General features: G+C 39.0%; 4 protein-coding genes and 1 non-coding gene across 5 annotated transcripts; all 5 read right to left on the bottom strand.

Annotated features, from left to right (window-relative positions):
• Positions 1 to 983: 983 nt before the first annotated feature.
• Positions 984 to 5,948, bottom strand: LOC134652765 (smoothelin-like protein 1). The gene is made up of 4 exons (XM_063507927.1): positions 5,866 to 5,948; positions 5,028 to 5,166; positions 2,764 to 2,915; positions 984 to 1,107 (listed from the first exon to the last, which is right to left on the bottom strand). The coding sequence occupies exons 1-4, from the start codon at positions 5,946 to 5,948 to the stop codon at positions 984 to 986; spliced, it is 498 nt and encodes a 165-aa protein (XP_063363997.1).
• Positions 5,884 to 36,357, bottom strand: LOC134652766 (uncharacterized). The gene is made up of 6 exons (XM_063507928.1): positions 36,352 to 36,357; positions 16,979 to 17,071; positions 10,313 to 10,388; positions 7,171 to 9,926; positions 6,287 to 6,379; positions 5,884 to 5,959 (listed from the first exon to the last, which is right to left on the bottom strand). Exons 1-5 carry the CDS (start codon positions 36,355 to 36,357, stop codon positions 6,365 to 6,367), a joined length of 2,946 nt encoding a protein of 981 aa, XP_063363998.1. The 3' UTR covers positions 5,884 to 5,959; positions 6,287 to 6,364.
• Positions 36,358 to 39,881: 3,524 nt separating this feature from the next.
• On the bottom strand, positions 39,882 to 95,660 carry LOC134652768 (mucin-3A-like). Its single transcript, XM_063507929.1, has 11 exons — positions 95,498 to 95,660; positions 60,292 to 60,346; positions 58,722 to 58,836; positions 55,662 to 55,784; positions 48,100 to 55,010; positions 46,848 to 48,012; positions 43,154 to 43,371; positions 42,594 to 42,864; positions 41,593 to 41,697; positions 40,779 to 41,018; positions 39,882 to 40,031 (listed from the first exon to the last, which is right to left on the bottom strand). Exons 2-11 carry the CDS (start codon positions 60,343 to 60,345, stop codon positions 39,883 to 39,885), a joined length of 9,351 nt encoding a protein of 3,116 aa, XP_063363999.1. The 5' UTR covers position 60,346; positions 95,498 to 95,660; the 3' UTR covers position 39,882.
• Positions 43,493 to 43,565, bottom strand: Trnat-agu (transfer RNA threonine (anticodon AGU)). The gene has a single exon. It is a non-coding gene; the product is annotated as a tRNA-Thr (tRNA).
• A 20,333-nt stretch (positions 95,661 to 115,993) lies between the features above and the next one.
• On the bottom strand, positions 115,994 to 117,668 carry LOC134653136 (uncharacterized). Its single transcript, XM_063508443.1, has 2 exons — positions 117,309 to 117,668; positions 115,994 to 116,946 (listed from the first exon to the last, which is right to left on the bottom strand). The coding sequence occupies exons 1-2, from the start codon at positions 117,640 to 117,642 to the stop codon at positions 116,021 to 116,023; spliced, it is 1,260 nt and encodes a 419-aa protein (XP_063364513.1). The 5' UTR covers positions 117,643 to 117,668; the 3' UTR covers positions 115,994 to 116,020.
• Between the last annotated feature and the right edge of the window lie 11,465 nt (positions 117,669 to 129,133).

Consider the following 129,133-nt stretch of genomic DNA (forward strand, 5'->3'; position numbering starts at 1 on the left):
GCATGTATAACAACAGAATAAAAAATAATACAACCAATTTTATTAATAATATTTTATTTCATATCAATATTAAATTAACTTATAAATTATTATAATATAATATGATCAATTTGATAAAATCAATAGGCGATTATTTAAGCCGCAGTTATTAATAAGTCAAGTTGAAATGATAATTAATGAATACAAGTAGTAAGTTAATGGATTGACGTTGAAATGAACGCCTGAGGGTCGCGAGGATACTACTTCCTTATGTAGATAAATAAGTCAAAGCGATCCTTGCAATCAGGGGTCCAATCGCAAAGGTGAAAATCAAATGTATAAAAATCTACGGACTAACCTACGAAGTCGGTACTCATACCATCAGTTAGTCAAGCTTACGAGCTAATATAAAAAATCACATACATCTTGAGATTACAATAAATAGGACTGTCGAGACGGCGCTGGATATACAACGAGCTGGGCGGACTTCATAAACATTTGACAAACATTAACACAAACAAACAATTCGATAACAACATACGCTCTTTGGACTCTAAATATACACTTGGATTATACAAAAAAATATATACTTTTGTGACTTTAGCGTTCGACTACTTAAATGTAACACTCACGCTATATTTTTGGCCACAGATGTCGCTTTTATCGATGGTATTCGCATCACTATTCCTATATTTCTTCACTTATAGATATAGGTATTCGGGAATTTAAATTTGCGAAGATGTATTTATCTTGGGCGTGTACTATCGACACACACACACCTATTTGCGTAAATACTTACTCAAGCGAAGGAATATTACAGTTATTTTTCTGTTATTAAACCACAGACAATTGAATCAGTAGACGTGCCAAGAATTATATCCATTCTGTAATCCTCGAAACGTTACTCGCACGACTATCACTCCAATTATCAGCGATCCTGCGAATTTAGACTCTATTTCCATCTACGTAAGTGTGGCCAAAAACACAGCGTGCGTGTGCGGCGGTCAGCGCTCATCCTTGAAGCGGCGGTGGATGGCCTGCACGTACGTGAAGACGCACTTCCAGTCCGGCTTGCGCATGGCGACCATGTCGTCCACGTCCAGCAGCGGGTAGATGCCCGCCTTCTCACTGGAAACAGAAATAATAACTGTTATTTATATGTCTTTATTCTCGTGTCATGTCTAATGTCTAGTTTCCCTCTGGGCTGGGGCGTCAAATGGCAGTCTCTTTCGTAATAACTTGTAACTACCTACGCAATTTTTTTGGATTAGTTTCCAAGCGGACCCCAGACTGCTATGAGCCGTGGCAAAAAGCCGGAACAACACCAGGAAGATAAAGATGATGTCTAAATTAAGCCTAAAAGCCTTGAAAGCTTTTTAGTGCTCATAATCTAAATGCAAGGGAAATTACTGGTCTTTGAAGATGCATGGTAGGTACTTAGGGCACATTTACTAAGTGTAGATAATATAAATTGAGGCAGGAAAATTCCAATGAAGGCAGAGCTAAAGCTCTACTCGTATTTGTGTTACAATTAATCACAATTTAACATATTACAATTACACATTCAAGACCAATGCTGTGAATCCCAGATATTAATAACGAACACGCGATGTTAATGTAAATATGAACTTTACTGCAAACTGGCCGTCCCGGGTTCGTCAGGTCGTAAAGTTCAAATCAATTTCAAAATTGATATTTACAAGTTATAAATGATACGCTTGCGGTCGAAAATAGAAATTTACGACGCGGATGCGCTGCGTATGAGTGGGCGGACACGCGCGGTGACTAAACCTAAGACCACACGAGTTTGTAAAGCAATTTCTATATACAAGTACACGTTTCAATTGGTCTTCAGTGTAGAACGTAGTTGAGTGTAGTAGTTGGCGGTGACATCAAGCCCTGAAAATACTGCGCGTTTGCTGATGTGATGCCTGGTCACGGCTGACGATTGACGGACTGTCAGTGAGTCATCGGTCAGTACCGTATTGCGAAGATTGGCTCTGGGTATTGCGTGGTTTACGACTACATATTTTGCACAATACGGTCTTGCAGATTGAACGAAAGGAAAGACGGTGGTGAAGATCAGTTAAACGCGTTTGCATTTGGTTTTGAAAGCCTTGGCACCTGTCGCATGAGTTACATATGCGCCAGACATATGTGTTACATACTGGTTACATATGATCTGCGATTAGCGTGGCATAATTGTCAGATGTCGTACATCAAGAATACGATTTAGCGATACTTCGGCACTTTGAAGCAGAGTACGAAGTTGTGACGAAGTTTCATCAGTATAGATATAGATCGGACGCGTTCGCAATGAAGTGGTGCCTTATCGGTGATGTGTTCCTCACGTGAGGGGATACTCATACTTTATTGATAATTGTAAATTACAGGTCAGACTACTTACATGACTACCCGAGTAACAATTTGTGGTTCTATAGTAGTCGATAGAACGTGTCTCAAATAACACCTATTGGTCCTATAGAAGACCTAAGAAGATTGTATAAAGCCGAAATGGCGCATCTTATGTGCTATTCAGTGACATAGTAGATAGATAAGCTACTTACTCGGAGACTTTGAAGACGAGCGTGAAGTTGTGGCGAAGTTTCATCAGTATAGATCGGACGGGTTCGGAATGAAGTGGTGCCTTATAGGAGATGTGTTCCTCGCGGCAGACCTGCGCGTCACTACACTGCGCGTGCTACATAGCGCGACTTCAAGTATGGACTCGCGCGCGAGAACGCAACTCATGCTAGACCGCCAGGGGATAAATAAGCTACTTACTCGGCGACTTTGAAGGCGAGCGTGAAGTTGTGGCGCCGCTTCTCGGGCGTGAGCTTGGAGTAGTCGAACGCGTCGGGGAGGAAGTGGTGAACGAGCGCGCAGAACGCCAGCCCGTCCGACCAGCTCGTCGAGAAGTTCTCCAGCTTCACATTCTGCGCAAAACACGGGTTTATTCCCATCTGTAACCGCCACACGTAAACGCTGCCCTACGTGAGGCGGGACAGATGGGATGATTCATATGATTGCACCCATTCTCATGTGTCCCCGGCGGGGACAAATGGAAATATACCACAACGTGGCGATTGTAGCCTTTTCAACCGAATGGTTGTTTATACATTATTTTTGAGGCATGGAATGTTTATATTTTCTGTCGATTTATAACATGTTTAACGCTATATGGGGCTGTTGGGTAAGAGATCTTCTTTTAGTAATAAAATAATGTTGAATTGATCAGTAACTATTGGCGGATGTTCTAAATCACACTAATATATGGTATAGATAAACGGCTGCTTATGTGAAAAAAAATCTGTAGTCTCGAGATTACTAATTTCGGTCTTATTTTATACCATAGGTATTGCAGACGTCTTCAAAGACCTAACAAAACTGAAAATATATACATAGGTACCTACATAACAGGGAATATTGACATTGATAGAAACCTATTTCAAAACAGAACACAAAACACCATGCACTGTTTACACAGCAACAGTAGGTACTTACGCTACTTACACTCTTTTAGGGCTCATGCTTTTTACTCGATGATATTTAAAGTAATCTATCACACGGACAACTCACTATTTCACCCTAACGTCGATTCTAATTTAACATTTTGTTATGGGTTTAAACTGGTTTTGATACAACCTTGATGGTCGTCTTGGTGATTGGCGCGCATTGCATGCACGGCTTTGCGGGAACGATCTTCAGGGTCGTATCAAATCAAGATCAAAGCTACAAGTTGATAAATCTGAATCGGGCATTCAGTCATGTTACAGTCGATATGTAACAGTAAAAATTAATGATACGATTGATACACAACGAAAGATTTATTAAAAAATATTTCCACACTCATTTATCAGTCGCAGGCTGTTAATATCATCTGATTAGAGAAACAAATTAGGTATTTGAGAAACGTAACTCTTTATAAAAAAATATCGGTCACATGAATATTTTAATTGGTGCTTGTTTGTTACTAGGTTAAAACTCTCAGAAGTAGTAAGTCCCTACGGATGAATGTAGAATATACTTATATATAATTAAGTAATAAATACCGTGATACATGGATACAATAAAAAATATACTAGTATAAAGCGACGGAAAGCTTGTCTTTAGGGTTGCCAATTGCCTATTTCATCGAAAAAATAAACACCAAAAATGTATGCGCTGCATCATTCGGCCTACCTCAAATCCAACCATCGGTGGACCTTATTTCTTTGTAATATATGCTTATTTCGACAACTGGCAACCCCAAGTGTGAGTGCGTGCTGTGACGTGAGTTATCGCGTGCGCGGGACATGCTCTAACTACCGGCGACTCCTGACCCCCCACTCCCCACTCGTCGGATATGCAGCCGACTACACATGGTATGTGAATTGCATTGGTGCAACGTCGCAAAACTCTACAGAATTATATTACATATTGACAAGCTGTTGTTGTTTTGAATGGTACGTTATAAACAGACGTAGCGTCTTGTTCGTAATGCCAGGAGCCAGGACAAATATTTGAACGTACGGAATGAACTCCAAATTATGTAAATTTGGTCAATATATTAACCACTTATTTAAAAATAATTATTTTTTAGCTTTGCCTTGAGCTCTTACTGAATTTATATTTTGCCTTAGTGATTGTGCTCGTGATTTATATTGGAGAAATTATGAATGAATTCATTAATAAAGTCGCCATGCACTTTTACGGCTGATGTGACCTACCGATGCCTAATACGTTTAAAAAAGGATTTATTGATGTGTCGATTAACTATGTTTAAAAACTAAAAGCCATAGGACAGTACCTACTAATAATTTCTAAGTGCGAGTACCTACTGCAAGTGAAACCAATTGTGTTCTTCTACGAGTGTTTGTGATAAATTGTGTACTAAAGTGTTCTAAATTTAAGGTGAAATGCTTATCTAATACCTATCTATTTTGATTATATTTAAGTGTTTACGTTACAGCTATATACATTCGCATGTGTAAAAGTGGGGTGTGCGGGGGGTCCTCCTACACAACCAGAGCGCGTATAATCCCCAGTTGGCAGGAACCGGCGTGTACCTCGTAGTCCCGTGTCTTGTCACGACACCACTGCAGCAACCGTTCTTTAATAGTGACAGCGCTGGCTTGCAGCGCGGGGTCGGTGAACTTGAAGAAGGGCTGCGACGGAGAGCCCGGGCTCTGCGGTGACTTGGGCGAGCTACAACGGACGCAACGTTAGTCTGGAGCCCTCTGGTGACGTTATTTACACGACGCGTGTACGTTAGGATGGACTAACTAATGGTTTAGTTTAGTACAGTTGATATGCGTATGATTGTCTCGATTATAGTGCGGTGAAAACAAGATAAACATGTTGCTTTCTGTCTCTGCTTTCTGTTTGGTGAAATTATAACCTATAAAATTATTATTTTTGAGGTTATAATTTAGTTAGACATGCTATGGAAAGAAACTAATGCTTTACTTTGTCTAAATCACCGAATATACTAGACTATTATACGTCGTCTGAGCAGACAAAGGCTGAATATAATTTAAGTGATTGAAACCTTTGTTTACTTATGTTATTTTGTCAACTGTACAAGTGTTAAACAATCCGTGTGTACTCAGCCTTAGCGAGTGATTATAAATATAAATATTATAATGAAGCTACTATAACGCGTTATAAATGCATATCATTAATTCAATATTTACGTGTACCTATTCCTTATCCGTATCCACAGATATGGTTGCTAAAAAATAAATAAAATATAATTTTATTAAGCCTAACTACTATAAATAATACATGAAATATATTTTAATATCTACTTTAAGATCAAGTGTTTTAGGCGCCTATTGCGATAGTTGGGGCCAATTGCGAAGGGATTTCTAACGTGTGTGGGTTCAGAGTGGGGTTGATGCTTACTTGGGACTGGTGGTAGAGTTCTGCTTCTCAAGCTGTCGGAACTTGGCGAACGGCGACACGGGCTTGGGAGCCGGCCGCGTCATGCTCTCGATCACTGGAACACCAGAACGGACTAATATTGACGTTTATTTTATTTATGTTTATTATCATGCAGCACACCAAGCAGCGCAGCAAGTGCAAAACGCCAGGTTGGGATGTGAGTGACGACTTATTATTCGTGTATAACCGCTGCCACCGACAGTCGAAATCAACCAAGAAGAAATCATGAAAGTTGTTGCTGCGATTGCTTATAATTCGTTTGTAAATGGTTGTCTTTTAACCAGCGTACTAGTCTGTTGAAAATGTATGTATTAAGTTAGCAGGATCGCCACGTGACGTGTCAGCACACACACTATCTACAGTACAAAAGTATGTTACAGACCTTTAGAAGTTGTAGTGGTGGTGCTACTGCTAACGGTTTTCTCTGAGGAGTCCCTCCGCACGCTCGATATCTCAGTCGTTACTTCCTCTTCCTCTGCAAACGGAAAACAAGATCAGAGTCAAGTCAACCGATATCTCGGCTAAATCTAAGGGCATCTCCAACACAATAACAGCCAAAACAATACGATACTTAAGCTATTAGTCAAATTAAAACGGTTATTGGAAACGGTGAAATGGCATCGATCGACATGTTACGGATTTTGCGAGTATGTATATGTACATCGACGGTCACGGTGCGGGGGCATGCGGGGAGCGACACAAGCGACAGGCAGCCCACACACACACGACTCACGCGCGTCTCGCTTCTCCCGCCTAGTCTAGTGGAATGTGTGGCTACGCCAGCGCCGACACCAGGTCTTCGAACGCGTCGTCGGCGTTGCTCTCATCCAGGAACTGCAGCTCCGTCACGCTGGGCATGGTGCGGCTCCGGCCCAGCCCGTAGCCCTGGCTCTGCCGCACGCGGACCTTCGCGCGCGCGCCCACGGCCGTCGAGCTCGCTTGCCCGGAGAAGTACGCCTCCACCGTTCGCTTCTTGTCGGGCAGGGCGTCGGGCTGGATGCCGCCTTCGAACATCTTGGGCACGGCGAGCAGGTGCATGGATTTAGCACGCGCGACTACGCGACGTGGTGATGCGGGGCTGCGGCGTTCGGTGATGTGCTGCCACGAGCCCGAGCGACAGAGTTGGCTGAGGCCCGGACTCGAGTCGCGGCTCGCGGCGGACTCGCTCGAGAACTCGCGCGGGCTCGGGGTGAGGGGCGACTTGATGACGGGCGGGCGGGGCGAGGGGGCGAGCGAGGACTGGGGCTGTACAGGGGCCGGCCGTACCTGCGCGCGGCTGTCCCGCCGCGGCTGGCGCGGGATCTTGTCGAGGGAGTTCTTGAGGCTGTCGGCGGCGCTGGCGTGCGGCGCGTGCCCGCGCGGGTCGTGGCGGGTGCGCGCGCCGGCGGTCACGGTGGCGGTCTGCCCGACCGGGCCGCGCATCACGCGAGTCACTACGCTGCTGTGCTCTGTGGTTTCTTCGTCGAGCCCGTGCCCGTTTGTGTAAGCAACGTCGCCGTTGTGGGTGCCGTTCTGCTGGCTGTGTGTGTATGGACTTCTCGGTTTCTGTGCGTAGGAGCTATGCCGGGGCGCAGCGGGCGCGGGAGCGGGCTCATGGGCCTCGTTTAGCACGACATCGGGCAAGTAGTCTACTTTATGTGCCCGGGCCTTTTCTATATCCGGCGTCTGCTGGAGCGGCACGAACGTTGAAACTACATTAGCGGGCGTGAAGTCGGTCACGGTATATGGAGGCGGTTGTACCTGGGTTTGTGATTGCGGCTTGTAGTGCCCATTGCTCATCGATTCCCTAAGCTTCTTCTCGCGGATCTGTTTCTCGTAAAACTCTATCTGCAATTTTTGAGCGTCCACCTTAGGCACATAGTTGTCCTCGTACGGGCGGTTGTCGAGGCGATGGACGAGACCCGGAGCGGCCAGGTCGTTCTGGCTCGGGATAGCTTTGACCGGGTAGTTTTGTGTGGGCGGGGGCGCGTAAGTCGGCGGTGTGGGCGGGTTAAAGGCGTAGGGCCTATCTCTTTGAGGGGACATTTGAATCGCGCGAGGAGAGGGGTTTTCAAATTTATTGGCAGCGAGGCTGAGCACTCTGCGCGGTTTGTTCTCGACTGCCTGGACCCAGGGCGCGGTGGGTGCGGGCGGGCTCGGCGCCTGCTTGGGTCTGTAGGGTGTAGTGTCGCTTGTAGGAGACAGGACTGGTGGCTGGTTGGCCGACGGTGGAACCCATACAAGGGCCGGTGCCGACACCGGAGATGTGATCTTTTTAGGAGGTTTGAACGCGGACATTGGGGCGTGCGAGAACTGATTGACGGGGATCGGTTTGGCGACGAATGGTTTGGCGATAGGTTTCGTTGGGGATTGGGGTATGGGTGGGTGATGCACAGGCTTAGGCGGCGGGGTTTGGTGATGCGGGGGAGGAGGGTGGTGGTGTTGGTGCGGTGGTAGGGGTTGGTAATTTACAGGTGGGACGTGGTGGTTTGTGGGTGGAGTCTGGTGGTGCAGGGGCGGGGCGTAGTGAGACTGTTTCGGTGGTGCCTGCGGGAGAGGCGGATATGAATGTGGGACTTGCGGGGATATATCCCTACGTTCAGCCGCCCAGGGTACACGGGGTCTATCCGAGTTAAAGTCACCTAACACCTTCCTAGGTCTGACTTGAGGGGATGGAGCCTCTTCCGTCGTCTGCCAGAAACGCTTGGCAGAGGACGAGCTGGAGGACCTGCTGCGGTCCTCACGATTCTCGAAGGTGTTTTTAATGTTACCGAACCTATTGCTCCAATTTACATGCCCATTTTCATTTCCTTCGTTCTTTTTCATGAAAGCTAAGAATTTCCTGTCATTATCTGTTTGTGGGCTGAACTCGGGCACGACTGGGCCGCGTCGTGGCGCGTCTTCATCCGTGTCGCTATCGAGCCGATATCCACCGAGTGGTTTACCGATGTCTATGGTATTGGCACGCTTCATACGCAGCTTCTTATTGCCGCTGAACCTGTTCAGAGGTTTAGAAAAGTCTTCAGCGGGCGGCGGTGCTGCAAAGTTGTACGTTGGAGGAAGAGGTTTATAGAGAGGAGCACGGTATGCTCGTTCTTCCGGCTGAGGACGCGTCTGCATGGTTGGTGCGGTTATTGGTTGCGGTTGCCTTTTCGGAACACGGCGGATGGGCGGCGGTGCTTCTCGTTCTATCTGGGCGTTGAACTTATTGGCTATTCTAGCTATACCGCTCTTAGTGTTGGACAGAGGTCGCGGCTGAGGAGGAGCGGCGACAGGAGCAGGCGCGGGTGCGGGCGCTGGCGCCTGGACTGGTTTCGGCTTGTCAGCGATAGAGTGACGGTGGAATTCCGGTTTACGTGGACCAGAACTTCGGCGTTCAACTACCTGTTCTTCGTGACTAACGGGTCCAGACGCGCGGCGTTCGACTACCTGCGCGTCGCGACTGACGGGTGCGGACTCGTAGCTGACCGAGTGCGCGATAGGCGCTCGCTTCTGCTGCGCCGGCACCGCTTCATGGAAACTCACTTCTTCATCGACGCTCTGTCGCCGCTCGGGAGTCGAGGTATCCACGCTAGGCACGGAGGCCGTCGACGCGGTGCTGGAAGGCAAAGCAGAGGTGGTCGGTTCGGGCGCGAGTGCCAGCTGATCTCTATCTACCATTCGGCGCGCTTCTTCGAGTTCCTCGTGGGTAACGCCGACGGTGTGTCTGGCGGCGCGTGATCGGCGTCGATGGCGTTTTTTGCAGCCATCGAGGCGGTCAGCGGCGTCGAGGGCTTCTTCTAGACGTTCAGTGAGGTTGAGGAGTGCGCGTGCTTGCGGGTGCGCCGCGGGCGGGGCTAGGGCTGCCCGCAGGCGGCCCAGGGAGCGGCGCACGTCGGCGACGACGTCAGCGCTGGCCGCGCCGAGCCCGGCGAGCAGGCGCTCACCGCCGCCGCCGAGGAGGCCCTGTAGCAACGGGAGTAGAAGAGACTCACCGCGCGCTTCGGAGTCCGTAGGCGCTTCGCCGGCCGCCGCCAGCGCTTCCGTCACGGCGGTCGCGCATGCTACAATGTAATGGAAATATAAATAGAATAATGCATTTTTGTGTCTGTACGGTAGCAGAACTGACCGAGCATTCTCTCGGAATGTTAGCCATCCTGAGTTCTGGGTTCTAAAGTATTTTGAGGACATCGTATTGACACGGCCTGTTGTACTAGTATTTCTGTGTTTCGATTACTGACTGATGGTGTTGTGTAAATAACATTTCTTTATAAGGGTAAATGTAATTTAGGCCTCATTGTAATGAAATAGGATAAAATATGGAGCCGTGAGTCTCCAAACGTGTGTAGTCTAAAGAAATTTCCAAATCAAAACATTTTCTTGATAAAATTGAAATCAAAACTCTCTTACACAAAAACAAGCAGTAAAGTGTTAGAATGGGAGAGCTCACCTTCCTGCTCGGCCATGAGTGTGCGTATGCGCGCGCGCAGGCGTCGCCGCTGCTCGTAGTCGGTGCACTCTTCCAACTGCAACATTGTATTTTTTTACATTATTATCTATTATTTTGTAAAGCAATAAATAAATAAAAATAAACAAAAAATAAAAATAAAAAAGCCTTTTATTTCTTGCATATTACAATGTCAAACATAAAAAATCTGTAAAGCAATATCAGACAGTTATTTACGTGAATGTCTGCTTATTCTATGTCGTAAACTGACGGACAAACAACACAATAAATCATAATTCAAATAGGTATTTATTTGCTTCGCGTTCAGGGGTACGTTTCCATTTAGAGCGTATTACTTAATACGCTGCCTCGGTCATTTCAATACAAGGTCAGTAGTAAATACTTAAAATAATATTTATTATATAACAACATTCAATACCAACATAATAGTTATAAGAACATAAAATAAGTATGTACCTGGTATATATGAACGTAACGAAGGACCAATAAATGAAATTAATTGTGTCCACAGAATATAAAGTAGGTACAATACGGCGGCAGTCAGTCATTTTTAATATTATATATCTAAGTCTCTAACAACAGTACACCAATGGTGGTTATATCTTTGCAATAATTATCACAGGACGACAAACGGTCACGAGACTTCACTCACTCAATCACTTCACTTATTCGACTCACTCACTCATTCGGGTCACTTATTTGAATAATATCTACATTTCGTTTGGTGCGTGCTCTCGTGAACTTCACCGTATCAACAATTATCAAGTTCACAGACGCATCGGGAACGGGCGTGCCGGAAATGCCCTCCATCGAATAATGGTGTTTCCAAGCTACTCCATATACTTATCAGTAGTTCACACTGTGAACTTTATGGCTACGAGATAAGGTCTAAACCCAGTACCTTCCTTGACACACAGTTAAGTGACCAGTGGCGTACCATAAAACAGGATTGAACTTTTAATGTAAGTATCTTTGGTTAGGTATGACTATTATTTAAATGATGCAGTTTTTAGGCAAGATGTAGAAATAACTCGGATTTTACACAAAATAACATTAAGTAGTTGACCGAAGCGTTGGCGGAGATCTCCCTTTCAGCTTGGGCAAAAACGCTTTCATATGTCCGGTAAATTCAATCCCATCAAAAACATTACATGTAAAAAGGTGCAAGTCTCGCAGCGCTTCTACTACAAGAAAGTTTTGAGATGTAATGTGAAACCAAGTCGGTTATTTTAATCAGTGCCAGGGGTGTTAAAACCGTATCAATAAGATATCTTTAATTTGCAATACGTATAATGACTTGGCCATCGCACGGCTGCATAATGACAAAAGGATCATCGTCACCTATTAAAAATAATTCTAATTGAACATAACGCTAGCGCTAATTGCAGTTTGAGCAATACACATATTTACGAGTACGGTACGAGTAAAGCATTATGTGCGATTGCCAAGTCATTATATGTATTACAAATTAAAGATATCTTATTGATACGGTTTTAACACCCCCTGGCACTGATTAAAATAACCGACTTGGTTTCACATTACATCTCAAAACTTTTTTCTAGTAGAAGCGTTGCGAGACTTGCACCTTTTTACATGTAATGTTTTTGATGGGATCTCAACTCTTTTTGTAGGCAGTCCTTCTTTTCGGGTACTCATACTATGTATACACATATCATAACTAAACATATCTTCATTCATACTCACATCGTACATCGTAGTGTACCTTTACTTTACCTGCTATTTGTAGGAACTGCAACAGTAACTTTGTAATATCATATATTTATATGGGATTACAAACTTACTTATGCAGTTCTTAGATCTTTAAAACGTGACTGATATTGCAATATTTTTAGGTTTTCCCTTTATGTGGCCATTAAACCCTAACTCTGTACCAAATTTCAGCTCTCTGAGTTTATGGGAAGTACTAGTTCCATTCTGATGATCATGAGTGAGTGAGTGAGTGTCATAAATGCGAAACTTTGCTTTCGCTTAACTTCGGAACCAAATGACCTACAGACTTGAAATTTTGGATTTTAAGTATGTGATTATAGCTTACTGGATGACAAAAATTTCTGCGTTCTGGTCTTATCCAGAGGTCCTCAAATAGAGGCCTGAAAATGCGGCGAAATGGTTCCAGTAAAGGATGGTACGGCAGTGTTTGCTTCGCGCTCGACTTGGCGGGGGCACTGCCGTGCCCCCAGATGTTCGACGTGTTGCCTCTCTGTCGCACTTGTAAATTGGTACGTACATAAGTGTGACAGGGAGGAAACACGTCGAACGTGGTTCGCGGTAGATCCTCAGATCGCAATTCTCAACCGTTTTTCGTGAAATTTTGCGAGCAGATTCAATGATTAAATCGTTTCTTTTGTGGTTTTTGGAATTTTTTCAAAACGGCAGAGCCATGGCGGTTCGTGAGGTATACATCTCACAGAGCCACTAGTTGTATATAGTATTAGTTAAGTCAAAAGTGATGAATTCTAATTTCGGTCAGTTAACCGTGTCGCTGTACTAGGCTGGTATTTACGTTGTGCCTGTAAAAATAGAGCCGACGACGGAAGCCGAAACAATACAGCAACAGTTTGCAGGGCGCGCCAAATATAACGAAAGGTGTGAAAATGCGGGGCTTACAGGTAGTTAATGTAGTTAGGTACTTATGTTTAAATGATTAGGTATTACCTACGTTACGCGATTACGCGTTTGGCAACAGATAAGTAGGATAGAGACTGAATTCATTGAGTTTTCACAAAATCACTATTTGTCAAAGAAACTGCAGTAATTTGCATAATGTTTTTATTTTGTAAATTTTGAATAGGTAATAAGAACGGCAAGTGTAGGAACCTCGATCGATAATGCTGCATTGGTTAACTATACTCATGGAATTTAGAGGAACGCAAAAAAACCGGCCAAGTGCGAGTTGGACTCGCGTTCCAAGGGTTCCGTACATTAAGTCCGACTCACGCTTGACTGCACATTTCTAATAGGTTTTCCTGTCTATTTTGTATATTTTTTCAAGATTTTAGACCCAGTAGTTTCGGAGATAAGGGAGGGGGAATGGTCATTTTTTGCCTATTTACTTGAATGACTGCTAAACTATTAATTCTAATATTATAAAAAATATATATTTGAGATGGATCCTTACAATGAGCTCTTTCATTTGATATGTAACACGATTACACGATATAGTTTGAAAAACTTTAGTTTTTAATTTTCTCATTTACCCCCCAAAAATGGCCTCCATATTTAAAATTCATTTATTTACGTTACACGTCCATCACACACTTACATATGTGTGCCAAATTTCAACTTAAGTAATTGGTCCAGTAGTTTCGGAGAATATTTTTAAGACACACGGCTGACAGACAGACGGACGGACAGACAGACGCACGAGTGATCCTATTAGGGTTCCGTTTTTTTCCTTTTGAGATAGATACGGAACCTAAAAAAGGTTTAGTTACTGGATTACAGCACCTAAAGTAATTTCAAAATTAGTAATTAAACTTTTTTTGCACTAATTATGCACCAAACTTGTAGGTATGGAAAGTTGGTACGTACTTATTGGTACGTACGTTTGTTGGTATATGTGGGTAGGCTTGCGTACATAAGTGTTTCAAGTGTGCCCACCGGCTAAGGTTTCTCACCTGCATAGAAAGCTAAATAAGCTTACACGAGGACTTTCATGAGTCATGAGTGAAACGCTCACACGTAGCGGGATAGAGCGTAGTGTTCCCACGGCGGCACAACTGGCACAAGACTCGAGCGAGCGCGGTAGCGATATAATATACATGCGGTGTAAGCCATGAGTGGTTGCGGGACACGTATATTTGTAATATACGATACGTGTTCTGGCCGATTATGGTATAGCGAGTGTGTTCCACTTTCAGTCCACGTTATATGGTGGAGTGGTGCTGCTCAACTCCTTGGGAACCCGGAGGACGTTCATGGGAACAATGCAGCGGGATGGACGCCCGACGCATTGTTCCCACGGCGGCACGGTGCGGCACGGCACGGAGTACGGTGGTTGTGTACTAAACATACACACACTCCACTTACAGCAAAAGAAGTGACGCTCTCACAAATATGGGAGTTCTTGCCTTATGAAGTTATGACGGTCTTCTAAGCAATTATTTTTTATGCTAGTCTTCACTTCACCACATTGATCTTAGGTATTTACGTAGCAGTATCGCGGTAGTTCGTCGCTTGTACCGCGGCACTTTCCAGCCGGTGCAATTTGTCGCGTCTGAGACTTGTTCTATGGAATAAATAAGCTGAGCTGACTAGCCACTACGCTTTATTCATTATTGGAAGCTTATTCCTTTCAGTATTACTTATCAATAACATATTTTGGTACTACAAATAAATTTATCTATTTCGATCTACCTACGATTTTGATAACTATATAAATACTACTAATATTAAGAATAAAGTTTTAGATGGTTGGTCCTCCTTCAGGTGACAGTCCATTTCCAACGACAGCTGCACTACTGTTCATTTTACTATGGAAATTGACAGTAACACCGACTCGTTCAGTACCAGTAGTGCAGCTGCGGTCAGAAATGGAATGTTACCCTTAAAGAAAAAACGAATTTCGATGAAGTTTGACATACAGAAACCTAATGTGTGGTGTAATGGGGGTTGCAATTTAGTACCAAGCATAGTTTGATGACTTATATGAGGAATGCGAGCAGAGCGAGACTTAAAATTTAAATGTGATCTCACTTGATCTGGTGGCAAAAAAATAGGTGCAGTCCACCTGCATTAAGCTAGCGACCGCGATGTTTCGGTCCGCCGCTTCGGCTGATTGTCCACAGGACTAGGGTTGTCACTTATAATATTGCCTAGGTATTATATACTTATGAAGGCCTAGGTATTATTTTGTGCCACACTGCTGACAATCAGATTTAGCTGACAGTCACTTTATATATACGCGTAAATAACGAAATAGGATAATAGCAGCTTGGGGGCAAGCTGTCTAGCGTATGAAAGGAGACCTGTGTGATCAGTGAGAAACTGAAGACGAGGCAAAAATATTAAAAACAGCAACAAAACAATACAAAAATTAAAAATATAACAAGACAATTTGATACAAAAACCAAAAAGAAACTTTGAAAGGTACGCACATGAGGCAGCCGGGATGAAACCAGGAATTTGCTAAAATGTGCCGACCCTGACGGTAACGGCTAGTTCGCGCTGCCAGCTGCGCGCGCATCGAAAGCGAAAGCTAGTTAAGCACGCGCTGCAGTGGCTTTCTTCACGGCTCGCTAATTCCCCATTATCTTATAGCCGGAAGCATAGCATCATTGAAACACGAGATGATAAAAGCTAAGATCTAAATTTCCTCACAGCTTTAGATTATTCTCCATGGCCACTAAGCGTACCTGCATTGTTCAGGCGTTGCGGGATACCACAAGGTGATATTCTAGGGCCACAGTGGATTAATATACATATAAGAATCGGGCAAGGACCGACGACCTAAACCAAAATTAGGAACACAGTAAACTCTTCAGAACGGCCGTCCGCTCAATATTTGTTAGGGTTATTTGGGCCTGTCCTAATCGAAGGGACATAGTGGACGTATATATAGTACTTATAGTTTAATATGACTAGATTTCTATCCATTAATGTCCCCATGAGCTGCTAAAGAGGTCTTGATATTTCAATATTCAAAAATAAAATATGCCACAACTTAAATTGGAAGGAATGGATGGAATTAAATGGAAGAGATAAAGAAATTCTATATTAAACTACGCTACGGTGACTGCTTACCATCAGGCGGCCCGTATGCTTGTTTGCCACCGATGTGGTATAAAAAATAAAATTCCCAGAAAATGTTTCAGAATTTGGACTATATATGTATTTGGCAAACGTACAATTTATTTCATTCAGAAAGACACGTTAGCCGTTTGGTTTCCAACTGAAAATTATTGGGTATTCCAGTCCAACACTTCCTCATTTTATTTGAGAAAAATCTCTTAAAAATAGAATTCTTGGAAGAGAAAACCGTCGACATCCAATATCTGAAATTTCATGTAGGTGCGTATTAATAGTTACAAAAGCTTTATAATGATAATGTTGTTGTCATCTCTAAGAGACGGAGAAACTTTATGTCTGTTTATTATATGTTAGACTTCTACGACTTTTAAACGATTACGGCAGTTAATGATACATTAAGATTCCCAGGAACACAAAAGGCAAGCAAGTGGAGATGCATGCTTACGATTCTGAACCGGGGGATTCATGGAAGACATCAACTTCCTCTGAATTGGGTCAGTTTTAAGACATGAATATTAAGAAGGCCACCTCAGGTAAACTCCATCAAGCGGTGAGGACTACAGAAGAACAAGACGGATGGAGACAAATCACAGGAACTGCAAAACCAAGTGGATAGATTTTTGCCAATAAGGGACCGGCAAAAAAGAAAGAAAGAGACGAGGCGGACACAAGCTGATTAAGGCATCTCATGGCATGATCACGATCCTCAACCTTGTGTTTGAGCAGCGACCAGAGATAGATAAGGGGCCCGTTTCTCAAAAGCTTGTATCTTGTAATACAAGCGGATGTCACTTTCTGCCAGCTTCTGTTAGAAAGGGACTTCCACCTGTATTACAAGTTACAAGCTTTTGATAAACATGGCACAGGTCTTTTACATACATATTTCTTGAGCACCCGCTCGTCCCAGCAGCGGTCGGGATCGAAGTCCTGTGCTCGCTGGCTGACTACGCTCGTTCGGACCGTCTCTTGCACCTGCCAGACAAAATAAACACATTATTAATATTTCGAAAGTGTACGGTAAACAGTCTAGGCAGACGAGAGGTGAGAGTGAAACCTCTAAACGAAACTAAATACCTGATTTAAATTTATACGATGTTTACACAAAATGATTGACTTCAACGAGATATCGTCGTGTTAATTTGTTTTAGTTACCTAAATACAAAATACAAATATAAATGCATTTATTTCATTACTTTTTACATCAGTTCTTAGCCTACAGTAGTTACCTAATTATAATATGAAACTAGTGCAACATTTAAAACCAACACTAAAACCAATCATATTCTACATCGTAACAAACTTAACAAACAACAACAAACTTTAAAGCGAAAAAAGATTTTCTAGCTAGTGTCTACTAAAATCAAGGTTGCCAAATCACATTAATAAGTCTTGAACTGTAATTTCCGTTGTGTTTTTAAAACAAAAATACTGTGTCGCGTAAGTTACATAATATAAAACCAGACACATCTTTTGCAGTTTATAGCTCTCAACAAACCTAATAAACTAGGTAGCTATTATTAATGTAAGGTCACTATGGTTTCTTTCTAAGATGTTATCATTTCGTAGTATTTCTCGTAGTACGGGAAGACCTTGTTCTGAGACTTCTGAGGCCGCTTTCGTCTATTTTCATAGCCCACTGAATCATTGGTGGGTGTTCGTAATTTATAATATTTTCATAATGGAGTGTTTATAGCCGATGTGAGCTTTTTCAGTTTCAATGCGATGCTGAAACAGAACGGCGTTGCGTTGTGCAAGCTAATGTATAATCATTATTTTATGAGTTATAACCTACACCTCTATATACATATATCTATAAACAATAATTGATTTTATGAATTTACAATTATGAGATTTGGACTAAGCTAATTAAACCTTAATGACGTTTCCTTACTTTGTTTTATTCAAGTCGGTGCAAAGTGCAGACGGACTCCGAGTAATAATTTTAAATTAGGCAGTACCGTCAAAATCTAGCTTCGACTATCAAATTTCAAATCAAACCCTATTAACCTCAAATAAACAAATATTTTATTTTAGTATTCCGATCTCTTGTCTTCCCGTCAATTGACACGCTAAATATATTAGGTAGGTATACAGGTTGGAACATTTCTATACTTCGTTTTTTTTAGCATTAGAAATTGGGTAAACAATCTTGATGTGTCTTTTAATTGAAAAACACATTTTAAAAATAAGTTACGGTAAATAAGTAACAATTATGACTCTAATACGATCTTTTATAGTCTTCTGCTTTCATAAGTAATAGTTATTGATTTTTAAAAAGTGTTTTTCAATTAAAAGACATGTCAAAATCGCTCACCTTCTTTCAAGTTCTTTCTAACGCTAAAAAAAATGAACTATAGAGACTGAGCTAAAAGGATAGTTTTATCTAAGTGATCTACAATCGAGTTATTATAATCGTTGAGCGATTAAAAAGTAAAACAAAATTATTAACATTAAAAACACAAATAGCCCTTACATTCTATAAGTATAACATTATAAAGTGATTTGTAATTGTGTTATTTGTAATTGTTTGTTTGTACCTGATTGTTATTCGTAATAGTTATATGTACCTGCTTGGTATATGTTAATGTTAAGTTTCATGGCGCATTGGATCTGTCTGTAAGGTCATGTAAACATATTTCAAATAAAATAAAAATAAAATATTTTTATATTAGTGACAACCCTACAAAGTTAGTTACATTTTAAATTGACACATATACTTATGTCATGACATTCAACTACTTGCTAGGATTTAAATATACCGATTTTTACACTAATGTTTAACAAACTGTATCTCAAAAACGGTTAGTAATATTATGGTGATAATAAGCGAAAAATAAAGTACGTAGCCTAAACAATTCCCCGTTCGTTGGGTAAAAGTCCTTCGTTCTGTTCCACCCGATATATTATGATTTCCTAACCACTCAACCGCGTGCTACATACTCAGATGACAGTGGAGGTAATATTGATACTATCATCAATTCAAATATATCATCTGCCCAAATGTCTCGGGTTGGTGTTTGAACTATAGTAATTTAGAAGTCAAGTATACAAATATGTAGGTAAATAGACAATATTGAGGGCACATAGGTCAGATTGTTCATTGTCGGGCATAATTATTATGGTACAAGTACTTATAAAGTCCCCTATAATTTTCGCTTGTAGATTGAAAATAAATTGCTCTATATTTAGGCGGAAGTACGATTAAAATGAAAATAAATTAGACGAAATGATCATGGAGATAATGTACGTAGGTAATTGTATCCAAAAATATAGCCCTAGCCAAGGTCATATTTATAAAATAGTAGACGGTTATACACGCGTCTCTGGCGGAAAACAATTTGCAAATGTTGTAGATATCGCAACTTTTATATTCGACATTAATTCCCTTGAAAAGGTAATAATGAACTAGAAAAGTAAAGCTCTACTATTTCATTAAATATGTAAACGCTTTCAAACTAATACTTATTTATTCGTCGGTTAAAGAAACACATACATTACATACCTGCAGATGGCTGTGTAATGTATACTTAGTAGGTACCGGAAGTGCGCTTACGCTTGTCACTGTGACGCGGCATATTCCACGAAGACACAAATAGCCATTACATTCTATAAGTATAACATTATTTATAAATAAACCTAAGGGGGTCTTAATTGCGTAGGTAAACATAAATTTACCTCCGATGGTTCAAACTCGATACTACGCTCATATTTAGTAAGTAAGGTGCACTCAAGCACTTTATACCTACTTTAGCAACACTTACGCTACTGCAACGATTACCAAGGCACCTTGCTGTTGCTACAGTAAAAAGTGATTCTAGTTTAGTAGATATTTGCCATTTCCCAAAATAACCTATACCCCGCTTTCGAACTTAGACTTTATACATATATAAAGCAGTAGCGCAGCCTAATATATTAGGTACACTACACATCCATGACTTCAAGAATACTCAACGCTCATAATCCAATTTACAGTTCCGTGCGAGTCTATCTTTTGGCAAAGCTGTTGAAGTGTCGACACATAAACAAATGCTGTCTATTTTCGCAAGAATTTGTGAAGTGTCAGCGCAGAAAGTAGAAAAAATGCTCAATACTGATGATCGTTTGTTTACTAACTGCATTAACAGTGTAAATATAGGGAGCTAATATTAACACACATACTTCACACATATGTTTGAGATTAAATAAATTAAGATACCTACCTATAATGTATGCTTCCGCAAACTATTCATGTTAGTTACTTAGTGAGGCTGGTAATATCATTACGAGAAGATTCTATAATTTAATCCTACCATGTTTAGCAAAGTATCGTTATTTTTAAAGTTGTACCCACAGATACATATTTCATACAATGTTTCATTTAACTATGAAAATTTAGTTAAATGAAACATTGTATTAAATCGTATCGGTAGGTAAAACTTAGAAATAACGATACTTTACTAAACTTGGTAGTAAGTAGAATTTTATTCCTAATATTTTATGGGATTGTTTTAATTACTACTTAGTAACTTTTTTGTTTTACGGTTACAGGGAAATATTTAGTCAATCGAAACGTATTTTTTTTCAAACAAACATGGACACGAAATTTACCCATTGTTAACATTTTTACTCAATAATTTATACCACAATTACCGTAACTCACACCATCTGTATAATTTAATACACAGTTTGTATTCGTTAAACGCCAAGCAATGACTCAGTCAGTTCACATTGCATAACACACCCACAGAAAATACGACTTCAGCATGCTACACAGCCCGCCTTATGTTTCTGTATCGTGTTTATGTCGTGACAGCCAGCCTATTATGGATAGCTTTATCCATCTTTATCCACGTGATAAAATAACTGTCACTGTTTAACACCGTGGGAAAGAAAGTGACGGACACCATTTTATCACGCTGTCACGTAGACAAGAACGACCATCATATCCGTACAGGTGACATATGTATCGCTTGTCGTTTACTGACAAGGTGATTAGGTTGTGAGTCAAAGTTGTTGACGTTGTCGTTTTGGGGTCCGATTTAAACTGCTGATTAAAATGATGGGATTGTAACGAATACGGTTCACGGAATTATTTTGCACTTCTTAAGGACTGCACAATGAACACGCTACAATTTTATTTAGCCATGGTTACCTTTATTCCAATTTTATTTCAAATTTTGTATTTTTATTCAAAAATTTCTTTTGTCCGAATGTGTTTGTTTCAAAATCCTCCGAATTTTCAGAGGGGTCAGATTTAGATATATCCGAACCTACAAGTTAGTGACTTCTTTTGATGCTATTTGCGAAGGATGAAAAAAAAAATGCTTTTGTGAAACGAAACATATTTTGGTAAGTATCTCAATAGATTATATATATATATAGTACATTATAAAATCACAAAAAAAAATTCTATCATTAATTATGAATGTTTGATATGAGGCGAAAACACAAAATAAATTTTCAAATACATATTTTTTAACCGCCTTCAAAAAAAAAGGAGGTTCTCAGTTTGACCCGTATGTATGTATGTATGTATATTTGTTCGCGATTATCTCGCGTTTGGCTGAACCGATTTTGATGCGGTTTTCAGAAAAGTGTTTCTTACATTCTGGAGAAGGTTTTAGTATACATAGATCTGAGCTGATGCTGAACCCTGGCTGTACCTAGTGGAACTCAGGTTTGGTGCAACATAGGCTCACGCTGTTTTGGTCATCCGACACGCCTTGATAAGCACTTGGGAGAGCAGTACCCAAGATAGGGCTGATGCTGAACCCTGGATGTACCTAGTGGAACTCGGGATGTACCTAGTGGAACTCAGGTTTGGTGCAACATAGGCCCACGCTGTTTTGGTCATCCGTCTCATCTTGATGAGCACTTGGGAGAGCAGTATCCAAGATAGAGCTGATGCTGAACCCTGGCTGTACCTAGTGGAACTCAGGTTTGGTGCAACATAGGCCAACGCTATTTTGGCTATCCGTCACATCTTGATGAGCACTTGGGAGAGCAGTACCCAAGATAGAGCTGATGCACCAAACCACCCTGGCTGGCAGGGTTCACCCTGGCTGTACCTAGTGGAACTCAAGTTTGGTGCAACATAGGCCCACGCTATTTTGGTCATCCGTCACATCTTGATGAGCACTTGGGAGAGCAGTATCCAAGATAGAGCTGATGCTGAACCCTGGCTGTACCTAGTGGAACTCAGGTTTGGTGCAACATAGGCCAACGCTATTTTGGCTATCCGTCACATCTTGATGAGCACTTGGGAGAGCAGTACCCAAGATAGAGCTGATGCACCAAACCACCCTGGCTGGCAGGGTTCACCCTGGCTGTACCTAGTGGAACTCAAGTTTGGTGCAACATAGGCCCACGCTATTTTGGTCATCCGTCACATCTTGATGAGCACTTGGGAGAGCAGTACCCAAGATAGAACTGATGCACCAAACCACCCTGGCTGGCAGGGTTCACCCTGGCTGTACCTAGTGGAACTCAAGTTTGGTGCAACATAGGCCCACGCTATTTTGGTCATCCGTCACATCTTGATGAGCACTTGGGAGAGCAGTACCCAAGATAGAACTGATGCTGAACCCTGGCTGTACTTAGTGGAACTCAGGTTTGGTGCAACATAGGCCAACGCTATTTTGGCCATCCGTCACATCTTGATGAGCACTTGGGAGAGCAGTACCCAAGATAGAGCTGATGCTGAACCCTTGCTGTACCTAGTGGAACTCAGGTTTGGTGCAACATAGGCCCACGCTATTTTGGTAATCTGTCACATCTTGATGAGCATTTGGGAGAGCAGTACCCAAGATAGAGCTGATGCTAAACCCTTGCTGTACCTAGTGGAACTTAGGTTTGGTGCAACATAGGCACACTTTGTTTTGGTTAACCGACTTGTCGTCGTTTGCCTATGTTGCAGAGGTCCACTAGGTGGGTCGATGAACTTTTTTCTAACTGCCTTTAAAAAAAGGACGTTCTCAGTTTGACCCGTATGTATTGTACGTATGTATGTGTGTATGTTTGTTCGTGATTATCTCGCGTTTGGCTGAACCGATTTTGATGCGGTTTTCAGAAAAGTGTTTGTTACATTCTGGAGAAGGTTTTAGTGTACAGTACATGGATGGTTTGAAAAACCAATTGGACCCGGTAGGTGGCCATGCTATCGGTATTCGGTATACCTACCAACAAATTTATGTTGCTAAAACCGATTTAGATAAAATAGTGGGAGTGGGAGTCGGACTCGGACTGGGACTGGGACTGGGAATGGGAGTGGGAGTGGGAGCAATATACATACAAATCGTTTAGCACCAAAACGTCATATTATGTTGTGTCGCGATTATCATCGAGTTAGGCCATCACCAACATTAGTAGACTAAATAGAGAGCCTAACAAACTAGTATTTTAGCCCAAAACCTAAAATAAATGAAGTACCTACCTATCACTAAAAAGTAAAAAATAAAATAAAATAAATAAAAAATAATTAAAAAATTAAAAATAAACAAAAATAAAACCAAAATAAAATAACTTAATATAATATCTTTTTTAAAAAAAGGGAACCGCCTTCAAAAAACCAACCCACTGAAAAGTACAAAATAATTTTTAAATATATGGCACCCCTTTACGTGTCCAGTCCCTATCCCACGGCGTAAAGCAAATTTTTGCCAAAAAGTAATTAATACCTAATAATAAGAAAATTAATAATCACCCGGGTAATTACTTAGTTTTTGAAGGCGGTGCCAAACCAACAAAAACAGTCTTTACTACCAATCAGAAAAACAATACGAGTACGTAGTACTTAACCTACAAGAACTAAATTAATGAGTAAACTAAGTATGTATTATAATGCAAGTAAGTGCAGCGTTCTTCGTTGTATAAAATATCGGTTCACAAAAATTTTGGTTTGGTACCGACTTCAAAAACTAAGTAATTACCCGGGTGATTATTAATTTTCTTATTATTAGGTATTAATTACTTTTTGGCAAAAATTTGCTTTACGCCGTGGGATAGGGACTGGACACGTAAAGGGGTGCCATATATTTAAAAATTATTTTGTACTTTTCAGTGGGTTGGTTTTTTGAAGGCGGTTCCCTTTTTTTAAAAAAGATATTATATTAAGTTATTTTATTTTGGTTTTATTTTTGTTTATTTTTAATTTTTTAATTATTTTTTATTTTTATATTAGATTATTTTCTCCTAACTTAAAGAAATATAAACGTACGTATTCTCTGAAATATGAGACAGAAAAATTTACCCAGGCAGTTCCGTTGCCCCATTTTGTTACAATATTGTCGTAATTTTACGTTGAACTAGCATCCCAGGAGACGCCATGTCAGTATGTCAATGTTCTCCAGTCTTCCGGCCGCTATAATTAGTGCTGCAGAAGATCAGTGGGCCAGATGCTTGGCAGGCCAGCCGCCACGGAAATAACGCGCCGAACGTGCCATTCAATGTTTGTTAGGTTAAATAGTATTTAAATGCAGTTACAGCTCTGATATATCACTAGAGCATTCCACTAGTGTTGCACGCGAAACCTACTTTGTTGACAATAATTGGTTAGACGCTAAAGTCCGTCAACCAAATCTTGTCAGTAGTAAAAGGCGGCAAATTTGAAAAATCGCGGGTTAGCAACACTGTGTTCAAATAATTCCAAAACGCCTGTCATCTGTGTTTTATCTGTGGAATGTGGACCGTGAATGACAGCCGTCACCTTATTTGTTTTCATTTGGTTTTCATTCTGAATCGTTTCTGTTTCAAGAGATATTTCTGCTGTCACCATTAAATACCAATACATTAAATAAGAATAAGCAAAGCTAAGGGGCCTACAATGTACAATCATGCTCGTTGATGGTAAACATTACTAAAAATTGAGGTTATGACAAGTATTGGAAGGACTCTTTCGAACTTTTAAGATTATGTTCAGTTTTTTTGTTTTAGGGTTAAAAGGCATAAATAAAATTAAAACGTATGCCTAAATCTATCCAACAAGACCATAAATTGTGTCCTGGAAACCGTCCATAGGCCCACATGTCTAATATTTTCAGCAATCAGTTGTGACTATTTACAAAGGTAAACCTTTTAAACAGTATTAAGAGCCTTGATTATATCGCCGTTCTTTCGCAATATCTACCTAATCCATACATGTTTGTTGCAGGATTAAATCTTGCCCAATATAAGGCGTTCGTAGTAGGTAGTATCTTTTCAGACAAAACTTACCTATGGCGGTTTATGTACGTGTACAACGCAACCAAGTCGAAAAGTGACCCTTATCTTATTTACCTTTAAATTAAATAAACACCCAAATATCAGTTGTTTTATTTTTAATATGTATATTGTACAATATATACCAATCAAAAAAATTACACAGGTATGTCATATTCATCCAGAACAGTACACTAATTTACATTAACAAGTGGCATATTATATTGTAAATAACAAATATATGCACTATCTAATTATCTGCATTTTGATATGATTTTATTTTAGTAAACTTAGAAGACATAGATAGGGAACAAAGAGAATATAAGCACTACGATAGAGAGTTGTTTTTGATATCTTCAAATTTGTTCATCATTTTGATTAACATTGTTTTAACATCGCTTTTAAATTGTCCGTCCATGTTTCAATTTTTTTCAATAAACCGCGAGTGACAATTTGAATTGTCGTACGCAGGGCGCGCTCAGCGGAAAAAAAAACTGTTGGTTCGATGTACATTGCTGCTTTTCTTAGCGCAATACTGCTCTTTGAGTGTTGCCCTACTTTAGTTTGCTTTACATTGCTACTGACAAGATTTGGTTGACGGACTATATATTATATCTTTTATACCAAGTTATAAGAATTTCGTCAGATAAAAGAAGAAAGAGTCCATAATTGGTGGAATTCTCTTTCTCCAAAAAACCTGCCTCCATCCATGTAATTTATTTTGACTAAAAGTTCTTTATTTTGACTAATTAAAGTTAGTTACAGCTAGCTCTTGAGCCTATGATTGTCTTGAGGAAACGATAAACGTAAAAGTCACGTTATAAATGCTAAATTTAATTAAATCACACGTTAAATAACTAATATAATGTGCACGTTAAGTTAATTTATCAGTGAAATCGTCAAACTACAACTTAGAAAATATTGTCTTCGATTACCTTACCGCGATATAGTTACTCATGAAATAAAACTATTGAAAATACATCCCTAATATGTTTCCAGTTTTTTACGTTTCTTATAAACGCGATATAATCCTCGTGTCACGCGCAGATAAATAATAATCTAAGCGACAATGAATCGCGAAAACGTCTGAATTAACATCACGTTCATTAATCGTGAGATTCAAATGAATTCGATTTAAAAGAGATCAATACAAAGTACACAGATTTCTCAATTTATTGATATTTAATCGCAAAACGTTTTTATATACAATCACTTTATTTTTATATCTGATCAATGGAAGCTATTTAATCACTGATCGCTTTGATATAAGAAAACGAGAAAGTCCAGTCGGTTAACGGCTTAATTTGTGTCAAAGATAAATCTGACACGACAAGCTATTATAATCTATATTCCTGATGAATTAACATTTTAATAGTAGTTTATGCAACAGTGATATAATAAGGGTTCTTAAAATTCAAGGGTCGAAGTTACAAAACGAGACGTAGTCGAGTTTTGTAAAAAAAGACCCGAGAATTTTAAGAACCAATTATGAGCTGTTGCATACATTACTTTTTCTATGACAGCTGCAGCAAAAAAAAAAAAAAGAAAAAAAAAAAGAAAAAAAAGTTATTATTAAAAAAAAGAGATTATTAAAAAAAAAGAGTTATTATTAAAAAAAAAGAGTTATTATTAAAAAAATAGAGTTATTATTTAAAAAAAATTGAGTTATTATTTAAAAAAAAAAGAGTTATTATTGTAAATGAAAACATACCTCTTTCAATCAAGATGATCGGAACTTGTATCTTTAAAAAAAATAAAGCAGTTGTATTATACTCATAAGATGACTGCTAGCAGTCATCTTATGAGCCTATAGACAAAGCATTCAAATGACATTGCTTTAGATATCACTGTCAGTCATTTAATTGACACATTTAAGTGCTGGAGTAGAAAAAGATTATTTTAACATTTTCAAACATGAATGTTAGTAGTAAACTGTGGTTCATCCGGACGGTTTAATAATAGTATATGCGGAAATTTGCGGATTGTCTCTGTGTTCAAACAGAGATCGTGACAAAGACACGAAGAATGCAAAGGAATAATCTGGTTCGAATATATGTTGTGGATTCCATTTCAATTTATTTTAATCACGTAACATACGAACTTACAGATATGTATGTCAGAGTGGTATGGACATACAATAACATGGAAAACTGTTCTACATTAAACACAATTGGAACCTGTACGATACCATAAAGCGTGCTCTAAACATGTTTAATGTTTTCAATTAAGTTATTTAAAAAAGAAGATGATCAATTTGTATAATTTTTATCAAAAAATAACATAAAATAACTACCTACTATGAAAATCTCACTAAGCGAATTGAAAAGGAGCTGGCTCCTTTTATTGAAATCGATTACAAATAGACCGTTATATCCTAATCTATTTTCTGTCGGACGGAGTAATTGTCCTAACAAATATAAATAAAAAAATATGTATAGCTGGTCAAGCAAATCTTGTCAGTAAAAAAAGGCGCGCAATTCAAACTTTCTATGAGACGATATCCATTCGCGCCTACATTTTTCAAATTTGCCGCCTTTTTCTACTGACAAGATCTGCTTGACCAAGTATAAGTACTTCATCGCCTATATGTAGCATATGTAACTAACTTGCTACTATAATTATTCCACTATCCGCAAAATCAACAAGCTACTTAACATTTCTTATGAAACCGGACTTTTTAATTGCGCACAAAGCGGTCCAATCGGATGCAGCATCTCACCGGAACGGTAGCGCAGGCGCATGTCCGCACGCGCATGCGATACCTATTATCACCTCCTACATTATAATTCTCAATTCGTTTTTTGTAATCTATGGAAGACGCGGAGGCCTATTCTGTTTTAATAATCTGATAAGATTTTGATCTTAATTTTATACGACCTTGAGTCGTGTCCTCGTGTCATCAGGCCATGCGCACCAATAAGTGCGAGCGAGATGTCTAAGGGTCTCTCCACATCTATCGACGCAGAATGGGCAATAACCGATAGAAAAAAGCTTTGTCTATGCAGCTCGGAGCGAGCCGATCCGAGCCGACATAATAAGACGACTCCTTATTGATTATCGTTAGCACCAATCAGCCTTAACGGCTCACACTGACTGGTGCAGCAGGGTACATTGATTTACGGTCGTATCAAAACCATGTCAAATTGTTAAAACAATCAGCCTTTCGATCAGTTATTTTGCGTGATCTATGCAAGACACGTTTCAATGAATAATATACCTTATTTTCATTATAATTAAGTCTGTTATAATTCTGTAGGAGGTGGCGCGTGGCGACACTGATTCGGGCAGTTGGTTCTACGGTTGCTCTAATTTCGTGACAAATCGTGTTAGAACGGACGAATTAACTCATTAGAGTAGACAAATGTAGGGAAACACGCTCTATTAAAATCCTATGCAATGATTTTGTCATGTTTTATGCCGCGTTGTTTGCCAAAAACCGGCCAAGTGCGAGTCGGACTCGCGCACAGAGGGTTCCGCACCATCAACAAAAAACAAGAAAAAAAAATGGTCACCCATCCAAGTACTGACCCCGCCCGACGTTGCTTAACTTCGGTCAAAAATCACGTTTGTTGTATGGGAGCCCCACTTAAATCTTTATTTTATTCTGTTTTTAGTAGGTATTTGTTGTTATAGCGGCAACAGAAATACATCATCTGTCAAAATTTCAACTGTCTATAGCTATCACGGTTCGTGAGATATAGCCTGGTGACTGACGGACGGACGGACGGACGGACGGACGGACGGACGGACGGACGGACGGACGGACGGACGGACGGACAGCGGAGTCTTAGTAATAGGGTCCCGTTTTTACCCTTTGGGTACGGAACCCTAAAAAGCCAACAGGGATATGTCATATGGTTGTATTTGCCTTTTATGATAGTCCCCATCCGTCAGTTTCTCGAAGAAATGTTCATGGAGCCACCTCTACTCCGCCAGCGTTTGCAATTAAAGAGATTTAAAATGGGCACAGAGATAAACGAAGATATTATCATGAAGTAACCCATTTTCATTACTCTTGAGTTTATAATCGGTAAAGTTATTATTTTAATTGTAATATTTAATATTACCGGCTCCCTGAAATAAGAAAGTTGCATAAAGCGCTCTCCTTTTAAGGCTCGTAGAAAGACGGGTAGCGGCGCATGACTTTCTATCGCACTGCAGAAATAAACAGTAATTCGTGTAATTTATATGTAATTGGCCAATTTGGCTTCCGACTCATTTAATTAACAGATTGAGAACAATCTTGAAAAGTCACGGTTGTATGTTAATTGATAACCGGCACTGTATGACTCGTTGCTGTTTTATAAGAGTCATTGAATTTAATTCCTAAGCGGCGGGATTAAAATTCACACAAGATCTGTCTTGATGGGGACTCTCAGAATAGGGCGAGTTGTATCAACACACACAATTGGAAACTGTATTGATTTACTCCATTACTCTTATGGTTTTAGCATATTATTTTAGAGAGTTTTCACGTCCAAGCTAACGACGACAGACGCGAAATAAATAAATGAAAGATTATGAAATTACGCCTACTCCTCTAAATGCTCTACTCATATTAAATCAAAGTCCATTCGTAAAGTTTTCCCTGGTTTATCTCTAGGTCAACTTTATCCTAAGTTGGTCCAAAATAATTATCTGTTTTGTTAATAGTACACTTACCTATTATACGGATCTTAATTACCCACTATTCAAACGCGTATTCATGACAGAGAAATCCAACAATCACGATGACATGACAACTGTCAGCGTTTCTACTGCATGTGGTCAGCTTTCGCGTGTGATCGACGGATGCGCGTGCGTCGTACGGTGTGCGCACGAGACGCTATAATGAGCTTATGGATTTCTCCCCATAGATAGCTTACAAATTGTTAGATGCTTGTCACAGAAAATTTATTCTAAGAAACTTATTCTAAGGTATGTATGTTGAGAATGCAAAACTCGTTGTTTTCTTATCAATTTATCATGTCTTCAGATAAAATCATCTATGACTCTATGAGTGTCAGATTATTTCTAATAACGGTGATAAAAAGCTGATAGTTGATATTTAAGTTCTTGAAATCCAACCAAATTTGCATACTGTCAATAGATGCCACGCTTTCAAACACGGTGTGTTCAGATTCTGTGGTGGTTAGGTTTTCTTCATTACCTATTCATACATGCATTTAAGGAAATGTTGTATTATGAATGACAAAAAACCTGTGGCACTAGATTGCGAGCAAATCCATTTAATCTTAAAGACACGCTGCACAGATCAATAAATCCACTCAATACCACTCAAGTGTCTCCTGAAAACTCCGAGTTCCAAGGATTCAGTTTACTAATTAGCTCAATTGCTTCAGTATTTCGCAGAAACGGACAAAAAGCGCTTTGTCCGACAAGGCCGAGCTCCCTTTCGGGGAACTTGCCAACTGCCATATAAGTGCAGACAAGGAGGAAGGTCGTTCCTCCTGATAGATGCGCAGGTTGGCGGCGCGCCAGCGCTGGATGCCCGAACAAAGCTTCACAAGATCATGCTGGTTATGTGACGTTGGAGTGTGTTTACAAACAGGTTTCAAGTCTACTTCTTTGTTGTACTGCACAATTGCACATCATGTATTTACATAGTTTCGGAGATGAACTAAGAAGAAAAAACTAATTACTATTAGGTTTCAAATAAAAAAATGCTAAAATCCTGGCTCTTTAATGAAATTTTATAGTAAGATAATTTGTTTGGGTGCTGGCGCTGTCAAAGTGACGTATTTTTCTTCCAGTACTAGTTCGTAATCCCATATCTTTTTATTTAGCCTGTTAGTATTTTTTCCCATATCTATCTTCTGAATATACTCGGAGAAATCATGATTACATATTCGCTTGTTTCTACAAATAGTGTCTAATTTGCCAGCGCTAGAGTTGGCAGTGGCAGCAGGAAGCGTACGCGCAGCTTTAATTGTGTCTTGACACTTCACACATCGTTGTTTGTAAATACATACCAAATACAAGACACGGAAGAGTTCTAATTCAAAAGATTTTGTTGAGAAATTAAGTTTATAACTTTGGTGAATGTTGGATTGGTGCCAAATGGATGCTGTGTGTTTAAAACAGGAGTTTAACAGAAGATACTTGTATTAAAAGGGTATCTGGCGGAGAACTACAGTTAAAGTACCTACTGATTATCGAGCCAAATATATCATCACAGAGCTCACTATTGTAAACATGCCCTAGATACATAGGTTCAATGATATTTAGTAAATGGTCGGTTTCGGAAGACGTATTTCCCTGATTGTAGTAACCTAAACAGCTGGACTGAAGAAGTCTATCGGTATTTCCTTGAGGGACTACCGATAGAGTGTTTAGATTTTTATGGTTAAAAAATGAGATGGAATTAAGAGAGTCAGCTTTTTAGCACGATTATGATATTCGCATGAGGATACACTTGTTGCACTATCAGTCCATTACCTCGGATGCACTTGTATCGATCGCGATCGATCGACCTGACCTACTTGCGCGCGCGCGGTAAAATTAGCGCGGGCGTTCACTCCGCTCGGGTTTCTGCGTGACCTAATACGATCTATAGATCCATCGATCCATGGCAGCGCGCCGGTTTCACTATCGACGGCCGTTAATCCGATGACATCATTGTGTCACTATAGGATCTATATCGTTATCAAAAGACTACTTTTTAAATTGTCATAAAACAGTTCCGTCATCCAACATCAAACAGCTTAAAGGATAAAGGATGATTCACGTTAGACCGGGCCGTGTCCGGGCCGGAGCTTCCGGAGCTTCGTTTTCTATGGAAAGCATCACGTGATCACCTGTCATCTGTTATAGAAAAGTAACGCCGGAAACTCCGGCCCGAACACCGCCCGGTCTAACGTGAGTCATCCTTGACTCACGCTAGACCGGGCCGGTCCCGTGCCAAAGCGTCCCTTACGTCATTTTCTATGACGGCTGATTGGTGATCACGATTTCCATAGAAAACGAAGCGCCGGAAGCTCCGGTCCGGGCCCGGCCCGGTCTGGCGTGAGTCATCCTTAAACCGTTAAAAGGTTTTGAATGTAATGAATGTAAGGTACCATTTCTATATCGTGTCTTGCTTGCTGACTAAATTGATTAGAAAGCTAGTTAGGTAGTAAACGTAATAAAACTGTGTAGATGTCATTGCAGTCTGTGCTCTGGTGGCCACTAGAAATGCGGCTGCAATTAAATTAGAAATAAGAGGAGAAATGTCTGTACAAGTATAATGAAAACTCGTAATCTTTAAAATAAAATTGTCGTGTTATTAGTGTAAGCAGGGCATGAAATATATTTGGTAAGAGCGTAGTCGAAATAAGCTGTGGGGGTATAGCCAAGATGACAACCGTACATCGACAAACGTCAAACAAAAATGTATCGCGATGATAGATGCTATGAAAATTCACGTGACGTGACTATACCGTGAGCCGGTGTAGCTTTATTTGACGTTCATAAGCGCATTGTAATATGCCTACTTGAATAATAAACTATCTTTATCTTTATCAGGAAGTTGCGGGCTGACACTAGTGCATTTATAATTACACAACAATTTCGAGGTTACAGATTTACATAAAACGATGAGACACAAGTCATTTTAATTCCGAAATGCAAGTTCTTTGAACTCGAGTACGCAGTAGTTTCGTACATTTGGCTCACTATTTTTGCACATCTGTTGTGACAGTAGTTGTTCGCTCAACTCTTGAATAAATACTCGAGATGAAACAGATGGATCGTATCAATGACCCGCGGACATTTGTGGGAAATTTCCTTTGATATTCTTTTACAGCGAACATGTGCGTAGAGTGTGTTTTGAGGAAGTAAAAAGGCACGAGAAATTTTACTCTTACTTACAATGTGAATTGTAATTGTTAGCTTAGTACTATTACAATATGTATATACTGTATCTAAATAGTCGCGTTATATCAGTTATATGTACCTATATGTAGATATTGACAAACAATGCATATCCTAAACCATCGAAAGTAGAGCTTACAAATTCAAATTTAGAAGAATTTAGGTCGCTCGAATATTCTTCAAATATTGTTGAAATAAATATTGTATTGCAGCTTCACTACGGAAGTCATTATTTACGAGTAGTTCTTGGCGGTTGAATTTCAATATTTTTTTGACAGGGGTCAACAAAGGGTTGAAAGTATTCAACGACATCTACATAAATTAAGTCGCGTGCCTCCGCACTAATGTTGTAATACAGTCAAACCTGGATAAGGTAGAACTGGATAAACGAGAAACCTCTATTAGCGAGAGATATTATAAGGTCCCGTCATTTTTTCCCTAGATTACCTCTATTAGCGAGAGGTACAAACCTCTTTAAGAGAGAGTCGTTTGTCCCGTTCGAACCTCTATATCAGAGAGTGTCTCTCCCTTGGCCTCTATAAGGGAGAATCCTGAGAGTAATTATTATCAGTTATTTTTGATACTTTCTCATTTTCGTGGAACTAATGCGCACGTGGTGCATCTGACCATTTTTTTATTGTTTATAAAAAAGGTTTGTCTCTTAGGTCATTGTTTTTGATCCTTTTGAGAAAAACAAGTGCGGGTCGTGAACCGATATTTTCAATCAAATTTGCTCAGTGCCTACGTATTGATTGTGTAGAATGGTTGAAAACAATCTAGGAATGTCTAAATGAAAAATAAGTGTTAACGATAAAAATGGCAATCTCTTTCGAGAACGGGAGATCACGAAAAAAAGGTTCACAGTAAATTTGGCTATTGCTAAAATTATCGAATAAGTAATTTTAGTAATAGAACATATCACTGAGACTCTCTGATTCCTTACCTCTAAGAGTGAGAAACTCGGATTAGAGAAAAACCTCTATGAGCGAGAAAAATATAGGTAGCGTAAACGTAAAATGTACTTAAGTAATTTTATTTCAATTTTAAACCTTCATTTACTTTTTTGCCTCTTACTCTTTGAGTTTTTTGCATAGCGTTATGAGCTAATGATATTATAATTGACTCGAAATCCAGACAGTACGAATTATCATCATAATTTGAATTATGCTTGCGTGAGCGGTAGAAGTGTATCTAATAAGTTTATTGTTTGTTTTGCTCAGTAAGTAAGTACGTTAGTATCTTCTGCCCGTGACTTCGTCTTGCATTAAAATGCTTTTTTTCCATTAAATCTTTATTCTAATTATGTCGTACCTCGGGACCTAAACTATATACATATCTCCATACATAATTTCATGTAGGTAAATCATCAAGTACAGCGGTTTACGCGTGCGTAAACGTAACAGACAGAAATACACTACCGACACAGAATAAGTATTATGCTACCAAAATGTAGGTACAATTGCATTTATAATATTACTTAGTATGAATACTGGAAATATCTTTTGGGTTTCTCAAATACGCATTAAGTAATTTCTTAACCAAACTATAACAGGTGTTCCGGTTAATATAGCTAACTACCGTAAAAGCTTACAAGATTCAATTAAAAGATAACTAAGTAGTTTTTCGTAACGGTATCGGTTCAGTTTTGAAAGACAATTAGTTGTTGAATGTTATTGAATTTATGGATTAATTTCACTTCAGACTTGAATTACGATTTCGATTAAAGTCGACCGTTGTTGTATGTCTACTGTCAAATTGGATTTATGGAAAGTTTATTTAGATGCGTTGGTGATTTTTAGGGTTCCGTACCAAAAGGGTAAAAACGGGACCCTATTACTAAGACTCCGCTGTCCGTCCGTCCGTCCGTCCATCCGTCCGTCTGTCACCAGGCTGTATCTCACGAACCGTGATAGCTAGACAGTTGAAATTTTCACAGATGATGTATTTCTGTTGCCGCTATAACAACAAATACTAAAAACAGAATAAAATAAAGATTTAAGTGGGGCTCCCATACAACAAACGTGATTTTTGACCGAAGTTAAGCAACGTCGGGCGGGGTCAGTACTTGGATGGGTGACCGTTTTTTTGCCTTTTTTTTTTGCTTGTTTTGCTCTATGTTTTGTTGATGGTGCGGAACCCTCCGTGCGCGAGTCCGACTCGCACTTGGCCGGTTTTATTATATATGTAGGTACCTAATACCTACCTTCAAAATTATTCTTATTATATTTCTGTATAATGTAAGTTTGTTTATTTTCTGTGCGTATTACGGTAATTAGGCATATGCAAAAGTTTTGCTGAGTTGTTATAGATTGTTAAGTGCGTTAAGTCAGTTTGTTATAAAGTACCAAAATATTACAGAAGGTAATATAGATGTTTATGTGCAATATTATTTTGTGAAAAGCAGTGATTATAGTGGCACTTATTAATTATCTACAAGAGCATAAGAGAATGTATGTTATGCGAAGCTCGCGGTCCACAAAAACTAGAAATATAATATTTTTCAGTTATTTTCAGTGAGTGGTGTCGCAAGCGGCCTCGCTCGAGACGCGATGGCCGAATGTCAGCGGTGTAGGTCGCGAACTATTTGATATTTGAACATTTGAAACTTCATAATTTATTTCTTGTAATCGTAAGTATTCAAGGTGAACCTACGTTATTATTAATTGCAGGTAGATCTCAAACAATATTTTAAATTGAAGTTAGCTGAATATTTAACTTAGTTCCACCTCTACGATTCATCATAAAGACAAGCCTTAATGCTCGTCTTATCCTTAAAGCCAAGATAAGGTGCAGCTACATATTCAGATCCAGAGGCTGTATAATTGTAAGTCATCAATTTATAGTTAAAATATCTGGGTGACCGAGCTTCGCTCGGAAAACATATAAAAACTCGAAAATGCGCGTTTTCCCAGAGATAAGACCTAGCTAGATCGATTTTTCGCCCCCAAAACCCCCGTATAGCAAATTTCATCAAAATCGTTAGAGCCGTTTTCGAGATCCCCGAAATATATATATATATATATAAATAAATAAATAAACAAGAATTGCTCGTTTAAAGGTATTAGATTAACGAGTGGATTGGTTGGAGCCCATTACTTGTCACCGTCAATTTTATATGTAGTTTATTATTTATCTTAGACAAACACATGTTACAAATTATGATACAGAGTTAGAGAGTTACTCAAAAAAAAAAGTGACTATAAAACATCAGGTTTTCATAAACATACCTTCATGTTTTGATACTAAAACCGCAGACATATAAAACAAATATGTAAAGTATTAGGTATTTAACACAATGCAAAATATTAATTTTATACCTAAATATTCATCAGTATTACTAGAATATTATAAAAATAAAATTTACGAAAATTTACCAAATTTAAAATTAAAAAGTAATAATATTTACAATAATTCGAGAAGGATCAAAAAATAGATCTTCAAAAAAAGTCAAAAGGAACTTACGCAAAAGCTTCAGCCGAAAGCGCAATCCGGAAGTAACACCAAAGCCTATACCTTAAGCCTAGCCTTCTAGGATACGGTACACTACTACTACAAAAATACCATATAGAATGGATTTATTGTTTGAACATAACGGTTGGCGCGCGTTCGGCGCGGGAGTGCGGCGCGGACTGCGCTCCGACCGCCTCTGACGTCACAGCGCCCAATATAGCACCTCCACCATCCAAGCGATCTTCACTTGTCTCCCTAACTCTCTCCCTGTTTATAAGGTCCTTTTTTCTGTGGGCTTTACTAGGTAGATAGGTCGTTCTTGGTGGGTTGGTGGTGAAATGTGGAGCCGATGTTATTTTCGCCGGCGATTTTCGTCGCTTTTCCGCGCGGGCAAGCGTGCCTTAAAACGGCAATACGGGTGGCGCGGGCGCCGATGTGTATTCGCTTTGGGTTTGTTTTGGGCTTTATTAGCTTTTTAGCGATGATGGCGCGGTTTTTATCGAGTTATGCTAATTATTAGGTAAATAATAAGCGGCGGAGCTTTATAGAAAGCTTCTATTAACTTATTAGTATTCAATTTTGAACTTTAAAATATTTTGCGATGATTTAGGCAATTCTAAAACCTAACCTGTTCTAATGTTCGCCGTTATTTTCATGGTTTTGTTATCTTGTATGTCTAGTGTATATCATATCTTGTATATGTTCAAGTTAAATTATACTTTTAATATAGTATACTCTCCAAAACCTCAAATTAAATTCACATGCTTAGTTTCGGGGACTTGAAATAACACCCTATTCGTATTCCAGTAAGTATATCCGCTAAGAAAATAGCACACTAGGAAGAACCTAGCTAGGTCCCCTTTCATTAAATGCACCCTCGCCTCGCTAATGAAGCTACAGTGAAGTAATAAATCACCGCGCAAATAAAACAAAGAGCATGACGCGCCATCTATTTACTCTAGAAATAAACTCCCGCGCTATCCTTAGCAGATAGCGCCGTGCGTATCGTCCACACACACTCTTAAGAGGGGGCGTAAAGCTTTGGCTTAAAGGAAACAATAAGATATGGCACGCGAAACTTGCGACGGAAGATACTTATGGGCGTAAGCAGGTAGGAGCAGGGAGAGTTGCGAATTACCTTTTCGCATGTGTATTGTACAACGTTTTACAGTACATATGGCCCTTTAAATTTTCGACATACACACGTATAGTGCTAGTTACCGCAGTAGGGCGGTAAATTAGCACCATATGTACCTACTGTAAATGAAATGTAGACATGTTTACGTGTTATTTTGTCTATTCAGCCTACTTTAACCTTTTTAGGTTTTGATTGGAGTTTGCCTTTTCAAATATGGTCTAGTTTTCGGGTGATTTTTTCAAGGCTTTTGCTCTTGATTAAAACTTCTATAAATTCAATACAAAAAGTACAATTTTGCGTTATCCCCTCTCTTAAGAGTGTGCATATTAGTGTTATCGTCGACGTTGTTAACTAACGATTTTAACCTTATTGCCAAGGCATAAGGACCACCGATCGCTGCGTATGAATATTTTTATAGCGTTCTAATCTCAGATGCAAAACCAGGATAGGAATTAAGTGTTCAAACGAATAAATGAACATTTCATGGTGTAGTCTGGGTTAGTAATATTGCTTTTTTTACCGAAGATAATGCATTGCTGTTCGGAATACAAAATAAATAAAATGAATCGATGATAGAACTGTATAATAGAAAAAAAATATTATGAGATGTCAAAAAATACCTCTGTTGCAGGGCTATAACCGCGAAAATCGAAGTTCGCAAATTGCGGGCATTTTTCTCAGTCACTCTAATTACGCCTTCATTGGAGTAAAAGAGAAAGATCCCCGCAATTTGCGAAAAAGGGTTTTCGCGGTAGCCCCTCAGGTTCAATAAGAAAAAAAAAACCGGCCAAGTGCGAGTCGGACTCGCGCACGGAGGGTTCCGCACCATCAACAAAAAATAGAGCAACACAAGCAAAAAACCGTCACCCATCCAAGTACTGACCCCGCCCGACGTTGCTTAACTTCGGTCAAAAATCACGTTTGTTGTATGGGAGCCCCACTTAAATCTTTATTTTATTCTGTTTTTAGTATTTGTTGTTATAGCGGCAACAGAAATACAATACATCATCTATCACGGTTCGTGAGATACAGCCTGGTGACAGACGGACGGACGGACGGACGGACGGACTGACAGCGGAGTCTTTGTAATAGGGTCCCGTTTTTACCCTTTGGGTACGGAACCCTAAAAATATGTTAAAAGCGGAAAAAAACAGACAAAAGATACAAATAAAATGAAACTGTATAGCGTAGGTATCTAACTGTCCAATTTGTTTTTTCAACGGAAAATATACTCGTTTCTGGGATTATACGGACAACGACTTGGCAAGTTAGTCACACCTCTGTAATTTATTTTCCATTCAGATGTTCCAAGCTTTTCCGTGGAGCCAATAATTACGATCGGTGTGTACGCTGCCATCTGTTGGCATTTTCCTACAATAGAATAGATTGAGTGATGTAAAAAGATCCGACGGATGTCGATTTCGTCGGGTGACAATTAAAAGTCACTAACTAACACCATTGAAATTATTGGACAATAAACCGTGTTACAAGTGTAATAAAGTTCATTTTGTTACTTTAATTTATTGATAGTACTTAGTGACTTTTGCTTGTCACCCGACGATTTGTAAATTCACTGTAGGTACGGTGATGGGTGCTGCGTACCCAATCCATATTAGAAACCCACTGTAAAGGTAAGTCCATGGTGGGTATGGCATGGCATGGTTAGCCTTAAAACAAAAAAAAAAGTTTTTGTACTGCCATAAAATACATTCGCCTTAGGACAGCTTCTAGTGCGTGTAGGTATAAGTAGTTTATTAGGTACATAGTTAGACTAGGTAATTGTTAATGATAACACCTTGATGTCCTTGATGCACTATTCACGGCTACTTACGCAGCGGCTAATTTCAGAATAGAATAGCATATAATCATAGAATAAAATGTATTCAGGACGCTTATACAACAAAATTTCACAAAAATATGCCACAAAAACGATTTAAAACGTCACTGAAACGGTTTCTCTGAGCTTGGCATCAAGGTCACCTTATGAATACCTTGACGTTGGTCTTCCCTTGAAACCCTTTCAAAAAACGCAACCAAACTAAACCTATAAGAGGTAGTCTGTGCGGAAAGAGAAGAGTCGTGGAATGTATTGGGCCCCATACATTTCACGACTCTTATCTTTCCGCCCAGACTTTGAAATAGTTTTAGGGTATCTGCCACTTAGTTATAACTATCCTACCTTTGTGTGCTGAGGTCGCTGCTGATGCTGTGCGTCTGCCACGTAGTTCTTCATCCCGGCCATGAGCACGGTGGCTCCCAGGAACTTGTTCAGCAGCGCGCGTGCTTCCGTGTCCTCGCTCGTGTCGCCTTGCTCGATCACTGGGAGAAACATATCGGTCAATATGCAAACTCGGGTTCGCAATCTTACCGTGTCATAATACAGATATAATGCATAATTTTTTTCCGTCGGATTTTCTCGGAAACGTTCGTTCTCATGCTACTGCAGTCAACCTCAGTACTTTTTTTATCGAGGCTGACTGAAATAGCAAGTCACGTTCGTACGTTTCCGTGAAAATACGATGGAAAATAATTATGCACTGTAGTTCAGATGTAATCTTGTACCTAAAAGTTGAAGTTGTTCGGATTATTGAAGCCGATCCTGGGGATACAACTCACCACTCTAAAGATTCCCAAAAGTTGAAACGAGACAAAAAGGTGTTATTTATAAATAAAATCAACTTTTTACAGTGCATTTTCGACCAATGATCGCTCTGATTTCGGACATTGGCAAATCGCCATTAGGGAAGAGCTTTTAAAACCCAAGTCGTTATTTATCTTAATATAAGGTAATAAAAACAAATAAACTGATATTCCAGAAAGCATTGCTATAAAAAAGGTATCCTTGTACATATAAAGGTACATACGTACATACCTATCGGTCAACATTGTCGGTCGTCGATAAGGTTGATTTCAAATTGAAGACATATGGAAATAGCGCCTTATTGACAACCGACAATAAGTACTCTTTTATAATATTTAAAACTTTCGCGTTTTGCATACATATTAACTCCGGCCCTACCCTTACCCTTGGGTCAGTACCCTTTTGGTTGATTTTATACAACTCACCAATGTCAGCATTCTTCATCCTAGTCAAAATATCCTGTACTCCGGTGACCTTCGTCGTGCTGTCGAGGAAGGAGCGTTCCTGCGTCTTTCCCCCCACTCTCGTGGTTGTGGTGGTGGTGGTGCGGCCGCCGTGGCGCTCGGTGGTGGTGGTGGTGCGGCCACCGCTGCGGTCGGTGGTGGTGGTGACGATGGCGTCTTCGACGGACCCGAGGCTGTGCTCACTGTCCGTGCGCGCTAGACCTGGGGCCAATTTTTTTATGAAACGTCTACACATGTACAAGTTGTGAAAAGTTTCAAAACAATCTCAGATATCTTGGAAACAATCTCAGATATATCAGGACAATTTCTTAGGGAATTAAGGAAACTTTCATTATGGAAACGGAAAATTTGGATCCCCATAAAAATATAAGAATTTCCCGAAATGTTTCAGTGAGAAATTACGCAATTATTGGAAACTTTTCGACGTCACATATTCTCCTATCTTCTGGTTCGGCCAAGCTTCGATGACTCACTAGAATATGGTAAAATAAATCGACTAAACAGAAAGTCAGAAGTTAATATTTCCTTGGACTGTATTTATTTTTCATTTGAAATTTTTTTTTATAATAAACTAACCGGCGATTGACTCTAGTCACACCTTAAAGGAAAGTGAAGACAGAGCCTAAGATGGAGCTCACCGGTTCAGTAATACCCTCTTCACTTTTGATTTAAAGAAACAGAGGTCATATTTCTCAGGGAATACAGATAGCGGGAGCGTATTTTTTACGAAGTTAATAAAGTATACTGCAAAGATGTGCCTAAACTTAAAACCCACCAGCGTGTTGTGATGAGTCGCTGGAGACGCTGTCGCGCAGGCCCGCGCTGCGCAGGATCAGGCCGGCCTTCGGATACACGCTCCGCTCGCTCTTCGGTGTATCAGCTGATAAATAAAACAAACAAAAAAAAGTTTTCTTTATTTCTGTTTTTAAGTAGTCAAAACTCACTTTATATAGATTTTAAATCGAAATAAATGTTATATATACCTACTTAAAGAAAAAGTGAACAAGCCCTCGGTGGCAGAGCGTCAGAGGACCTACCGCGATCACCCGAAGTTCGCAAATTGGGTTTATGCGGGCATTTTTCTCTTTTACTCCCATTAAGGCGTAATTAGAGTGACAGAGAAAGATGCCCGAAATTTGCGAACTTCAGTGTTCGCGGTAGACCCTCCGGTGTCAATTGTCAAAGTTAGTGGAATAGAAGCCGCAAAAAGTTACTACATTGCAGTCGAGTTAGAATAATAGCGAGCTTACAATAGAGTCAAATGGTTTGTGAATAGATTGGTTAAAGACAGAAAGTTGATTACGAAACCAATAATTTGCGGTTAGCACGCGATATACTTACGTTTGGTTTTGGCAAGTTCCGTATACGGTCAATTTCTTAAATATGTAGGTATACAATTTTGGTTTTTATTACAACTGAATAAGGTGCGAAAGTGTTAATATATCTTTGACATCGATTGTACTCTGCATGATCGGTCACTGACACGACATTTTTTTCCTAACAAGCATAACTCATAATGCGTAGAATTTCTACTTCGTTATGGTATTATTCAACGTTATAAGTACGTATAGTTTTTTTATAACCGACAATATTCTGCTTGGCAGATAAATTATTAAATGTTATCTAAGTATAAAACACGTGTGTACAGTAATAAGCTTCTGTTCTTACAAAACTTCTGTTCGCGTTGTGTACAGTACCTCTCCCGCTTAGCTGCTTCTGCTGCTGGCTGAACTTAAGTGTGTAATTATGAATAAAACAATAGAAGCCGTAACTTACATGCACTCTTAATGTACTTCTCCGTGAGCGATTTCACGGAGCTCTGCCGGACGGTCTTCCTATCCTCTCTCCTTTCTTTCTTGTCCACCCTCTCAACCTTCTCACTCTTATCCACGATTCGCCGCTGGCTGCCGGTCTTCTCCATCCTGCCAATCTTATGTTTCTGGTCGTTTCTGACCGCGGTGACGTCACTGATACTGACGCCTCCCAATGTGTCTGACTCGCGTCGGTCGCTGTGCGTAAACTGTTCCAAGGTCGCTCGCTCTTCTTTCTGTAAAAAGAAACGAATACTCGTAAAGCCTATTTTTTTATTCGGTAGACTAAAATGACATTTCATAGTATGAAATGACACATGATGTTCATGTCAAGTCTATTTTTTTATTCGGTAGACTAAAATGACATTTCATAGTATGAAATGACACATGATGTTCATACTATGAAATGTCATTTTAGTCTACCGAATAAAAAAATAGACTTTAGTTATGCATATCGTCAGGTGACACGCAAAACTCACGAATTAATACTAAAAAATATTTAAACAAAAATCAACCTTCACTCACCGTATGTGCCTCGCTATAGCTCGATCCAGTGTCGCCTCCGAACCTCTTCGTGGTAGTAATGGCCGCCAAGCCGTGCAGCCTTGAAGGCGGCTCGCCCTGAGCCCTCAGAAGCGACTCTAGTGCCGCCGGGTCTGATGCGTACGCCGTCACGCTGACTTCGCCCTCCGGTGCGCCGCCGTTGCGTGAGTGGAACTCTTGGCGGACCACCGTGCCTTTTACTGCGAAGTAATGACAACATTAAATAAATAAAATAAATAATAACATTAGGGTAGCTTGAGTTGCACGCATTAAGTATATAGGTATCAAACTTCGAAATAAATTAAAAGTGGAAAAATTCACTGTCTTGGGTGGGACTTGAACCCACGACCACTGGATCACTAGTACAGTGCTCTTCCATCTGAGCTACCAAGACCGTACCCAATTCAGTGAATATTTCCACCATACATGAGCCCTAGGGAGGCTCATAGCGACATCTACCGTAAGAGTACTACATTTCTTAAACGGCTACTAGAGTTCCAAATCATATTGGAAATTCACCAGTAATGATGCGCTATATAGTATAGTAGTAGGTTTTTTTTATATAGGTATCCTTAAAGAAAAGATATGTATATTTTAGTGCCTTTTAAAATGAATTTGCTATTTCACCAAGGCTCAATTTATTGATTGACGAGTGTTGTTTGGACAACCGGTCACTACTGTTTCAATATAAATATTCGAAGAAGCAATTATGTCGTGTAGATCTTATCATAGATAAAGTTTTCGAAGGAGCAGTGTGCGTCATAGACAGGTAATGCCCCTTTCACAATTATAGCAACGGGATTTAGTGCACAGATATTTTATAATTTAGGTAGGTATAGGTAATTCCCCATTCTATCACTGATTGTCATAAATTGTCGCCGTTATATTTTGGAACGAAGCAATTTAATTCGTTATCTATAATGCGGACTTTTAAGAATTTAATTAAGTATATGGGTACCATGACAAATATGATCTAGGGTTCTTTAAATAAAAGCAAGACTACATAAATGGGTAGGCTTGTCTTATAATGGAACCGGCCAGTTCCTTCATCTGTCGTTATTTTCCAGTGAAACTGGAAACAATTTTGGTCAGTTTGTAATAAAATAAACAACAAGTGAGTAAAAATGAATTAGTATGGAAATAGACGATTTTATAGACATATAAAGGTTTAAAATTATCACCAAAGTGAGTGAAGGAAAGAAAACAAAAACTTCATATAAATTTATTTACCTACCGTTCAAATCGAAACTATTAATTCACGGTAAAACGGGACAACATGGCACAAGACTCGTTACCACGCACAACAATAAATAATACACAGGCCAACAGTGAAAGACACAACTGTAGCACGACCGCAGAATAACTAAACAGTAGCCACAGCACAACGACAATGATACCACGTTCACACACCAAGTAAAACGGAATGGCCGGCGCTAAGGTCTGAAACATTGCAACAGTTGCAAGAGAAAGTGGAGTTTCAGAACGCGAGAAAAACTACGGCTTGCAACGAATGCTGTAATCTTTTGTGATAGAGGCTTACTTTTGAAACGTGCCGGTGAATAAGATGTTGAGACGTGACGGTTGATGGTTATTTTGATTGCTTAGCGAGTTGACCGGCTTGGTGAACCAGCAAAATATAAGATCGCTATACGATAAGATTATGTATTAGTAGTAGTACCTATGGCGTTACTCATAAACGGCTGCTAATTAACTTAATCAGTTGATGATCGTCGTTTATCCCTATCTTTCGTTATGCCATAGAGAGGGACGATCATCAGCTGATTAACTTAGCAGACGTTTATGAATAACGCCGGTAGTGTTTACATCGACAATAAATATATTTTCGGAGAAATCTCACACAAGTTTTTGGAGTCCTCATGTTTTGTAGAGCATTTTAGTGATTTATTTTAAACTTTTAGGAATCTAAATTGTTCTGTAGAAACTAAATACCTTATTTTCTACAGAATATACGAGTGAGACGTGTTAGTCCCCTCTGTCTTATGGCCTAGGATATGATCGTGGAGATGTAGGTAGTTCGAATCCGTTAATCCTTTTGAAACCTCGAAAAAGGACACTCGATTCAAGACACTGAACTTCACGCGTTAACAGCCTAATTTAATATCTAGAGTATCGTAAAACTAAATTGAGTTCCTTTTTCTACAGTAGAATGATACTTAAAACTCAAGCCTTTAGAGTCTGTGCGGAAAAAAAGAGTCGTGAAATGTATGGGATCCAATACATTCTACGACTCTTCTCTTTCCGCACAGACTCTATCAGTTCTTGTAGGTCCTAGAGCTCATGTTACGGTGGTTAGTTTTAAAAATCTGAATTGTATATGCTGGTGCAACGACAATATAACCCAGCTGAATAAATATATGCGTAGTGAGTGATCGTGAATCAAGCGAACAGTTATTAAGGTTACTAACAGCCACTCACTTTGATCATTGGAAGACCTTAAGACATTGTAATAAGGTTCAGAAGTTAACAGTGTCGACGATGGAATTGTCACCGATCTGAGTAATGAGGTTACGCATGTTCATTATTGACATGTGTGACCGCTAATTATTCGTAATCGTTTTTTTTGGTTCCGTACCTCAAAAGGAAAAAACGGAACCCTTATAGGATCACTCGTGCGTCTGTCTGTCTGTCCGTCCGTCTGTCACAGCCTATTTTCTCCGAAACTACTGGACCAATTAAGTTGAAATTTGGTACACATGTGTAAGTTTGTGACCCAAAGACGGACATGTAACGTAAACAAATGAATTTTGAACATGGAGGTCACTTTTGGGGGGTAAATGAGAAAATTAAAAATAAAGTTTTTCAAAAAACTATAGACGTGTTACATATCAAATGAAAGAGCTTACCTATTGTGAGAATCTCAAATTTTATTTTTATAATTTAAGGATAAGCAATTATTTAGAAGTAATTCAAGAATATAGGAAAAAAAATACCATTCCCCCCCTCCCTTTATCTCCGAAACTACTGGGTGTAAAATTTTGAAAAAAAAAAACACAAAATAGTTCTTTACCTATAGATGACAGGAAAACCTATTAGAAATGTGCAGTCAAGCGTGAGTCGGACTTAATGTACGGAACCCTTAGAACGCGAGTCCGACTCGCACTTTTTTCTCTCGGCGGTTTTTTCTTGGTGCAAATTTTGTTTTTAAAAATAAAATGAATGCTATTTATTTATTTAAATTTTATTGCACGATAAAAATTGTACAAATGGCGGACTTAATGCCTTAAGGCATTCTCTACCAGTCAACCAATGGGTCAAACAGAAAACTTATACTAGCTATTAGGGTTAGGTGGTCGGATCTTATCGAATTTAGGGAAGGTTCTCAGAATGAGAAGATTATTTCATATTATTATGCTATTGCTATTGTTAACAAAAGGGAGCGGTTGGTATTACTCGTGTTATAAAGTAAAGGTTGTTACTTATATTAAAAACGCTTTGCTTTAAAAAAATATATTTTCGAAAAGAACATTGTACTGTCACATTTTTAGAATAAAAAAAATGTTTTCGGTCATTGCGATGACAAAGAAATAATGATTGAATTGAAGTATTTATCTATCTTTATGTATTGAGTACATTTTAATAATTTAATCAATATCCCCAGATTGCCAAACCTATGTAATAAGTTCAATGGAAATCAAAAGCACCATATAATGCTTACCTTGATAATTTGAGGCGCCATTTCTCAGCGCCTTGATGCCGAAGAGCGGTCGTCCGTCGGCGTCGAGCGGCCCCGGCCCGTAGCTCGACGTGATCACGTCTAGCGGCTTGGCGATGGCCTTGGACGGGCTCGGCGCGCGTCGAACCGCACCACTCTCTATCTTCTTGCTGCTGAACGTCCTCATCTCTGACGTAGTCTTTTTTAAATTACGATTCGTCACCCAAGACGGTTTCTCTTCTTGCTTTGGTTTCCTGTCCACCTCAATCGTTGTCTTGATAATAGTTTCCTTTTTGGTTGTCTCTCTTGGAATCTTCCATTCGGGACTCGGCGATCGCTGATGCATTCTTTCGACAGGGCTTGGAGATTTCCGCTTAGGTGATGGCGACCTTTTACCGTTCAAGTGCATTTCAATGGTGTCGTTAGACGTTTTACGCTCGTACGATTTTGTAGTAACTTTGCTTTCGTATTTCTGAGATTGCGATAGGTTTTTTTGGTTTTCTTGTTCGACGGTTCTTTTGTTGCTCACCTCTGAGAACTTTAGCTTGTCATTCTCATTGAGACCAACCTTTTTCATGTAAGCCGAAGCGTATTCATTGAAGCGGTTAGGCTTCGGTTTGGGAGAAGCCGTCTTGCTCGGCGATAGAGGTCGCATTTTTTTATCTGGACTACGCTGGCGGACTGGGCTCCTGGTTTTCACTGGAGTGGATTTAAGAGCTGGCTTCTCAGGGCTGTGTCGCCTCGGGTGTGTATCCTGTAGAACCTTAGTAGGTTCCTTGGCATGTCCGTTCAAAATTGGCTTCGTATGTTCCTTGGAATGATTGCGATCGGGAGATACGGTTTTCTGTGTCGCCGTTTTAATGTGACGTTCTGGGGAGACTGTCTTGACTGGTGTTGACTTGGGTTTCCGCTCAGGAGATCTCACTCTTTGCAACTCTGGAGTTTTGTTCCTCAAGTGGTGTTCAGGCGAAGCTGGTCTCACACGCTGTTCTGGAGATTTGGGCTTGGTCTGCCTTTCAGGGGATCTGTTCTTCGGAGTACTCACAAACGTATGCTTCGTAGTTTTAGTAAACGTGTTAGTATCCGTTACGTGCTCAGTCCTCTTCTTAGCGACTCTCATCTGAGCTCTGATACGTCGCCTCTGCTCGTAACCCACGACCTTTTCCAACTGAAAGGGATAAAGTTAGTGTAAGATTAGGCTGGCAACGAATATACAGATAAAAATGAGAATCATGCATATGGCGTGCTTACTGACCATTTGTTCCAACAGGTCGAGGTCGAAGACGTCCTCGATGCAGGGCTGGTGGTGGTCGAGGCTGGACCGGCGCCGCTCGCTGCTGACGGTGCTGCGCTCGATGCTGGTGCGCCGCAGCTCCACGCCGAACTTGCCGCTTCCACGGCGGCTGCTCACTTCCACTTCCTCTACTTTGGTCTCATCTCGGATTTGACTTGTCATGGTAGGCCTCTGGTAACCAGGAACTTTCTCTTGCGGCTTTTCCATTTCCGGTTGAGGAGGTTTTGGAGACTCGGGTCTTTGTGATGTCGGATGCCTGGAAATAACCGTCCTTGTAGTAGTGGCAGTTTCGATTGTTTGTCGCATTGGTGACTTGGTGCGAGCGACTTGCGGTGAATGGGGGGCAAGACGAGCTGGGCTGTCTCTCGGCTTGTCATCGCGAATATGACCAGGGCGTTGCGGTCGAGTCAATAAACCGCTTGAAGGACGATCCGTCGTATCCGTCTCAGTAGGAGCGTCAGGAACATCGTTTACGTCTGTTGGGAAACCGTCATCAAGAGATGGATGAAGAACTATGGTCGAATCAGTTTTTGGCGATTTTTTAATGACACCAATATCTGTTAGCTTTGCTGTCTTTGTAGTCTTGGTATCAACAGTATCCTTGGTTTTCTGAGTTGTCGCAATATTTTCAAATAGTGCTTTAGCCTTCTTCACAGCCTCGCTACTGCGTAGAGTTGTTATTTTTACTGCAGGTATTCTTTCAACCGGTTTGACGTTAGGACTGGCATAGTCCTTAGTTTTGGCGTGGGATGAAGTAGTTTCCTTTGAGAATGATCCCTGCCTTTGATCTCGGGAATGTAAACTTTTCTCTGTTGAATCTTGTTTTGTGACAGTTTTAGTGTCTTTTATGTCCGCCTCTTCATCTACACTTTCAACAATTTTCCTCATAACTTCTTCGTGTTGCTCTTTAATCTTCCTTTCTTTGTCTTCGGTGCTATGTGACTCATTCAAAAATTGTTCAGCTGTTTTAACGAACTTATTGACCTTGTCAGATACGCTCAGTAAACAGTCGTCACTCTTCAAAGATTCATCAACATTTTTAAGATCAGGGCGCTCAATTTTTTGACCTGGTTTTGTTTTTGGTGATTTTACATTTTCAGCAGTCTCTACAAAGAGATGAGCTTTATCATTGACACTCAATTTTGTGTAATCATCTTGATAAACAGTGTTTACATCATATTCATCGGTGACACGGCGCGCTGGACTCTTGTCTCTCGTATCCCTTGGGCCTTTGGCAAATTTATTTACTTTTTCTGAAACCGATAGCAAGCACTCGTCAGATTTCAAGTTTTCTTCGACAAAATCAGAGTGAACTCGCTTTTCTGTATCTTTAAAGTGTTTTGCTGCTTCCTTAGGCATGGTAACAGTATCCATTTTATTTGTAAATTTAGAAACTTTATCAGTAACACTCAAAAGGCAATCGTCGGCTTCGACTATGTCATCTTGGGTTCTCTTCACGAACAGTTCCTCATCTTCGGATATTTCAATAATATCATCAACAAGCGACTCTGTTTCGTGAATAGTGTGATGAGTTCTGCGACGGAATTCATCGTCTGGTTCACTAACTTCATCAGGAAGTCTGGGTGTCTGGACATCATCCATAAAACTAACTGGGGTCGGACAGATGCGATCAGGAGAATTCTCTCGTGATGACTTGGCTTGCTCGACATCGATGAGCACGTCATCGTCATCTGTTGCCATGTTTAACGCCGTTGCTGACTTGGGCTTCGGAGCAAGCTTCATTTGGGGTTCTTTGATTGTAGACTTTTGTGTCTTTGTCGTAACAGTCTGTCTAGTTGTCTTGGTTGACATATCACTTACTTGTATCTCAGGTTTGGATTTCATTCTCTGAGGAGATGGCTTTTTCGCTTTGATAGATATATCACTGGCAGTTCGTGTAACTTTAGCATCCGTTTTCTTAGGACTGACGTTTTCCTTGTTAATGTCGTTTTTGTGAGCCGGAGTTCTCTTAGTATCCGGTTCAGGTACTCTTGTAGGCGACGGAATTATCCGATGAATTTTAGTTGGAGATGTTTTACCAGTGTTAGTCTGTTTTGTAACCCCACTCTTCTTTAATTCGGATGAAAATACTGACTCAGTTTTTATGTTGATTGCCGTAGGCGTTGGTTTCCTAGTTAACTGAGCAGGCGCGGCCTTTCCTCCTTTAGGAACTTGAGGTGATTGAGGGCGCTCAACAGAACTTATGGGTTTTCTCGGAGACGTACTTCTAGCCTTAAGCGGCGTTTCTGGACTCTTCTCTGCTTTTGGAGTTGTCGGTGCTGACGATGGTTTCTTGGTAGGAGACACATTTCGTGACGGAGGTTTTCCGGTTTCCTTTGGTCCCTTTGGTGATTGTTCTTTAGTTTTCTCTTTAATTTCAATTTCAGTTTTTTTCTGCGTTACTTTGTCTTTTATAACGTTTTGCTGTTTTGTCGTCTTTACTTCTTCGATTACTGAATTACATGTTTCCAGATTTTCAGTAGTTATATCAAGATCGTGTAGGCTGGATGTAGTTTTGCCTGGACTCTTTTCTCGACTTGGCGATCGCGAGTTACGTTCCGGAGACAGTTTTCTGAGAGACTTTTGCACTCTGTCTAAAACTTCTTGCTCTCTCTCAGATGTAATGAAATCAATGTTGGTTTCAGTCGTAGAAGTTACTTTTTTGACTGGCGAAGTAGTTCGAGACTTAAATTGTTGAGGTATTTTAGACGGAGAATCAAGCCTGTTTGGCGAATCGGAAGGTCGCTCTGGAGTTTTACGTACAGGGGAAAGTGAAGACCTTGCAGATTGGAATTTGTTTTCAACCATTTCTGAATCGACTCGTTCCACGGTCTTCTTCATATTTGTAGCAGTTGATTTATCATCAGCGGTGCTAACAGAAATGATATCTTGCAGTTTAGTTGGGGAACTTTCCCTCGATGGCGTTTTTGACTTTCTATCACTTACAGGAGTCTTCTCACGACGTACCTGAGTAGTTTTGATTAGGTCGTCCTTTTCTTGGGAAATGAAGTCAGTCACTTTTTTCTTAGTATCCGTTACTTCCTGTCTGTAAAAATTTTGTCTCAGTGGGGATCCTTCCCTTGGGTCCGGGCTAACACATGGCGATACGCTTGGAGAGCTACGGTTAGACTCGGGCTCCTTTAGACAAGATGTTTTATCGGAAGTAGTTTTGTTTGTATCTTCCATCATGCCGAGAATCTTGCGACATCTTTCTTCATAAGTCTCCCTTCTTTCAAAAGGTGGTTTTACTTTAGCTGGAGGACTTGCATCAGGTTTCTCTGGATTATCTTTCTTTACGATTTTATGTGACGGCACATCCTTTATATTCACTGTAGGTGATACGTTGAAAGTCGATGGCGGTTTTTCAGTGGGAGAAACTTGGCTTATGCCTGCCGAAGGCTTTTTCAGAGAACTTTTTCTAGGAAGGACTTCCTTAATAGTAGAAGTTTTCTTTTCAGGTGACGGTGATCGACAAGGAATCTTGGACGGAGATGCAGACCTTTCCAGGGGAAGATTTTCTGGTCTTTTATATGTAGTTGTGGTTTCATCTGTTGTTTTAGTTTCATAGTAACTTTCGGCATCATCGAGATCTGTGACGATAGTCTGTTGCAGTGGCGGAGAGCAGAAATATACGAATCCACTAACAGACGTTGTAGGGGAACTTTGACCAGTAGAAGGTTCTTTTTCGACAGTCTTCGACTTCCTAGTCGGGCTGGTGGACGGGGTGACCAGTTGACGCGGGCGGTCTTTAACAGTGGTTTTCTTATTTATTTCCTCTGTTGTTCGTTCGGTTGTAATGAAATCAGTGCTGTTTTTGTACTTGTTATCTTTAGAAGGTGATTTCGATGGGGAAATGTTTTCCCTAGGAGACTTTTTAGTCGGTGAACTGGGCATTTCGGGAGTTTTTCTTGAAGTAGTTTTTTCCCGACGAGTCAGCGAATCGTATTTGTCTTCTCTGGTTTCCTTGGTGACATGTTTGACATCGTCTACTTCTTCAGAACGGCGGGTTTTCTTCTCGTATGTTCCAAACTTAGAAGGTGATGGCTCTCTTACTGGGGTATTCCTTTGAGGTATATCTTTTTCGTTTTTACGTGTTACTTTTGATGTTTCGGTTTTATCAAACTCACTGGTTTTTTTGGTTGATGTGTCACTCCTCGTCAGAGTGTCATATTTAATGTTTGTAGTATTTGTATTGATTGTGGTTTCCTCTAGCTCTTCAGAACGTCGTGTTTTCTTGTCGTACGTCCCATATTTAGAAGGTGAAGGCTCTCTTACAGGAGCAGTTTTGTCGTAAGTGCCATATTTAGAAGGCGATGGCTCTCTCATCGGAATGTTGCGTTTCGGCGATGTTGGAGTATCTTTATCACTGCGAACAGTCTTAGTAGTTTTATCAACTGAATAGTCATCACTAGTAGTAGTGTGATTTGACACAAACTTAGTCTTATCTACTTGATCGTGGAATGTAACTGGGCCCTTGGGAGGAGAGGGCGAGCGAGAGCCCGTGCGCAATGTGGAGCGGGATGGAGATTCAGGGCGGCAGTGGTCGGGGGTATCTTCTCCTGGAACCTTCCTGACCGGCGAAGGGCTCTTTCCATGTACTGGTTTATCAGGAGAGGCCCTTGAGTAGTCTATATTGGTTTTGTCAGTGCGTGTGTACATTTTAGTTTCCTCGTCAATGAATTTATAGTGGTCTGCCTTAACGCTGCTCGTAGTCCTGGTATGTTCAAACGGTTTACGCTCCGGACTTTGAGAAGGCTGTCTCGTAGGGGTCGAATCTGAAGTCGGTCTACTGGCTGTTGGTCTCATGTAGCCGGGCTTCCTGTCGGGGCTCACACTTGTCCTAGTGGGAGTTGTGTCGTTCGGGGATTTCTCCGCGCTCGGCCGGGTTGAAGAGTAAGGTATTTGGTACCCAGGCTTGCGATCAGGGCTTTGACTGGGTCTCGAGGACGAGACGTAGGAAGGATGGTCAAAAGGTGTTTTTGGACTAGAATCAGTTTCGGGTGGCTGATAAGGTTTTTGACTGTATGGCTTAGTCGGAGACCCTTCTCTATGTAAAGATCTAGACGGACTGGTGTAGCGGGGGCCCTCTGTAGGGCTTGGACTAGATCTGTGACTCGGTTTTCTTTCAGGACTCATACTAGGCCTGAATGTGGCGTCTTGCGGTCGCTTTTCAGGACTGGCACTCGGTCTTTTGCGGTAGCTGTCAGATGGCTTGCGGTCGGGACTCGCGCTATGACCTGGGGATGTATGCTGCGGTGGTTTCCGGTCTGGGCTGGTGAATCTGTTCGTTTTGGTCTCCGTCACTGAATGGGTGGAATGGGTGCTGGAGTATCTGTCAGATACGGTACGAGATGGTGAGTACCTGTCTACTTTGCTAGGGCTACCGCCGCGACTTGAAGGCTTTCTGTAGGTCTTGTCTGGGCTGATGCTACTTCTCAGTGAGGAAGTGCTAGATTGGAAAGTCCTGCTGCCCGGCGAAGAGGCTCTGGTGGTGGGTCGCGAGGGAGAAGGAGAGTCACCGCGTAACGTGCTTGCCCACGCTTGGTGCGTCGGGCTCAGGTCTTGGCTTATCTTCTTCTGTGTGAAATCAGACTGATAAGTCGTCTGATATTGATCAGAACTTACTTTCCTCTCAACCACTTCTTCTACTTTCTTATCTTTCGTGACATGATGAGTTCTTTCCCCGTTAGTTGTGATGTCATCTACCTTTCTTTCATCGGTGACACGTTGAGTATCTTGGGAAGTGTGAATGTCGCGCCGATCGGTCTTGTCATGAGTATCTTGGGAAGTGTGAATGTCGCGCCAATCGGTCTTGTCATGAGTATCTTGGGAAGTGTGAATGTCGCGCCGATCGGTCTTGTCATGAGTATCTTGGGAAGTGTGAATGTCGCGCCGATCGGTCTTGTCAATATTTGTTTCATAATCACGCCTTGTATCATGAGAAGTTGTCAGGACTTTCTTATCTGTGGCGTTCACGTTCGTGTTGAATGCACGTCGAGTATCCTGAGAGGTCACTTCGCGCCGATCGGTACTGTCAACATTCTCATAACGCTGCTGATTAATTTTTTGTCGAGATATTTCGACATGCTCATCCTTTTGCGTCGTGGTCGAGTAATCGCTACGTAAATTTCTCTTGAAATCGTTGTCGTCAATGTTTTTCTGAGAATCGACGATGTTCGTGATCTTGTCATAGTCTTCGCTAGTTTTTCTTGAAGTTTCCTTCACGTCATGTTTGGATGTGTAAGAGGATTTGTTCTCGCTCCTGGTTTGGGTTGAAGAGTGCTCGGAGCGCGTGGAGGAGACGGCAGGAGCGCGGTACTCTCGCCGCGTGCTGGTGACACGCGTTCCATCAGGTAGTTCCCGCGTTTCTATTATCACCTTCGTGTTGCTGTCAGGATAGTCAATCTTCCTGGACACCAACTCACCGTCGTGACTCCTCAAATTCTGTTCATAATCGCTTGTCCTTGTGACTTTTGTAATCTCATCATTTTGTCGACTCGACTTATAATCATCGTTGGTAACATATGGCACTGATTCTTGTTTCGTTGAGACCTGTTGAAATTTCGAAGAGGAGCTCGAAGTCTTGGTTGAAGAGGCAGAGAAATGTGAGCCGTCGTCGGTCTGTCGCACCACCTGCTCGTGTGCGGCGGTGTTGGAGCTGCTCTCGTTCCTTTTCAAGCTGGAATGCTCGTCGTGGTACTCCGTCACGGCTTGTCGATGCTTATCGACGGCGGCGAACTGCCCCTTTCCACCGTCGACATCGTATCGTCCTTCTATGTTGGCGTTGATGGACTTGACGTGCGTGTGGCCGTCGTCCGTTGTTCTGTTTTCTGACTCCACGTTCCATCCGGCATTCGAGAGCTCCTTGAGATCTGCAAAGAGGAAAGATTCTGTAAAACTTGTGGTGGTTGTTGGCGGTCTGTCACCAGTTAACGAAGCATTAGTTGGTTACTGGTTAGGTTAGGTTGGGTCATTGACCTCCCACAGACACCGCGTTGTGAAGCGTTTATGAAGACTCGCGGTCACCACACATATAGACGCTCTTTTTCATGAGTCAAGCATACCACTCAGTTGATCCAACCGAAGCATTCCACCACAATTTCGTTTACCTGTTACTAATTTTAATACTTCTGAAAATTATAGGAAGCCGAGTTATGGTCACATGAAATGTAACTGCGCCTGGCCAAAAATCAGCTTCCAAGCATTTTTAGAAATATATAAAGTAGCGATAAGTAAGCTTGTCCTTGGTACAATGCTTTAGAATTGCTTAATATCATTTGATAATACAATAACCCACGTTTACTCCTCAAACTTTATTGATTATACAAGTACAGGGCGTAAATGTGGACACAACCGAAACGGTTGCCGACTTTCAGCCATTCCTCTCTCTCTCTCTGTCCTAAGAATGAACCATTCCGTAAGGGAATGAATGAAAAATTCTCAAACCGAATCAGTAAGAGAGCCTTTGAATGTGTGATGACCATGAGCCATCTCGCTCCATCTAGCTAATCTGTGGGCTGCACCTTGGCCGGAGTAGAAGTCCTTGGACGGGGAGCCCGCGTCCCGGACCTCCTTGCTCTTGATGGACTGGAAGCTCTGGTCGGCGAAGGAGCGCCCGTGGCTCCGCGGGGCTCCGAACTCACAACCTGGGGAATCCACAACCGCTCTAACTGTGCACTGTTCGCTACACATATAGGGATAGATATCTATAAACAGATAAATACGATACATAAATAAAACCTACTTGTGGCAGTGCATCTAGCTTAAAATATGCTTCAGGCTTGAAGAAATATAGTTTATTTCAGAGGCGTTTATCTCAAACTTAAAATAGATAAGCAGAAATTGAAGGGATCGACTGACACCATGCCGACTAACTAGATTTCCCATTTGCATTTACAACGGATTATCTACCTATAACATATTGGTTTGCAGACTAAGAACGAATAGGTTAGGTTATATAGCCACTTTTCAACTCAATTAACTTATTTTATAAATAGGTTTAATATTTATAAAGTAATAAATATGTAGCTATAATCTTTTCCTATTTTTTGGAATTTATATTTTAATGGCTTATGTTAAAAATAAATTACCTATACCTACACTTAATATAAGTCACGGCAATGAAACACGTAGTTTTCACTTTAGCTGAGTGGAATTGAATTATTTCCGGTTAACCGTTGTATATGCAAATTCGGTGATAAACTTTGCTTTGCAAGTGATATAAATGATCTAATTACTCACCAAGTGTATACTTTCTAATCTACAACTATAAAAATAACTTACTTAAGCATGCTGAAACGGGTGCAAATGCCTCTACATATGAAGCGGCGAGCCGTGGCATGCTAAATATCTACTCTACAAGTCTACATACACACAAATTATTCAAATATCTAACTACAGTAACTACTTTCACATTCGTTTTAAAATATTTAAAAATAAGTGTGCGATTAACAAAATAACTTGAATCAAATCAAGACGACCGGTCTGGCCTAGCGGGTAGTGACCCTGCCTGCGAAGCCCATGGTCCTGGGTTCGAATCCCGGTAAGGGCATTTATTTGTGTGATGAACACTAATATTTGTTCCGGAGTCATGGGTGTGGTGTTTTCTGTGTATATGTCGGAGGCAGATCGTAAAATCGGCCATATCGAGATATTCCTAGGCATACCATGAAACGCCGCCATTTCAAGATCTGACTAGCGACTACCAGCCATATCGTTCAAACATCAACGTTTGACGATTTGCCTAGCGACGTTTAGGCATATCAAATAAGTAGGGTGTGATATTCCTAGGCATATCATGAAACGCCGGCATTTCATGATCTGCCTAGCGACGACCAGCCATATCGTGCAAACCTCAAGGGGCGATATTCCTAGGCAGATCATGAAACGCCGGCATTTCATGATCTGCCTAGCGACGACCAGCCATATCGTGCAAACCTCAAGGGGTGATATTCCTAGGCAGATCATGAAATGCCGGCATTTCATGATCTACCTAGCGCGACCACCAGCCATATCGTGCAAACCTCAAGGGGTGATATTCCTAGGCAGATCATGAAACGCCGGCATTTCATGATCTGCCTAGCGACGACCAGCCATATCGTGCAAACCTCAAGGGGTGATATTCCTAGGCAGATCATGAAACGCCGGCATTTCATGATCTGCCTAGCGATCACCAGCCATATCGTGCAAACATCAAGGGGTGATATTCCTAGGCAGATCATGAAACGCCGGCATTTCATGATCTGCCTAGCGACCACCAGCCATATCGTGCAAACCTCAAGGGGTGATATTCCTAGGCAGATCATAAAACGCCGGCATTTCATGATCTGCCTAGCGACCACCAGCCATATCGAGCAAACCTCAAGGCTCAAAAGGAACGTAATATTAAAAGGTACGATCTGGCAACACTGGACTCGGACGCAGGGCCATATAGAATGCAGCGCCACCAGTGGCAAAAAATGCAATTATTTTACGATACGATCGGTATGAATGAAACTAGGAATTCGAGAATACGTTGCTCCCATCGATCTGCCGAATCTTTTATAAGACAGATCGTAATATGCCTGAGTTAATTTTAGTCAGATCATGAAATGGCGGCGTTTCATGATATGCCTAGGAATATCTCATCAATTATTTTACGATGCGCCCGGTATGAAGCTAGGAATATCAACGAATACATTGGTCTGACCGATCTGCCGCCTCTTTTATAAGGCAGATCGTGATACGCCTGGGTTAATCTTAGTCAGATCATGAAATGGCGGCGTTTCATGATATGCCTAGGAATATCTCGATATGGCCGATTTTACGATCTGCCGCCGACATATATAAGTATGTATTTATCTATATAAGTATGTATATCGTCGCCTAGCACCCATAGTAGGTACAAGCTTTGCTTAGTTTGGGGCTAGGCTAGGTTGATGTGTGTAAGATGTCCCCCAATATTTATTTATTTATTTAAATAAGTACCCACCTAATCGTGGAAAATAACAATAAAGTAATATATAGAATTCATAGCAGAAACATGCAATAATACATTTGTTCTTTTTTAACGAAAAAATAAATATATACAATAAGTGGGCGTTTTCTTTTTGTTGTCTCCTACACTTTTTTTTTTCAAATTTGGGATTTTTTATGTTATTTCTACTCAGAATCACGAGCTCTTTCTATCCTAATATGAGAAAAAAAGTGTCCTAAGGTTTATATTTCCATTACGTCACCATTTTTCATAGACTTTGTATGGCGGTCGCGGAATGGAAAGATCGATAAATGTATGGAAATTTTGGGACACTTTTTTTCTTCGCCCAAATAAAAATAAAATAAAAATATGCCCAAATTCGCGCATAAAAATCGCCCAAGTACTTACATGATATGACCGCAACTTTTAATTTATTTGAATGCCAACATAAACGAAGATAATTGGAACAAAAACTTAAAAATCATTCAGAACATGAAGGTTGCTTTGACTGCTTACACCTAAGTATAGCGTTTATAGCTTTCTAACGACTAACGTTATATTGATATTTTATCCTTTTTTATATAAGTACCTTTAACTATTTTTTTATAGTAAATTAAGTTGTATTTACCTTTAGCATCGAGCGTGGGCTCGGGCGAGTAAAGGTTGCGCAGGCGCTCCTCGCGCAGGCGATACATGTGCGCGCGGATCTCTTTCTTGCGTGAAAAGTCCTCCGTCTGCTGCCACTGGAATAGCAACGTTATATACAGTTAGTAAGGTTGGGTTCAGGGTGAGGCATTAGGTGTACTGTTGTTGCGCCTGCAACTTTTCTCGTAGCAATGTGGGCGATATTCAAACATAATGTGATAATTATTGTAACAGGAGATTGTACGAGTATAGTATCATAAATTCTGTGAAATTAAAAATTCCGTTTGTATCTATCCTTGCATTACAGGTTACCGACGCTTTTAAAATGAGGGACATTATAGTGAAACAAACCCAACTTGTCAGTAGAAAAAGGCGCGAAATTCTAATTTTCTATCAGAAAGTCTTCGCGCCTACTTTTTTTCAATTTGCTTTTTAGGGTTCCGTACCCAAAGGGTAAAAACGGGACCCTATTACTAAGACTCCGCTGTCCGTCCGTCCGTCCGTCCGTCTGTCACCAGGCTGTATCTCACGAACCGTGATAGCCAGACAATTGAAATTTTCACAGATGATGTATTTCTGTTGGCGCTATAACGAAGATTTGTTTGTTTGTTTGTTGTTGTACTAACAATTATGGATCGTATGGATTTGAAATAAATAAATAATTGAAATTGAATTGAAAATAACAACAAATACTAAAAACAGAATAAAATAAAGATTTAAGTCAGGCTCCCATACAACAAACGTGATTTTTGACCGAAGTTAAGCAACGTCGGGCGGGGTCAGTACTTGGAGTTGGATGGGTGACAGTTTTTTTGCTTGTTTTGCTCTATTTTTTGTTGATGGTGCGGAACCCTCCGTGCGCGAGTTCGACTCCCACTTGGCCGGTTTTTTCTACTACTGACAAGGTCGCGGTGCCAGAGTATACATAATACCTATATTAATGGGGGCTTTCTGTCGAAAAGCAAGCGGTGATGGAGCGTGGAGCTAGTCTTGTATAAGTAAGCAATATCATAGGATATAAAACAAACAAGAGTAAGTATTCCACCAGTGTCGCACCGCCGTTCTGGCGGCCTAGCCAGGGTGACGATCGCTAGCGCTTCGCCATCGAATCGCTTTGTGTCTCTCTATCACTCTTCCATATTAGTCTGAGAGTGACATTTGCGTTTCGATCGCTACGGAGCGTATAAGCGATTGGCACGTTGGCTACGGGCCTACGGGTAAGGGTCTAACTATTAAGATGACAATCGTACAGTCAAGTGTATAAATATAATATGTGCATACAACTTAATAATAATTATGTCCATTAGTTCTTAATTCGCTGACATGGTATTAGTGCACCCATACTTTTACACTTTACTGTACATCGACATATTTTGTTTATACGTTTGGAACGTCCCAGCAAGTAATACAGGGGGCAACCGCGGAAACCGTAATTCGCAAATTGCGGAGATTTTTCTCTTTTACTCCAATGTAGGCGTAATTAGAGTGACAGAGACAGATGCCCGCAATTTGCGAACTTCTATTTTGGCGGTTTATAGCCCAGGTAGACCTACCATCCGGCGCAGCACGTCCTCGTCGTGGATCAGCGACACGTCACCCTCAGACATCCTGCGGACAAACAGACAGACATTCATTATTTAACTATATACTGCATGGACGTACAAGATAACGGTCAGATATAGTCTGTCTAAGCTAACTTAGCACTAGTTTGAATAGAACAAAGAGAGGGAGTGCATTTTATACCTAAACCAAATATTTTCGTAGAAATTTCACATTAAAGATGGCATTTCCACACTTTGTCATGCAGAGTATTTTGGTCCGACTTTAACATCACAATGGAACTTATTCAAGCTTAAAAACCGTTTTCTTGGATGGGTTACTCTTCCATTTATATGTATAATTGATTGTAGAAGGTATTTTCGGATATTTTGGAAAAATCCCAGTTTTACTATATTACTGAATGAATGCAGTATTTTGTTAACATGAAGCATTCAAAACGTTCAAAGAATAGCCAGCCTACTAAGTATTATAATTTATAATAGCAAAGCACAAATATAGAAATTTGCGAAGACATTTTTTCCAGCTTGTCTTGGTTACATAAATCGGGTCAATGTTGACCACTTGACCATCATACTGTAATAAGTACTTATATATTATCAATTTATCAGCGTACGTTGCAAGACTTGCAAGTGAACATGAAGACCATTCAGCCATAACTTAAAGCAAAATGTCGAACGGTGATGTTAACAGGCACTTATCTTAGTCATTATGCTGTAATATGTTACACGACGAAGGCTGCAAAAATATGTGACACGGTCTTATTTGTAGAGCCATAAGAGCGTGTCACAATTTTTGCAGCCTTCGAAGAGTAATATATTATTGTAGGTCACTGTACTGTCGAGTTCACAAACGTATTTACAAATGCAAGTGCAACGTACATGTTTGTGAACTCGACACCATCGTCCTGTTAACCAACAATTCTTGAACTTTATTTCATAAGACGTAAAGTCTACCAATGATCAGTTAAGTAACATATGATATAAAATTGGTTAACCATTTCATTGCGTTGTTTTTTTTAATTTACAAAATAGACAATTGCTCGCCAAGCATTGCACACACACCCACAAAAACTAATGCTAGAAATAGGCGTATCATACTAGTGACACAAATAAATGCGATTTATACAGCCTGTACTTTTAGGGTAATGCAACCAATTACAAAAACAGATTTCGCAGTAATCCGCCAATGATAACTCATCAGTGACAGCTAAGGCCGCGCCAGCCAATCGGGGCTGTCTGTCAGCCATCTGTTACCGACGAGGCCACGGGATTGGTCGGCCGGCGCGCCATTTTTGGCATTACCTCTTAGGCCGTTTTGTTTGACCACATGTTAATGTATTCTTTATGTGACAGTGACAGACCATATGGTGTGATGAATTGACAGTTCGGTTTTTTGCCAATAGGTATGGCAAAAGGTATAGTAAGGTGGTAAGGTATTATAAGCATTTTTATATTCTGTGATACTTTTATATTATATAGTATTATTCCAAGCTTATCAACGTAACGGTTTAATAAAACAATATGGCCATACAGTGAACCAACATAAGGTGCTTGTAATATTAGTTCTAATGACAGTTATTGAAAGCCCGCCAAATCTATACTTTGAGCGATATATGTTATCTGTGACACTTAGCTTTTGTCTGTCAACTTGTAGAGAATTACCGCAAGATGAGAAACCAGCTTTGTACAACGAATATTAATTATAAACCTGTCAAGAAGAACATGGTCTTTACATTTTTAAGCAGTATACGAATCCCCAGAGCGAGGCTCACAGGGTGAGCTAACAATTCAGAAGTGGGATAAGCTGCTCCAGCTTGCTTTAAAACCGACGCCCGCCAGTTGGAAAAGACGCTAAATCTATAGATTGGGAGCCAGTGGTCAGAGAATTCCAGTTATTTTCATCTGTTTTGGCAGTCAGAAGAGTGATTGATTAGGTACTAACTCCCAGATTGAGTTGGAGAAAGTGATATCCGAATAAGGAAAACTAACCTATTTGAACAAACTTTACACTAAGATAACATTGCGAGATTTGTTTTTGTGTCGTGAATTAACACCAATAGCTGTTATACTCAAGTGATTAATAATATGTGTTTGGCTTTTCGTGAGCATATTGATTGTTAATGGGAATAATTTTCAAGGAAAATCTGGTTCATAATTGTTACCTATGAATTTCACACTGAATGGCTGTAAATATCATGCTATATGTGTAGGTACTTGATTTGTTTTTATATTGTCCGTTTTAACAGTAAAAGTGAAGTATGGAAAGATTCCATGGTTGTAGTATGTACAAGGTGTGATAGAAGAAATAATAAAAGTGAATTGCTAGTACCCACTGGTACACCATAAAGACAAGTGAGTAAGTAGGTCTATGGTTTAGGCGCACACATAAAAATAAGTGGAGGGATTGTTGTAACATTCATCTCATTCACATAGATGGTACCAAGTACCAACGCCAGCCATCAGTTATTTTCACATGGCCGGAATGAAAAATAAATAAATGATTGCGACAATGAATAAATGATTGCGACGAATAAATGATTATTATGATTATGAATATTATGGAGAACTTTTGACAAACATGTTGAAGCTGGGACAGCTCTTAGAATATTATTATTATGATAAAATGGCATTAGGTAATAAGTGTGAGATATCCAGTGATAAAGTTGTTTCAGGTAACAGGTAGGAAAAATAGATACCTAACCATTTTGAGTCAATTTATATCACCAGAGTACAATACTAGGCATAGGTTGATTTTGATAGCCGGAGCATCTGAGCACAATGAGAGAAACTGATGCTTGAAATTTATAGATGGAGCCAGTTAGGGTCTTATGGAAGTAAAGTATACGCTACAAATTATTAAAATACTGACCGTTGACTAGTACTTACTTTAGGATGATTTGAGAATATATAAACTTTGCTTGACATTTAAAGTAGTATTGCCATATGCAGCATAGTCATCAAACATGATTTCATACCTAGAGATGCGCAATGACATAATCTTATGTTCGGTACTAGCTAATGTAGAATTTAGAGAGTGTACTAAGATACTCCTATTTAGGGATTGCTCCTGGTAATGAGTTTGTATGGCGAGAACCGGGAATTCCCGGGAATCACAAGCGTTCTCAACAAGTTATTAAGATGTACAAGAAAACTTATGTGTGAGAGAAGTATACTAGTATGCATACATAGTGATTCAGAGTGAAAGTAAAGGGTAAACATGTTTACTATCAAAGCAAGTGATATATGTTTAAGATGTTATTAAATGCAAAAAAAATAATGATGATATATGTGAAAAGTAGAATTGAGTCAGTTATTTCCTAAAGGAACTAAAAGACCGAACTAGTTCTTTTGACCGATTGACTGAGAGTGGAGCGCTCTCTGTAGTGAATGAGCAGGCACAAGCCTAGTGAAAAGTTGTGATCAATTTGAGGTTTATTAATCATAATTATAAAATGGTATTCATACCTGTTGTAAAATTGAAATGCTAAGCAAGTTAATATTAGTGATAATAATTTGGAATACAAGAGAGTCAAGAGACTGAAAAATTTAAATTTTGCAAGTTACTGTTTATTAAGATATTAACTATTTATCTTTCTGTTTAAATTGTGATGAGAATTACTACAAGAGTAACAGTAAAATGAATATTATAAACAATGTATTTGTGAAAGATGTACATATCTATTATAACATGTTATTATATATATGTTATTGAGTGAGCCAGTCTTAGAGTCAGCAAATCTTAGAATAATTATAATTGAGTCATAAAAGATGTTTTCAATACAACTTGTTATGGAGTGAAACAGAGAAATTTGTGATATTATTAAGAGATATGTAGGTACTTATCCATAATCATTTTTTAAAAGTGAGTCAGAGAATTTTGTGACCTTAAAGAGAAAAGGTATTGTATAATAATTTGTAGCACAGGAGTAATTATAAGAGCGAATTTATAAAGAATAATAAAATTTGTGACCTTAAAGAGATAAAGGTATTGTATAATAATTTGTAACACAGGAGTTAAAAGAGCGAATTTATAAAGAATAATATAGCAATATGTCAAACAATAGTGATTCAGTATAAAAGACATGCAGTTATTAAAATTGAGTGAGCTATGGCTATGGTACATACATTAACAGTGAGGCATTGCAGATGAAGAGCTGCAATGATGTAATAAATGAATAACAGTGAGTCAATAATATGTAAATCCATGTATTTTTGTATTAAAAGTGAGCAACAGTGAGTCAATGACATGTTAGTCCATGTATTGATGTAACAAAGAATAGTGAGCCAATGATATATGTGAATCCATGTATTTTAGTATGAAATGAGTAACAGTGAGTAACTGACGTGAGTCCATATATTGATACATATTGATATAGTAAATGAGTAACAGTGAATCGCTGACATGTAAATCCATGTATTGATGTATTGAGTCAATGACATGTAAGTCCATGTATTGATGTATTAAGTGAATAACTGTGAGTCAATGTAATGATGTATTAAGTGATTAACAGTGAGTCAATGATATATGTGACGCCATGTATTTTTGTATTAAATGAGTAACAGTGAGTAACTGACATGAATCCATGTATTGATATAGTAAATGAGTACCAGTGAACCAATGACATGTAAGTCCATGTATTGATGTATTGAGTCAATGACATGTAAGTCCATGTATTGATGTATTAAGTGAATAACAGTGAGTCCATGTATTGATGTATTAAATGAGTAACAGTGAGTCGATGTAATGATGTATTAAGTGATTAACAGTGAGCCAATGGCATCTGAATCCATGTATTGATGAATTAAGAGAGTATCAGTGAGTCAATGACATGTGAATCCATGTATTTATGTATTAAGAGAATATCAGTGAGTCAATAACATGTGAATGCGTTATTGATGTAACAGTGAGTCAATAACATGTGAATGCGTTATTGATGTAACAGTGAGTCAATAACATGTGAAAGCGTTATTGATGTAACAGTGAGTCATTGACATGTAAATGCATGCATTGATGTAGTGTGTAAGAAACAGTGAGTCAATAACATGTGAAGGCATGTATTGATGTAGTTTATAAGAGTGAGTCGTTGCAGGCATTGGAGGAATGCCTGTAATGATGCAGTTCATAAGTTGAGTAATATTGATTCTTTTGTCTATTGTTCTGTTGTGCATTATGTGTAATGTGGATTATTTATGTTTAACTCTTTAAAACGCAGAGACGCGTTGTACCCAGGATTGGCCGAATATAAGCATTTTTATATTCTGTGATACTTTTATATTATATAGTATTATTCCAAGCTTATCAACGTAACGGTTTAATAAAACAATATGGCCATACAGTGAACCAACATAAGGTGCTTGTAATATTAGTTCTAATGACAGTTATTGAAAGCCCGCCAAATCTATACTTTGAGCGATATATGTTATCTGTGACACTTAGCTTTTGTCTGTCAACTTGTAGAGAATTACCGCAAGATGAGAAACCAGCTTTGTACAACGAATATTAATTATAAACCTGTCAAGAAGAACATCGTCTTTACATTTTTAAGCAGTATACGAATCCCCAGAGCGAGGCTCACAGGGTGAGCTAACAGTATAGGTAGGTACATGTCACATAATGCAGTAATGCTGATTAAATTGAAAGTAACAATATGACATTAATGGCAGCTGCGGAGAAATCTAACCTCCATCTCCGGCATAGAAGTTTTTAATACGAGTATTTTATTCATGGGGTCAATTATTTATGTAGTCGAATGTACCTGACTAAATAGACTTTACGATATTGGGAGAGCGGGGCATGTTGAGCACATATGAGTTCGTAGCTTTGTAATGCCAAGAGATTTGGTATTAGACAAAATATATATTTATGAAATTTACTGAACTCGATAGAATATTTATATTTGGGACAAAACGTCATCAGATAAAATTCTTGTTGTACGTTTAATACGTAGGTAGTAGGTACTTACAACATGCTTACAACAGCAAAATGTTTTCAAGTCAAAAGTCAGATATGTTCAAAGCATGGTTATGTAAATTATGGGACGGGGACCTCCAGCCTCCAGCTTCATACTGACTACGTTACGAAGGCCGATATTTTTTTTTATAGTATTTTATATTGACGCAAATAGATCTTCCAAGCCACGTGTCGTACCTACTTATTTAAGAACAATCCAATTGAAGCTTCTTCCTCGCCTCAACGAACACTTGCACCAGCTGCATCACAATCTATCAATGAGTCAATAATTTCATCTGTGCAATCAGCCTTGTGTCCTTTTCTCGCTATAGGTACCTACTATATAAGTATTTATTACAATGTTCATGTACGTCCATGTATGGTGCTAAGGCCTGGAACGCCTTGCCCTGCTTTTGAAGCGTTTTTACTTGAAACTCGTTTTGAGGGTTAAATAAGTTGACATTTAAAAATTGGAGGTCGGGAGTTTGGATAGTTGGTTTGGCGGTTTGACTTTTACCTGAAAAGTTATGATTTAGGTAGGTACTTACTTAGTTCATTTGGATTTCATGGAGGTTTGGAGGTAACGTGTCAATCGATTCGTCTTCATAACGCGTATAATTAACGTATATACGCGTTATATAGAATACATTTTATTTCCGATATATTATAAAAATAGAAAACTCTATCTCTATACGATAAAAGTTTATAGGTAGGTATACGAGTAGGTATTTGTTACCAGACTACGAGAAGGGATATGATGTTGTTTGCTATATCGTAGCGAATTTACTGAGCTGAATTGTCTTAATTATAACCGGGTGATTATACTAATTATTACTTTCATATTTATCTTATAATTTTATTACCTATAGGTTTATTAATACTTACTTAATTTTATATCGCATTGGCGCATTATAGCTGTAATGCTGTAAAATTTTATTTCAATAAATACCAATAATTATCAATTACGTAAATATACATTTCATTTCAATAAATATCAATAATTATCAATTACGTAAATATAAATTAAACACCCCAATGTTTGACACTATAATAATTCAAACAATAACACGAAGATTAGACATTTACAGTTGTTGTTGTTTAGAGTTTATCTAGAAACACGGCTAATAAAACACTAGTTCCATACAAGGTATTGTACGCGAAGAACACAATGTCAAACAGAGGACCAAAATAAGAAACTGGTTTAATAGGTCAGTCATACAAAAGTATGCATCAGCCAGATGTACCTAGTAATAGTAATACACATTTACGAAATTTTATTACTATAAGAACTAAAAAGTATCTTTCACTGGGCCTTAATGAACCTTTACTATCTACCTATTTATTTAAATAAGGTGTAAGACTAAGAAAGAACTCATAGTGCACGATTTGAAATCTTAGGTTATAGCTAGATATGTACCTAAATTATGGTGGAGAACATGGGATTGGGATCTCATCAAAATTAAATCGACAATGTGAAGATCTTGAGAAATTGGAATCAAAAAATTAATACTGTCTACTAAATATACCTAGCTATAAAATAATAAAAAAGAACTTATATTCGTTTTTTTTTTCATTTTGGAGCTACGATGCCACAGACACACATGTACAAAAGTTAAACTAATTTATAACTTACTAACTTTGCGTTGAGGTTAAAAACAAGTAAACCATTCTATGTAATACTGTTTACTTTAAAATTAAAAAAAGAAAGGACCCAATTCGAAAGAGCCATGTTACACCCAACCCGCTGCGCGTAAAATTGGGACAAGTTAACACAACGCAACTAGTTAATTATCCCGAGTTCGGATAACACGAGATTTACTGGCCATTAGGCGAGGCCCCCTGATTACGACACTAAGACATTTTTGGGACCACTTGAAATATTGTCAAAGAATAAGTTATTGTGGAAAGAAAGACTAAAATAGACACGGCATTCTGAAGCGTCAAGGTAAGTAATAATACAGTGGAATCCGTTTATTATGACTCCGCCTATACTGACCAACCGCTTCCTATGACGCAATTACTGTGCGAGTGTGCGTAGTTTGGTTTTCATATAAAATTCTTAGTGACAAAGTCGGATAAGATTCATCTAACCACCACCACCTAACAATCCTATTTTCATGAAATTATGTCCGGTTATACTGACACTTCGTTGATTTCCGTGGCCGTCCCGTCCCCACATCTTTCTCTGCGAGGACGTTTGGTGCGTGCGTGGCGTTTAAGTTGATTTAGTTTTAATTTAACTCTCGGTGACAAGTTGACAATTGGAACCAATTTTAACCAAACCAAGGTTATTAAAACTCATTTCTTACAAAGGAATTCGAGATTAATTCGGAAAAATTAACAATAATAAGAAGTTAATCCACTATAATATGTTTTATATGACATCCGCTTAGTATGACGTGTTTGTCACTTCCCTTCGATGTCATTACGAGTATAAGCGGATTCTACTGCAATTATATTTTTCTTGCACCACTACTTAAGCGCCACTTGCACCATTCCACTAACCCGGGTTATGATGTTAAACCGTTAACCCTGTGTCAAATTGTACTGGTAACCATGGTAACTCCAGGTTCAACCGGTTAACCCCGGGTTAGTGGAATGGTGCAAGTGGGCCTAAGAAAACAAATTCAAAAACAGATTAACAATAATATTGTCTTCGGTTAAGCGATAGTTACTCATGAAATAAAACTATTAAAACGGATACACAACACAACAACACAATGTAAATAAAGGTAGCACCAAAATATCTCCGTACATTTAACGTGACACCTATTCCATATAAAAATACGGAACCAATGAACTGTCATAGGGACCATCATGCGACACGAGAGGTACTTAAATAGTTGAGGTGATCTGTGGTCACGTCACTAGTAGCATAATGAGTCGTATTTGTTTTGTATTCCCACGAAACGGTTTCTTAGGTTATTCAACTTTTTGTTATTGTTAACTTAAACCCGTGCTTGGTGGAATTAAACTTTTATGTCAAAGTTTAAGAGTGACTCAAGAAACGTTGCCGTAGCAACGAACGTAAAAAAGTTGATACCAACAGCATCATATTAGTAATTATTTTAAAACATTTCATTTACGCTTCGGTAGTCTAGTCTCGAATAGTGCATAGTTAATCTCTATATATCTATGAAATAAAACTACTAAAACGGATTCTATCGCGTATATTGAGTTTATTCTACATCCCGACGACGTTTAGATTGTTTAGAACCCTTTACAGCGTTCGTGGTCAACGGGTGACTGCTGAGGAAAAATTGCACTGTGCAAAATCTACCCACTTACAAAATAATGAACCATCATAAACTATAAATTTTAAGGCCAGTTATACATGCAAAATTGGTTCATAAGGCTAGTTCTATATATCTACATTGGCGTCCATTTGTTTGATCTTATCGTATTCCCAACTTGATTAGAACGAGCAATGGGAATCTCTCATCTCTCTATAGGTCCCGTCCCCGTGACCTCGTCAACTTCGTCTACCGTCCACCACTATTGTACCGATAGTGTCCCGATAAGCCACGTTCGGTAATGGACCTCAATAGGTCCATTTAGGCGGGGAAAGGTGATGTCATGTTACTGACGCGTATTGGTGGTACGCGGACGGTAGTGCGACGTACTCCGTGTCTTTTTAACCGACTTCTAAATCTCTTTACAAATATTTTTAGATATTTACACTTTACTGTACATAACATACAATACAATACAATAAAATACAAGTACTCTTTATTGCACAGCTCAATAAAAGAAAACAATACAAAAAGGAAACAGAAACAAAAGCAGAGGTAAAAAACAGGCGATCTTATCGCCAAAAAGCGATCTCTTCCAGACAACCTAACATACCTATTGAAAGAAATAAAAAGTTCAAAGTTTTTATTGTATGGTATCAATATTACATTGCGGGACAAATACACAATAGAAATATGATAGTTAAGTACTTTCATCGTAATTACAAGCCTAAAATTATTTAGAATAACCGACCTAACTCAACAAATAATACCGAAAAGATATAAGACGTATTGTGTTCCATCCCTCAGTTGCCCATCTGACCAGTCTTGAACCTTATTGCTCCGACATAAGGCCCACGAATGTTCAAGAGTCCTGCTGTGTTGGTGGTCCGTATCTCCTGCGCAGACGCAGGTCTATAGTACCTAAATCATAGCAGCATTAGTATTGGACGACAGACGGAAACGTCGCATCCATTAGCTTACACTTCCACGGTGTAAGTCATGTAAGTGGACTCAGTATGTTAACTTGAAACCCCAGGCAAGGGAGCTGTATTTCTTATACTTATACCTACAAGAGTTTCATCTTAACTAATGCAGTTGAAAAAAAAGGAAAAGAGTAGCTGTTTAATAGGCCAACTGTTATTATTATTAAGGAACATGTTACTGGATTGTTTTTATATCGAGGCTTATACTTGAGGCTGAGGAGTTGTGCATTGTGCACGAATCACGCGAGGTGTTTTCGGCTACTTTTTGACCTCCCCCCTCACCCTTGGTGATATTTGGTGAGGTTTTTGGCTACCGTCGGCTACTTGTTATGATTTTTTCGTGAACCCCTTCCCGGTCCCCTATCGAACCTCGCGTAATTTGTGCACAAGCCCTGACTGTATTTTTGATTCCTCCTTTAGCCAACTTCCAAAGTGTATCATGAGATCAGCTCCATGTCAGCGTGTTATTGTATTCCCATCAAAATGAGATTCGGTGAAGGGTACATTTAACCCATTAAAGCCTAGCTGTGCTGTGCCATATGGTACTCTCTTTTGTATGAAAAATGGAAAAATGTATAAAGCTTTAAATGATCTTTAAATTTAAATGACCTCAGGAACAATATAAGTAAGCAACAAGAGATCCTTACCTCCTGGTTACCTTATAATCTTGCTGAGACCTAAATTTGAGAGAATGTCTAAAGTAAATGAAATAAAGTTACTTAAAAAGTTAAAATACTGCGCCAATGCTTTCTCTGCGATTGTTTAGGTCTTCTTACTTATAAATATGAATAAGATACACGCGGTTAGCCGCACCACCGGAGCGTTTAAACACCACCTGTGAACCTTCTTCTATTAATGCGCTGTACAATACAATTACCACTTTTTATACAATCGACCTCTTAATGCACACAAAAATGCACTTTATTACAAGGCCGTAAGGTTGAAAATTACATTTGTATATTTTGATACAATCGACATCTAATGTTGACAAAAATGCACCGTATTACAAGGGTATTAGGTATGAAGTCTAGTAAATATCTTTGAGGCCCGCCCTACTCACCGGTTGGTATGGCAAATGAGCTTGTCAAGTAAAGTCTATTTTTTATTCGGTAAACAAAAATGACATTTCATAGTATGAAATGACATTTTATGTTCATACTATGAACTGTCATTTCAGTCTACCGAATAAAAAAATAGACTTTAGTTATAAACATATATTGTTTTATTGTGCAATTGCTAATATAAATAAAATAAAAGTTGATGATCATTTCCCCTACCCCACCTGCGGGCGCAGCATGGTTCCATTTTTATCGCCTGTCAATATATTTTCGCACATACATACCAGGGATGTTGCGGATGCCGATTTTTTGACATCCGCGGATGCGGATGCGGATGCGGATTTTTAAAGGCTCACATCCGCGGATGCGGATGCGGATGCGGATGTCAAGATAGGTACATAAAAAACGTCAAATATTACATTTTAGTAATTTTTATTTCAAAAAACCGGCCAAGTGCGAGTCGGACTCGCGTTCCAAGGCTTCCGTACATTAAGTCCCACTCACGCTTGACTGCTCATTTCTAATAGGTTTTTTTGGTTAATGACTAAATTACCTAGCAGTCTAACACTTACGCCGATGCTAAGACGTTCCTGTACCGATCTGTTCCACATCCGCATCCGCATTAAATCCGCATCGATTTTATGCGGATGCGGATGCGGATGCGGATGTTGAAAATAATGCGGAAGTTCCGCGGTTGCGGATGCGGATGCGGATATTCGCAACATCCCTGATACATACTTGTTAGAACGTGACAGGCATGGTGACAAACGATAAAAATGCGACCGTGCTACCGCCGCTGCATCTCATTTTATCCCCACAATTATAATACATAATTATTGATTGATTAATTTAATAAGTACAATGTCTACGGGACATTTACGAAAATTTTATAGTTTAGGTAATTCAAATCAGCCAGCCTATTATAGATAGCTTTATCCATCTTTATCCACGTGATTAAATAACTGTCACTGTTTAACACCGTGGGAAAGAAAGTGACGGACACCGTTTTATCACGCTGTCACGTAGACAAGAACGACCATCATATCCGTACAGGAGCTAGAAGTCAGTTGTGATATTTGGGTTCGATTTTTCGGGAAGTAGGTATTCTCCCGGTTTTATAAATGTTTAATTTTTTTAGATATTAGGTACGTGTCAAAAGAAATCAAAGTTAAAACAACACCTCCCACTCCCTTGGAGCTGATTAAAAAATAACAGGGTAAGAATAAATCAAAAGCCTATCTAGGGGCTAAAATAACCCTTAACTTAAGTACTCAGTAGGCCTTTTTGTCTGAAGATAAAAAAAAACTTCTCTAAATAGTTTAAAAGCGATTATGAGATTATGACCCTTAACACGTCATTTAAAAGGACCCTTTCATGGGTAATTAGTGAAGTTGCGTGATAAGCTAATGGTTAACAGCTTTAAAACTGAACCACATTACATTAATTGGAACTAAAACACTGCAGTTTCTACCTTATCACCGTACAATGGAGTCCAAATCTGCATGTGCCTGATGTGTCTTAAAAGTGCATATAGGACCTCTTGTTTTGAATGTGATTACCTAAAGCAGCCTTTAAGTTAATTTAGCCAAAAAGGTACTTTATCACGCTACATTACGGTTTGAGATTGTATGACGTTCAATGTTGATGTGATGTTTGATGTTCTTTTGTTTTAGTTAGGATTCGCGCAAACTTCGAAACGAACACCGTCCGTCTCTACTCTCTACCTATATCTATTGCTCTTGTGTTATTGGAGTGACAGAGAAGCAAATACAGGAGTTTCGATTTTCTAATGTGTTGCACTGACCACCCGCGAAGTATGACGTCACCATCTAGATAACAGGGATTAGTGATATCAGGTTACGTTATGAGGAAGGCACTCAGATTTTTTGTAAACAATGCTTCTGATGCAATGTCTCACATGGCTCTGACATAATTTGAGTAGGTATGTTTAGGTTTGATAGACTTTAGGATCAAGTTTTTAAAAAGCTTTATAGTTAAGAGCTAAACATTTTTAATACAAAATTTACAGACACAATAAGTAGGTACTTATATAGTTATATGCAAATAGAATAGGTAAGGCATTTATAAAATAAATTCCAACTAAATCGTGAAAGTTACTTTTAATGAGGACCTTGTTTGTTTATAATAACTACAATATGTATTTAATTATAAAAAAAATGTAAACATTTAAATATTCAAATATTGTAGTTATTATAAACAAACATGGTCCTCATTAAAAGTAACTTACACGATATAGGTATCTCTAAAACATCCCGACGCGTAAGTCAAACGTCCTATACATAGTTCGTTTTTTTAGCATTAGAAAAAACTTGAAAGAAGGTAAGCAATTTTGACATGTCTTTTAATTGAAAAACACTTTTTAAAAACCAATAACTATTACTTATGAAAGCAGAAGACTATAAAAGATCGGTTTAGATTCATAATTGTTACATATTTACCGTAACTTATTTTTAAAATGTGTTTTTCAATTAAAAGACACATCAAGATTATTTACCTTATTCTAATGCTAAAAAAAAGCGGCCAAGTGCGAGTCGGACTCGCCCATGAAGGGTTCCGTATTTAGGCGATTTATGACGTATTAAAAAAAAAACTACATACTTACTAGATCTCGTTCAAACCAATTTTCGGTGGAAGTTTACATGGTAATGTACATCATATATTTTTTTTAGTTTTATCATTCTGTTATTTTAGAAGTTACAGGGGGGGGGGGGGACACATTTTACCACTTTGGAAGTGTCTCTCGCGCAAACTATTCAGTTTAGAAAAAAATTATATTAGAAACCTCAATATCATTTTTGAAGACCTATCCATAGATACCCCACACGTATGGGTTTGATGAAAAAAAAATTTGAGTTTCAGTTTAAGTATGGGGAACCCCAAAAATTTATTGTTTTTTTTTCTATTTTTGTGTGAAAATCTTAATGCGGTTCACAGAATACATCTACTTACCAAGTTTCAACAGTATAGTTCTTATAGTTTCGGAGAAAAGTGACTGTGACATACGGACGGACCGACGGACAGACAGACAGACAGACACACATGACGAATCTATAAGGGTTCCGTTTTTTGCCATTTGGCTACGGAACCCTAAAAACGAAGTATAACTCCTTGTTATCTTAGCGTCGTCGTTAAACTTGTTCCCCGTTAGACAAGCCCGGAGTCCTATGTCTTCCCTTTTTATTTGTTTTCCCCGGGGTCATGTGTCCGTGGGACCAGACCCTCAAGCCCTTGACCTTGCGCACGGGCAAGCGGTGCCAGCGCGACCGGCGTCCGCGCACTCTATCGGTCCCTACCCTACCGGATTATCATTATCATTGAAGTTCTGCGGCGGTAGCCCGGTCGCACTTTTATCGCTTGTCACCATACCTGTCACGTTCTTACAAGTATGCAAGTGCGAAAGTGATGGGCATAGTTCTCGTTCGTGGTGCGCGTGCCGCGGCCGCTGCTGGAAACCATCGCGAGCGCGGACTTCTGGCCGAAGGGCGTGGTGTTTCGGCGGTTCCGTGGGAATCTGCCTAATCCTACACCGGAACATGCGACACACCAGAAAACCACCGTGTCGCCGAAATAATTTTTAGCTTATAAGATTTTTATTATTGTATGTATGTTAGTTTGTAAGGTATGTATCTATGGGCCTTAGTTGCCTGACAATAAATGATATTTGATTTTGATTTGATAGTGACAGGCGATAAAAATTGAACCATGCTGCGCCAGCTGATAAAGCGTTAGAAAAGCTCTGATGAAGTTACCCGATCGTGACATCATCATTAGCCACAGCATCTTGCAGATGATAGTTACAGCATCTAAGGAGGTATTGCGAGGAGTTAGTCAGCCTACATCAACTGCGATGCATGGCTGTTTAATCGAATAGCCGATCGGCTATTCTTCCCGCATCGATCACCGATCGAGCTAACTGACAACCGTTCATAGAAAACGCAAGTCGAAACTTAAGATAATAAATGTAAATAGTCAAGTGATTTTTCGTAGCATGTTTTACATCCCGATGTATTTTTTCTATTAGTTTCGCGTTTGTCGATGTACGTTTGTCACCTTGGCTAGGCCCCCCAGTTCTTTGATCTCTTATCCCACAACAAGGCTCGCGAACAGAACCCTCTGTGCTAAACTAAGTCAGGGTTTGATCTGAAGCCTCTGAAGGTCAGCCAACAGAGGTCCTGTGTAGCAATTAGATCATCTGCACTCAAGTGCAAAAAACGTGTCACATTTGTATAAAGATTATATATTAAATGTCCCGTTTTTATGCGCTTGAATGTATGTAAAAGAGACCGCGAAGTCGCTTTATCAATAAACTCTTACATGATGTCATTGAATGTTGTCATCCCTCTTAATAATTATGTTATAAATGCGAAAATAGTCCGTCGGGTTTTGCGTACAATCTTACACAGATCGACCTAGCCCCAAACTAAGCAAAGCTTGTACTCGTACTATAGTTACTAGGCGACGATTTTTAAGTTCTACAAAACATACAAACACCTACCTACCTACCTACAACTTCAGTCTTAGATCACCAGTTTAGGTCATGTTGTTAGGCAACCGTAAGTCAATGTATTTATTAAGGAAACTAGCGTGACATGACATCACTGACGCTTATCGTAATATATAGTACAATATTCATTGGACGGTGGACATTATAGCCATATCATATCATATGATATGCGATCGTTTCTCCTTGATGCTTATTCAGATTTGTAAAATATGATACTGGTTTAATTTAAATTCAGCTAGTGCGTCCCGCTTTCCCTGAAATACTTTATGCAAAATGAAATGCAAATGGTTCCAGCAAGCTTTGATAGCTCAGTTGGAGCTAAGAGTAAACCGATTTAAACAAACACTATCATCAATAATTATTTAGAGAATGGAAAATGCGCACGCTTCTGGTAAGCTTTGGTTGCTCAGTTGGTTAAGACCGTTGTTTCAAAAGGTCGCAAGTTCGAATCTTGCCCGAAACGTAATTTCTTATAGATTGATAAAAATTAATGTAGTTTACTTTGAAGCTCATAATAATATAATATACTAAGTAACCTCTATTTGTGCAACTGTGACACCCAAAGATTGTAATCACAATCAGATCGGTATACCTAATGTTCTTTACGTATCGGAATACGCTTCCTTAACGCATTGTGTGCGGTTAATAAAAGTGGGACATTGTATTTTAAATGAGAGATTTAAGACCGATACCGTTACGTACGGCAGTTAGGGTTCCTTAACAAAATACTTGAAGGACGCGGCTGCTCTCGCCAGAACGTATTTATACAAAATTATCGCTGATTATAAAAAATTGGTAATCTATCTAGAATTATGTATCCGAAAGTAATAATTCTGCTAAAGCCTCATTGCACTGACGTAGCTTTTCATCAGAAATGTTGTTCTTAACTTGGCAAAATAAAACGAGAAGCCTAAATCTGTGTTTGACCCAGCCATATTACAGAACTTTCACAGAGAATTACGTACTAAAAGCTATTGACATTTGGTTTAAATATTGTAATATGCTGACCGATCAAATAAAGACTTCTCGGAATTCTATAACTGAATGTTTTGACTACAATCAATTTGTAGGTACCGTAAAATGGGGTGAGTAGGTTTCGCGGGGAGAGGTGGGTTATGAATGGGGAGAGAAGGTTTGAGAGGGGGTGAGAAGGGATTTTAAGGCTACTGCTACAAAAATAATGTATTCCAATTTAAAATGGAGCTATAGTAATAAGCATAATAAAAAAAAATCGATCCAACATTCTCCCAAAATCACCTTTGTATGAAAAGCCCTCTCACCCCAAATACGAGGCACTACGGGGTGAGGTGGGTTTTCCTCTTTATCGTCAAAGTTATGAAATGGAACTACCCAAAATAAGATAAAAACTAAAATACAAACGTCCGGAACACTTATTATATACACCATTCAGTTTGCATATGTAAAAATAAAATGTTATCGAGGTTTTAATGTCAGTTTTGCGCCTACTCACCCCATTTTACGGTACGCAGGTAAGTAGGTAATGAACATTTGAATGCATTGCATTAGGGATCGTACTAGTAGTATAAAAGGTCGATCTTTAGCGCTACGGAATCATGCGTATAAGTGGTGGATTTGTTCACTTCTCGGAGCACTAATCTTCAGTCATATCACATTGATAGGGTTGCCATATAAAAAAAAATTAACATTCGAACATCATCCTAAAATCCTGACATTTCCTGGATGGTAAATTCTCTAAACATTTCGTGGTCCACTAATCTTTTAATTCGCCACCTTACCTATGTTGTATCTACATCAAAATCATCTCTTTTCCCTGCCCAACTCCAAACTATTACCTAGTTTATAGTGGTCATTATTTGAGGTTTCTAAAAAACAATAAGTCCCCCTGCAATCCTGACAAAGGACCAACATCCTGACATATCAGGGGAAATCTTGATGGCAACCCTACACATTGAAAACTTGTGTTTTTTATGGATTTCATGAAAAAAGTACTTGTATTGGCTAACAGATGCATTCGTCAGTTTAAAATGAATGTATTAAATTTACGATTGATCTTTGTTTACTTGTCTCATCTGACAAGGTTAAAAGTTATGCTTGGAACAATTCACAAACAACTAAGTTGTGCCATTGTTCGACCAGTTTTAAGCTTTAATACCACGTGATAGGAATCACCACTGGTCAGATAAGCATGATGTGAGTACGTGCTTGCATTGTAAGTCCGATCATGTGCAAGATTCGTTCTTATTTTCGCTTTTGCGGAAAACGGAGGATGCGAGAAAGTGAAACAGACTTACGAATTTCTAAACGGATGTCCTTTTCAATGTTTTTGAATAATGGATTTAGAAGATGTAAAAAGAAAGCTTATGACATAATTAAATAAGGCATCCAAAAATATATAAGGGACACCTAATTTTTTTTCTGGGTAGTCCAGTAACAGTATTACGTTTTCACAAAGTTTCTCTATAGGATATTATAGTTAGAAAAAGATGGGTAGGTGCCTAGTCTTTCGCACACCGCGACATAACTCGATGTATGTAGTAGTAGTAAAACACAAAAATTTTACAAAAATCAAAACAAAACATAACATTCGTCATTAGTACAAAGGCGAACTTATCCCTCTGTTTTGTGAATCGCGTGTAGGAAGAGTCGGAAAGCTTATGGAATAAGCGTAACAATAAATTTGCGCTTGCGCAGACCGGTTCCCGCGCTATCGGGCGTCGCGTCGGTTGCCATGCCGAAGGGATTGGTCAAGTGTGAGTGCTGCTTGAAACAAAAATACTAAGGTAAATGCACCAATGCAGACTCGGTTTTTAAGCTTGCTTAATACCTTAGACAAACCTGCAAGTACATATGAAACAAGTAAAAAAAAAACTAATAATAACGATGGGCCTTAAAAAAAACTAATACAGTCTTCTGCTTTCATAAGTAATAGTTATTGATTTTTAAAAAGTGTTTTTTAATTAAAAGACATGTCAAAATCGCTTACCTTCTTTCAAGTTCTTTCTAATGCTAAAAAAACGAACTATAGCGCAGGTACCTTACATAGGTATACAGTGTGGAAAGATAAGTCGGGCCCTGGAGGGAAACTACCTTAAATCTTTAAGCTGGCTCATTTTACTTAAAGGAGACATTCCTTTATTTTTAAAAAGAAACAAAACTGCATTCAAAGATTTTCTAAAACTCCTTGCCTCGCCCGGGACTCGAACCGACTAAAAATTCCAAAAAATAAAAACTCTCAATTTTATTCTACTAGTCGATACAGTTAATGTTAATGATAACATTTCTCCAAGAAACATTAGGTCTTAAACTCGTCTGTCGTACAAAATATCCATAAAATGTAATATTTAGTACTCAACATTTTTTTAGACAAGCCAAATTGAAGAAAAAAAGTAAAATACTTTGAATGCAGTTTTGTTTCTTTTTAAAAATAAAGGAATGTCTCCATTAAGTAAAATGAGCCAGCTTAAGGATTTAAGGTAGTTTCCCTCCAGGGCCCGACTTATCTTTCCACACTGTATGTGAAGCGAGCTGTGACTCTCGTCACACGAAACCAAACGCATCCGTAAAAGTTTTAACCATTAATCTTATCTTGTTTCAACCCGCTGGACAAGACAAGTTACTACCAAGACTAATGTATCGATACATGGAAGGACATTTCTCTATATCGAATAAGTGATCTCAGTGTTTGTCTGTGACTGTGAGTCACGCCGCCCCCGCCAATAGACACCTCCAACTTTGTTTTATTGTTTAATTGATTTCGCTGGGTGATGTAAGGTACAATGTAATTGAGTGAGTTTTCCAAATTTTCAGATTTTTTTTGTGGATTTGTAAGATGGTCGTTGTAGATAGGATTTTTTTTTTTCAGTTTTAATCTGAGCTGATATCTTTTAAACTCTTTTAAATATTACAAATCTTTAGATTTTCTCTTTGTTTAATTGACGTTGCTTGTCACGCTTTAGGAAACATAACAAAATTCCCAATACCTACATTGCCCTTTGGAAAACTTATAAGTACCAAAAATCTAAACATAATTTATGTAAAAAAAACCGAATAAATGTTGGTCAGTTTGAGGAGCCAGGTTTTTATATGCCACAACCTGTATTCTTCAATTAAATCTTTACTTTTGCGATGCCGTGTTATGCAATAAATGGGGTAGGTATAGATATATTCTAGATATAGACGTTGCTTAGGTCAGAGGACCGGCACGAGGTGCTTGTAATATAAATTCCTATGTAACTAGAGGGTGTAATAGTTCATAATGCCTGCTCATCCGCGCGCAAGGACGGTTTGTTCCACTTATCCTCTAGGGCTCTCTTAGGTATTGTATAAACAATACCTAAGTGTTTTACATCCTTTGTTTGACTAGATTAATGTTTTACATTTGGGCGTTCAGCGAGCCACCTAGAAAGAATGCCTGATTCAAGGGCGACTAAAATAACAACTAAGTGAAAAGTTGTAAACCATAATAAAAGAGAACAAAAGGCAAGCTAAAAATGGTGTTTAAACTGCGTGGAAGAGGATCTTCGAAAAATGGGAAAGTACTCAAATTGGAGGAAGGAGGCAGAAAACCGGTGCAAGTGGAAAAGCACAAAAAACACATAATAATACCCTAGCCAGGATTCCACCCGGGACCACCTGCATCGTAGGCGGAGTAACTACCAACAGTACCAACTAGGCTAGTAGGCCGTTGAAAACAGACAATATGTTAATAGGATTTATTTTTCGTTAGTTTATAAAAAAACCCTCCTGATAGGTCCTCAGTGGAACAATCCACTGGGTAGCATCGCTATAAAACCAACAGCTGCATAGTAGGTATTAACAACAACTTAACTGACCATCGATGTACCCTAAGCCTTCCCAATAAGGATCAAGAATTGTCAGTGAACGTTTGGACGATACAACACCCCGGCCGACTGGTTTGGCGGCCTACGGCCAAGGTCCACCAACCCCCAACGTTTGGGCCAATCATGGTCCGGTTACGAACAATAGTGGGCCAGTGTTTCATCCAATTGAGCCATGTTGATAAAACTTATAATACAAAATACAGATTTGTTTTATGCTGATAGTTTTAAAAAAGGTGGCAAAGTTCGGATATTTCAGGAAAATTTCATATTAAATTAAGGAAATTTTCATATTGGAAAAGGAACCATTTGATCTCCATTAAAATTTGTTAGAAGATTTCGAAATATTTTAATTTGGAATCGGCCTCTAGTTAAATTCGAATACTTACCTCTATGGCACGTTTGCTAAAACGGCGCCAACATTGGCAATATGCAAACCGGTCCGTAATAAGGCGATCAAAGTTAAATGTAACGCAAAATGTTTTGATTAACGGAACTGATGCTGCATGGATTTAACTGTACATTTGTAATTTAACAATTACATCGCTTGTTCTTGTGACAATACGAACATTTATGTGATGTTATCACTTCTTATGTTCGTAAAGGTTGCACAAAATACTTAGATTTTATATTTTAACGGCATATAAAATTCAATTTAGAATTATAGACTGCTCTATTGACCTTCTGTGGGAAGTAGGTATGTGTACAAACACCGTCACACAAGAAAGAGTTTGTGGACGGTCTTCCCTTTTAGACGGCCTATCCACATTTACCTTAGACATTTAGTGTAATATAAGTATTACTTAAGTCACCCTGTAGGTATATTATTTGTATGATATTTTTACTCAATACAAATGTCCAGTTTGTCCTCGAGTGAAATGAAATGATCTCGTTGTAGATTTGTTACTTTCATTTCATACATTTAGTATGGTTATGTTAAAACTTGATTTTTTCGCAGTTTTGCACACGTGAAAAATACTCTATAGAGTCAGGCCGCGTAGCCAAGATGCCGATCGCTTACGCTCCGTAGCGATCGAAACGCAACTGTCACTGTCGCACAATATGGAAGAGTGATAGAGAGACATAATGCTTTTCGTTGTCGAAGCGATAGCGATTGTAACCTTGGCTAGGCCGGCAGTACGGAAAGAGAAGAGTCGTAGAATGTATTGGATTCCATACATTTCACGACTCTTCTTTTTCCGCACAGACTCTATAAGATAAAATGAGCGAGTTTTCATAGCTTGAGAATATAATACTATAGGTAGCCGACCATTGCGACCAAAAACTTGTGTACTTACTTAAACCTAAAAAATCTGAACGTACTAACATTCCTTCGTGATTTAAGCATACAAAATACAGTGTGACCCTTATTTCAACGAAACAAAGCTCACAATTCTCACCAATGATAAAGGTTTTCTTTGTGCCAAGTTCGGAAACCCAATATTGATTTGTGCAAAAATGGCTCGCAAACAGACCTTTGGTATCGCCCACGAAGCTGGCGGGCAGGACTGTTCCAAGAACCTCTTTGATATAGCAAAAGACGTAACTGCAGTAATTTAACTGAAGAGAAATAATTAAAAATTATCTGGTCAATAATTAACCAGATAAAATGGAACTACATAAATTAATGGCATCCGCATAAAACGGATTTATTTCATGTTGTTGCTTATGTACATCTCTTGTTTTCGGTATTAAAATTCGTTGGATATTGGATGCCGTTTTTGGGTAGTAAATAAGTATAAAGCTTAGATGCCTCAAAACGTTAACAGTTGACACAGTTGTGATGTTTTGGAGACGGTCTCAGGGGCCCGTTTCTTAAAAGCTTGTAACTTGTAATACAAGTGGTTGTTCGCACGCAATCCAAACTAAAGGAAATAAATATCGCTTGGAGAATAGATACTAGCATGAAAGCTATGAAAATAATACAAAGCCTAGATGACTAAGTTCTAGGTGTTGCATTTGCAGTTGCAATGTTTTGATCTGGCCGTTCGCACGCAACCCGAGCCGGTCTCAAAACACGCGGTTTGGTTTACGAAACGCGGATTACGGTTTCGAGTACGGTTACTCGATCCTGGGAATTACTAACATTCGCTACATATTTCAACAGATAGGTTTATTGGTGGAGAAAGTAAAATTTTGCCGCAATTAAGTCTTAAGTCTCAAAGAGATCCCTCATCATATCATAGGGATATTGTTCGGCTTTGTACTTTCAATTCTGTATGCTGTTGCCTTGTTTTGTAGGTACAAAATTCAGAATGTAAAATATATTTGGCATTGCAATCAAGGAAAATAATCAGACCGCTTGCACAAAATAGGAAGAAATCACGAATAACAGGTACCTAAATAATTTGAGTCAAAATTCAAATTTTCCGGAAAAGCGAAAATTTTAATTACAAATAAATCATTTTTAAAACAACACTACCAAAGCACAAGTGATAGGTACAGGAGTCAAAAACATTTGGAAAACTGGCGTCTTTTTTTATTTATTACAGGACATTATAGGACATTACAAAACTTAACGACTTGGATACATTTTTCTTAGACTTTAATAATTTAAATTTTAAAAATGTTAACCTGCCTATAAGGGTTAAGTATATACCTACGAAGATTAGGCTTTAAGTCTGTTTAATGTATGTTGTCCACACAAAACCGCATAACTTTAATTAACATACTAGAGTCTGTGCGGAAAGAGAAGAGTCGTGGAATGTATGAGGCTCAATACATTCGACGACTCTTCTCTTTCCGAACAGACTCTAAAAAGTTTTTGACCCACAATACAATCATAGTCTTAAGATTAAGACTCACCAATTTCATAACAATAATGATCCAATAGGCACTAGTGGTAATGTAAGGGGACTCGCAAACACTGGCCCGCGAGCGGCGCGCGCGCGGGTGGATCCGTTCGCCCACTACACCCTGACATATGTCAGCTTTACACTGGGCGGGGCAAACGCTGGTACGGTATTCCAACTAACAGACACTGTTGTGTGTGAGACTGTGAATAAGTAAAAATTCGAATAAACAACGATTAGGTAAGTTAGAATTTTAATCCCCGACATAATTAACAACAAATCTCATATTTTATATGCACCCGTAAAACTTACGAGCTTCTTTGTGCTAGGTATTATTGAAGGTGAGAACTGACCATGAAATTGTTTTAAAAATTGAGAAGCGAGATCAGAATTTAAAACATTTGCATGTTGTATATACCTTTTCTGTCTGTAGACAAAGGCGAAAAATTTAATGCAGGCGCGAAGGCTTGTCATACCATAGAAAATTTTAATTTCGACTGGCAAAGTGAGTTTGCCAGAGTATAGTTCAGCAATGCAGAAATATGTGACGCCAATCCCATCAGCTCATAGAACAGAGAGTCGTTCTAAACGCAGCGTCTGAACCGCCAAGTGCTGCATGCCCTAAGAGGATCAATACGGATCGGTGCGATGATGACGGCATCTTTCGGTCAGATGCTATCCTGTCGCGACAACACTCCTCTGCACCTGATGCCAATACCTAGGGTTACCACATATACTTTACAAAGGATTCGTCAAACTGGGCACAGGTCTTTTCTTATTGTCCAAGAGAATTTGAGACCAACGCTGGGGTATAACCGCAAAAATCGAAGTACGCAAATTGCGGGCATCTTTCTCTGTCACTCTAATTACGCCTTCATTGAAGTAAAAGAGATCAATTTGCGAATTTCGGAATTTCGAAAGTCATGGTACGAGCGTATGAGCCAGGATTTCAGCCCGCAATCTCCGGTCGGGTTAAAAGTAAAAGGCAAATAATCCGAAAAAATAATGAACGAACCAACATGACTATATAAGTATCCTCTTGTCACTAAGCAACAAAAGAAGAGTAGGTAATTGCTTCGTTTTTTCGCAATAATCGCAAACTTCCATTTGGAGTGTAAAGTGGTGTCCGATAACCAATTAGACACCTAAAAGTTGTGCGTCTCTATAAATATTTGAACAACTGATTCGCCTGTAACTCGTCACCTGACAATGGAAGGTCGGTGGTTTAGTTCCGGCTGAGGTTATTTTTCTATAACTTGTAAACCAAGGGTAATATGACGAGGCTTTTACTGTTCGACGCATTTGGGGGGTATAAATCGAAAACTTGAACTTGACATAAAGCAATTGTTGCCGCCAATAATTCACGACCGCGGGTGTTTTTAGAAAATCTGTCGCGTGAAAGGATCTGTTTGTGGCCTAAATCGGAAACTGAAGCGTCACATTAAATATTCGCGCTAATAAATAGGAGCTTCGGTGCTGTTCCCCCCTATCTATCCCTATATAGAAGTAAATTATTAGTAGGTATTAAAAAGATAGATTGTAATACCTATTATGGAGGTGGAAAGCCCTGAGGCAGCGCATCGCGTCACCGCCGGTTCTGCGGCGCGTGGGTGACGATACCGACACCGATCACTTGAAAGCGCAATATTACTAATGCACTAGCTGCTAATGTAACACAACTAGTGATGTGATCAGGCAGACTAAGGAAAGGATGGACTAAGTGAGAGATGATGTAAATCATAACACGACAAGTGATGGAGATACGGAAGAAAATAACTTGATGCAAAAGGGAAAAGGACAAGCAAATGATAATGATTTGATTTGTTTATTTATTATTTAATCAAACATTATTGCATAAATACATGAAAGTAAGGATGGTGGACTTAATGCCAGAAGGCATTCTCTACCAATCAACAATGGGCTAAACCTAAAGATTGAATTAGTGTACACTGTACAGTCATACGAGTACAGTTGAGTAAAATTAAAACGATTGGTTTGATTAACTTGTGAAAGATACTTATTCTTAGGAATATTCTGGAATCGGTACTTATGAAGACGACGTATGTGTGTTGAATATAGCTAGGATAAGTATACATTCAGTAACAAAGTTTAATTCAAAATTTCAGCTCATCACTAAGCACAACGACGCTGCAACCTTCTAACCGGTAACCTACGATTGTGGAAATAGATAACTTGTTTGAGATATGATGACATTATAAGCAATACAAGTGGAAACTAGAATGATTATGATGATCGAGAAAGGACTACTATGTAATATTATATTTTATGTTATTGTTAGTTGCATATCCTGCAAACCAAAGACAGTTTGCTAAAGACTTGTTCAACTCAAGGTAGACGATCAAGTCCTTGTCACTGTCCCAGTATATAGCATCTAAAAACTTCCGCCAACGTAACAAAATGGGATAACATCATCATCACATGTTCCAGTACTGAGACGTTTATCTTAACTCGCCTTTAGCTAAGTCACCGGCACAACCGCCTAAAGGCTACAGAGGATAGAAAGCCCTCATTGTGGCTTTCTTGTGTAATTGAGTGTGGTGTTCTGTCTGTGTCCTGTCCTGTCTGAGATCGGCGTTTTCCGCGTAAGGCCTGTCTACCGAACATGGTCCGGCCATTCCTGCCGCACAGACGTAATGAACGCTGGACATTTTTAAACGTGCCATTTTCTTTAAGAACGTCAACGTGTGATATTTTCCGCAAAACATGGCTGGTTAATAATAAAGCCTACGCTGCGTGGGAGCACTGACAAATGCAATAATCAGTGAGTCAGTTAAGTCAGCTTGTGGACCGTAAACACCATCGCAGGGTTATTGGAAATAGAGACAATTATTTATGTATTTTGCCAAATGGATGTAGTTGTACTGAAAATTAAGGAAGGTTAAGGAAAATATGCTCCGTAAGTCGAGTGAAGTATGCGTAACAAACAGCTATAGGTACTTAACAAAAACGTAGATATCCTCTGTCGGGTTCTGAAAATGTTTCTTACCGGAAGGTACGTTACAAAATGTTTTGGCCTAAATGATACCTATTTGAAATGAAAATAATAAACATTCAAACAAAAGAATGCTGAACTTAACAAAGTGAGCCTTATATGCGATTTTTCATATTGATTTGTACTTTTAGGTAAAGTAAGTACCTTTGTTATGACTTGAAATAAGTACAAGATTTTTTTACAGTGGTTGTTTACTCTAGCCTTCTTCGTTCATAATCAGCTTATTAAGCTTATATTATGTAAACATGTTTCCCGCTACTGGTCGTGCAAACAAAAACTTAAATTATCTTATCGGCAAACTCAACAAATAAACAATCAAGGATATAATTTAGGAATGCTCCACCGCCGGTGAGTCAGCGGTGCGGCGCGCGGCTATCAGAGACAGAAGTTTTGTGTAAATATTAATTAAATTTATACCGTTGTAACACTCTCCCACCTCTCTACTCAACTAACCCTACTTTACCCTACCTAGCTAGACCTAGCCTAAAATACTAAAAATTCCAATAAGAAAATGTAAAAAAAAATCTAAAACTCTATAAAATACCGCAATCCGTAAATACCTTTATTAATAAATATAAAAGTAATGTAAATGACCTAAAAAGCTAATTAAATAAGTTAATATCTTGAATTGGATCAGTAAATTGGCCAAATGATCGTCTAGTGTTTGTGTAGAACCCTTCGTCGTAACCGCTAATAGTAACCAAAATCCTTTTCGCATAATAAGGAAAGAGTTATGAATCCTAATAATGTCAAATAATTATTAAACCGTAAACTATGACAAAGTAAAACATGTCCGAGATGTAAGAAAGATCATTGCAAGTTTTAGTAATGTTAGACTTAGTCTGACTAAGTCTGTAATATGATGTAAACAAAAAGTCAATAGTAAAATGTCATAATTAAGTATGTCCGAGAAATGTCATAGTAAATCGTCAGTAAAGTATGTCAAAGTAGTAAAGTCTGTCAAATGTAATAGTCAATTGGTCAATGTCAGAATGAATTCTAATAAATGTCACAATTACAAACATTTTTGTTTTTGGGGTATAGATGTCGCTCCGCCTCCGCGACACCCGTGATCATCATCCAGTTGCAGGTCAGAATCCCCGCCCCAGTTCGGAAGGAACTATTTTGTGGTCCAGAAGGGACATCTTTTATAATGACTGGCCTACTTCACCATTTGACCAAGTCATTATTTTGTGACATTTTTCGTCAACATTGAGAGGAAATCAAAGGGACAATTTAACATAACAAAATACTGGTAGTAGAGCAGCTGTATTTGATCCACTCTAATTCCCCAGAATACTGCAATTTTGTAGTATACGTATTTCAATATTCAATGAAATGATATTATCCAAACATTAGCTGTAGTCATTTTGAATCTCACTTTCGGACCAAAATAAACTACGGTCTTGCATCTGCCTCGACCTAGCCCGGACAAACCACTCACTGATATATTTCAATAATAATATGACCTTGTATTTTTAAGGCCAAGTGTGAAAATTACAGATCTGTAGAAAACAGAATGAAATCGTCATACAGACTGCCAAGGGACAGGCAAAATAAATATTTCTCTCATAGCAAATTGACTCTACAATACTACAGTATATTGTGGTTATTAACTTTAGTTTTTCCCACAATATATTTCTACCAGTAGCGTTGCAAAGGACCAAGATATATTTAAAGTCATAAGTAAATATGTCAAGTTTGTCAACAAGTCATAAATAAGTATATGTAAGAAAATCCTAATAATCCCTAACCCCACTCTACATCCTAGCTATTGCTATTTTGAAATTAACCCATAAACCCATAATTATAATCGTAATATACAATAAAAATAGCCATATCAAATGTATCGAAGGGGAACCTAGCTTTATAGGAGTAGGATTAATCTAGGTTTATAATTTTAATTTAACAAAGCCATTAGATATTCACAGTAGATAGTGAATATCTAATGGCTTTGTTAAATTAAAATTATAAACCTAGATTAATCCTAGATTCCCTAAGCCAAACAAATATAAAACCTAGCCCTAACAGCTAAACTAACCAACTACTCTACCGATATATTTGCAAACTAGTATCCCGGGATACACATTTAATTTACTCGCGTAATTACTCGATGTGCAATGAGTAATCTCTAGTCTACAGCTAACTAAGACGAGTGAGGAAGCTCGATTTAGTCTAGATCCTATTCCTCGTGTGCTGGCCAATATATCCACACAGGGGGTTGGGACAGCGGATATATAGCCGGAAAAGGGTAATATAAAAGTGAATATATAAATACATAGATACGGGATATTTGGACTAGAACCTGGCTTTTTTAAGAAGTCTAGTTGACAACCCAAATCGTCCAGATTCCAGGGGTAAAACCTGTCTTAATAAACGCAGGAACTGCCAGGTCCCACCTGGTATTTATCAAAAATCCGCAATTAGTGAACTAGGGCTGTAGTTGACACCGTTTGGTTACCCGCCCTATTTCTCTAACCACCCAGCACTGTGCTGAATTGGAACTTGTTCTGTCTACCCCATAATTTATATAAGATAGCTATGAAATATATCACAAAACTACTTTAAATTAATATATAAAGTCCTCCAACCAAGATCATTTTAATGTTAAATATCACTAAAATAATCCTAGTCAAAACACTAAATATATCAAACACAATTAACTCATAAATTAATAAATTGCACTGAAAACTAAAGAAGAATTTAAAATCTTAACGCTATTGATTTGTAACCTAAACTTCACTAATATATTCACATACATTAGCGCTTGTCTGAGCACAAATCAATAAACAAATAAAATAATTTAAATTCACTATGAATGGCACTATGAACAACACAAACTTTATAATCTTATTAAGTCTATTGATCAATAGTTTAGACTTCACTTAGTACAAATTTAAAATACTAGCGCTTGACTAATCCACAAACCAATAAACAATAAAACCCTCAAAATTAACACAAATTAAATGAACTTTTCTAAAACTATAAAATAAAACCCCACAACAAGTTACGTTATATTATGCTCCAACCCAAACTCTACCAGCATCATAAGATTCTAGCAAAGTCCAGGCCAGGACACAACATAGGTAACCTAGATTAACCTAACCACCTACACTATTGAACCAGTTCCAACGGACTGCTGAAGGCCTCGAAAATGCTTGTGCAATTCCTTATAAACATCCCTACCATGCCACGACGCTTCCCCGCTATTCCCAGTTCCTTTGCCCTCATTGGTATACCTCAAACCAATGCTGAACTTCATAATCGCATACAAATTTAACCCTATTTACTAATTAAAATAAGGTCCAACTTGACCTACTTAATGGGTGTGGTTTAAAATATTATTATGACGGCTGTGGGTTGACACCTCAGTTTGTTTTAGGGTTCGTATCTCAAAAGGCAAAAACGGAAACCCCACAGGACCACCCGTACGTCCGTCTATCTGTCTGTCACAATCTACCTTCTCCGAAATTACTGGATTATTTATGTTCAAATTTAGCACACTACATATGTAAGTTTGTGACTCAAAGTCAAACATGTATTGTAAACAAATGAATTTTAAATATAGATGCCGTTTTTGGGGAGTAAATAAGAAAATTTCAAATTAAATATCTTCAAACTATATCGCATTGCATATCAAACAAAAGAGTTCATTGCAAGAATCTTAAATATATTCCTTTTTTTATAATTTTAGGATAAATAGTTTAGATATTTCACTCACGTTTAATATAAAAAATAGATTGCCAAAAACCGCGCAATGTACGGAACCCCGGAACGCAAGCCCGACCCGCATATGGCCGTTCTATTCTAATCGTCTTTGTTTTTCTATATGAGCCATTTATTGTAGAGCTCCGCCCTTTCTTAATTCTTTATAATATGGTTCAGTTTTGCATAGAATATTTTAACCAAAACAAACATATCTCATTCATTTTTATGATGACGTGCGAAGTGTTAGTCGAAATTTGAAACTAGTACTTGAGCTAAGAGAACCAATTTAATTTTTGGGCAATGTTTTACAATGCAAAAGCTTTATGACATTGAAATAAAGTTCAAATTATTTTATAAACAAGTATCTTAATAAATTGGTTTACTATAAATCACCAGGCCCTTCAAACTTTATCTAGAATTTCAGTCACTTCGGCTTATTTAAGATATGAGACGAAAAATAGCTGTTCCAATTACCGTGAGAAACAAGAATTAAATTTAGCCGATTTAAAAATAAAATAATACTATGTTTACATATAATGATAACATGATAGATAGATTCTGGCATGTTACACCGTCTTAAAGATAATACAGAGAAATTGAAAGAAGGCGACTAAGAGAAGACCTAGGAATGGTATTCATCATCGACGAATAAAAGAAAAGATATCGACTTTAAGCCAGGAGCATAATATACTGTAATTTGAAATAAATATACCTATACGTCCTACAGTTACATAAATACTTATTTACCTACATAGAGAATATTCATAAGTTCATACCTAACATTGGAAAAAATAAATGGCATTAAGACCGCGTAATCCAAGATGTGAGGAATGCAAGAATAAATTAACGCCTCTAAGACAATAACGATAAGAAATCGTGAAAGTTTAAATCAGTGTAATAACGATAAGGTTGTGTAAATATATTTTTGATACGTGAAGTTGATTATGTGAAGTTGATCGAACAAACCATAACTTGACCGTTCGTAAGCATACAAACATTCTGTAGAAATGCTCCAATGACAATGACACATAATTATGTAAATACATGAATAGGTAGAATACGAAAAGTTACAATAATACTTACACTTGACTATACAGACCCACATTGACGAATCAGCGAAACGAATCGAGTGGAACCAGAATAAAATTTAAATCCTACCTAGTAGCACAATACGAGTTTTAAGAGTGGGTCATGACACTTCGCCGTGGAATCCGATATTGCGTTCCCAGAATTAAATGTACGATGAGTATATAAAGCAAAATAAAGCTTTTTGTGTTAAAATAATCGTATTTTAATAACAGACAGAATACATGTATAATGGGATGAAGAAAAGGAAATCGGCCAAGTACGTTAAATGGTACGATAAACAAAGTGTAATTACAAAAGAGCCTCACGGCACTAACGTAGGGTATAAGGTATATCTACATACGCTTTTTATTGATATTATAAATGATATTTAGTGATGCAGCAGTGGCCTTGAATTATACGCATAGTTATGCAGGGAACTCCTCTACTCCAACTAAACCTTTTGGTAACTAAAGAAAAAATATCAAAAATTCTAAACAAATTTTGTTAAAAACGTTTCTGTAAGATTACATTAGGCGTGTATCAAACGTAATTTCCAAGAATCCTAAGTATTAAGACATCTTGTCCGATGTATCTCTAACGACTTGTATGTGACTTATGCGATAGCCTATCAAGCATTACAACAGACGCTGGCGCCGCACGCATGCGGCGCGTAACGCAGCGCCGATAACGCACGCGCGGCGTATTGTGCGCGATACGGAACAGACCCTGCGCAGTAACAAAATTTTGTTTGTTAGTTGGCTATATACTTTTTATAGTCCTATTGATTGTGATAAATTGTTAATTTTCTATCTACGAGCAATAATTGAGCAATTTACCAATATTTGTCACGCAAATTGTGGCGAAGATAAATAATGTTCAAATTCGCTTTCCATGAAAAGAAACACTGATGACTGGTATTTTATTTTTTGGGTAAAATTAACAAAATATAAACATACCTACTTATGAGTTTAAAAAGCGTAACCAATTCACTGGCCTAAGATAAATGGCCCATGCGTGTTTAAAAAACAAATGTAGTTATATTATATACCTATGCCATTTCAATTTAATACGTTGTTAACTATTTTGTTTGCACAACACACGTGACTATCTTTTCATCACTATCTTGTTCATCTTTCTTCCTATTATGCGCAATTGTAGATAAATGTAAAATAAATAAACATTGAAGTTAATAGTGCGCTCGTGCGCTCATGACATTAATAAACAATAATATATATCTACACAAAAAAACATAGTTTGGTAAGATTTTTTTTATAGAAACTGCCTATTTTTATTGATTCTGGGTAGCAATTTTAGTCTGCGCGTTTATTCCCAAACCTTCTTACAGTTATTTCTGTAAGTTAATGTTTATCGGATATCTCCCTGGGATAATAATACTATTTGGTTTTAATTATTCAGCGAGAACTAACAACAATAATACAACAGTTAGTTAACGTAATCTTTAATGAATCTCATCATTAAGATAATTCATGCAAAAAGTGTTACGACGATGGAGTAAGTATTAGCTAAATATGCGGGTTTAAAAAAAATCTTGAACGGAATTAAGATACGAAAAATAAAACAAGCACTGGGTTTTTGGACACAGGCAATTGGGCAAATATAAGTATATCAATTTTGTATGAACTTTTAATCTCTCCTATAAGGCAGCAATTCGATTTTAATCTCTACAAAGGCAGCAGTATTCGACTTTGTGTTTTGTCAGCTCGTGACATCGCAAATGTCACAGAGTCTGGTTCATACAATACCTAGTAAAAGTTATCACTTTTAACTCTCAGTTCTAACTGGCACAAGGGTAATTTAGGCCATGATCACAAAGTGATTCACCGAAGAAAGTAATTCGAATTGACATCGTAACACACACCTCACGTCAACACACGTCACACGCGTCAACAGACGTCACGGACGTCAACGGTTTCACGGACTATTAGATACACTGATGGTTGTGGTTACAGTTGATGGTGATGGTGGTGTGGGAGGTCGATTGATACAGCAGTTGATTATGTTGATTAATTAATTTGTCTGCTTCTTAATTAATTAAGGTTTAAGGCTTTTATGACTTGTCATTTGGGGGCTTAACTGATCAAGAAGTAGGTACGTTAGTTTGTTAGGTTGTTGTGGTTTTCTAATAGATACATTAGACTTAGACCAAGCTAAGGCAATTCGGAACACTGCCATTTCGCAATGAAGCAATAATGTAAATATAGATATAATAAGTTCTGTAAATATAGTTGTAAGGTTATTTAATTTGTATATCTGTAATAGGCTGAAAATGGAGACACTGACTATAGAATAAGATCATTTATGTATACCCATTTCTTTACAAATAAATATATTTCATTTCATTTCATTTCAAGTCGGCAGCGATTTATTACGATATAGTGTTATTTAAACGTCATAATTTTATAGAAGTTTGACGTTTAAAATAGTACTTACTGTAGTTTGCACAGTATGGGCTATCAAAATCGCTACCAACTTAGCTTTGTGTAACTCTACCTACCGACGAGAGAAACGAAAAAAAAAGTGTTTTATGTCGACATCAGCTATCTAAGATTTAAATAATGCAACTAAACCAATATTTATTTATTATCTCCGTTACATTAATGAAATATTCACACCTAAAAGGGTATTTTAGTTTTTTATGTCGGCATCTACTATTTTATTTATAAACCATTAATTGCTAATGAGTCAAAGATTTGGTTCACCAGTTAATATAAGTTACACAAATACGATACAATCCTCGCCTTGAATAAAGAAACATGTATGTATTATAAGATAAAATACACCTAGGTTCAGACTTGCCAGCTAAAAGCGTTTTAAAGAGTTCTTTTATTTCCCCGCCGCGCCGGTTCACATAACTCCGCTTTTGGCTCGTTGCACTCTTCTATTCTTTTATTTCATTGTATTCGTATTGTTTTTGACGTCATCTCTGTCTGTAGGAAACTGTTGTACACAGTTACTTATAAGTTAATCAATATCTTACTCTCCAAAGCGCGCAAATATAATACGCCTACAGTTTTGCAAATAAGGTTGTATCAGATAGATTTATGTGCTCTGTCAGACTGGCCAAGTTCAAGTTTGTAGTGTTATGAATCACCAGAATTCAATATTAATGTAGTACTTAACTCACATAATATTCTCAAGAACGAAAGATTTAGGTCACGAACCGTAGACAAATTATGAATAACTAATGAGGGTACACATTGTTTAGAAGTTTAGTCACAGAGTCGTCGAACTCTGTCCGTTGAACTAGGACCTACCTGAGATCCAGCCCCAATTGTACAAATATGGAATTATCAACAGTGGGAACAAAGCTGCAGCGGAATGCAAACAATTGAGAGCAAATACAAACAGCGAGCGTCTCCCGACATACCTCCGGGCTTCGTCACCCAATTCAAAGAATGGAAACAATATCAATGTCACGACTATTTAGAAACAATCCTTTATATTAGGTACCTACTATTACCTACTCTCGTCTCTCTCAGGATAAAATTTGATTACTTAATTTAATGTTGAATAATGTAGTTACCTAAAACGATAACCTATCTGCAAAATAAAGCTGACATTCCACAAAGAATTAAAGTTTGCCAGTTCGGATTATGTCACACTTAAGTCAATATCATGTAAATAAAGTTGTTTTTTTATGAAAAATTTGTATTGTGTGAAACTACATCTTGTAGTGGTAAGTATTACGAAGGAAAAGATAACGTATTCTAAAATAAAGTTATCATTTTTATATCATTGGTACTCAAGCAAGAATAGCTATTGATTTTTTCTGGAAGCGATAGGTCTACAACATAACACCAATCCAATTACAAGAACATACTCCCTTACTCAGTGTCTTGGCTTGTAACTTGCATATATGTACTACATTCTAGCAACTAACACTATTCAAATTTAAATATTAATAAGCCGCATCAACGTATCAAGCCTTATTTTTATGCGCAAACACGTTTAAACTTTTGAATGAGTAACGTCGCGCTCAGCTGACCAACCGTCTTATTTACTTAACAATTAAGATGTAATAAGACTCACCTGTCTGCTAGCCCGTTACCATTTAAATTCCACTTCACTTTTCGTTTTCACCTTATGTTAATGTTTGTTAAGCTCACAAGCGTGTTAGTAGTGTTATCGCGTTCGAGTCGTGTCGGAGCGTGCGGCGTCCGAGCGAGGTGCGCGCGGACTGTCTGCCCTGCGCGAGCGCCGGCTCCTCAACCCTCCGTGACCCGCAGCCTGTGCCCTAAAGGCTGGTGTACACTGCGATCTTATATGTTACATAGTGAAGCACGCACTCGTTTTTAGTGTGTATTGCTAGGTATTATAAGCCAGTTGGTCTCACATCGAGCATCAGAAGCGAAAACACTTCTGTCCATAATGATTCATTTGACTCCAATTATTTGGGGGCATAATGTATTGATGATGAAGGAATGGTTGTTTTCTGGTTTTCTATACCCAAAAGGTCTGAAAATTTAATCATATTTATCTGTTCTTACATTTACCTAGGCAGGTACCTTAAGATATGAGCATCATGACACGTGGTATAGGTACGGTAGGTACTTAAAACGACCTAATACTCGAGTTGCTCGATACGTATATGCCCAATAGTTGACACCCTGCCGTCAACTCTATTGTTAGTAAATAACATACCTACCTAATTTTAAAGATATACAGACATATACTGGGATAGTGACGATCACTCGGACGTGTACCTAATCGTTTATCAGTCAGGTGTTTTACTTTTTAGGTAAGTACCTACTTGCTTGATAAGTCCACTCAGGTAGGTTAATGAACAAAAATTAAGGTCACTCCACTCAAACACTTGACAGAAAGGTTGTACAAATTTCGTAATAGATTGAAAAAATGTGTCGAAGTCTAGTTAACCCCAATTTGTCATTTACCGTAAGGACGAGATTTGCTTGTATCTTGCAATAACCTGTCAATAACCTGTAAGCTTATTTGTCAATTGATTATTAAATAAAATAAAATAAAGCGTCTTTATGGCAAGCGACAAAATGGGCCTTTTTGCTTGGCAACGACACAAATGTATAGTATATGTAACTGTGTACCTCAAATAGTTAACAGGTGAAGCGAAAAGTTATACAGAGAAACATGGTTAATTGGGGCCTAGATAAGTGGGAAACCTCAATAATGCAACCAAATTAAAAAACCAGTACGGATATGATGGTCGTTCTTGTCTACGTGACAGCGTGATAAAACGGTGTCCGTCACTTTCTTTCCCACGGTGTTAAACAGTGACAGTTATTTTATCACGTGGATAAAGATGGATAAAGCTATCCATAATAGGCTGGCAGAATATAAGATTGTGAAACTACTATTATTTATTTAAAAGAAATTTACCAGAACGCAACCTCTATCAAAGAGACACGCTTTTGAAAAGTTTTTGAACCTGGATATTTTGTACGACCTGGTTGGATAGAACACGTGGTTAATTGAGACATTTACACCTCTAAATAAGTTTAGATTTTAATTTTTTCAATGTACTTATCTGGTTTTTTAGGGTTCCGTACCCAAAGGGTAAAAACGGGACCCTATTACTAAGACTCCGCTGTCCGTCCGTCCGTCCGTCTGTCACCAGGCTGTATCTCACGAACCGTGATAAGCTATCACAGTTGAAATTTTCACAGATGATGTATTTCTGTTGCCGCTATAAAAACAAATACTAAAAACAGAATAAAATAAAGATTTAAGTGGGGCTCCCATACAACAAACGTGATTTTTGACCGCAGTTAAGCAACGTCGGGCGGGGTCAGTACTTGGATGGGTGACCGTTTTTTGCTTGTTTTGCTCTATTTTTTGTTGATGGTGCGGAACCCTCCGTGCGCGAGTCCGACTCGCACTTGGCCGGTTTTTTAATATTATTATTATAGTTTTTTTATGTAATTGGCCATTAAGTTAAGAGACCTTATACATCTCTAAGTAATTGTAATAGGTTAGTTTTATTTGGTAGTTGCAGTTAGCTGTAGGTATTTTATAATTGTTGATGTATTAATTAATATTTTTTTGCTTGTAAGTATGTAAATTCAATGTTGACGTGTTAAAGTGCCCTTGTGGGCTATTTGCTGAATAAATGTTCAAGTTGAAGTTGAAATTGACACAAAATTGCCGGCCCCTTCGAATTTAATACAATAATTAATAATTGTATTATTCTTGTTCATAAATACGCTTTGGCTTTGTTACTTTGATTTATATTAAATCTCTAAAAATGAAAACCCTACTTGGAGAGGACATTTCATTAACTCAATAAGTATAAAGATTCAATCCCATATAAGCCACATTCCGGATCCACTCTCCAGCCTCACTAATTAGTCTAAGTGCATTATTTATTTTGATGAGATAACTCAGCTCTTTAACAGTTACTTTTTATGAATATGATTACGAATGAAATGGATATTGCGTGTTCTTAGAGCGGATTCGGAAACAAAATATAATACCAATTTGATTTTGCTCAATATTTGTATATCGATTGTCGCATTACATAGTTACATGCGTAGTTTTTGAAATATTTAATTATGATTAACATAACAAAGACAACTTACGTAACCAATTCATATTCCTGGGTCGTTCTGACACTTAGAAAATAGAAGGACATAATTTAATTTTGGCAGTTAAATTTATTGTGTACTTTGCCAACTTTGCATTAAAATTACTTATGTGACAAATTTGAAATTCACGATTTTATGTGTTTTTAGTTATTGGTAAAAAAATAATGAGTATAAGGCATGGCAAGGCAAGGCAAGGCAAGGGACATGACATGGATGCATTGATATAAAAAGAAACTGATATCATATTTAACATACCTACATATATGAAATATGAATACGCCCTCAGTGCGGCGCTGCGCTGCGCTGCACTGTCGCAACGCAATCGTGATAATATCACCACGAATTATGGCATTTCTCTTGATATTACAGCCTCCTAAAATGATAACTTAAATGAGTATTAGTATTTACTGCTTTTCTAATGCAGTTCTTGTCCACTGTGCTTTAACCAAACCAAAGACATATGTAGCTCCGTAAATCTTCTCTTTGTTTTAACGATTTCAGAATTTCGATGGAATAGTATCTTCGGGATTTTGTAATGTATTTTCCACAATTGCTCTCGCATCATTTAGTGAAGTGGAACTGCGGATGAAGACGATAAATAAATTCAGAATAACTTTATTGAAATCTATTAAATATACCTACATATACTAGGGGCTGTGAGCTGTAGACCTCGCAAGCAGAGCTTAAAACTCCATAAAAATAAATGTTTTTGAAAAATTTCCATAAACTGCATCGCCAATAAATTTCTATATAATCATCGAGAATCGGTTGAGAATTGGAAAATTGTGACCTTTAGAGAAGAACATCCGGACACACGAAAGATTTTTTGGAAACGAAGGACACTTTCATTTTGGAAATGGAAAATTTCGATTGCCATATATAATTCCGCAATTTTAAAAACTTTCCGAAGGAACATCAGTAGTTGGGTAGTAGTGCAGGCCAAATTAGAATCAGCTCCTAATAATTAGTTAGTGCGATATTATCATGGCCAGATAAAGTGGTGAGACAGACAATAGTCGCCGAATAGCTTGCACAATTGACAATGCTATTGTCCGGGACACCGCTGCCGGATCTTGGACATTAAGTAACTTCGCGACTTAAAATCGGTTTGCAATTAAAACAAATTGGTGACAACTAAAACTACGGACCTAAAACAATGAGTAAGTACCTAGTCAACACGTAACAAAAAATGTGTCGGGATGTGATCGGGATGACAGATGAAATGAAAAGTGACGTAACAAAAGTTTTATTTAACTTGCAATGTATGTATGTTTGTACGGGTCAAATCGAGCGAAATAAATTGTTTAATTATATAGTTATAAAAACGAGTAAAATCGCGGAAACAAAAGCCATTTCGTACCCATAGTCACGATCACATTGAAATCAATTCTCAGAGCGATGTTTCAAGTATAAGTGTATGCAAATGCTGGATATAAAGCGGTTTTTTACGTACTTATGAACACGATTAGTACCAAAATAGGAGTCATCAAGTGCACATACATTCCAAGAACTGTTTACAAGCTGGTCTGCACTGTTCTCGTTGCTCAGAGAGCCATCGTTTCATAGCGTTCTCTTTGTCTGTGGCTAACTCCGACGGAATAGGCCAGCACCATTTTCTGAGGCGGTACTATTTCGTGATCTCATATTATCATGCCTAAAATGTTTTTTTTTTTTAACAATTTGTCGGAGTAGTCGCTAACCAATTGAGGGACGACGATACGACATTTAAAGATCCACAAAAATTACTATGGCGTAAATCCTCGTGGATTTGAAGTTAGATCTGTCTTGACGGCACATGTAGTTAAACATTTGCCTATTAGTAGGTACCTATTCCATTTCAGCTGCTACGAAGAAATGTAGGTAGGTATGTAATTGTGTGTGAGGAGATGCATGAAAACAAAATCATTGTAAATAACATGGCTAAGTGACACGCCCCGCACTTGACCGAATTCTTTACAAGAAGAATCACCTTCTTTGTAACTGTCAACTATTCCATTAACTTCTATGACGGCATTCACTTTATTAGTGATACATTTTATGTATGTATTGTATTTAGCACAATTTATAAATAAACACGCTTCTTATGATTGAATACCTACTTGTTTGTGTTCGAGGAAAATGCATATGATTGTTTAAATCTAGAAGGTTGGCTTGTGAGTCAACCACATAATTATTATTTCATTGACAATATTCTACTATATTTATGTTCCTGTCCATGGCCTTCGAGCCATATAGGTACATGTCGCAAGATTGATAACCTAGTTTCTGAAGTTTTATCTGAATCTCATGAAAAAGTGCAAAACTCGTAAATATTGTTTGTATTGGGACCACAACCTTGGTGTTTAACACCTTATTTGGATAGATGAGGTTTTAGAACTTGTGGTATGAGTCATCGTGAGTCCCTCGCGTTTTAAACTGTTTAAAACCTGTTTTGAGGCAAGACCTAAAGTCCTGTCTGCGATACGCTTTATTGGTTTACTTTGCTGTATTTGGTTTGGGTTTTACTTAAATCTAAATTTTAATGGCTTGAAACTTGGAACCTTAAATACTAAGTATGGTGAGATAAAACAAATTAATCTACTTATATAAATCGGGGTCCTCAAAATATATTTTTTATGCATGAACGCGCATAATTAGTTGTAAGTATAAGTTGTAATAGGGTTTGGTAATTCGTGCCTACCTTTACCTTGTACATTTAGGCGTCACAGATGCTCATAAAACGTCGATTTCGGCTATCTTTATACACTATCAAACACTTCCTTCTTTGGTATTTATCCCTGACAAACTAGTTTAGGCATGTAAAGCAGTCAGAACTTCGTATTCGTACATCTTATCTTACAGTTTTTAGTCCTTTTTGGAGAAGCATGTTAATAATTAGCAATTAGCATGTAAATATTTATATGACTTACAATTTGAAATAATCTTCACAAGTTAACTTAATGACTTAAGAATCACGCTTTAAAAATATCGAAAGTAATTTCCTAAACCTTGACTCAAAAGGCTTAGGATTCTTTGAAACTATTTGGTTTAAGCTCATAAAACAGATTCAAGATTTTATATATATTCTTATAAAGTAGTTCTAACATTAAAATAAACCTACTTAAAAATAAACAACTATATAAAAAATACCCACCTAAGAAAGGTCCCTCAAGTCTGTGCCCTGCGGAAGGGTGCCCATGTTCTTATATAAATAATATGATTCCTTACACAATATAGATAAAGGAGGACTTGGAACTCCCGCGCATGACAAATGTTAACTTGCTTCGCCACTCAGAAACGGCGATTCGCGGCAGATTTGGAGTAAGCGTATTGTAATGCAAATTAATAACGTCACCCAATGTTTGAAGCTAAAACACTGTATCTCAGTACAAAACTTGTGTGGATACGGCTTTTTTGCGTACCCTAGCTAAGCATTGAAGGTTCGTGAATGAAGTCATACGGTGGGCGGGTGCATTGGAGAATGTTATCGATTCTTTAGGCGTGTGATGTGGGCGGCACTAGGTCTAGATGTTTAGACTATCAAAACAATGCTTAGATCCTACGTGTTTGGAAGAAGGTCGCTCATAGTTTATGCAAAAAAACTTGTAAATTTTGTGACGCTCGTTGAAGTCTAATGTAGCAGTTATCATTCCAAAAAACACAATTTTTTGTACTAAGTATTAAGACTATTCGAAATTACCTACAGGAAGAGGTGAGGTGAGTAATCATGGCAAACCAGTAAAAATGTTTTGTTTAGTTTATCCAAGACAACTGAGTGGCAATTGTTTCATTTTTGAATTGGACCATAAAATGAAAAGTCGAAAATAAAATTTTAAATTATGCTGAAATACAGTACCTAACCGTCGAAATATTTTAATACGAGCTGCAAAAACCCATTTATAAATGAAATTTGTTCTAACGCAGGCCGGGTTCCACGAGGTTAAAATAATATAGGTATGCCTAATGTCCTTTACTCTAAATCTTCCAAGGTATCATGTCAACCTAGCATATGTATAAATAGGTACGCAACTTGATACCCGGCACAACCCGTCCCGCCGGTCGGACAATAGGCTATGTGCCACTGTGTCGTGTCATAATACAAGCGTCTTCACTTCACGATGTAGTCTTGGAGTTCGTAACGTAGGTACTCGTAATGTATTATGTACCTGTACCCAGGGATCGGATACCGGTATTTTTTGTATGGGAACGGAAACGGTATTTTTTCGTTCTTTGCTAATTACTTCATTTCTAATTGGGCAATCTAATAATACGAAGTCGTTACCTAAACACACAACTGAGTCCTACATTTCGAGTATAAAATAATTCGAAAAATATGGTTATTTCGATGTTTTTGCAAAAAACCGGTTCCGATCCCTGCCTGTACCTACTTTGGTGGCCTATCTCGGTCCCAGTGCAGTTTACGCTATGTTGTGAAATTTTTACTCGATTGCATTTTATTTTTGCCGTTTAATCAGCGCTAATAGTTTGCATTTATACGCCAATAGTTGTAGATGTTACAATGGCGTTATGTTCAGTCAGTAAATAAGGCTATCAACACAGTGAAACCTGTCGGCTGATCTGCTATAATAGGATACATAATGTCAATCCGTAATTCAGTATCAATACCAATCTTCTTTTTGGTAAGAGTATTTTCTGATTCTAACTTTTCTAATTTTCAGAGCCACGAACAAATACTACTTACCTATTATGTTAATACCTACTGGTAAATAGGTATTGCTCATATTCACAACAATCAAGGATAACAAGCCAAAACGACGATGTCACTTGCTAATATGTTTACTTAGTAGTTATTAGACTCTGCACCGCCTACGCCTCACGCGTTGCTATCTGACCGATCTTCGATCGATCATCGTGTGCGCGTGGGCCCGACGCAAAACGTATTAAAAAGGGCGTAGGTCTCATTGAAAACATATGGAGTTTCACCGTTTAATTTTAAATAGTTTTTGACAGACCGCAGACCAAATCACGCGGTCGCGTAAAAGGATATTTTGACTGCATCTCATAAATTATTGAAGACGTTTATAGATAAGACGGGTTTGGTTAAGAGTATAATGTTGTTAATGTTAAAGTTTATGGTTATCGCGATTTAATTGGAGCGATTTTGGTGTTAAATGGTTATTTAAAATATGTTAAACACATGCATTTCTTTTTATTTTAAGTATTTTTTTTATTAATAAAACAGAGATTAAATAACAAAATAAATAAATAAATCATAAATCTAGCCCTAAATTAGCCTGAGGCATTATTCCCAGGACACTGATGGCCGCGTTCCCCCTCTGCACAGTGAGGCTGAGTTTTTGTGCAAAAAGTTTTAAGTATTGAACAAAACTAATATGTTTTTGTAGGGAAAAATACACCTGGGTCAAAATCGTTGGGGATAATTAATTGCTATTTTTTCTGTGAATAATTATTTATTTATTTATTTATTTTAATCTTTATTGCACAATACATGAAGGTACAAATGGCGGACTTAATGCCTTAAGATATTCTCTACCAGGAAACAATACGAAAGTTAAGTTTGGGTACATTTTACTGAGGCTTTAGTTATACCTACAGCTTTTAAGAAGAGGAAGGTTTATCGGTGGAGGTTCTTTTGTGATATCCACAAAAAAAAATCATTACCTTAACTCATACAAAAAATTCATCTACCTTTTTATTAATAGGATATAAATTCAATAAAATTTAAATTATACTTAGACAATTTCAATTTACATAAATTATGACGTGCTTCAAATTATTCTCTATCACAAAGTTCAGAGGACTATTCACTCGTATTAAGAGTTCCAAAAACAAACATTTTTACTTTAGTAAATTGGCATGAATAATAAGGATGAGCTCCTCATGTGAGATTTTTTGTAATAATATATGTAAATACTTACCTACATTATTTTCGCGAATGATCAAAAGGCGTAAAAACCACGAGAATTCCGTTTTAAATTTGGACCAATCAACAGCCATCGATGACATCAATTATCTGGAGTATCTGGACATATACAGAAGCACAGTTAGGATAATCGCTCGCAATTGTCCCTGTATTCTTATCGATTGCTCAGTCGCAAGCAGCGAATTAAAGCATAACCAGTGTAGCAAGATCATAATATGACAGTCTGACTTTTTAGCCCATACTACAATCCGTCCCAGAAGAAAGGATGGCATTAGGCAAACTAATAAAATTATAAATTTCCCAAATGTTTAGTTTTCCCCCCTGTCTCCAATTTGTAGTTTTTCATTTGAGGTATTTGTTGAAAAAAAGGTGGATAACTTGGATAGCTCGGTTGGTAGAGCGTTACACCGGTGCCACATAGCTGAATTCGGCCCAAGGCTGTAATTTTTTCCATTTTTTTTTTTGAATAAAGGATAACTGTACCTTAAAGATCACTTAACTTATACTGGCTGAGGTAAGCCTTCGACTCTACGTTTTCTGTAAGTACACGTTGAAATGACACCTCTGTGACCACCGATGTGACCATATAAGGGATGCGCGCGCAAGTGACGTCACAGCGCCCACGCAGGTGACATACCTGATTGTGTTAGATGCAAGTTTAGTATTGAGTACTCATTGACACAGCGCTTCATTGATTACATTTAAATATCCACTTATAAGTAACGAAACTACTTTAAATACATAGGGTAAATGGGATCCCCTTTTACCCCATTACATATCGGGACAACCAGTAATCTCGGTATGCCTTATTGACCTTATTGTATAATATTGTAGCAGAGATCTTACACCCGTCACGGTCACTTCCCTAAAACAAAACAGACTTGCTTGCACTTGCAGTAGAACAATAGCAATGACGTCACAGTAACGTCACGTTGCACCAGACATGCATCGGTATGCAGCTTATAAGGCGTACGGAATACTGCGTGTTCCTGCGGTTACTACCCTTACTACGTTTCCTAATGTAGAAATATGTAATGTAATGTGTGTAATGTGTGATGTCTTGTGTTTTTCGTACTATTTTGTTCTTATTTTGGTGGTTTTATTTGGGTTTAAAATTATGGTTGGATAAATATGTTGCAGCACACGGTGTATAAAACCCTAAATGTTGTATTATACGGAAGCGACGCGTGAGTCGTGATTCAACCACCGCGTTCGTGATATGTTCAGAACCTTAAAAAAGTAACATAGAAAGTGCATTTGTCTCTTTCCAATCACTTTTGAATTACGGGAGCGAAAAGGAGAGTGTAGCATTGTTTTGATGGTGTTTTGTCATAGTGACTTGCGTGCACGCAGTCTGTGCTTTTTGTGTTGTTTTAGATATGGTGATGTTTTCATAATTGATATACGATGTTAAGTCGTGGTGTCAAGTAGAATATTAAACAGTATTGGATGAGTTATCGGAATTAGTACCTAGCCTAACAAACTATAGCCTATATAGGTATCACGTGTTACATTTTTCTTTCAATTTATAATACTTATCTGCTAGCTGCGAACACTGCGAAATTGATTTGACTGCATGACCGCATTTACGATAATTGTTTACTAAAACATCAGAAAAATAAAGAAAAAAATAATTTTAGTATACATACTTAACTCGCCAAATCTCCAGAACGGGAATTATAATAAGTTTTATTAGTTCGATTTCCAAAATGGTAAATTTATTGATGTATGTAGGTAATGCTTATGTATTCTATGCGTTCTGAAGTCACGGTTTATGTAGAATCATCTCTTCCATATCACCTGTAAGCTTAGCAAAGGAACAGATTTTTATACACAGAATTATGGCTTCCCCTTTTTAATGATATAGGATGAAAACGAGCATACGAATTCCCTGATGGTAAGCAATCATCATCCCTGATGACACATGTTGAATTTTATAACAAAATCTATTAAAATAGATATTAGATATATATATAGCAGACGAGCAATTTATCACAATAATGTGGATATTAAAATAAAATATAGAATAATTACAAAAATACAGGACCTGAAAGGTCCAAAATTTAAGTTTTATTTAACTTCCAAAAACGATAAAAGTAAGGGTACCATTCGATTCCTTAAATTTCATCCAAAAAAATATTGTATAGCAACTATATACCTACATAAACGCAATATTTTACCGACAAAAACGCAATTTTCTTGTTTTGTCCATACTACAAGATGGGCTCCCAGAGACCTTGACGTCACGTTCCCTTCTCGTTTTGTATAGGGCGTTTCGCGAGTGAAGTGCGACTGTCGGCCTTTGACTACAATTTCTGACTTTTGTGTTACTTTAATGCAATGGGTCCCATATAGACATTTGATCCTAAAAACAAACCCGATCGATTGATACCATAAATGAAAATTAGTCATGTAGAGAGAACACCAGAGAGGTTGCAAGTGCGTTCGAGGCTTTTACATTAGATGGGGGTACGCTCTTTTCTTGAAGGTTTTAAGGTCATATCAGTCCCGAAATACCGCCATTATACCTAAAGATATACGGCGTTATTCATAAACGTCTGCTAAATTAATCAGCTGATGATCATCGTTTCTCCCTCTCTATGGCATAACGACGGATAGGGACAAACGACGATCAACAACTGATTAAGTTAGCAGCCGTTTATGAATAACGCCAATCTACCTGTTTATCTACTCTATCAACTACAATCCGTACGTGACCCGCGCGCCATGCCACCTTTGCTACGCCTACTGTTGCGAACGCAACCTTTATATTTGTATAAAATCTCAATACCTATATTCCTAATGCAGTAGCTAAACGCGGCCGTCGGGCTCGGCTAGTATTCGGAAGCTTTTTCTTAAGCACCAATAGGAGCGCTCCACATACTTTGTATCGCGGCCAATTAGAGGCACCTAAATTTAAACCACCTTTTGTACTGATCAAATATTGCAAATCACTCTCTCATCAGCCTTCATACAATAACCACCACTTCTACATTTAACCGTTTTGGCAAGAACCCTTGTAAACCAGTACCTTGGAAAATTATATCAGTTCACTAAGAATCGAAGCTTTTTATTTGAGTCGTCGAGCTCCTGACCTGCACGGCGGCTACACCTACGATTAATATAATGTTCATATCTTGACGGTGTCACGAAAAGGATCTACACACTACACACCCAGCCATGGAATAACATAGCAATATTTCAATATTCGACAGGGTCGTCGGGAAATCTGGGGTTGTACATACAGTCACCTGCAATAATATGTTACTCTTCGCAGGCCGCAAAAATATGAGACACGCTCTTATGGCTCTACAAATAAGATCGTAAGAACAGGAATTTAAAGTCGTCCGTCCCCTGTCCAGGGATTTCTTATGAGAAGGATTTCTGGAGAAGAGATTTACTGGAAAGGCACTCAAATAATACGATTAGGGTGAAATCACATCTGTCAGCATCGAGCCGCATTTTATATATGAGAAATCGCTCGTTAGTATGAAGATGCGTACGCATCGGAAAGCTGAAAGCATGCGTACGCATCTTCATACTAACGAGCAATTTCTCATATATAAAATGCGGCTCGATGCTGACAGATGTGATTCCACCCTTACCGGTTTGTTACAACCGGCGCTTAGTTTCCAAGGGTCAGGGCTAAACGACTACGAATAAATACGTCAGTACAACCCCATATTAGGCAAAGTCAGATGAAGACACTGCGGTGTACTGTGAGTATACACATGTCGCAAGCGCAGCCGCGGGGTGCGCCTAGTTTCGCCATGCCACCTCGAGTTACATTATTGTTTTCTTCGATGACGCATACATAGACAGACCAGGCACTTACCTTAAAACCACCAAACTATTACAACAGTTCAACACCTATATTAACTATCAATACCAGTCTCAACTACCAATATCTTCTTTTAGTGTTGCCTGATTTTTTCTAACTTTTATGATAATGTTTTGTCTCTTTTGTGTTACCGTGTCCATGGGCGGCGGTTATCGCTTACCATCAGGCGATGCGTCTGCTCGTTTGCCTCGTATACCTATCATGAAACCTGAGATATGAAATTAATATTCTCATTGCACTGGAGCGTAGGGAGCGTATGGTATTTTTAAGTATGTTTTGGTAAATTTTGGATCATAGTTGGACCATAGTTGGCTTTTGGACTATAGTTGTGTGGTTGTACAGTACTTCAAAGCTTTTGAATGGGATCTTGTGCAGCGCGCCAAGCGGGACGTTTTGGAAACTCAAAATCCCTTAAAATACGAAATCACACTTTGCAAACGCGTACGTCACGTAACGCTATCGAATGAAATTAACACTGGGAGTAGGTACCGATCGGGCGCCTTCATAACGTTTCCTAAAATATTTATAGGAAACAAATTTAGGTATATCAAAAATTATTATCAATATCACAAATTGAGTTACCTATATTATTATATACTTTAAGTGTAGGTACGATTGGCGGTAAAAGTATGATTAATCGTAGCCAAACCTCAAATCAATGCACTAACAGCTATTAAGAACTGTCATAAACCACTTATTGCCAGGATACAAATCGGAACAAAACAGAGATTGTACAACAAAACTCACTGCCTATATGTGAACCTTACGCGTTTACAATAAGGTTGACAATTCGTCAACAGTAGAGACTATTATTGTAGACGCACATAAATCAAACTACCACAAACAGAAAAAATCGTGACTATTGGTGGAGCTTATGTCCTTGAATTAAGGTTTACTTTCGTTCTCTCAGTAAATTGTAGTATCAAATACTCTAAGTGCGCCGTTACATAAATTATTGTTTGCGAATAAAAGGGTATTGAGTGAAAATTATATAATAAATCACTTTCTAGACGAGAGTGAGAGTGACAACGTTGACAAATGGGTTCGTTAATGGAAGCCAACTTTTGCAAATTTTTGTAGCAGTTTTAAAGCAGTGTGATGGGTCTTTAATACTTTCGCTGCGGTAATTAGTTGACATCGCAATTAACCGTACCTACTTTATTGCATTGAACTGAATCCATTGGACAAGAATAGGGATAATTACTAATAGTAATGTGAACTTTTACAATAATAATTTAGAATTTATTTATTTCAAACGTTCAAAGATACATACTTTTAACTTCCGTGCACTGTGAGAGGAACAGGAAGTGACGATCCTGACCATGACTGCCTAATTATTATTAATTTTTAGGTATTTTTTCTAAGTGTTTTGCACATTTTTATTATTTTATTTTCTGTATTTTGTATTTTTACACTGTACTTAATTTTTGAAATGGGTTTTTACCTGTAAATAAAGAACTATTATTATTATTTGTATGTCCTTTCCATATCACGGGACCATGGCGTCCCGGACCTTTGGAAGGCGCACGTGGGGCCGAAGCTAACAGCGCAGCTATTAGATTAAGACACTTTAATCTAATAGCAAGGGATACACTTGGCGGATACCATCCCCGAACGCACAATGTGATACATTCGGAGATGGTCCCCGCCAGGTGCAAAGACTATTGCAATTGCAGTGCAGCACTTTGGTGCTGCGATGGAAACTAAAGTCATGGGCTATAGATTTGAAAGTTGGATGGACTGAATAATGGGCTATGGGAGAGACTAGCGGACACCTGCCGTGACAATCAATCTCAAAATTGTAAATGACAGGTGGTGACTCGCCAACTCATTGAGTGGGTCCCGCAATGGCCGCACGCACAGTGCGACAATAGGGCAACACTTTGGAGTGGCTGTGAGGTTGTCGAGAGGTGAGTATTATTATTATTTATGTTTTAAATTGTTATTATCTCTCCTTTCGGAGGTTGATTTACTTCTAAACTCGCGAGCTTTTGGCCAAACGAGCATAGAAGGTACTATAAGTATTATACCTATTGTTCTAGGGTAAGAAATTTACGCACTATGCGGCATGTATTCATAATGGCGGCTTTTTGTAGAAGTATGTATGTGAGTGGCTGAATGTCTAATGTTTTGAGACTGGTGTGCAGAGTGCGGGGGATGACACCTGTGGACGAAATTATAATTGGTATGGTCCTCACGTTGCTCACACGCCATTGGTTTTTTATTTCAATAGACAGATCTGTGTACTTACTTAACTTTTCGGTGTGAGTTGATGCAAGATTATGAGTGTTGGGTATAGCTATGTCTATGAGATACACGGTTTTTGTAGCTTTGTCGTGGAGCGTTATGTCAGGTCTGTTGTAGTGTACGGTTTTGTCAGTAATAATAGTCCTGTCCCAGTAAAGCTTATATTCAGTCGACTCTAAAATAACCTGTGGTGTATATTTGTAGTAGGGTGTCCTGTTTTCAATTAGATTATATTTAAATGCGAGGTATTGATGAATAATGGCTGCTACTTGGTCATGTCGGTGTTTATAGTCTGTCTGTGTTATGGATCGGCATGCTCCCGCTATGTGTTGAATGGTCTCTGAGGCAGCATGGCAGCGTCGGCATAAGTCTGTTATTAAGTTACGGTCTCTAATAATGTGTTTTCTGTAGTTTCTAGTGTCAATAATTTGGTCTTGGATAGCGATCATAAACCCTTCCGTTTCGGGAAACAACTCGCCTTTCTTGAGCCACATGTTGGAAGCGAGCTTGTCGACGTTGGGATTTATTAGGTCGAGTCGGTGCCTGCCATGGAGTGATTTTTGCACCCATGCTTGTAGTCTTTGTTTGGGTTCTGTGATTTCTTCATTTTTTTGTTTGGTGTTGTCTTTTAAGTTGAGTGGAGTGAACTTACGATCAGCGTTAGCGACGGCCTGGTGCATCGGAGAATGGGAGGATCGGTTGTGAAAGAACTTTCTTAGAGAGCTTACCTGTTTGTTGTGGAGATTTTTAATATCTATTAATCCCCTACCGCCTTCTGCTTTGGGTAGAGTCTTATTATTATTATTTAAGGGGTGCGCGGGCGTTTTCTAAAATAAATAATTCGATTGAAAACCTGATTCTCACAGATCCTGGTGTTTTTGGGTTCTTTCAACTCAAACAGAATCACTAGCATATTCAATCCTGATGATATTTATTTTCCAAAAAAATTTATGAAAATTGTACAAGTGAAAATTGTTTTCACACTGAAACGTGACGTAAGGGAATGGACATTTTGGGACATCTTTTTTTAATGGTAGGATATGGAGTTAATATGCTGTCGATTCTGAGTAAAATGAGCCCAAGAATTACCATATTTGAAAGAATCAGGTTTTCAATATTTATTTTAGAAAACGCCCGCGTAAGTTCGGTGTCCGCGGCAGGCCCTCTGAATTGGGCTCCAAGTCAGTATGTAAATATTATACCCAATTAACAATTTTGAAATCAGTTTTTTGTCTCTCTGTAACCACGGACATACAAGATTAAAACATTTTTTACATCGCAATGAGGTCAGGGCTCTACGACAAATTGCGAGAAATGTGTTTTCCTGTTTGCGGCTTAAGTTCTAATTAAGTCGGCTAAACCATATATGGGGCGATCATTCTATCCTCAGATAAGGTGAGGACACAGCTTGATTAGTATTACCAGTATTTCAACTTTGTACATACGAATCTTCATAACCCAATGTTCACACACCCTGCCAAGGACTTTGATTGAATGGCATATTTTAAGATTTTGCGCCTCAAACATTTAGGTTAGCCTTCCTATAGCCGCCCAAGACTGACGGCATAGTTCGCCTGCGCTTCTCTTCGCAGCCTGCCACCCATGGCCCTTTTTGGCTCAAGGGTAAATATTCCCCTGGACCGGCGGCAATAAAGGTAGACGCTTACTAAAGCTAGACTGTTGATTGGCAGCATAGACGTTGAATTGCTATAGTCGAAGCGTTATTTAATCCAGGTAGCTCATATCATCATCATAATAATCAAAGTAAAGACGTCCATCGCTGGACATAGGCTTCTTCCAAAAATCTCACCAACTGGCCGGCTTTACCAGATCGCCGGTCCTGCCAATCCTGCAAGAACGATTTTTTTTCGATGTGGCGCGCGCACAGCTCTTGTGAGCAAGGACCCCGCTAAGGATACGGGCGAGCGTTGCTCATATGCATATCTGTCGCCAGTTTTCCCTTAGTCGCCTTATACGACACCCACGGGACGAGATGGGGTGGTGCTATAGAACGATATATTATGCAGCTACTTGCTAGAGTGAAGTGAAAACCTCTTCCTATATTATTTTCTCAGTCTAGTAAATAGCTTTTCGCTCTTTCATGCCTCCAAGCAGGACCATGCTTAATTAGGTTTTAGCTAAGTATTAGGTCGTATGTAAACAATAAAATACTGCAAATATTTAAATTGTAGCAAAGACCTTTCGCGCCAGCTGTTGTCTGTTGCGCAGTACTGCATCGCAGGCGCCATATTTACTAACATATTTAATTCTCTATGCTACCCGTCCATTTTGCTACAAACCGGTGTAAACCTGATCTGTTAATTAAACGTATTTGTTAATAAATCCCGGTCCAAGTTTTATGGAAAAGCATTTACATTACACTCGAGAACAATGTTTTGTCAACTCAAGTAGAGGCCTCAAATTGGCGATTATGTGCTGTTTTAGGGAGTGTGAAATGGTTTTATTCTTGGCAGCCAGTCCCAAGTCGGGCTTTGATTAAAGATAAGACGGTAAATGTCTGAATTTACGAGGAAAATAATATTTTTAAGACAACATACGTCATAATTATTTAAGGAAAATGGTTGAAGTAGGTACCTTTAACAAAAATGATAGAAATAAACTTTACATTAATAATAAAATATATATAGAGGAGGGGGCTTCAACAAATAAACAAAATATATTTGGCTACAAATTCAATTCAGTTGCAGAACCATTTGCGCGATCAGAGATTAGTTTTGACATAAGTTACCTACCTATAAATTAAAACATTAATTAGGTACCTCTAATTGGTCAAACCAAATTGTCAGTAAATAAGAACAAAAAAAACTATAACTACTCATCCTTTTCTTTTGGGTGCTAGTACTAGTGTAAGACAAAGATAGTATGATTATCTCTGTCTATGTTTGAAATGAGACAGGCCTTTGAAAAACTATACCTATTACCTATAATTTTTTTTGTAATTATTATGAATAGTTTTACAACAACAACTTTATAAATAGAAGATTGTGTGATATCTGTCGTTGCCGTGATCAATATTAATGTAGTTAATTAAATATACCTACTTAGTTCATATAGTATTATACAGTAGGTACCTATGTCTTTGCTTTTGTATATTTATATTTAGTAATGCGCATCTTTTATTTATTTTTTCCAATTGCCTACGGACACTTGCCATATTTTACCGACCAACCCTGGAGACTCACGCAGTGGGACAAGGGCGGCGTGTTGCCCTATACGGACAACTCTCGATTTCTCTACACAGCACAGCACACAGCTCTGCCGTAAATATGACTGACTTGAAGCAACAGGCGGCCTAGCCAAGGTGACAATCGCTTGCGCTTCGCTATCGAATCGCTTGGTGTCTCTATCACTCTTCCATATTAGTGTGACCGCGACAGTTGTGTTTCGATCGCTATGGAGTGTTAGCGATTGGCATGTTGTCTACGGGGCCAGCGACCATGCGAGGAGTAATCGACTTTATTCTCGTGCAAATGAAAGCTGATCGTTGGCTTGCCGGCGAATACTTGTGTAGAGGAAAACTCACATGCGAAGAAAAAACGCGCCTATAAGTATTTTTACAATCTTTTATTTTTTAGTTTCACCTGTCCCGTTTTCTGTATGTGTGTGTGTTTGACCGCCGCATTTTCATTTGTTTTGGTTATTGTTTGGAATTGAGATGCATCAGCGACGGCATTTGTTTCCACAACAAGTACCTAAAGAATGTGTGACTTGTCAATCAAGTTCAACACGGAATTTGTGTATTAATTTTAGGTTGGGCCATGGTGCGCCGAGGCCAAGAAGCTGGGAAGGGGGCTTTTATCTGGTCCAAAATGTCATAGAACTTTGACGTTTAAAATAACACTTGCTCTGCGTGTGCGATCAATATCGTTGGACACTTATCTTGGTCTAACTCTATTTACACAAGGTTTTGGCCATAGACCACTTTTGGTAACCTATTTTATGTTTGTAGAGACAAAATTTAAAGGATGAGTTACTAATTAAGATTTATTAATAGGAGGGTAAGGGTAAGTGATTGTCTGACCATGTCCTAACTATGTACCTAATGTAATGTACAGGTACCTAATGTAAAATACATCCATCCAAGCCATCGGATTCATCTGTCTGTCAAACTTCCATTGCCTCACCGGGCGAGGTTCGGAGTTGGTCATTCCACATTTTTCTCTCGATATGGAGAGCTGCAGTCGTGACCATCTGATCAGGGCTGCCACACTATTACGAAGGCGCGTTGGTGAGTGATATAAATTTTGATGTTTTTTTTAAATTGCTGTCAAAGATACACGCTAAAACTGTTTGTCCTGAAAACTTGTGGTCACGTCACGAGTGTCACGACAGATAGGCGCTCCCGAACCAATTCATTATGGGAGCGCGACCACTTATTTCAGTTGGGTCCACGTTTACGATCGGTATACCTTCATATAATAAATTCAATCGAATGGGATTGGCCGGTCGAAGTATTTAGCAGATGGCGCCATCATAACTTGCCCTGTCAATCCCTAGAAATGTGCCAAATTTTTGTTTTTTAATGCCCTGGATGCCACAGCCCTTTAAGCCAAATCTCATAGAAAAAGGGGCAAGCTATGATGGCACCTTCTATGCAAACCTTTGACAGTTGCCACCTCATTATATGGTTTGTGTAGGTATTTTTTAAGAAATTAGATCATAATATCATAATAATCATATTTTAAGTATATCCCCATTCACCCCAGCCATCCCTATTCACCCCAGTTGACGGTAATTATATTTATAGTTATCAGTAAGTCTATGTCTTTATGACAACTTTACATATGCCTATGTGTTATGCTATATGCTACATGTTTCGTAGGCTTTCCATGGAAACGTAAACTTTCTTTCATAATCTTCTGTAGGTATTTAGATATTTACCTACTTCTGATAATGGTATCTTTAATGTTTGTAAACATATATGTATATATACTACTCTTATTCATTAATTAGGTATGTGCCGTTGTCATTTTCTGTTATGTATTGAAGCCTTTATTTATACATTTAAATTGCTTACAATTTAGATAGAGTCAAAAATCGATGGCGATTTAATGGGATCATTTTATTGCATATGTTGAACAAATATAGTTTGCAACTAATCTCTATGGAACTTGTCCAATAAATCGGTGATACTCTTACAATTTTATGAATTAAAGTTTACTTTCATAATTATACGCCTCGCCTTTTAATTCAAATTTTTACGTTTTGTTTAATTTTGAGTTGTAGTTTTTAGGTAAAATTTATCCTATACAAGAATTTCTATACAATAAAAAAAAGTTGATTGCACATAGCAGTTTAGGCATGGATCAACCCTAGGTCTGTTGCGCGTTGACACAGATCTGCGTACACCATATGCTCGCCAGGTAAGGCCGCTGACGCAACCACCTGGAGGTTCCCTGCCATAGACCAAACAACATGGAGGTAGGTATACTACAACGACAATATCCCACAATATATTGTTCGTAGACATCATGGACTAACCCTAGGTCGGCTTGTGACGCAGATCGGTGCACCATATGCTCGCTCGGTAAGGAAGTTGGCGCAACGCACTGGTTAGGGGTAGAGGTACACACTATTAATAAATGGTAGGCTAAGTACAAAATTGCCATCTGGCGTAAAAAGGTCTGAAAAATCTTTGAGTATTTTTTTAAGAATATCTCATGCCGTTCTTCATTATATATTTATTAAAAATTAAAAATGAACTGCAACAAAAATGACTGCGTGTAACTTAGTAGTGCTCAGTAGCAGTAGGTACACGTAGTAGCAGTAGTAGTCTATACATTACTACATTATCCTGTAAATAAATTATAGTTCTCTATTCAAAGTGGTATTAAAATTACCACTTTGAATAACAATGACGAATTAATTTAGCTTGGTGCGCATTTTTTCCAACTAAAGAACAGTTTTAAACAGTACAATAGTAACAGTATAAAATTATCACTAATTATATCACTTATAATAGCTTTGTCGACTACTTTAACTCTTGATACTCGGCTCTAAGTCTAAGGTCGCACGTATCTCTCCACAAACTCCTCGTTTATAGCAACCAGCCGCCGCTTGTACTCCGGATGGCGGCGCGCGTGCGCCAGCACAGGCTCCGAGCGGTCCTCATTAGTGTACTTCGCGAACGTGGTCGGGTCGTCGAAGTTCAGCCGAGCCGTCTCTGGGTCCATCAGGACGTACGGACCCAGCATAAGCCCGCCGAGAACTGCGAATCTTCTACTAAACTCTATCCAGCGGAGAAACTCTTCAAAATCATACCCTAAACCTTTAAGACGCGACTTGGTATGCACGTCTAAGCATTCTGTAAAGGTTTCAAAGTAGTGTTTTAGATAAGTAGCCTGATGTTGGTCGCGGAAGCTCCGTGAGGTCGTGGTGTAAATGAAGAAAGTAACGTCGAAAGCGGGCGGTCCGTAGCGCACACACTGGAAGTCCACTAAGATTGAATTGATCGGCTCGCCGTTTTCATATTTGAACATGATGTTATTGACCCAAAGATCCTTGTGGAGCACCAAGTTTAAGGTCTCCTTGTGCTCTGTTAATTCATTACAAGCTTCTAAGAATTGTTTCAACAATTTAGCTTCTAAATCAGGGATGGCTCTGTATTTATCTGAGAAATTTTTGATGATGTTGGCGCTAAGTTTGGCCCCTGCGTGAATCCAAGGCGTGTCTTTAAAGTTGTTCTCAACAGTGACGTGGCCATGTTCTTCTAAGATTGAGTACGGGCGTTGAAGAGCGAGGCCTTTATTGGACTCATGGTTCGCGAAGGCGGCATGGAAGCGTGCTACAGAGGCGAGGGTGACCAGCACGTGGGGAAGGTCAAAGGTCTCCAGCTGGTTGCAGGTGGTATAGCCTTCGGGAGTCAAGTCGCGCATCACCAGGATGGACTCATTGTAGAGAAGTGCGTTAGCCACAAACGGGTTTGGACCTGAAACCCAACGTGCAATTGCAATCAGTCAGAAATTAGGTACCTAAGACATAAAAATAAGATTTTTTTTTATTCCTAAGCTACCTCTGTATCTTACAAAAAGGTTTATTTTCTACATGATCGTCCAATTGCGAGAGTGTCTACTGATCTTAAATCAAACTAGGATAGGTTAAGCAGAATATAAATACTTAAGTAGGTACTCACCGCGATGGCTCGATGTCGTGAAAGCCGATTATGAGCGTGAACGGGCTCCACGAGACGACGCCCAGGATCGCGCAGCAGTGGAGGAAAGCAAGTAGGAAAGCGGACCCTGGCAAAGGCCGGGATAACGCTAGGTAGAAGAAGAAGAAGTAGGTACTCACCTTTTATATTCATTTCGTCTATCAATTTAAATATCGCCACTTCCTTCTTGTTAAACTGATGTTCGTTTATAAAATCCGCTTTCGGCGCATTGTTCAGCGGCAGAGACTTGACGAACAAGGGGATAGTCACCAGGCGTCCTTCCAGTTTGATTCGCACGGTCAGTCTAAAGTGGTCACCGAGGAAACCTGCTATTCCTTCCACCGCTGCTGGTCTGAGCTCCGCGCTCATCACCTGCCAGTTTCCTTCTCCGACCCATTTCTTGATTATATGACACAGTTGACTGTCGTTTAAGATATCTCTTACTCGAACTGAGCTTCTGCGATCTTTACCCATGTTGCTAGTAGATACGAATATGATTGCAGACTGTCGTCGCTAATTCTAGTCACCATTATATACCAACTATTCTGAAGATCCCTGTGTTCTTAACCCTTCTTTGTGCTGTCAATCAATGAAGAACTAGAGTAGCATCAGCAAAGCATTTGGGCTGTCTATGGTTGAGATAAAGGCGGTTATTGCGTGACATGCGTTGGTAAATAGACACGCGTGTCTAAGTTTCGTCTCTGATAAGATTCTCGTGTTCAGTTCAGTGTTGTCTGAGGGATTCTGAGGACAAACAGGCATTTAAAACAATTGATAGGTACTGTTTGCTGCGTGATGACGTAACAAAGGTGGATTATTTTGGTTATGATAAATTATTGTCAAGTATGATGATAGTTTTAATAATTACAGTGTAGCTTACAAATGCTAACCTTATTAAAATACTTCTGAAAATGCTAGTAAGTTGGTCTGATAATTTTGGATTGCGATAGGTATCCCAGCAAAAACATTTTCATGTAAAGTATTAAATAATCATGTTGCCAAGACGAAACCATATGGCTCCCATGGTCAAATCAAAAGTTATCAGAACTCAGGTATAGCCAAGTGCAACCAACACATAAGCTATTAACTATTAATTTAAGTAAATTTTAATAAATGAAATCGAGTTACTCACATCTCGTCGAAGATATGTTGATATATTTCTCCGAGACTTTCGGAAGTTTTGTAATTTAACTCGTTAACAACTGTCCACAGGAGTGACGTTTGTTTAAAAATCTATACCTATACATATAAACACTATAGTCAATTGGAAGACGGCCTGCGCGTGAGTGGCTCTCAGGACTCTAGCTGCAATTTATTTTGACACGATAACAACAATGGATAACTTAACAAGAAACTTATACGTCTTAACTATGAATCAAAAGTGACAAGGATCTATGCGCGTTATCTGTTCTTTAGACGTTTTAGAACTGAGCGGTTTTGTGTATTAGGTCTGTTATTTTTAGTTACGCAATCTGTCGGAGACTAATAAATAATATTAAGTAGAGTCGGACCAAGATAACTTTGCATGACATTAGCAATATCATATTTTATAACAATTATCATATTTTATTTCGATTATAAATAATAACACTGCCGCACGTTGTTCTATTCAAATCGATGCATAGTTAGCTTAGACGGACTCTAATAGAGAAATAGGCAGGAAATAGGTAGCATACATTTTAAAATTGTTGTTTCTTTGATTAAGGTACCATACATAGATTCAAAGAACATAATTTTAGAAAAGTAGTACCTACCGCTTTTTATTTATAGATCACAATACGGTTGACCAAAATTTTATTAACTATGGCAAGCAGGGATCGGAACCGGTTTTTTGCAAAAACTTAGAAATAACCATATTTTTCGAATTATTTTATACTCGAAATGTAGGACTCAGTTGTGTTTTTAGGTTACGACTTCGTATTATTAGATTGCCCAATTAGAAATGAAGTAATTAGCAAATAACGAAAAAATACCGTTTCCGTTCCCATACAAAAAATACCGGTATCCGATCCCTGATGGCAAGGCAAACTCTCAAGCGGCGAGGACTACGGAAAATCGAGACCAATGGAGACAAATCACAGGAGATGTTAAACCCAGTGGTCACCATCCTCAGTAATGAGGGACGAGCAAGAAAAAGTTACATTAACGTTAGGACACGTATCAAGAGGGTTAGTTATTAAGTGGCAGAGAAATAAGCAGAAAACAGCTTAATGTAGAATAATATAAACATTTATTTAATATAAATCTTAAAACTTTACACTAGTCTTTATGAGAATTGAGAATGTTGAAAACAATGACACATCATGTTTCTACTGGAAACTAAGTATCTTGCTTCAATAGGGATGTTGACAACTTGACATGAATCGCGAATATATAACATGTTATGTTTTTACCATAGCAGGGAATATTAGAACACGGAAAATCATATTTTGCAAGTGTAAATAAGCGTAATAAATTAATTAAAAATAATCAAAAGTATTTAAAATAATGCCCAGTATCACGTGACTGCAAACGCCAATCGGAGCGCGTGACGTAATCACAGTGGAATCACCAAAGACAAGTTATAAAACCTGCCTAAAGCTTTGGATTCCTCCGAAAACGGTGCCGTCATATGACGGCCGTCATATAGCGGCCGCAAAAGACGGCCGTCTTTACGGTGGCGACATGTGGAAAGTACCACGGCGTCATAACACACCGTCATCCACCAAGGCCAAAGCGGCAAATTTGAAAAATGTAGGCCCGATGGGATAACGTCCCATAGAAAATTTGAATTTCGCGCCTTTTCCTACTGACAAGATTTGCTTGATCATCTATAATTTACTTGGAGGATGTAATATCATCAGAAGAGGAAAATAATCGTAGTACGGAATCATTTATTCAAATCTCGTGTCATTTATTCAAAATGGCGTCACCGCTATCTAATAAAACGTTCACGAAACTATCGACACCGTCATGACGGCCGTCATCTTACGTTACGTTGACAATCAACGTAACGTAACGCCGTCTAGGAAACCGCGCCATCTTGTTTACATAGACAACGTTCTCGTGACGTCAGTCATATACTTACTTTACTCTTTGGTCAACGCTATATAGCGGCCGTAATATGACGGCACCGTTTTCGGAGGAATCCAAAGCTTAAGTGTCTACAGATTATCGTACCGAAACACGATCTTGGTGCGGTGCGGCGCACGAATCGATAGTGTGTAAGGTGGTGCGTTAAGGACGCAGCTATAAGTTAGAGCGAGAAAGAAGGTCGCTGTCCGATGCGGTAGTGTGTTAAGGCTTTAAAAAAAATTGTCAGTTGCCATATAAAGAATTAAAAAAAATGACTGACAGCTGTTTGTTTAAAACGCCGTTACGTCATCAAGGTCACGTGACAGTTTGGAGCGTTTAGGCGCGAAATTTAAACACGAAACTTATTATACATGTTTTTTTATTCAAAATTAATGAATATATTTAAAAAAAAATTCTGTAATTATTACGTGTCTATCTACAAAATGAAACCAGTTCCAAAAAATTGTCAACATCCCTATGTATTGCACAATATTATGTCAGACAAAACGGTACCTATAATTAAGTTACTAAGCGGGCGAGGTGTTCAAAATTACCTTGACACGCTCTTATTCTGTTAACCATAAAGTCGCTTCAAGATCAATTTGAACACCTCGCCCGCTTAGCAAATAAGTGTTTTCAGATAATACTGTAGACGATGTAGACAATCAATAAAGTTGTGCATGTTTGTATATTGTCATACAAACTTTCATATATAAAATAAAGGATTCATTTTCTCATTTCATACCTAGCTAATAACTGAAGTACCTTAAGAGGATACGGGAGCTGAGAGTTTAATATATTAGGTAAATATACCCGTCTCGCTAATGGAAGCGGCTCCTAAAACTAGTGCGATAAAGACAAGGCGAAAAATCCTGCAAAAAAATCTCAAAAAACGAGGTTTCGTACTCGACCGTTTCCTCCTCCAAAACTTAACCAAATGTAACGAAATTTTGTGATCTAAATGGTAATGAAATTATCTTTGTCGGACTGTTTTCCTTTTTAGGCTAATTGATGTCAGTTTTGAACACCATGCTTCTCTTTGCGGCCTAGTAAATTAGGCCGTTTTTGCGAATATTTGAAGTGCTCTAGCGCCTTATAAAACAAAAATATCAAAAAAAGCAAAACAGCCCGACACAAATATTAATAATAATAATCTGTTGAAAAAATCATTGCTCTAGATTCAAAACCCACGGAGGAAACAGTCGAGTACGTTTGTATGGAGAAATGACCACTCCTTTCGCCTCTTAATGGGGTATTTGATTATATTATAATTTTAAAAATCTATGATGAGTAGGTAAAGGTTTTTTCATTGAACAATCTTTACAAAGATTAACAAAATGCATGATAACAAATGTAGTTATAAATATCCTAGCTATTAATTACATAATAAAGCTTATATGGAAGATTCTTTGCCTCTGGAAGACTTCTATGGCATACGATTACTAAAACATTTCTATTTAATAGAAAATGTAAAAGTGTAAACGAACAATTCTGCGTAATTACACATTTTGCCTTTTCTATTGAATAACATAACCTATATCTACAAAGATTGCTAATAAATTTGACCAAATCTATAACCAAACTATAGTTAGAATTTTAGAAGATGTATTTTTATATAATTTGTAATAAAAGTTGTTAATAGCATTCGGATATCCTGATATCTAGAATTATTTTATACATATACTTAACTCGGATAACACGGATTTGTAAAATATATTAGAATAAAATATGTAAAATTTCATTACTGTAACTTTGACAGTTATGGCCTACTAGCTATTATGGCGGTCATAGGGTTACAAATATCTATACAACGCCGAGATATAGAAGCGCGAGAGTGTATATGAATTCAAAAGCACATCACACTCTAAAAATGTTTTTATTTATGTACTGAAAATTACTAAAAACTAATAACAATTTCAATAAATAATCTTAGAAGTTAGAACCAAAATTTTCGTTTTACTATTTTATTATGTTAACATTGTTTAATCGATCAATCAAAATCTAACCATTATATATTTTGTTGATAGTTTTGGCCAAATGTATAGGCGCGGAGTTCACTTAAGATCTAACTTAGTTTAACATAAAGGCACTTACTGGCAAGATTCCTAATGGAACTTTTCATAAATATTATATCCTTTTACAAAATAAACTAAAATATAATATACTACGTAACTACGCTATTAAAAATCTTAATTAAAATTCTCTAAAATACAACCTACAAAATAAGCAAGTCGATCATAAATATGTAAACAGATTAACTAAGGCAGTGAATCGACTTGCGTTTTACAAATATATAATAATATACTATCAGTCTCTTAACATAGCTACCAAAACATGGTCAGAGAGACCAGGAAGACGAATATCACAATAACATTCGATAACAATGGGAAGACGATATTATTACTATAATACTAATTATATAATACAGCATTAAAATATATAGTTGGTCAAACCAATTCGTCAGTAAATAAGAACAAAAAAAGAACTATACTCATCATTTTCTTTTGGGTGCTAGTACTAGTGTGAGACAAAGATAGTATGGTTCTCTCTGTCTATGTTTGAAATGAGACAGTCCTTTGACAAACTATACATATATAGGCAGCTGACAGACCGGCAAGAATGAAGCGACTTGTGATCGACTACTTTCTTGCACTAAAGTATAGGCGTGTTGGCGTGTATAGCCTGCTCAGCGCCTGTTCTAAAGCTTTGGATTCCTCCGAAAACAGTGCCGTAATATGACGGCCGCTATATAGCGTTGAATGACGTCACTAGAACGTTGTCTATGTAAACAAGATGGCGCGGTTTCCTAGACAGCGTTGATTGTCAACGTAACGTAAAAAAGCGGTGCCGTCATTTGGAAGACGGCCGTCATGACGGTGTCGATAGTTTCGTGAACGTTTTATTAGATAGCGGTGACGCCATTTTGAATAAAAGACACGAGATTTGAATAAATGATTCCGTACTACAATTATTTTCCTCTTCTGATGATATTTCATCCTCCAAGTAAATTATAGATGGTCAAGCAAATCTTGTCAGTAGAAAAAGGCGCGAAATTCAAATGTTCTATGGGACGTTATCCCTTCGCGCCTACATTTTTCAAATTTGCCGCTTTGACTTTGGTGACTGACGGTGCGTTATGACCAGTGTTGGCCGAACGTTAATCCCAATTACCATTAAAAATTAACCATTGAAAAGGTTAATTCGAATTAACCATTAACCATTGAAGGAAAATTAATTGTCAATTCGCATTAACATCAATTTACATTAATATTAATTTATTTCGAACCATTAAAAATTAAAAAGAATTAATGGTTAATGCTTCACAAACCATTAAAAATTAAATCAATTTTTAATGACAATTAAAAATATTATTGATAATTATCAATTAACAAAAATATATCGTAATTTTATAAAGGCGCCCGTAATTTTTATCTAGCTAGTGGACCTCAGGTTTGGTGCAACATAGAAACACGCCGTTTGGTCATCCGACTCGTCTTGATGAGCACTTGGGAGACCAGTACCCAAGATAGAGCTGATGCTGAACCCTGGGTGTACCTAGTGGAATTCAGGTTTGGTGCAACATACACACACGCCGTTTAGGCTATTCGACTCGTCACAATGAGCACTTGGGAGAGCAGTACCCAAGATGGAGCTGATGCTGAACCCTGGCTGTACCTAGTGGAACTCAGGTTTGGTGCAACATAGACACACGCCGTTTAGGCTATTCGACTCGTCACAATGAGCACTTGGGAGAGCAGTACCCAAGATGGAGCTGATGCTGAACCTTGGCTGTACCTAGTGGAACTCAGGTTTGGTGCAACATAGACAAACGCCGTTTTGGTCATCCGACTCGTCTTGGTGAGCACTTGGGAGAGCAGTACCCAAGATAGAGCTCATGCTGAACCCTGGCAGTACCTAATGGAACTCAGGTTTGGTGCAACATAGACAAACGCCGTTTTGGTCATCCGACTCGTCTTGGTGAGCACTTAGGAGAGCAGTACCCAAGATAGAGCTGATGCTGAACCCTGGCTGTACCTAGTGGAACTCAGGTTTGGTGCAACATAGACACACGCCGTTTAGGCTATTCGACTCGTCACAATGAGCACTTGGGAGAGCAGTACCCAAGATGGAGCTGATGCTGAACCTTGGCTGTACCTAGTGGAACTCAGGTTTGGTGCAACATAGACAAACGCCGTTTTGGTCATCCGACTCGTCTTGGTGAGCACTTAGGAGAGCAGTACCCAAGATAGAGCTGATGCTGAACCCTGGCTGAACCTAGTGGAACTCAGGTTTGGTGCAACATAGACACACGCCGTTTAGGCTATTCGACTCGTCACAATGAGCACTTGGGAGAGCAGTACCCAAGATGGAGCTGATGCTGAACCTTGGCTGTACCTAGTGGAACTCAGGTTTGGTGCAACATAGACAAACGCCGTTTTGGTCATCCGACTCGTCTTGGTGAGCACTTGGGAGAGCAGTACCCAAGATAGAGCTGATGCTGAACCCTGGCAGTACCTAATGGAACTCAGGTTTGGTGCAACATAGACAAACGCCGTTTTGGTCATCCGACTCGTCTTGGTGAGCACTTAGGAGAGCAGTACCCAAGATAGAGCTGATGCTGAACCCTGGCTGTACCTAGTGGAACTCAGGTTTGGTGCAACATAGACACACGTCATTTTGGTCATCCGACTTGTCTTGATGAGCACTTGGGAGAGCAGTACCCAAGATAGAGCTGATGCTGAACCCTGGCAGTACCTAATGGACCTCAAGTTTGGTGCAACATAGACAAACGCCGTTTTGGTCATCCGACTCGTCTTGGTGAGCACTTAGGAGAGCAGTACCCAAGATAGAGCTGATGCTGAACCCTGGCTGTACCTAGTGGAACTCAGGTTTGGTGCAACATAGACACACGCCGTTTAGGCTATTCGACTCGTCACAATGAGCACTTGGGAGAGCAGTACCCAAGATGGAGCTGATGCTGAACCTTGGCTGTACCTAGTGGAACTCAGGTTTGGTGCAACATAGACAAACGCCGTTTTGGTCATCCGACTCGTCTTGGTGAGCACTTAGGAGAGCAGTACCCAAGATAGAGCTGATGCTGAACCCTGGCTGTACCTAGTGGAACTCAGGTTTGGTGCAACATAGACACACGCCGTTTAGGCTATTCGACGCGTCACAATGAGCACTTGGGAGAGCAGTACCCAAGATGGAGCTGATGCTGAACCTTGGCTGTACCTAGTGGAACTCAGGTTTGGTGCAACATAGACAAACGCCGTTTTGGTCATCCGACTCGTCTTGGTGAGCACTTGGGAGAGCAGTACCCAAGATAGAGCTGATGCTGAACCCTGGCAGTACCTAATGGAACTCAGGTTTGGTGCAACATAGACAAACGCCGTTTTGGTCATCCGACTCGTCTTGGTGAGCACTTAGGAGAGCAGTACCCAAGATAGAGCTGATGCTGAACCCTGGCTGTACCTAGTGGAACTCAGGTTTGGTGCAACATAGACACACGCCGTTTAGGCTATTCGACTCGTCACAATGAGCACTTGGGAGAGCAGTACCCAAGATGGAGCTGATGCTGAACCTTGGCTGTACCTAGTGGAACTCAGGTTTGGTGCAACATAGACAAACGCCGTTTTGGTCATCCGACTCGTCTTGGTGAGCACTTGGGAGAGCAGTACCCAAGATAGAGCTGATGCTGAACCCTGGCTGTACCTAGTGGAACTCAGGTTTGGTGCAACATAGACAAACGCCGTTTAGGCTATTCGACTCGTCACAATGAGCACTTGGGAGAGCAGTACCCAAGATGGAGCTGATGCTGAACCTTGGCTGTACCTAGTGGAACTCAGGTTTGGTGCAACATAGACAAACGCCGTTTTGGTCATCCGACTCGTCTTGGTGAGCACTTGGGAGAGCAGTACCCAAGATAGAGCTGATGCTGAACCCTGGCAGTACCTAATGGAACTCAGGTTTGGTGCAACATAGACAAACGCCGTTTTGGTCATCCGACTCGTCTTGATGAGCACTTGGGAGAGCAGTACCCAAGATAGAGCTGATGCTGAACCCTGGCAGTACCTAGTGGAACTCAGGTTTGGTGCAACATAGACACACGCCGTTTTGGTCATCCGACTCATCTTGATGAGCACTTGGGAGAGCAGTACCCAAGATTGAGCTGATGCTGAACCCTGGCAGTACCTAATGGAACTCAGGTTTGGTGCAACATAGAAACACGCCGTTTTGGTCATCCGACTCGTCTTGATGAGCACTTGGGAGAGCAGTACCCAAGATAGAGCTGATGCTGAACCCTGGCTGTACCTAGTGGAACTCAGGTTTGGTGCAACATAGACACACGTCATTTTGGTCATCCGACTTGTCTTGATGAGCACTTGGGAGAGCAGTACCCAAGATAGAGCTGATGCTGAACCCTGGCAGTACCTAATGGACCTCAAGTTTGGTGCAACATAGACAAACGCCGTTTTGGTCATCCGACTCGTCTTGATGAGCACTTGGGAGAGCAGTACCCAAGATAGAGCTGATGCTGAACCCTGGCTATACCTAGTGGAACTCAGGTTTGGTGCAACATAGGCCCACGCTATTTAGGTCATCCGTCACATCTTGAACCTGCAGGTACTGCCAGGGTTCAGCATCAGCTCTATCTTGGGTACTGCTCTCCCAAGTGCTCGTCAAGACGAGTAGGATGACCAATACGGCGTGTGTCTATGTTGCATCAAACCTGAGTTCCACTAGGTACTGCCAGGGTTCAGCATCAGCTCTATCTTGGGTACTGCTCTCCCAAGTGCTCATCAAGACGAGTCGGATGACCAAAACGGCGTTTGTCTATGTTGCACCAGACCTGAGTTCCATTAGGTACTGCCAGGGTTTAGCATCAGCTCTATCTTGGGCACTGCTCTCCCAAGTGCTCATCAAGACGAGTCGGATGACCAAAACGGCGTTTGTCTATGTTGCACCAGACCTGAGTTCCATTAGGTACTGCCAGGGTTCAGCATCAGCTCTATCTTGGGTACTGCTCTCCCAAGTGCTCATCAAGACGAGTCGGATGACCAAAACGGCGTTTGTCTATGTTGCACCATACCTGAGTTCCATTAGGTACTGCCAGGGTTTAGCATCAGCTCTATCTTGGGCACTGCTCTCCCAAGTGCTCATCAAGACGAGTCGGATGACCAAAACGGCGTTTGTCTATGTTGCACCAGACCTGAGTTCCATTAGGTACTGCCAGGGTTCAGCATCAGCTCTATCTTGGGTACTGCTCTCCCAAGTGCTCAACAAGACGAGTCAGATGACCAAAACGGCGTTTGTCTATGTTGCACCAGACCTGAGTTCCATTAGGTACTGCCAGGGTTTAGCATCAGCTCTATCTTGGGCACTGCTCTCCCAAGTGCTCATCAAGACGAGTCGGATGACCAAAACGGCGTTTGTCTATGTTGCACCAAACCTGAGTTCCATTAGATACTGCCAGGGTTCAGCATCAGCTCAATCTTGGGTACTGCTCTCCCAAGTGCTCATCAAGACGAGTCGGATGACCAAAACGGCGTGTGTCTATGTTGCACCAAACCTGAGTTCCACTAGGTACTGCCAGGGTTCAGCATCAGCTCTATCTTGGGTACTGCTCTCCCAAGTGCTCATCAAGACGAGTAGGATGACCAATACGGCGTGTGTCTATGTTGCATCAAACCTGAGTTCCACTAGGTACTGCCAGGGTTCAGCATCAGCTCTATCTTGGGTACTGCTCTCCCAAGTGCTCATCAAGACGAGTCGGATGACCAAAACGGCGTTTGTCTATGTTGCACCAGACCTGAGTTCCATTAGGTACTGCCAGGGTTTAGCATCAGCTCTATCTTGGGCACTGCTCTCCCAAGTGCTCATCAAGACGAGTAGGATGACCAATACGGCGTTTGTCTATGTTGCACCAGACCTGAGTTCCATTAGGTACTGCCAGGGTTTAGCATCAGCTCTATCTTGGGCACTGCTCTCCCAAGTGCTCATCAAGACGAGTCGGATGACCAAAACGGCGTTTGTCTATGTTGCACCAAACCTGAGTTCCATTAGGTACTGCCAGGGTTCAGCATCAGCTCAATCTTGGGTACTGCTCTCCCAAGTGCTCATCAAGACGAGTCGGATGACCAAAACGGCGTTTGTCTATGTTGCACCAAACCTGAGTTCCATTAGGTACTGCCAGGGTTCAGCATCAGCTCTATCTTGGGTACTGCTCTCCCAAGTGCTCATCAAGACGAGTCGGATGACCAAACCGGCGTTTGTCTATGTTGCACCAAACCTGAGTTCCATTAGGTACTGCCAGGGTTCAGCATCAGCTCTATCTTGGATACTGCTCTCCCAAGTGCTCATCAAGACGAGTCGGATGACCAAAACGGCGTTTGTCTATGTTGCACCAAACCTGAGGTCCATTAGGTACTGCCAGGGTTCAGCATCAGCTCTATCTTGGGTACTGCTCTCCCAAGTGCTCATCAAGACGAGTCGGATGACCAAAACGGCGTTTGTCTATGTTGCACCAAACCTGAGTTCCATTAGGTACTGCCAGGGTTCAGCATCAGCTCTATCTTGGGTACTGCTCTCCCAAGTGCTCATCAAGACGAGTCGGATGACTAAAACGGGGTTTGTCTATGTTGCACCAAACCTGAGTTCCATTAGGTACTGCCAGGGTTCAGCATCAGCTCTATCTTGGGTACTGCTCTCCCAAGTGCTCATTGTGACGAGTCGAATAGCCTAAACGGCGTGTGTCTATGTTGCACCAAACCTGAGTTCCAGTAGGTACCTACTGCCAGGTTTCAGGGTCATTTTGTTGTCTCATTTTAAAATATCACGACCTGATAATTCACTGAAGCTTGTATTCATATGCTTATTTTTAATTTTAATACCTAGCTCCAAGTTTCTA

This window comes from Cydia amplana, chromosome 12 (assembly GCF_948474715.1).
Source record: "Cydia amplana chromosome 12, ilCydAmpl1.1, whole genome shotgun sequence".
Lineage (NCBI taxonomy): Eukaryota > Metazoa > Arthropoda > Insecta > Lepidoptera > Tortricidae > Cydia > Cydia amplana.

What these genes read in the sequence shown, in the direction of transcription:
- LOC134652766 (XM_063507928.1), bottom strand. An exon ending in AGCGGGTGCTCAAGAAATAT is followed by an intron (nt 10,389 to 16,978) that starts GTATGTAAAAGA and finishes ACAATGTTGCAG; the next exon opens with TTGGAAGAGTGCACCGACTA. An exon ending in ACTCATGGCCGAGCAGGAAG is followed by an intron (nt 9,927 to 10,312) that starts GTGAGCTCTCCC and finishes ATTACATTGTAG; the next exon opens with CATGCGCGACCGCCGTGACG.
- LOC134652765 (XM_063507927.1), bottom strand. Translation starts at nt 5,948, where the DNA reads ATGACGCGGCCGGCTCCCAAGCCCGTGTCGCCGTTCGCCAAGTTCCGA. An exon ending in ACAAGACACGGGACTACGAG is followed by an intron (nt 2,916 to 5,027) that starts GTACACGCCGGT and finishes TGTTTTGCGCAG; the next exon opens with AATGTGAAGCTGGAGAACTT. An exon ending in CTCGCCTTCAAAGTCGCCGA is followed by an intron (nt 1,108 to 2,763) that starts GTAAGTAGCTTA and finishes TTCTGTTTCCAG; the next exon opens with TGAGAAGGCGGGCATCTACC.
- LOC134652768 (XM_063507929.1), bottom strand. Translation starts at nt 60,345, where the DNA reads ATGTCTGAGGGTGACGTGTCGCTGATCCACGACGAGGACGTGCTGCGC. An exon ending in AGGACGTGCTGCGCCGGATG is followed by an intron (nt 58,837 to 60,291) that starts GTAGGTCTACCT and finishes TTGCTATTCCAG; the next exon opens with TGGCAGCAGACGGAGGACTT. An exon ending in CGACTCATCACAACACGCTG is followed by an intron (nt 41,019 to 41,592) that starts GTGGGTTTTAAG and finishes AATTGGCCCCAG; the next exon opens with GTCTAGCGCGCACGGACAGT.
- LOC134653136 (XM_063508443.1), bottom strand. Translation starts at nt 117,642, where the DNA reads ATGGGTAAAGATCGCAGAAGCTCAGTTCGAGTAAGAGATATCTTAAAC. An exon ending in AGACGAAATGAATATAAAAG is followed by an intron (nt 116,947 to 117,308) that starts GTGAGTACCTAC and finishes GTTGGGTTTCAG; the next exon opens with GTCCAAACCCGTTTGTGGCT.